The sequence below is a fragment of the Amphiura filiformis genome, chromosome 5 (assembly GCF_039555335.1).
Source record: "Amphiura filiformis chromosome 5, Afil_fr2py, whole genome shotgun sequence".
NCBI classification, from domain to species: Eukaryota; Metazoa; Echinodermata; class Ophiuroidea; order Amphilepidida; family Amphiuridae; genus Amphiura; species Amphiura filiformis.
Genome location: NC_092632.1, coordinates 40,155,985 through 40,293,982, shown reverse-complemented (window position 1 = coordinate 40,293,982; position 137,998 = coordinate 40,155,985). Strand labels below are relative to the sequence as shown.

The following is a 137,998-nucleotide window of genomic DNA, read 5'->3' as shown; positions in this document are numbered from 1 at the left end:
TACGGCATGTCTCGCCACATTTTCTTAGTATAAAAATCGGTACTAGGCCGAATGCAAAGCTATAAAGAAATGTTAAAATGACGAAGCTGACCAAAATTGCTATCTTCAGAAGATAGCAAGCAAAAAAAAAAAAAAATATTAATATTAAAAACAAAAAAACACATTGCCTAGCACGCGTTGTATAGATGATGATTCAGTACGGCGCGAAACGGCAAAACTGCATCATGAAAGGGGGCGCGCGCTCAGAGAAAAATCGGCATTAGGCCGACTGCAGAGCTATAAAGAAATGTAAAAATGACGAAGCTGACCAAAATTTAAAACGGCACTTATAAAGCAGAGATTATCATCTGCCTGTTTCTCTATTTTTACCTCTTATTTTCCCCTTTTATTTTTTTAAAAATAGCGCGGCATATAGGTCGAATGCCGATTGTTTTAATTCGGGCAGAGAAATGGTGCGCGTTTTAGGATTTTTTCGCTATATCTATTGAAGATAGCATTTAGAATCTCATCCCGATTCATTGCATCTTTTTACTCTAGAAGTAATGTTTTACATTTCTCTACATTTTTACTTCATCATGTAGCGGCGAGTTTTTTCTTTCTAATACATCAGTCCCGAACAGAAAGTCTAAAGCGATATTACAGACTCATCACTTTCCGCATATGCCTGTTTCTCTATTTTTACCTCTTCCCCCCCTTAAAAAAAAAAAATAGCGCGGCATGCATATAGGCCGAATGCCGATTTTTTTTTATTCGCGCATAGTAACCGTGCGAGTTTTAGGATTTTTTCCCCGCTATATCTACTGAAGATAGGCCTATCATTTAGAATCTCATATAGTCCCAAATTAACGCCTATAGTCCCAAACTTTCCCTAAAAATTCTAGAAAATCGGTACAATATTAACAATTTTAGTGTTGAAAATCGTGTTTTACTAGAACTTGAGAATGTGATCTCTACAAATTTGAAAAGAAAATGAGAACATTTGAGAGATATTTACGATTATGTGCGCATGAACAAACGAGGTCAGAACGGGGTTAGCAGTCGGATTTAAACACGGGAAAATGTGGCCTTTTTATATAGCACTAATTTTCTCAAAAATTAGTCGGACAAAAAACGACAACCAGAGGCATTTAAATTTGAGCTATCTGCAGTTGATAGCAAAATCACACGAATCCGACAAACACCAAAATGACATAAAACAGATAGAGAAATGTAAAAGCTTTATTTCAAAGTTTCTTTCAGCGTCATACGGTATTCGGTTCTTGAGAAATTTCAATTTAAATATTACCCATGTAAATCATTGCAGGAACTCTATAGACACCGGCACCAGAATCGAGCAAATTACGGCATGTCTCGCCATTTTCTTTTAGTATAAAAATCGGTACTAGGCCGAATGCAAAGCTATAAAGAAATGTTAAAATGACGAAGTTGACCAAAATTGCTATCTTCAGAAGATAGCAAGCAAAAAAAAATATTAATATTAAAAACAAACAAAAAAACAAACAAACATTGCCTAGCACGCGTTGTAGATGATGATTCAGTACGGCGCGAAACGGCAAAACTGCATCATGAACGGGGTCGCGCGCTCAGAGAAAAATCGGCATTAGGCCGACTGCAGAGCTATAAAGAAATGTAAAAATGACGAAGCTGACCAAAATTTAAAACGGCACTTATAAAGCAGAGATTATCATCTGCATGTTTCTCTATTTTTACCTCTTCCTCCCGGGGTTAGCAGTCGGATGTAAACACGGGAAAATGTGGCCTTTTTCATGTTTTTATATAGCACTAATTTTCTCAAAACTGTTAGTCGGACCTAAAATGTGTAGTCATTTTCAGAAATGTTATGCAGAATTTTGTTCTAGTTAAGATGATATCAAATATATATTTCAAAGTTGGACGTAACTCGACTTATGGCAGAATCGAGCAAATTACGGCATGTCTCGCCACATTTTCTTTTAGTATAAAAATCGGTACTAGGCCGAATGCAAAGCTATAAAGAAATGTTAAAATGACGAAGTTGACCAAAATTGCTATCTTCAGAAGATAGCAAGCAAAAAAAAAAAAAAAAGATTTTAATATTAAAAAAAAGAAAGAAAAAAACCAAAAAAACATTGCCTAGCACGCGTTGCACAGTGTCGACTTCCTATTCGATAAATATAAATTTAATACTCCGTTGGTGAGCGACGGGCGACTGGTATTTCACCGAACGCAAGAAAAGGAGTTCTATCTGATTGGCTAGCAATCGATCGCTTAGGTCGCTTTAATAGTAGTCAACTACAAACTCAAAACTGAGCATCGTATTCAATTCGATTGAAATCGATATTCTATTATTGCCGTAAATAAAGAGAGTGATAGTCTGTCAATAATGTACATTGTATTGCAGCTGGATTTTACATGCATTCTTTTATATCAATTTTTTCTCAAAGAGTTGAATATGATCAAAATTTTTACTCAGGATTTCAAATTTTTTACCCGCAAATTGCAGTTAAACATATCCACAGCAAAATACCGGTCCTCACTAATTAGTGTATCTAATTTCCAGTTAGTGTATTTAAGATAAAACCTGACAACAAATAAAATTTTCTTGCAATAGAAATATCATATGGGATACTGATATGGTAGGCCGCAACCGCCACAACGTGGAGCTGCTACGCGTAGCTGACTTTTTGCTCCGTGGAGCCAAATTGACCAATCATGATCATGTTAGAGTTTTTCATTACTCGGAGGTAAAACTGACTAATTAAGTACGACTTACTCATTACGTGAAGCGAATTTATTCATTAAGAATTTGCCAGACGAGCGTCACGTAGTTGCAAGATATCCTCGGTCACGAAAGTTATGATTCAAAAAGTAGTTTATGAAAAGTACGAACTGACTTATTATTAAGATGGACATGCACTCATAAGAAACTCATACAGTATTGTACATAACTATATAGCTAGGCAGAGTGGTGGTAAACTATGCACACAGTTCTGCGATCTGCAGTGTATCGCCGGGAGCTAATTTGTATAACTTGCGCGGTGTCCCTGCGGAATTCGACCTTCAGCAAACTGCAAACCAGTTCGGATTTACTTTATATACTAGTAGTAGGCCATACATACTGTAGTTACTGTCCGTTTTCCTATACACAATACTCAGTGCGCTCACCATTGACGCGTGACCTCTACAAATAGTGTATGTTAGAAGTATAGGCCATTGCCTAGTTGACGTCACTACTGTGTAAAAAATAACCGGCCAATATTTAAAGTATTCTCTGAAATTCTAGAAAATATAGTTTTGCAACATGTCCTAAATTTTTAGCTAATTTAGGTGTTTGGAAATATTGGTACTTTTGTACCAAAAAATATGAAGAAATTATTTCTAAACCGTGTTAAGTCATTAAGCTTCTCATTTTCAAGAACGCTGGTTAACAATAAGCAGACTATTGTCTCATTTCGTAAACAAAAGCCCACAGTATTGTTACCTTGCGTTCGCTTTATAATCGTTCACCCAACTGAAACTATAATACCAGCTCATTGCTCATTGCACAGGTAAAACAGACACAAGTGCAGTGTGTATTTAACCAGGGAAGATCTGATGTAACATAGTTGAGCCGTTTTCATTGAGTGTTATCTTGGTTTAATAGCTTTTAATAGGGTTTAAGTCCTTCAAAGGTCGTGGTGAGTTCTACTGTAGACATGACTGCATCATGATTATTTTTAAGTCAACAACATTCAACAATATGATCACCGTGATAGTATGAGAGTATCAGTACCGTGGGTGTCAGTGATCCTGGCCTGACACAGTAGACAAACAAACAAACAAACAAACACGCCACACACATGACACATGCATGCAAGGTAACATTGACTATACACTAATCAAACAATGGTATTGATCCTGTACAACTGGTCGTGGTTTATTTACAATCGATTCATTTAAAATCCCCATAGTAAACATTAATTTTGGCAAGAGTTTTCTCTCTGGAACGAGGATGCATCCACTGGCTCCGCGTAATGAAAAGATCTAACATGATTGGTCAATTTAGCTCCGCGAAGCGAAAAGTAAGCTACGCGTAGCAGCTCCACGTTGTGGCGGTTACGGCCAGCCATATATTGATCATGCGAAAATCGTAAAACATAGAATAGAAACAGTGTGGCAGGCGCTCAAAATCTCAAATTGTATGCTTAGCCTGAGTTGCACGGCCTATCTCGAATAAAATCACCATGCGTAGTTGTTGAAAAACGTGAGGATTCATCGTACTATCACGGCCATTTTTAACACGAAGATATAGGGATGATGACGGTGTGCGTTGTAGATGATGATTCAGTACGGCGCGAAACGGCAAAACTGCATCATGAACGGGGTCGCGCGCTCAGAGAAAAATCGGCATTAGGCCGACTGCAGAGCTATAAAGAAATGTAAAAATGACGCAGCTGACCAAAATTTAAAACGGCACTTATAAAGCAGAGATTACCATCTGCCTGTTTCTCTATTTTTACCTCTTCCTCCCCTTTTATTTTTGAATTTTTGAGAAATGGTGCGCGTTTTAGGATTTTTTCGCTATATCTATTGAAGATAGCATTTAGAATCTCATCCCGATTCATTGCATCTTTTTACTCTAGAAGTAATGTTTTACATTATTTTTTCTACATTTTTACTTCAGGATGTAGCGGCGAGTTTTTTCTTTCTAATACATCAGTCCCGAACAGAAAGTCTAAAGCGATATTACAGACTCATCACTTTCCGCATCTACCTGTTTCTCTATTTTACCTCTTCCCCCCTTTAAAAAAAAAAAAAATAGCGCGGCATGTATATAGGCCGAATGCCGATTTTTTTTATTCGCGCATAGTAACCGTACGAGTTTTAGGATTTTTTTCCGCTATATCTACTGAAGATAGGCCTATCATTTAGAATCTCATATAGTTCCAAATTAACGCCTATAGTCCCAAACTTTCCTAAAAATTCTAGAAAATCGGTACAATATTAACAATTTTAGTGTTGAAATTCGTGTTTTACTAGAACTTGTGAATGTGATCTCTACAAATTTGAAAAGAAAATGAGAACATTTGAGAGATATTTACGATTATGTGCGCATGAACAAACGAGGTCAGAACGGGGTTAGCAGTCGGATGTAAACACGGGAAAATGAGGCCTTTTTATATAGCACTAATTTTCTCAAAAATTAGTCGGACAAAAAACGACAACCAGCGGGTATTTAAATGTGAGCTATCTGCAGTTGATAGCAAAATCACACGAATCCGACAAACACCAAAATGACATAAAACAGATAGAGAAATGTAAAAGCTTTATTTCAAAGTTTATTTCAGCGTCATACGGTATTCGGTTCTTGAGATATTTCAATTTAAATATTACCCATGTAAATCAATGCAGGAGCTCTATAGACACTGGCACCAGAATCGAGCAAATTACGGCATGTCTCGCCATTTTCTTTTAGTATAAAATTCGGTACTAGGCCGAATGCAAAGCTATAAAGAAATGTTAAAATGACGAAGTTGACCAAAATTGCTATCTTCAGAAGATAGCAAGCAAAAAAAAAAATTAATGTTAAAAACAAACAAAAAAACAAACAAACATTGCCTAGCACGCGTTGTAGATGATGATTCAGTACGGCGCGAAACGGCAAAACTGCATCATGAACGGGGTCGCGCGCTCAGAGAAAAATCGGCATTAGGCCGACTGCAGAGCTATAAAGAAATGTAAAAATGACGAAGCTGACCAAAATTTAAAACGGCACTTATAAAGCAGAGATTATCATCTGCATGTTTCTCTATTTTTACCTTTTCCCCCCGGGGTTAGCAGTCGGATGTAAACACGGGAAAATGTGGCCCTTTTTCATGTTTTTATATAGCACTAATTTTCTCAAAACTGTTAGTCGGACCTAAAATGTGTAGTCATTTTCAGAAATGTTATGCAGAATTTTGTTCTAGTTAAGATGATATCAAATATATATTTCAAAGTTGGACGTAACTCGACTTATGGCCAAAACGCGACCCCTATTTAGCACGTAAAGTCTATGGAAAGCTTTTTTGTGGTATGTACCCTTTATCTCGTTCAGCAGACAAAAACGACAACCAACGGGCATTTAAATTTGAGCTATCTGCAGTTGATAGCAAAATCACACGAATCCGACAAACACCAAAATGACATAAAAAAGATAGAGAAATGTAAAAACTTTATTTCAAAGTTTGTTTCAGCGTCATACGGTATTCGGTTCTTGAGATATTTCAATTTTAATATTACCCATGTAAATCATTGCAGGAGCTCTATAGACACCGGCACCAGAATCGAGCAAATTACGGCATGTCTCGCCACATTTTCTTTTAGTATAAAAATCGGTACTAGGGCGAATGCAAAGCTATAAAGAAATGTTAAAATGACGAAGCTTGACCAAAATTGCTATCTTCAGAAGATAGCAAGCAAAAAAAAGATTTTAATATTAAAAAAAAAAAAAAAAAAAAAAAAACAAAAAAACATTGCCTAGCACGCGTTGTAGATGATGATTCAGTACGGCGCGAAACGGCAAAACTGCATCATGAACGGGGTCGCGCGCTCAGAGAAAAATCGGCATTAGGCCGACTGCAGAGCTATAAAGAAATGTAAAAATGACGCAGCTGACCAAAATTTAAAACGGCACTTATAAAGCAGAGATTACCATCTGCCTGTTTCTCTATTTTTACCTCTTCCTCCCCCTTTTATTTTTTGAATTTTTGAGAAATGGTGCGCGTTTTAGGATTTTTTCGCTATATCTATTGAAGATAGCATTTAGAATCTCATCCCGATTCATTGCATCTTTTTACTCTAGAAGTAATGTTTTACATTATTTTCTCTACATTTTTACTTCATCATGTAGCGGCGAGTTTTTTCTTTCTAATACATCAGTCCCGAACAGAAAGTCTAAAGCGATATTACAGACTCATCACTTTCCGCATCTACCTGTTTCTCTATTTTTACCTCTCCCCCCTTTTTTTTTAAATAGCGCGGCATGCATATAGGCCGAATGCCGATTTTTTTTTATTCGCGCATAGTAACCGTGCGAGTTTTAGGATTTTTTTCCGCTATATCTACTGAAGATAGGCCTATCATTTAGAATCTCATATAGTTCCAAATTAACGCCTATAGTCCCAAACTTTCCCTAAAAATTCTAGAAAATCGGTACAATATTAACAATTTTAGTGTTGAAATTCGTGTTTTACTAGAACTTGTGAATGTGATCTCTACAAATTTGAAAAGAAAATGAGAACATTTGAGAGATATTTACGATTATGTGCGCATGAACAAACGAGGTCAGAACGGGGTTAGCAGTCGGATGTAAACACGGGAAAATGTGACCTTTTTATATAGCACTAATTTTCTCAAAAATTAGTCGGACAAAAAACGACAACCAGCGGGCATTTAAATGTGAGCTATCTGCAGTTGATAGCAAATCACACGAATCCGACAAACACCAAAATGACATAAAACAGATAGAGAAATGTAAAAGCTTTATTTCAAAGTTTATTTCAGCGTCATACGGTAATCGGTTCTTGAGATATTTCAATTTAAATATTACCCATGTAAATCAATGCAGGAGCTCTATAGACACCGGCACCAGAATCGAGCAAATTACGGCAGTCGCCATTTTCTTTTAGTATAAAAATCGGTACTAGGCCGAATGCAAAGCTATAAAGAAATGTTAAAATGACGAAGCTGACCAAAATTGCTATCTTCAGAAGATAGCAAGCAAAAAAAAATTAATATTCTGGTTCTGGTTCTGGTTCTGGTTCCTTTACAGTTCAACACCCCAAGTGGGGAAAAGTGAACCGGTTGCGGTGTGTGTGCTTTTTGTTGCTTATTTACTTGAACAGTTGCTGTAGTTGAGCTTTGAATGCGATTGGGTCAGATATGGTTATTGTGTCTTCTGGTAGTGAGTTCCACTCCGTAACGGATCGTGGTATGAAGGAATATTTGTAGCAGTCCTTGGATGGTTGTGGTTGAATAAATGACTTGCTGTGTGACTTGCGAGTAAAGCGCGTTACCGGGTGCAGTAGGGTTCGAACTGGGACGGCTAGGTGACCTTCGTGTGCTTTCTGAAATAGGCTTAGACGAGATATCTTCCGTCTGGTAGCAAGTAGCGGCCAGTCCAGGTCTTGTAGCATGTCGGTGACACTGCTGCGCTTGTCATAGTTGTTTTTGACAAAGCGGGCGGCTCTGCGCTGCACAGCTTCAAGATGGTAGATTTGGTCCACGGTGTCCCGGGGGTTCTTCCTGGTTGAAGGTATACGGGGATGTGCCACGGTTTTGGGGTACCTTTTCAGCGATTTTGGTATATCGATGGGTGGGTTTTCATTGGATACCAATGCGCCCAATTGGGCGCATTTGGGCAAAAATGCCATTAAAGCGCCCAATTATGGCAAATTTGGGTGCTTTTTGGGGGCTTTTTCTTGAAAATTGGTATACTGATGGGTAGCAAAAACAGCAAAAAGTAGGTATAGAGAAAGTCAGCATCCGAAAGTCTGCGTGGCACACCCCCGTACAAAATTTTTCGAAGAACCCCCCGGGCACGGTGTAAGGGTCCCATATTGCAGCGCAGTATTCCAGCGAAGGTCTAACGAGTGATTTGTAGGCAATGTTCTTGATTTCCTCAGTACATCCCCGTAAGTTACGTTTGATAAAACCCAGCGATCTGTTAGCTTTTGCAGCTGTGCGATTGATGTGACAATTCCATTTCAAATTGCTAGCAATATCAACACCAAGGTATGTATGTGAGTTTGTTTCTTCAAGGAATGTACCGTTTAATGAGTATTTGTGTTGTTTGGGGTGTTTGGAGTTTGTGATCTTTAAAACAAAACACTTGTCAGTGTTAAACGCCATACACCATGTCTGCTCCCAGCTACAAAGTCGGTCAAGGTCACGTTGAAGTAGGTCTGCATCTGCGTCGCTGCTGACGGGTCTGTAAATTACACAGTCGTCAGCAAAAAGTCGGACGGTGGAGGTGATCTGGTCTGGTAGGTCATTGATATATAATAAAAAGAGCAACGGACCGAGCACTGTGCCCTGCGGAACGCCTGATTGGACACGTACCCAGTCCGAAGCATCACCTCCAAGAACAACCTTTTGCTTTCTATGCATCAGGAAGTTGGTAATCCATGTGTGAGTCGGTCCCTGTATACCATAATGGGCAAGTTTCAGCAAAAGCCTTTGATGTGCTACCACATCAAATGCCTTGCTGAAATCCATTATGATAGCGTCTGTCTGTCGCCCCTTGTCGAGGGATTTGGCGAAGTCATTTATGGTCAAAATCAGTTTGAGATTCGCATGATCGATTTCGGCGAAAGCCATGTTGGTGGTCATTCAATATATCATATTTGTCTAGATGGTTCATGACACTCGAATGGATGACATGTTCCATCACCTTGCAACATATAGAGGTAAGCGATACCGGCCTATAGTTGGAGGGTTTAGTGCGATCTCCTTTTTTGAAGATTGGAGTAACATTGGCACTCCTCCAATCTTCAGGCAAATTTCCTGTCTCGAGTGATTTCCTGAAGATGGTCGCCAGGGCTGGCGCAATCTCCTTTGCCCCCATCTTAAGGATACGTGCAGGCACTCCGTCAGGTCCTGTCGCTTTGTTTGGGTCAAGATCGGTCAGTAGCTTTGTGATACCATTTGTGGATATGTGTATGTCAGGCATGCATGGAAACTTTGGGCCTGGTATGTGTGGGAGATTATCAACTATTTCCTGTCGAAAGACCGACTCAAATTGTTGGTTTAGAATGTCAGCCTTTTGACATTCTCAGAGATAAGAGTACCATCACTTTTTAAAGTTGGGACACCAAAGGAGTCTCTTTTTAGACTCTTAATGAAGGAATAGAATTTCTTCATTGACTCTGAACATGTATCTCTGACATACTGACGATAGTTCCGACGCGATTGCCGGTTCAATTCTTTGCGAAGTGATCGAAAGATCTCCCAGTCATCGGTGTTATTTGAGTGTTTGGCCTTAATAAAAGCTTTTTTCTTTTTCCTGTAGATCCGTGATACATTACGATTGAACCACGGGGGGCTTTTGTGAGGAGTAACTACCTTGGTAGGGATGTTTTTATCCATGGTACCTTTGACCCTAGTGCAGAAGTCATCCCACAAATCATCCACTGTGACCATATCTGAACAGATAGAAAATACCTGACCCAGATGAAAATGCTGGCTCAAAAGCTCACCACTTTGTGGTTAAGATATTTATAAACCACAGTACTGATAAATAAAGTGCGGATGGCTGAAAAGATGGTAGATTTCAGCCGATTTTTGAGCAGCAGCTAGATGACGTGACTGCTCACCGCGAAGCACACACAAAAAACCAAACAAACAAACATTGCCTAGCACGCGTTGTAGATGATGATTCAGTACGGCGCGAAACGGCAAAACTGCATCATGAACGGGGTCGCGCGCTCAGAGAAAATTCGGCATTAGGCCGACTGCAGAGCTATAAAGAAATGTAAAAATGACGAAGCTGACCAAAATTTAAAACGGCACTTATAAAGCAGAGATTATCATCTGCATGTTTCTCTATTTTACCTCTTCCCCCGGGGGTTAGCAGTCGGATGTAAACACGGGAAAATGTGGCCCTTTTTCATGTTTTTATATAGCACTAATTTTCTCAAAACTGTTAGTCGGACCTAAAATGTGTAGTCATTTTCAGAAATGTTATGCAGAATTTTGTTCTAGTTAAGATGATATCAAATATATATTTCAAAGTTGGACGTAACTCGACTTATGGCCAAAACGCGACCCCTATTTAGCACGTAAAGTCTATGGAAAGCTTTTTTTGTGGTATGTACCCTTTATCTCGTTCAGCAGACAAAAACGACAACCAACGGGCATTTAAATTTGAGCTATCTGCAGTTGATAGCAAAATCACACGAATCCGACAAACACCAAAATGACATAAAAAAGATAGAGAAATGTAAAAACTTTATTTCAAAGTTTGTTTCAGCGTCATACGGTATTCGGTTCTTGAGATATTTCAATTTTAATATTACCCATGTAAATCATTGCAGGAGCTCTATAGACACCGGCACCAGAATCGAGCAAATTACGGCATGTCTCGCCACATTTTCTTTTAGTATAAAAATCGGTACTAGGCCGAATGCAAAGCTATAAAGAAATGTTAAAATGACGAAGCTGACCAAAATTGCTATCTTCAGAAGATAGCAAGCAAAAAAAAAAGATATTAATATTAAAAAAAAATAAAATAAAAAAAAACCCAAAAAAAACATTGCCTAGCACGCGTTGTAGATGATGATTCAGTACGGCGCGAAACGGCAAAACTGCATCATGAACGGGGTCGCGCGCTCAGAGAAAAATCGGCATTAGGCCGACTACAGAGCTATAAAGAAATGTAAAACTGACGCAGCTGACCAAAATTTAAAACGGCACTTATAAAGCAGAGATTACCATCTGCCTGTTTCTCTATTTTTACCTCTTCCTCCCCCTTTATTTTTGAATTTTTGAGAAATGGTGCGCGTTTTAGGATTTTTTCGCTATATCTATTGAAGATAGCATTTAGAATCTCATCCCGATTCATTGCATCTTTTTACTCTAGAAGTAATGTTTTACATTATTTTCTCTACATTTTACTTCATCATGTAGCAGCGAGTTTTTTCTTTCTAATACATCAGTCCCGAACAGAAAGTCTAAAGCGATATTACAGACTCATCACTTTCCGCATCTACCTGTTTCTCTATTTTTACCTCTTCCCCCCCCCCCCTTTAAAAAAATAGCGCGGCATGCATATAGGCCGAATGCCGATTTTTTTTTATTCGCGCATAGTAACCGTGCGAGTTTTAGGATTTTTCCGCTATATCTACTGAAGATAGGCCTATCATTTAGAATCTCATATAGTTCCAAATTAACGCCTATAGTCCCAAACTTTCCCTAAAAATTCTAGAAAATCGGTACAATATTAACAATTTTAGTGTTGAAATTCGTGTTTTACTAGAACTTGTGAATGTGATCTCTACAAATTTGAAAAGAAAATGAGAACATTTGAGAGATATTTACGATTATGTGCGCATGAACAAACGAGGTCAGAACGGGGTTAGCAGTCGGATGTAAACACGGGAAAATGTGACCTTTTTATATAGCACTAATTTTCTCAAAAATTAGTCGGACAAAAAACGACAACCAGCGGGCATTTAAATGTGAGCTATCTGCAGTTGATAGCAAATCACACGAATCCGACAAACACCAAAATGACATAAAACAGATAGAGAAATGTAAAAGCTTTATTTCAAAGTTTATTTCAGCGTCATACGGTAATCGGTTCTTGAGATATTTCAATTTAAATATTACCCATGTAAATCAATGCAGGAGCTCTATAGACACCGGCACCAGAATCGAGCAAATTACGGCAGTCGCCATTTTCTTTTAGTATAAAAATCGGTACTAGGCCGAATGCAAAGCTATAAAGAAATGTTAAAATGACGAAGCTGACCAAAATTGCTATCTTCAGAAGATAGCAAGCAAAAAAAAATTAATATTCTGGTTCTGGTTCTGGTTCTGGTTCCTTTACAGTTCAACACCCCAAGTGGGGAAAAGTGAACCGGTTGCGGTGTGTGTGCTTTTTGTTGCTTATTTACTTGAACAGTTGCTGTAGTTGAGCTTTGAATGCGATTGGGTCAGATATGGTTATTGTGTCTTCTGGTAGTGAGTTCCACTCCGTAACGGATCGTGGTATGAAGGAATATTTGTAGCAGTCCTTGGATGGTTGTGGTTGAATAAATGACTTGCTGTGTGACTTGCGAGTAAAGCGCGTTACCGGGTGCAGTAGGGTTCGAACTGGGACGGCTAGGTGACCTTCGTGTGCTTTCTGGAATAGGCTTAGACGAGATATCTTCCGTCTGGTAGCAAGTAGCGGCCAGTCCAGGTCTTGTAGCATGTCGGTGACACTGCTGCGCTTGTCATAGTTGTTTTTGACAAAGCGGGCGGCTCTGCGCTGCACAGCTTCAAGATGGTAGATTTGGTCCACGGTGTCCCGGGGGGGGGGGGTTCTTCCTGGTTGAAGGTATACGGGGATGTGCCACGGTTTTGGGGGTACCTTTTCAGCGATTTTGGTATATCGATGGGTGGGTTTTCATTGGATACCAATGCGCCCAATTGGGCGCATTTGGGCAAAAATGCCATTAAAGCGCCCAATTATGGCAAATTTGGGTGCTTTTTCTTGAAAATTGGTATACTGATGGGTAGCAAAAACAGCAAAAAGTAGGTATAGAGAAAGTCAGCATCCGAAAGTCTGCGTGGCACACCCCCGTACAAAATTTTTCGAAGAACCCCCCCCGGGCACGGTGTAAGGGTCCCATATTGCAGCGCAGTATTCCAGCGAAGGTCTAACGAGTGATTTGTATATAGGCAATGTTCTTGATTTCCTCAGTACATCCCCGTAAGTTACGTTTGATAAAACCCAGCGATCTGTTAGCTTTTGCAGCTGTGCGATTGATGTGACAATTCCATTTCAAATTGCTAGCAATATCAACACCAAGGTATGTATGTGAGTTTGTTTCTTCAAGGAATGTACCGTTTAATGAGTATTTGTGTTGTTTGGGGTGTTTGGAGTTTGTGATCTTTAAAACAAAACACTTGTCAGTGTTAAACGCCATACACCATGTCTGCTCCCAGCTACAAAGTCGGTCAAGGTCACGTTGAAGTAGGTCTGCATCTGCGTCGCTGCTGACGGGTCTGTAAATTACACAGTCGTCAGCAAAAAGTCGGACGGTGGAGGTGATCTGGTCTGGTAGGTCATTGATATATAATAAAAGAGCAACGGACCGAGCACTGTGCCCTGCGGAACGCCTGATTGGACACGTACCCAGTCCGAAGCATCACCTCCAAGAACAACCTTTTGCTTTCTATGCATCAGGAAGTTGGTAATCCATGTGTGAGTCGGTCCCTGTATACCATAATGGGCAAGTTTCAGCAAAAGCCTTTGATGTGCTACCACATCAAATGCCTTGCTGAAATCCATTATGATAGCGTCTGTCTGTCGCCCCTTGTCGAGGGATTTGGCGAAGTCATTTATGGTCAAAATCAGTTTGAGATTCGCATGATCGATTTCGGCGAAAGCCATGTTGGTGGTCATTCAATATATCATATTTGTCTAGATGGTTCATGACACTCGAATGGATGACATGTTCCATCACCTTGCAACATATAGAGGTAAGCGATACCGGCCTATAGTTGGAGGGTTTAGTGCGATCTCCTTTTTTGAAGATTGGAGTAACATTGGCACTCCTCCAATCTTCAGGCAAATTTCCTGTCTCGAGTGATTTCCTGAAGATGGTCGCCAGGGCTGGCGCAATCTCCTTTGCCCCCATCTTAAGGATACGTGCAGGCACTCCGTCAGGTCCTGTCGCTTTGTTTGGGTCAAGATCGGTCAGTAGCTTTGTGATACCATTTGTGGATATGTGTATGTCAGGCATGCATGGAAACTTTGGGCCTGGTATGTGTGGAGATTATCAACTATTTCCTGTCGAAAGACCGACTCAAATTGTTGGTTTAGAATGTCAGCCTTTTGACATTCTCAGAGATAAGAGTACCATCACTTTTTAAAGTTGGGACACCAAAGGGGTCTCTTTTGAGACTCTTAATGAAGGAATAGAATTTCTTCATTGACTCTGAACATGTATCTCTGACATACTGACGATAGTTCCGACGCGATTGCCGGTTCAATTCTTTGCGAAGTGATCGAAAGATCTCCCAGTCATCGGTGTTATTTGAGTGTTTGGCCTTAATAAAAGCTTTTTTCTTTTTCCTGTAGATCCGTGATACATTACGATTGAACCACGGGGGGCTTTTGTGAGGAGTAACTACCTTGGTAGGGATGTTTTTATCCATGGTACCTTTGACCCTAGTGCAGAAGTCATCCCACAAATCATCCACTGTGACCATATCTGAACAGATAGAAAATACCTGACCCAGATGAAAAATGCTGGCTCAAAAAGCTCACCACTTTGTGGTTAAGATATTTATAAACCACAGTACTGATAAATAAAGTGCGGATGGCTGAAAAGATGGTAGATTTCAGCCGATTTTTGAGCAGCAGCTAGATGACGTGACTGCTCACCGCGAAGCACACACAAAAAACCAAACAAACAAACATTGCCTAGCACGCGTTGTAGATGATGATTCAGTACGGCGCGAAACGGCAAAACTGCATCATGAACGGGGTCGCGCGCTCAGAGAAAATTCGGCATTAGGCCGACTGCAGAGCTATAAAGAAATGTAAAATGACGAAGCTGACCAAAATTTAAAACGGCACTTATAAAGCAGAGATTATCATCTGCATGTTTCTCTATTTTTACCTCTTCCCCCCGGGGTTAGCAGTCGGATGTAAACACGGGAAAATGTGGCCCTTTTTCATGTTTTTATATAGCACTAATTTTCTCAAAACTGTTAGTCGGACCTAAAATGTGTAGTCATTTTCAGAAATGTTATGCAGAATTTTGTTCTAGTTAAGATGATATCAAATATATATTTCAAAGTTGGACGTAACTCGACTTATGGCCAAAACGCGACCCCTATTTAGCACGTAAAGTCTATGGAAAGCTTTTTTGTGGTATGTACCCTTTATCTCGTTCAGCAGACAAAAACGACAACCAACGGGCATTTAAATTTGAGCTATCTGCAGTTGATAGCAAAATCACACGAATCCGACAAACACCAAAATGACATAAAAAAGATAGAGAAATGTAAAAACTTTATTTCAAAGTTTGTTTCAGCGTCATACGGTATTCGGTTCTTGAGATATTTCAATTTTAATATTACCCATGTAAATCATTGCAGGAGCTCTATAGACACCGGCACCAGAATCGAGCAAATTACGGCATGTCTCGCCACATTTTCTTTTAGTATAAAAATCGGTACTAGGGCGAATGCAAAGCTATAAAGAAATGTTAAAATGACGAAGCTGACCAAAATTGCTATCTTCAGAAGATAGCAAGCAAAAAAAAAGATATTAATATTAAAAAAATAAAATAAAAAAACCCAAAAAAACATTGCCTAGCACGCGTTGTAGATGATGATTCAGTACGGCGCGAAACGGCAAAACTGCATCATGAACGGGGTCGCGCGCTCAGAGAAAAATCGGCATTAGGCCGACTACAGAGCTATAAAGAAATGTAAAAATGACGCAGCTGACCAAAATTTAAAACGGCACTTATAAAGCAGAGATTACCATCTGCCTGTTTCTCTATTTTTACCTCTTCCTCCCCCCTTTTATTTTTGAATTTTTGAGAAATGGTGCGCGTTTTAGGATTTTTTCGCTATATCTATTGAAGATAGCATTTAGAATCTCATCCCGATTCATTGCATCTTTTTACTCTAGAAGTAATGTTTTACATTATTTTCTCTACATTTTTACTTCATCATGTAGCAGCGAGTTTTTTCTTTCTAATACATCAGTCCCGAACAGAAAGTCTAAAGCGATATTACAGACTCATCACTTTCCGCATCTACCTGTTTCTCTATTTTTACCTCTTCCCCCTTAAAAAAAAAAAGCGCGCGGCATGCATATAGGCCGAATGCCGATTTTTTTTTATTCGCGCATAGTAACCGTGCGAGTTTTAGGATTTTTCCGCTATATCTACTGAAGATAGGCCTATCATTTAGAATCTCATATAGTTCCAAATTAACGCCTATAGTCCCAAACTTTCCTAAAAATTCTAGAAAATCGGTACAATATTAACAATTTTAGTGTTGAAATTCGTGTTTTACTAGAACTTGTGAATGTGATCTCTACAAATTTGAAAAGAAAATGAGAACATTTGAGAGATATTTACGATTATGTGCGCATGAACAAACGAGGTCAGAACGGGGTTAGCAGTCGGATGTAAACACGGGAAAATGTGGCCTTTTTATATAGCACTAATTTTCTCAAAAATTAGTCGCACAAAAAACGACAACCAGCGAGCATTTAAATGTGAGCTATCTACAGTTGATAGCAAAATCACACGAATCCGACAAACACCAAAATGACATAAAACAGATAGAGAAATGTAAAAGCTTTATTTCAAAATTTATTTCAGCGTCATACGGTATTCGGTTCTTGAGATATTTCAATTTAAATATTACCCATGTAAATCAATGCAGGAGCTCTATAGACACCGGCACCAGAATCGAGCAAATTACGGCATGTCGGCCATTTTCTTTTAGTATAAAAATCGGTACTAGGCCGAATGCAAAGCTATAAAGAAATGTTAAAATGACGAAGCTGACCAAAATTGCTAACTTCAGAAGATAGCAAGCAAAAAAAAAAAAATTAATATTAAAAACAAACAAAAAAACAAACAAACATTGCCTAGCACGCGTTGTAGATGATGATTCAGTACGGCGCGAAACGGCAAAACTGCATCATGAACGGGGTCGCGCGCTCAGAGAAAAATCGGCATTAGGCCGACTGCAGAGCTATAAAGAAATGTAAAAATGACGAAGCTGACCAAAATTTAAAACGGCACTTATAAAGCAGAGATTATCATCTGCATGTTTCTCTATTTTTACCTCTTCCCCCCGGGGTTAGTAGTCGGATGTAAACACGGGAAAATGTGGCCTTTTTTCATGTTTTTATATAGCACTAATTTTCTCAAAACTGTTAGTCGGACCTAAAATGTGTAGTCATTTTCAGAAATGTTATGCAGAATTTTGTTCTAGTTAAGATGATATCAAATATATATTTCAAAGTTGGACGTAACTCGACTTATGGCCAAAACGCGACCCCTATTTAGCACGTAAAGTCTATGGAAAGCTTTTTTGTGGTATGTACCCTTTATCTCGTTCAGCAGACAAAAACGACAACCAACGGGCATTTAAATTTGAGCTATCTGTAGTTGATAGCAAAATCACACGAATCCGACAAACACCAAAATGACATAAAAAAGATAGAGAAATGTAAAAACTTTATTTCAAAGTTTGTTTCAGCGTTATACGGTATTCGGTTCTTGAGATATTTCAATTTTAATAGTAAATCATTGCAGGAGCTCTATAGACACCGGCACCAGAATCGAGCAAATTACGGCATGTCTCGCCACATTTTCTTTTAGTATAAAAATCGGTACTAGGCCGAATGCAAAGCTATAAAGAAATGTTAAAATGACGAAGCTGACCAAAATTGCTATCTTCAGAAGATAGCAAGCAAAAAAAAAAAAAAGATTTTAATATTAAAAAAAAAGAAAGAAAAAAAACCAAAAAAAACATTGCCTAGCACGCGTTGTAGATGATGATTCAGTACGGCGCGAAACGGCAAAACTGCATCATGAACGGGGTCGCGCGCTCAGAGAAAAATCGGCATTAGGCCGACTGCAGAGCTATAAAGAAATGTAAAAATGACGCAGCTGACCAAAATTTAAAACGGCACTTATAAAGCAGAGATTACCATCTGCCTGTTTCTCTATTTTTACCTCTTCCTCACCCCTTTTATTTTTGAATTTTTGAGAAATGGTGCGCGTTTTAGGATTTTTCGCTATATCTATTGAAGATAGCATTTAGAATCTCATCCCGATTCATTGCATCTTTTTACTCTAGAAGTAATGTTTTACAATATTTTCTCTACATTTTTACTTCATCATGTAGCGGCGAGTTTTTTCTTTCTAATACATCAGTCCCGAACAGAAAGTCTAAAGCGATATTACAGACTCATCACTTTCCGCATCTACCTGTTTCTCTATTTTTACCTCTCCCCCTTTTTTTTCTTTTTAAATAGCGCGGCATGCATATAGGCCGAATGCCGATTTTTTTTTTATTCGCGCATAGTAACCGTGCGAGTTTTAGGATTTTTTCCGCTATATCTACTGAAGATAGGCCTATCATTTAGAATCTCATATAGTTCCAAATTAACGCCTGTAGTCCCAAACTTTCCCTAAAAATTCTAGAAAATCGGTACAATATTAACAATTTTAGTGTTGAAATTCGTGTTTTACTAGAACTTGTGAATGTGATCTCTACAAATTTGAAAAGAAAATGAGAACATTTGAGAGATATTTACGATTATGTGCGCATGAACAAACGAGGTCAGAACGGGGTTAGCAGTCGGATGTAAACACGGGAAAATGTGGCTTTTTTATATAGCACTAATTTTCTCAAAAATTAGTCGGACAAAAAACGACAACCAGCGGGCATTTAAATGTGAGCTATCTGCAGTTGATAGCAAAATCACACGAATCCGACAAACACCAAAATGACATAAAACAGATAGAGAAATGTAAAAGCTTTATTTCAAAGTTTATTTCAGCGTCATACGGTATTCGGTTCTTGAGATATTTCAATTTAAATATTACCCATGTAAATCAATGCAGGAGCTCTATAGACACCGGCACCAGAATCGAGCAAATTACGGCATGTCGGCCATTTTCTTTTAGTATAAAAATCGGTACTAGGTCGAATGCAGAGCTATAAAGAAATGTTAAAATGACGAAGCTGACCAAAATTGCTATCTTCAGAAGATAGCAAGCAAACAAACAAACATTGCCTAGCACGCGTTGTAGATGATGATTCAGTACGGCGCGAAACGGCAAAACTGCATCATGAACGGTGTCGCGCGCTAAGAGAAAAATCGGCATTAGGCCGACTGCAGAGCTACAAAGAAATGTAAAAATGACGAAGCTGACCAAAATTTAAAACGGCACTTATAAAGCAGAGATTATCATCTGCATGTTTCTCTATTTTACCTCTTCCCCCAGGGGTTAGCAGTCGGATGTAAACACGGGAAAATGTGGCCTTTTTCATGTTTTTATATAGCACTAATTTTCTCAAAACTGTTAGTCGGACCTAAAATGTGTAGTCATTTTCAGAAATGTTATGAAGAATTTTGTTCTAGTTAAGATGATATCAAATACATATTTCAAAGTTGGACGTAACTCGACTTATGGCCAAAACGCGACCCCTATTTAGCACGTAAAGTCTATGGAAAGCTTTTTTGTGGTATGTACCCTTTATCTCGTTCAGCAGACAAAAACGACAACCAACGGGCATTTAAATTTGAGCTATCTGCAGTTGATAGCAAAATCACACGAATCCGACAAACACCAAAATGACATAAAAAGATAGAGAAATGTAAAACTTTATTTCAAAGTTTGTTTCAGCGTCATACGGTATTCGGTTCTTGCGATATTTCAATTTTAATATTACCCATGTAAATCATTGCAGGAGCTCTATCATGAGACACCGGCACCAGAATCGAGCAAATTACGGCATGTCTCGCCACATTTTCTTTTAGTATAAAAATCGGTACTAGGCCGAATGCAAAGCTATAAAGAAATGTTAAAATGACGAGGTTGACCAAAATTGCTATCTTCAGAAGATAGCAAGCAAAAAAAAAAAAGATTTTAATATTAAAAAAAAAAAAAAAAAAAAAACCCCAAAAAAAACATTGCCTAGCACGCGTTGTAGATGATGATTCAGTACGGCGCGAAACGGCAAAACTGCATCATGAACGGGGTCGCGCGCTCAGAGAAAAATCGGCATTAGGCCGACTGCAGAGCTATAAAGAAATGTAAAAATGACGCAGCTGACCAAAATTTAAAACGGCACTTATAAAGCAGAGATTACCATCTGCCTGTTTCTCTATTTTACCTCTTCCTCCCCCTTTTATTTTTGAATTTTTGAGAAATGGTGCGCGTTTTAGGATTTTTTCGCTATATCTATTGAAGATAGCATTTAGAATCTCATCCCGATTCATTGCATCTTTTTACTCTAGAAGTAATGTTTTACATTATTTTTTCTACATTTTTACTTCAGGATGTAGCGGCGAGTTTTTTCTTTCTTATACATCAGTCCCGAACAGAAAGTCTAAAGCGATATTACAGACTCATCACTTTCCGCATCTACCTGTTTCTCTATTTTTACCTCTTCCCCCCCTTTTTTTTTTAAATAGCGCGGCATGCATATAGGCCGAATGCCGATTTTTTTTTTATTCGCGCATAGTAACCGTGCGAGTTTTAGGATTTTTTCCGCTATATCTACTGAAGATAGGCCTATCATTTAGAATCTCATATAGTTCCAAATTAACGCCTATAGTCCCAAACTTTCCCTAAAAATTCTAGAAAATCGGTACAATATTAACAATTTTAGTGTTGAAATTCGTGTTTTACTAGAACTTGTGAATGTGATCTCTACAAATTTGAAAAGAAAATGAGAACATTTGAGAGATATTTACGATTATGTGCGCATGAACAAACGAGGTCAGAACGGGTTAGCAGTCGGATGTAAACACGGGAAAATGTGGCCTTTTTATATAGCACTAATTTTCTCAAAAATTAGTCGGACAAAAACGACAACCAGCGGGCATTTAAATGTGAGCTATCTGCAGTTGATAGCAAAATCACACGAATCCGACAAACACCAAAATGACATAAAACAGATAGAGAAATGTAAAAGCTTTATTTCAAAGTTTATTTCAGCGTCATACGGTATTCGGTTCTTGAGATATTTCAATTTAAATATTACCTATGTAAATCAATGCAGGAGCTCTATAGACACCGGCACCAGAATCGAGCAAATTACGGCATGTCTCGCCATTTTCTTTTAGTATAAAAATCGGTACTAGGCCGAATGCAAAGCTATAAAGAAATGTTAAAATGACGAAGCTGACCAAAATTGCTATCTTCAGAAGATAGCAAGCAAAAAAAAAAAAAAAAAATATTAAAAACAAACAAAAAACAAACAAACATTGCCTAGCACGCGTTGTAGATGATGATTCAGTACGGCGCGAAACGGCAAAACTGCATCATGAACGGGGTCGCGCGCTCAGAGAAAAATAGGCATTAGGCCGACTGCAGAGCTATAAAGAAATGTAAAAATGACGAAGCTGACCAAAATTTAAAACGGCACTTATAAAGCAGAGATTATCATCTGCATGTTTCTCTATTTTTACCTCTTCCCCCCGGGGTTAGCAATCGGATGTAAACACGGGAAAATGTGGCCTTTTTTCATGTTTTTATATAGCACTAATTTTCTCAAAACTGTTAGTCGGACCTAAAATGTGTAGTCATTTTCAGAAATGTTATGCAGAATTTTGTTCTAGTTAAGATGATATCAAATATATATTTCAAAGTTGGACGTAACTCGACTTATGGCCAAAACGCGACCCCTATTTAGCACGTAAAGTCTATGGAAAGCTTTTTTGTCGTATGTACCCTTTATCTCGTTCAGCAGACAAAAACGACAACCAACGGGCATTTAAATTTGAGCTATCTGCAGTTGATAGCAAAATCACACGAATCCGACAAACACCAAAATGACATAAAATAGATAGAGAAATGTAAAAACTTTATTTCAAAGTTTGTTTCAGCGTCATACGGTATTCGGTTCTTGAGATATTTCAATTTTAATATTACCCATGTAAATCATTGCAGGAGCTCTATACGCTGGCGAAGTTACGTAATTAATCAGATTAATTACCATAGCAATAGGTGAAAACAATTTTGAACATATCGCGCTGCACTACACGCAGATTACACTCATCACCTGTGTATGTCTGCAATCATAGATTGAATACAATACCGGTCTATTCAAAGATACTAATCTTACAGGTGCAATTGATCAGCATGATATGCTTCAATGCAGAGGTACCGCGTGAACGTATCAGTGAAGCGCGGTATATTCAAAAATTGTTTTCACCTATTGCTATGGTATTTAATCCGATTATTACGTAACTTCGCCAGCGTATAGACACCGGCACCAGAATCGAGCAAATTACGGCATGTCTCGCCACATTTTCTTTTAGTATAAAAATCGGTACTAGGCCGAATGCAAAGCTATAAAGAAATGTTAAAATGACGAAGCTGACCAAAATTGCTATCTTCAGAAGATAGCAAGCAAAAAAAAAAAAGATTTTAATATTAAAAAAAAAAAAAAAAAACCCAAAAAAACATTGCCTAGCACGCGTTGTAGATGATGATTCAGTACGGCGCGAAACGGCAAAACTGCATCATGAACGGGGTCGCGCGCTCAGAGAAAAATCGGCATTAGGCCGACTGCAGAGCTATAAAGAAATGTAAAAATGACGCAGCTGACCAAAATTTAAAACGGCACTTATAAAGCAGAGATTACCATCTGCCTGTTTCTCTATTTTTACCTCTTCCTCCCCCCTTTTATTTTTGAATTTTTGAGAAATGGTCCGCGTTTTAGGATTGTTTCGCTATATCTATTGAAGATAGCATTTAGAATCTCATCCCGATTCATTGCATCTTTTTACTCTAGAAGTAATGTTTTACATTATTTTCTCTACATTTTACTTCATCATGTAGCGGCGAGTTTTTTCTTTCTAATACATCAGTCCCGAACAGAAAGTTTAAAGCGATATTACAGACTCATCACTTTCCGCATCTGCCTGTTTCTCTATTTTTACCTCCCCCTTTAAAAACAAAAAATAGCTCGGCATGCATATAGGCCGAATGCCGATTTTTTTGTTATTCGCGCATAGTAACCGTGCGAGTTTTAGGATTTTTTTTCGCTATATCTACTGAAGATAGGCCTATCATTTAGAATCTCATATAGTCCCAAATTAACGCCTATAGTCCAAAACTTTCCCTAAAAATTCTAGAAAATCGGTACAATATTAACAATTTTCGTGTTGAAAATCGTGTTTTACTAGAACTTGTGAATGTGATCTCTACAAATTTGAAAAGAAAATGAGAACATTTGAGAGATATTTACGATTATGTGCGCATGAACAAACGAGGTCAGAACGGGGTTAGCAGTCGGATGTAAACACGGGAAAATGTGGCTTTTTATATAGCACTAATTTTCTCAAAAATTAGTCGGACAAAAAACGAGAACCAGCGGGCATTTAAAGTTGAGCTATCTGCAGTTGATATCAAAATCACACGAATCCGACAAACACCAAAATGACATAAAACAGATAGAGAAATGTAAAAGCTTTATTTCAAAGTTTGTTTGAGCGTCATACGGTATTCGGTTCTTGAGATATTTTAATATTACCCATGTAAATCAATGCAGGAGCTCTATAGACACCGGCACCAGAATCGAGCAAATTACGGCATGTCTCGCCACATTTTCTTTTAGTATAAAAATTGGTACTAGGCCGAATGCAAAGCTATAAAGAAATGTTAAAATGACGAAGCTGACCAAAATTGCTAACTTCAGAAGATAGCAAGCAAAAAAAACAAACATATTAATATTTAAAAAAACCCAAAAAAATAATGTTCAACAACAAACATTGCCTAGCACGCGTTGTAGATGATGATTCAGTACGGCGAGAAACGGCAAAACTGCATCATGAACGGGGTCGCGCGCTCAGAGAAAAATCGGCATTAGGCCGACTGCAGAGCTATAAAGAAATGTAAAAATGACGAAGCTGACCAAAATTTAAAACGGCACTTATAAAGCAGAGATTATCATCTGCCTGTTTCTCTATTTTTACCTCTTCCCCCCGGGGTTAGCAGTCGAATGTAAACACGAGAAAATGTGGCCTTTTTATATAGCACTAATTTTTTTTAAACTGAAGTTAGTCGGACCTAAAATGTGTAGTCATTTTCAGAAATGTTATGCAGAATTTTGTTCTAGTTGAGATGATATCAAATATATATTTCAAAGTTGGACGTAACTCGACTTATGGCCAAAACGCGACCCCTATTTAGCACGTAAGTCTATGGAAAGCTTTTTTGTGGTATGTACCCTTTATCTCGTTCAGCAGACAAAAACGACATCCAACGGGCATTTAAATTTGAGCTATCTGTAGTTGATAGCAAAATCACACGAATCCGACAAACACAAAAATGACATAAAACAGATAGAGAAATGTAAAAGCTTTATTTCAAAGTTTGTTTCAGCGTCATACGGTATTCGGTTCTTGAGATATTTCAATTTTAATATTACCCAATGCAGGAGCTCTATAGACACCGGCACCAGAATCGAGCAAATTACGGCATGTCTCGCCACATTTTCTTTTAGTATAAAAATCGGTACTAGGCCGAATGCTACGAAGCCCCAGAAGGGTAATAGTAAAAAAAAAATTGTGACAGTGAAAAAATATTTTTTTACCTTTTTATCATACTAAAATAAATTTTTGGTGGGCAGTCAAAAATATATTTTTACCTTTATATCATACTAAATATTGAAAATATATTTTTCGTGGTGAGTTAAAAATATTTTCTTATACCTTTTTATCATATTTAATAGTGAAAATATTTTTTGCTGCGGCAGGAAAAATATTACCTTTTTATCATACAAAACATCTCATCCCGATCTTTCTACTAGCCATGTTTTACGTTATTTTCTCTATATTTATATTTCACCACGTAGCGGTGAATTTTTTCTTTCTAGTACATCAGCCCCGATTAGAATTTTAAAGCAATATTACAGACTCATCACGTTTCGTACCTACAAGGAAAGTCTTAGGGTATATTTTGATTTTTGTCGCTATCTATACTGAAGATAGCATTATTAACATCTCATCCCTATTCATCATCTCTTTCTACTCTAAAAGCAATGTTTTACATTATTTTCTCTATATTTTTATTTCCTCGTGTAGTGGCGATTTTTTTCTTTCTAGTACATTAGCCCCGATCAGAAATTTTAAAGCGATATTACAGATTCATCACGTTTCGTACCTATACATGTTTCTCTGGTGTTTTTTTAATAGCTCGGCAGCATTAGGCCGAATTACGATTTTTTTAATGCACGCACGCGCAGAGCGAGCGCGATGTTAGGAGAGTCTTGGGGTATAATTATTTTGATTTTCGTCGCTATCTACTGAAGATAGCATTGAACATCTCATCCCGATTCATCATCTCTTTCTACTCTTGAAGCCATGTTTTACATTATTTTCTCTATACTTTTATTTCATCACGTAGCGGCGAATTTTTTCATTCTAGTAGGTAGCCCCGAATCAGACATTTCAAAGCAATATCACAGACTCATCACGTTTCGTACCTACACTGCAAATGTTCCCGAACACGTGACGCCTCTCAGACGCGTCCGAGGTGTTCATAATTGTCTCTTTAGAACACTAGTGTATTTGAAAATATGATAAGCCTTGCACATTAGTGTTCTTTTAGTATAATGTAGAACACATCGTATTGATCAGACATGTCACAAGTGTTCTGAATGATTATATTGAATACTGGTATTCAAAAATGGAACGGATGAGCAGATAGAGGCGTTGGAGAGCTGCGACGTGTCAGCGAGAAATACACGGTGCTCCTTTGGAGGAGGGATATAAGTAACAACAACAATGGCGATGAAACGTGGAAACGCTTCCGGGAAACGCTATAACAAACTGTCTATTCCAAGACAAATGGGATGATAGTGAGAGTAAATTCGAAGGATTTAGAGAAGAATGAAATTCAGGGCAACTTTGGGAGCGACTCGGAGCCCGTAGGCCTATATCTGTGGACAGCGATGAACAAGCATAGGAGAGACACAAGAGGGTGACTATGGCCGAGCGATTTTAATCGCAGGAAAATCGCATTGAAATGCGTTGCGCTGTCAGCCGGGAGATACGATCGGCGAGGGTTCGAGCCTTGGGCTTGCCTTAGGTGAAAACTCTCTGATTTCATCTCTCGGAATTCTTCGGAACACCGCCATTATCTTGTTTATACTACCATGTATTTGTTTATTGTCGAGTAATGAGATTTTGAAAATGTATAAATAAAGGTTGAACACCAGCATTCTGAAAATCAATGTTTGAACACGTGTCATGTGTTAAAAAACTGTTACATTTCTTTCATGTGTCCGAGGTGTTCATAGATAGTAATTTTGAACACCAGAGTTTAAAGGATTAGAACATGTTACACTAGTGTTCTGAGATAATAACACCTGTGTTCTCTACATTAACACTAGTGTTCTCTAAATAAGTTGAACACGTGTCATGTGTTAAAAAACTGTTACATTAATGAACGCGTTCCATGTGTTCTGGCCAATTTACAGTGTAGTACCTACATGTTTTTGCTTTTTACCCTTTTTATTAGCTAGGCAGCATTAGGCCGAATTACGTTTTTTAATGCGCGCAGAGCGAGCGAGTGCTAAGAAAGTCGTATATAGGGTATATTTTGATTTTTGTAGATACACAGTAAAAAATATTTTAAACAACTGCTTAAATTTTTTTAGCAACATAGACTGTTTACGCCGGTCAACTTCTGTTTAAAGTTTAAACAACCTTGGGTTGTTTAAACTTTAAACATCCAATTGTTTAAAATTTTAAACAATTTTAATTGCCATTTGAACTCTTTATTATTTATCTTTGTTAATTAACATATATTTTAAATGCTGATAAATCGTGGTTGGCTGCCCATGATATCTGTTAAATTCAATGTTTTATGAATATAATTCTACCACGCAGAGGGGGTCACGCAGAAGAATTTCACACCACCTGACTTAGCTAGATTTCGAAGCTCTGCTCTTCAAATTCATGTAAATTTCAAAGTTTATACACTTAATATATTTAATATGATACTAATTTTTTGTTATAACCAACTGGTACACGAAATATACTAGCTTATTGCCTATACAGAAAGGTCATTATCAGCCTTCACTCAGCAATTTGACAAGCCCGGCATATGCAACCATTCTCCGTCTGGATAACATGACCGTCGCCCTCAATACGTCTGGGCACAAATTTAAATAACAATACGCTATTTACATATCAATGCGGCCTCATGCTAATTAAAGCTGCCGAATCCAGGAATTAATATATGCCTCAATCCCAGGACATCGTGAAACGCAGAGGTGAAACGGTTCATATATTGTGTTCTGGCAAGTAAGGTGAAAATACAGCTGATAGTCTGATATAGCCATATTATAACATTTTCATACAAAATAAATTAGCATTTCTATGCCATAAAATGTTAGCTTTTACTGTCAGATATATCCCCTTTTATTTTTAAGCCAACAACTAAAGGCAATTAAATGATAAAATGAAAATGTTGAGGGCAGTTGATCGTGAAGTGATAGCTTGTGATAAACGAATTGAACTGATATAATATCAACCGAGAATTGAATATGGTATGAGGAATTTCGTTGTCATTCTCGAATAAATGTAAATTGAAAACGTAATGAGGCTATTAAGCTTCATTAAGCGTGTTTGTGCGGATCAGATTATAACTGCAATATCAATAACTGCACTTGACGCTATAAGGGACGCACCATTAGATACCAAGGGGGGGGGGGGCTGGGTAGTTTTTTGAAAAAAAAAATTTTGTCGCACCATCTGAGCAAAAAAAAACAATTTGCTCCACCTCAGACTAAAAAAAAAAAAATTTGCTCCACATTGGACCAGAAAAAAAAAGATTTGATGTCAAGGGTGAAAAAAAATTTGTCACAGTTAGTGAAGAAAAATTAACCTCATATAGCTTTTATATTGCAAAATTTTTCACGCTTCGCGCGAATTTGCTCCTTTTTTCACCAAGAATATTTATTTTAGCTCCGAACTGGTACGTATTTTGTGCGCATTTGATTGTGAAAAGTTATTAATATGTGAGCCGGATCTGTGAGTGAAAACACTTGATTCGCTCTACTTCACAGATTTTCACCAAATTCCACCCCAATGTCAAAATTATTATAGAAATCTGTGCCTGCCGGGGCCACATGACTGATTGAGAGCATAGGCGTAGATCCCGGGGGGCCAATATTTGCTAGGGGTGGTCCATACAATCATCATCAATGTTGACGCATGTATGTGGGTTTCTGACAAAATTAATTTGAAAAACCCCAATTTTTGCGCGCTTCGCGCGCATTTATTGTACATTTATACCATATTTCACCAGTTTAGCTTCAAAATGGCAAAATTTTTCGCGCCAAAAGACGTTCATTATACTATAAGAAAGTTTTTACACATAAAAATATTGATGTTTTTTGTGGCACTCGAAATTTAGGTGCTACAAAACGTAAAAATGATCAAAAATATGGACAAAATTTGACAACTCGACAAACAAATTGTTGAAAATTATAGGACTTTACGATTGCAAAAAAAAAAATTGTCTCTCCGAGGTGTTGAAAAAAAAAAAATTGCTTCATCCAGGGGCTAAAAAAAAAAATTTGCTTCACCGAGGTACTAAAAAAAAAAAATTTGTCACGACCCCAACTACCCAGCCCCCCCCTTGATATCTAATGGTGCGTCCCTAAATAAAACGGATAAGCTGGTTCACTCATAAAACACGTTCATTTATATATTTTTCAATAATTGCGTTCTTTACGGCTTTTCATCATGCTTGATTAGTCATGCGAATTGTGAAATCTCTATTCATTTGACTGCATGAGCGGCGTGCGGAGATGAGGCTTCTCATAGTTTTCAGCAATTATTTTGCCAAAAACCCTATCTCAGTCAATGTTGGGTGTATTTGTGATTATAGGCCTACTTATGTGCTGTTCAAGTCCACGATGATCAGAACCTATTCGAATGAAATCTAAAGGTAAGGTAACTTTCAGTTGGTGTATCAGTTTTGGTGTTTTAAGATTTGTTTAAAAACACGGATCATTCATTATTTCCGGGTCGAATCTCTTCAATGCAGACGGAAATTCTCCAGAGATAGATGTATTGAATAACGGGTAGTAGGCCTATATAGTACTATAGGCGGTATATTTTGGGGTTCTCGGCTGGGCGCGATTACCTGGCTGATGGTGACTGTGCGGTGACTGTATTATGTACCCACCAAGTTTCATGCCCAATTGCCCATAATGACAGTTTTTACTAATTTGACCTCAGATGACCCCAAAATGACCTTCCAAAAATTTGGCTCTAAATGTTGACTGTACCCACCAAGATTCATGGCCAACGACAGTTTTTACTAATTGGACCTCAGATGACCAGTGGGTGACCTCGGATGACCCCAAAATGACCTTCCAAAATTTTGGCTCTAAATGTTGACTGTACCTGCCAAGTTTCATGCCCATATGACAGTTTTAAGTAATTTGACCCCAGATGGCCCCTGGGAGCGGGCCCCGGGGTCAGATGACTTAACGAACATAAACCTCTTCTTGCCAGGACAGAACTTTACCCACCCACAGAGGGGAATGGGGAGATAAGCCGGGGAGATAAGTTAACCCCCAAATTTTCTGATATGGGGAGATACCCGGTACCCCCAATTTTTGAAGCTGTTTTGAAGGCCACACAATCATCCCCCAATGATGAATGTTGACATGGGTTTAGCCTACATTTGATATAAAATTGGATCGATTGAGCCCATATTTATTAGTCGAGCTATGAGTTTTAATATTTTAAAACGCATAGGCCTATAGCGAGACCAATAATTTTTGGGCGTAAAGCATCCAATTTTATCATTATTATGTGTTGGATCCAATATTTTCACACACTTGGATTCATCAAAACATAATAATGTACTATCATGGACCACTGAGTTGCAGTAACTCAAATTTCGAATTATTTGAACTGATCATGGACGTACTGTACCATTAAACCTTAATATTCTGTCACAAATAAATAGCCGAAATATAAACTCAGACCGCCGGCCACCAGACATTATATTGTAAATGCATATCGTGCTCGACGTCGATCGGTCAACTGTGTTGAAATCAACACAATTCCCCGCACAATTCTTAGATCGGTCAAATAAAAACAATAAAATAGTGTTTTTTATTAAGCCTGTGAATAAGCCATATCATGGACGTACTAAATAATCTTATTTAGGTACGTCCATGGTCAGATAAAACCACAATATGCTTGGATATACATTAAAAAACCCACCATGGTGTTAAAATTAGGCATGAAACTGTGTCTTTTACTTAGTGTAAAATATTTGATTTTTACAGACCTGAACTTCCCGTAAGAATTTTTTGGTATTAACTTTTTCGCGTTTCAAACTACATGTACTTTCGCTGAAGAAAGATTTCCCCCCAACTCCATATTGTAAGGTCCATTAGTTTTGTCAGAATATCAGTTTTGATTTTACAACTTTTCACTCGCAATTGCCAAATTCTATCTCAACTTTCTTGGTCCAACTCAGTCATAGGCGTATTATTTTGATAGCTTATTCTATCGCCAAAAGGTGCTGCATTCACCATACTTCAAGAAATTAAATGTCAAAAAGAAATCTACTCCACTGAACTCAGTACTTTTTTCCGAATAACAGCAGCAGAAATAATTTATATTTTATTGTGGTATATGCAAAATCGTCCATCCATGGATATAATTATTTTCATGCGTCGATTAAAAAAAATTGTGCAATCAAAACCGAAATTCTGACAAAACTTTAGCCCGTGTGATGTGTTATAATATAGAAAGTTGTGAAATATCTTTAGCGAATTATATTTTTGAAAGCGAAAAAGTTGACCTCCAAAAAAGCTCACGGGCGACTAAAGTTTAGGCTTGTCAAAATCAAATATCTTACGCCAGGTGACTAAATGTCACACCTAAGTTTAACACCAGGATTTAAAATAGAAAATTAGTATCAAACATGGGTTTCTTCTGATATTTACTGAAAGAATGAAAATTATTGCTTTTTATTTGGCCGAGAAAATAATTATTTTAAAGTGAAAACGCGTAGCTATCATGGCTATAGCTCGTTTCAACACCGAATTCGATCAGTGCAATGCTTAATTTAAAGGGCATATCTATTGCAAAAACAAGTTGAACTCCATGCGAAGAGAATAATTATTACATTACAAGTTGACAGTCGTTGCAATTTTGTTATTCCTATTTCTCCTGAAAAAAAGACAAATTGTGTTGGTAAAATGCTGGCTCATACGGCCTTTTTCAGCGTTCGAAGCGAAATTGGTTTCCAATGCAGCAGACTGATGACGTACATTATCTGAACCGCAGTCTCCGCAGCCAGCTTACGCGTGAGCCATTCCATGTCAACTCCAGGGATGTGCACCGCAGCACCTCTTCAATTTTTTTTCTGTGTGGTGGTAGATATTGATGAGAAAGTAAAATCCTGAAAATTTGAGCTTCATACTCCATTTCGTTTTCCCGTGGCATCAATTTGAAATTTAGGGGGTCAGCGTAAAAATGTGTCGCAACGCGAAAGACGATGTTTGGAGGTCCATAAATGTATAAAGGAACCCCAACAACTTTTTTTTGTGTAGAATTCAAATCTGGCATCAGAAAACTTGTCACTCCTTTACTTTAAAAGATATAGGGCCCTCAAAATGCAACTTCCTCCATCCAGGACCAACTTCGGGGGGTCAGAACTCCAAAAGTAAAAATAATTTTATTGTCCATTTTTTTGCCAGTCAGAGCCCTTTGGTAGGACATTACTCTTATCCCATATTGAGCATATTAGTATACTTTTAGCTGAGATATTACCCATGCAAAACTCCAATAATGTACATTTTTTGTACATTTTGACCCCCTGAAAACCAATGTCAGACATTTTGCCCCACCATCAACTTCAGGTATGTCGAAAATATGTTCCTGGACAACATTTCTGAGAGATATTGGCTTTGGGTCTCGATGACTTTGCTTTAATAATATCAGTTAGATATTCGCGCGCAAATGTCCTATATAATATAATCTATGCTTGTCTCCCTCTAAATTGTAATGCTCCCGCCGACACCGTCGATCTTATATCGAAACCAAAACTTGGCCACTTGAGTGCACATGCCTTCCTCACGGTGCGTTTGGGGGCGTCCAAATTTTGAACTGGCCCAGGGCCCCCAAAGTAAATCCGGCCCTGATAGCCTTCAAGGTCAAAGATGTTAGGAAGCTTCTCAGGAATCTGCAACCATGCTGCTAAAGCTACTGCACGTAAAGCTGGTGGTCCCGTGTATAGGAAGAGTCAAATCCTGTGCACGTTAAGTGTCAGAGCTATTCGAAAAGAGAAGGGGGACCATCCCGGTTCTGATATCTGTATAATCACCTCCTCTAGTTCCAGAGGACTTCCAGTTTAGCTCAAATGAGCTGCTATATGAAGTACTAGAAAGGAAAGGAAAGGAAAGGTACTGGTCCTGATGGAATCCCTGCAAGAGTCCTGAAGGAGTGCAGCGCAGAACTTGCAAGACCACACAGCCTGCTGTTTGGGGAGTTTTCCCAAGCCAGTGGAAGATTGCATCTGTCATCCCTATTCACAAGAGAGATTCGTACTTCGCACTGAAGGAGTGCAGCGCAGAACTTGCAAGACCGCACAGCCTGCTGTTTGGGGAGTTTTCCCAAGCCAGTGGAAGATTGCATCTGTCATCCCTATTCACAAGAGAGATTCGTACTTCGCACTGAAGGAGTGCAGCGCAGAACTTGCAAGACCGCACAGCCTGCTGTTTGGGGAGTTTTCCCAAACCAGTGGAAGATTGCATCTGTCATCCCTATTCACAAGAGAGTTTCGAACTCTACTCCATCTATGTACCGCCCCATCTCTCTGCTCTGCATCATCAGCAAGGTGGAATACAGAGGCTGTTGTACAGAACCAACTCAAGACGTACCTCCTTGGAAACCAACTGATATCAGATACACAGTTTGGATTTAGGCCACAACATACCATTCTGACCCAAGAGTGGTCCAACTCCCTGGACAGAGGTAACGAAGTGCGTCTGATAACCCTGGATATCAAAGGAGCATTTGACTGTCTGTCTTAGTCATGATAATGGCGTTTGCTCAAAACTCATGGCAAAAGGAGTATCCGGCAAGCTACTCACCTGGATTAGGAGCTACCTGACAGATCGTTCCATCAAAGTTGTCTTTATATCTGGCCAGTCATCAAATAAGTACTTCTTCCATCAGTGCATCAGTTACCCAGGGCCCACTTTTGTTCTCTGTCTTCTTTGATGACATTGGTGATGAGTGTGGAAACTAGCTCTACATCTACGCAGACGATTCCACCTTTTGTTTTGTCAGATTATATCTAGAGACAACCCTGAGGTCGTAACTGCTAGCCTGAACAGAGACCTAGAGTAAATGAGGATCTGAGCAGACAGATTGAAGGTGACCTTCGAGCCATCGAAATCAAGGCAATGCCAATATCAAGAAAGATGAATCCAACCAAGCGCTAGATCTTCTGTTTGGTACCACCAAACTGGCTGAGAATTAGGAGCTGGAGATCCTGAGAGTCACAGTCGACAGCAAGTGGACTTCTACAAAGTAGATTTTTAACGTCTCGTCCAGAGCATCCAAGCTATGTGCTCTGAGGAGAGTTGCAAATAAACTTGATGTCAGTGCTAGAGGCAGAGCAACCGTTTACAAGGCTCAAGTGCAAGTGCGCAGTGTGATGGGTACACCTCACTGTCTATTGGATGAGTGCCAGCGCCACCACTTGCCCTTCGAATAATAGGCATGAGTGAAGTGGAATCAAGTACAGAAGAGCTGAACATCACATCTCTACATCAAAGACTAGACAGACGTCAAGTGGCTGCCGCAGCAACAGACGTATACAAAACGCACACCAGCTTGTGCCCACCAGATCGGAAGGCACTGCTACCAAAACCATTTATAGTCAGAAGAGCTATCCGCTCCAGCTTGTCCATGTCTTGACATGCCACCAGTTTCTAGAATCATATACCGGCAGGACCTTCATCCACAATGCAGTTCATGTTTGGAATAACCTACCAGATGGAGTTGTCGGAGCCATATTTGACAAAGGCGCACCATCCGTCAAGAGCAGAGTGCATATAATAAGCATCTTATTTCACGTGTCTGATGCTTTACTGTACCCTTCACTATTGTTGTTCCTAAGCTGCTGTGAACCACAGATTGGCCCATGTGGTTTTCTTTTATAGTGTCTAGGTGCGTATATAAAATCTTGACCTGTATCACTCCTCATGGGCTATTGTTCACTCTAGTATTTTATTAAAAAGTAGATAAACATATGATATCTGTACTTTAATTAGTATCGGAGTTCTTATTCTTATACTTTCCTTATTGTTTTGACAATGTGGTTATTAGCCTATATAATGTAACACAGTAAGAGAAGAAAATAATACAATCTTATTTGTTTTTTCTTCTTTTTTCAAAATGAGGAAAATGACCTGAGGGTACTCAGTATAACTTACACTACGAGTAAAGCGCCGCCCAAGTCTTTTCAAAGCTCCTTTTCCGTTCCGGAGACTCCACATCAGGCACTTTTTTCGCGGAAATTTCCCATTTGAAGCCCATATGAAGTTCTCAGAGACTTCTGGCTGAAAGTTCCTCCTCCAAATTAGCTTCAAGAGCTCCAATCACTTACGTATATCTGAGTTGTTGTCGCCAAAAAAGTCCCACTTTAGTTCCGGATACGTCATTTACGCCCTTAAATTCCGGTCCGGTTCCTGCATTTATGAAATATAAGCTGCACGTCAAGGATCGTTAACCCACATTTGCACAGTATTTTTAATTGCAGGACCTGAGAGAGATGCACACCGGCCACACCAAATTGCATTCTGAATACGAGGAACGTCCTTCTGATATCAAATAATTTTTTGAAATTCACGATATAATACTAATCTTATGGTAAATTATTAAAAATTTATATTTTTGATATTTTAACCAAATTATTTGATGTCAGAAGGGCATCCCGTTTATTCAGAATGCAATTTGGTATGTCTGATGTGCTCTTAGGTCCCACAAACATACTGTGTAAAGGTGGGTGACCGAGTCCCTAATATACCAACTCAAGAATTACTTGAGTCCCCTTCCCCATCCGGAAAATGAATAAGTAATATCTGCAATGTTTTATATAATTCAAGCATTTTTGCTTGACAAACTCATTAATGAATACCCACAATTTTAGCTTTCGCTATCGGGGCTGATGGCTTGATCACAAGTGACTTGGTCCACTGTTTTTCCCACGAAACGGCTTGTGGACATTTCCCGGAAGTGATGATGTTTTTGTTTTGAGCAGTGGATCGTATACCTGATCGAGTGAGACCTTCGTCGTGGTTGATAGCTTTGGCCCCCTTTTTACGAATATGGATTGCTTCCCTAATTCTTCTGCTGGATTGTTACCCCTTCCCATCTTGAGCTGTATGGTCTGTATGTGGTCTGATTTGTGCTGTTCCGAGGTTGATTTTTTTCTGCTTGCTCTCGCAAATTTTCTTTCTACGTACCAAGTTCACGTACGAGAGCAAACAGAAAAGAATAAACCTAGGGGAGAATTTAGGGCCGGAAGCAATTTACATTCGTAAAAAGGGGGCCAAAGCAATCAACCGAGACGATGTTCTCGTTTTTCTCGATCACGTATACGATCCACTGCTCAAAACAAAAGCATCATCACTTTCGGGAAATATCAACAAGCCGTTTCGCAGGAAAAGCAGTGGACCAAGTCACTTGTGATCAAGCCATCAGCCCGGATGGTGAAAGCTAAAGTGGTCAGTACTCATTTAATGGATTTGTCAAGCAAATGTTTGAATTATTTATCTACAATCCTACAAATGCATATATTTTGTTGAACAGCTTTTCCGAAACCACTGGCTTATAATAACAGCTATATACATTAGCACGTACAGATACCATTCATTTGTTACCAGTGCAGCGGAATGGCATACAAATGAACATCGTCCTTCTTTGTGCAAATTCTATTTCACATTTTGACTCTCATGATACTTCTTTATACGAATTATCTTATTTGTGTTTACCATTAACAGACAGAAAACGGACAACAATCTGAAGCTCCTCCTACTTTGACCGAATTGGAAGCTACGCAAGGAAATGCCATCCTAAAGAGTGTTTTAGTAGTACAGTGATGCAGTATTTATCATCATCATCTTCATCATTTAAACGGCAAGTCATCAGTGTATGGTTATAATTGACTCTCTGAGCAATGACCGACCAACGTTGCCGAGTAATTAGACCATGCGCACGTGTACTAGTTTATCGCTGACTATTGTTCGACTTGGCTGATAAGGAGCAACACATTTTGATGGTTGTCTTACATTACGACTTCTGTGACATTGGATATCATGTGTAATCCTCTGGCATTACTTGATTCTGAACGCGGATGTTGGCTAAGTCATAAGACATCTATAATGTTGAAAACATCATTTGTATCATTATTATTTTTATATGTTGCTGTGAATACGGTGCAGTTACAAACCCTAGGTCCAGATGTAACTGACTCAATTCCATCCAATACAACTTCATCTGGTTCAGAAGTGCAACCTGATCCCACCTTGACATCAAGTGACAACTTATCACCGAGTCCATTGGACAATGGTGATGGCATCGGTGACGATGACACAGACAATCGGATACCATTGTACCTCAGTGCATACTTTACCTTAGGTGGCAATTGGGATGGCAGTGGTATTCTACCAGCAGTAGAAATGGCACTTGATCACATTAATGAGAACCCTGATGTCTTACAAGGATATCAACTCAAAATGATTTGGAATGACACGCGGGTAAGTACAAATTACTTGATCATCAATTCCTTAATCTATAATCTTGGAAAATGGAAAAAACTTCGTAATTCCGTGCAGTTTTTGCATGATCATGGATATAGCGCAACGTGTTTTAGGAATAAACAGGACATCTAATACAACGGTTTATCCATCCCCTCTCCAAACAATTAACGTTGGAACAATTCAGAACCTGTTGAAGCAGGAAGAGCATTTCTCAAAATTGCACGATGAGTGGCAGTTATCCGTTAAAATAAAATAAAAAAACTTTTGGATTTATGTAGCGTTGTTGACACAAAAGTGTACCAAGAATTTTCCACGATTATGTTGACATAATCATCATGATAAGATTTTGTCGATGAAACACCATTTTTGTCAAGTTGTGGTTGTTGGAAATCCAGACATTAAAAGTGTTCATAGGCGAAAAATCCAGCAAAAATAGTTCAAAATCGGAAATCCTCAATTTTGAAAGCTTTTTTGGTAAATTCCGTGATTTTTTAGTAATTTTTAAATTGCATTTCCAAGCTTTTCGCAGTAACATTACACTGGAATTCCAGTCATTTTCAGAAAGCAAACTTGAAAATCCAGACTTAATTTTTATTGAAATGTTACTTCTTATAGGGGTGTGCAAATATTTTCTGGAATACTCCAATGGGTCTCATTTTCGGCCTTCTGGTGTAAGGATGACCTTTTTGGTGGAAAATTGATAGATAGGTCATTCTTTTTTCAAATTGTTTGAAATATTGACACAGTATCGTGAGCCTTGAGCCAAAATTTTCCAAAACATTGCTCACCAATATTGGGTTAACATTGCTCACCAATATTGGGTTAACATTGCTCACCAATATTGGGTTAACATTGCTCACCAATATTGGGTTAACATTGCTCATCAATATTGGGTTAACATTGCTCACCAATATTGGGTTAACATTGCTCACCAATATTGGGTTAACATTGCTCACCAATATTGGGTTAACATTGCTCACCAATATTGGGTTAATTGCTCACCAATATTGGGTTAACATTGCTCACCAATATTGGGTTAACATTGCTCACCAATATTGGGTTAACATTGCTCACCAATATTGGGTTAACATTGCTCACCAATATTGGGTTAACATTGCTCACCAATATTGGGTTAACATTGCTCACCAATATTGGGTTAACATTGCTCACCAATATTGGGTTAACATTGCTCACCAATATTGGGTTAACATTGCTCACCAATATTGGGTTAACATTGCTCACCAATATTGGGTTAACATTGCTCACCAATATTGGGTTAACATTGCTCACCAATATTGGGTTAACATTGCTCACCAATATTGGGTTAACATTGCTCACCAATATTGGGTTAACATTGCTCACCAATATTGGGTTAACATTGCTCACCAATATTGGGTTAACATTGCTCACCAATATTGGGTTAACATTGCTCACCAATATTGGGTTAACATTGCTCACCAATATTGGGTTAACATTGCTCACCAATATTGGGTTAACATTGCTCACCAATATTGGGTTAACATTGCTCACCAATATTGGGTTAACATTGCTCACCAATATTGGGTTTTGTTAAACTTTCGCCGATTGTAATAAATACAGACTGAATAACTACTTCGTTAACATTGCTCACCAATATTGGGTTAACATTGCTCACCAATATTGGGTTAACATTGCTCACCAATATTGGGTTAACATTGCTCACCAATATTGGGTTAACATTGCTCACCAATATTGGGTTAACATTGCTCACCAATATTGGGTTAACATTGCTCACCAATATTGGGTTAACATTGCTCACCAATATTGGGTTAACATTGCTCACCAATATTGGGTTAACATTGCTCACCAATATTGGGTTAACATTGCTCACCAATATTGGGTTAACATTGCTCACCAATATTGGGTTAACATTGCTCACCAATATTGGGTTTTGTTAAACTTTCGCCGATTGTAATAAATACAGACTGAATAACTACTTCGCAATTAAAAATTAATGTAGATTTAGTGGAACGTAAATTCTAGGAATTTATAGCAGTAATAATGATGTATTCGCTCATTATTTTTGACACGTCATTTTGTCAATTATTTTTGCAAAAAACAAAAGATAAAATAAAAAATTATGACAAAGTACAAAACTGATGGAATAGGTACAACGAAAAGCAAATGTCTGTGGATGTTGCACCCCCTTTGCAAATAAGTTACACAATTACAACAAAAAGGGTGCGAAACCGAGACGAAAACTGCAACTATAAATTTGTAATGCATATGAATAAATGAGCAAATATGAAATTGTACAATAATCATGATATAACCAAGTTAGTTCAAATTCACGTACGCATAAGAACAATGGTGAACAAATTTAAAATGATAAGTAAAGTGAAGACAATCAAAAGAAAAGAATAACCATGAGGATATACAAAATCCCGGTACAAAATACGATTATTAACAATGTCATTTTAAATTCATGCTGGGCGTGTGAAGTAATAGATAATAATGTAATTACAAAGTACATGAATAATGAAAGGCCAATTCGAACAATTAAATGAAAAAGATTGCTTTCTGTTCCTCCAATGATTATCGAGCCCAAGTACCTAAAACCTCGAAAGAATGATAATTCTGGGATTATTGTATAATTGTGTATGTTAAAAGCGTAGCAAATAGAGACAAGATTCTTAAAAAATAATAATAATAATTCAAGCAATAATGGTACGTACGTACAATAAATTTGCGATATTTATCAAATCAATAAAGTGGCGTTTTGATCGTTATTTAATAATTTGTAAAAATTTGTCTCAAAATGTCATTTTAGAAATATATTAAATTTATCATTTCAACTCCAATGTGTCTGTAATAAGTTCTAAATTATGTTTCGCGCAATTACTTCAATTTCCTGACGGTGTTGTGAAATAATTGAGCCACATTTCAGCTTGTAGACAGAATTTCGGTATATAATGTATCTTGTATGATATAACGATTGAGCGCGAGTTTCATGATCGAGACGTTGTGGGCTCGAGCCCACCACGGCCAGTGTGATGCGTCCTTGTGCAAGACGGCTTTTAAGGAATTAAAATTCCTAATTGCTTCACTCCACCCAGGTGTAAAATGGGGAGCTGCTGGGTGTATTGATATCATCAATGGCAAGCATCACAAAGATAAAGATGATATTAATACATTGGGGTACGGTAATCACAATCTAATTAAAAGTAGGCTGGAGGTACCTGCGCATCAGTTGCGGACTTGGTGAAAGCGGAAATGATTCTGACCAGGGGAAGTAAACTTCCCTATTCTGACATGTCCTAATGGTACCGGAATACCGGGACGGAATAATTGGTGAAGTGTGCTTAATTAAATCACTGACATTTAATTTGATTTTATACCCAAGCTAATGTAAACATCGCCATTTTGTAATCATTTATTTAGGTTTACCCTGTCCTGTTCATTCATTTTAATTTCATATAATTTCGTTTTATTTTATTTGATATTTACACGTCAAAATCATAAAAATACATAGAAAGTACACATAAAAATAACTTAGGGATGAAATCAAAACTCGACCGGCGGTTGACCACCGGTTCCGTCCGGTTACCGCCGGTCGAGTTTTGATTTCGTCCCTTATTAATACAAAACTGTAACCAAGGATTGCCCACAAGGTTGTTCAAAGACTTCCTTAATTGGGTCCTTAAAATAAAAAATGGAAAATAAAAATGGAACGTAATAAATATTAGCCTATTAGGGGACAAAAGAAACTTGTTCTACGGACGGACAGACCTTTCAAGTAGAGTCGGTCGGCAACTCTTTTTTTCCCCCCTTTTTTTTAGTTTGCAAAGTGACCCCAAAATCAGCAAAACCTGTAAAATTTGGGAAAATCTGGGTCGGTCGGGTCCGTAGAACACTTTTTATACCTCATATATAGATTCCTGTCATCTGATTGGTTGAAAGTGCAGTCATTGAATTAACTATGCCCTCAAAATGAACTATGGACCGGTCATGGAAATGAACCATGGACCGGTCACGTGCTTCCCGATCAAACTGCGCGATCGCAACATCCACGTATCCATTCGGTATATAAAACAAATATTGACTGCTTTATATTCGGGACATGGTTAATATTATACGCTGGCGAAGTTACGTAATTAATCGGATTAATTACCATAGCAATAGGTGAAAACAATTTTGAACATATCGCGCTGGCCTATAAGCAGGTTACACTCATCACCTGTGTCGGTCTGCAATCATAGATTGAATACAATACTGGTCTTTTCAAAGATACTAATCTTACAGGTGCAAGTGATCAACATGATATGGTTCAATGCATCGGTACCGCGTGAACGTATCAGTGCAGCGCGGTATATTCAAAAATTGTTTTCACCTATTGCTATGGTAGCTAATCCGATTATTACGTAACTTCGCCAGCGTATAGGCCCGCGGTGATCTCAAAACCATGCTATGACCCTCGGCTGCGCCTCGGATCATAGCATGGTTTTGAAATCACCGCGGGCCTATAATCTTAACCATGCTCCTCATAGCAGTCAATATTTGCATAATATTGTCTTTTTTCGTTGCCTTATACTGCCATAAAAAGTATGGAAGGTTTTCTTCACAGGTCTTGTCACAATCCTTTCTTCCTTCATGTTCTTGCTTATACCCAGTCAATCTGCCAATCAAAATTGAACTTGCACTTGCTACATCGGTAGGCCTTAGGGAGGGATCACTATGTACACCAGGGGTGGGCGGAGCAGTGTCGGGGGGGGGCGAACGCTTTATTGACTTGAGGGGGGCATGAAATTTGAACATTAATATGGGAGAGAGGGGGCATGAAATTCTATACAAGGAATTGAGGATTCCGGGGGAATTTGGCCTTCGATATGACGGGGTGATGCGAAATTTGTGTGCGAATATAATATGAAAATCCTCTGCCGCCGGACCGCGGTAAATAGTGATCCCTGCCTTTATATTCAGATAAGATTTATACAACAAAAACCTGAACTTTTGTTTACACAAATAAGCAAGGGTATAATAGCTATACTATAATATTAGGTAGGGATGAATAATATGATTTATTGAGCATTAAGGGCTGGGGTATGAGCGTTTGGACATTATGTTTTGCGAATTGCATCCTGTCCTTCTGATATCAAATAGTTTAGATTTTTTTAAATTCGCGATATAATACACATTTTATGGCAAATGATTAAAAATTGCTATTTTTTTTATATTTAACTGTCCTCGAAGTAAACTTTATAAATCTAATTATATGTACTTTTAAAGTGTATGTAGCTGGGATGAAAAGCCGATGAGCAATTGAAAATTTTGACCTTTTTCCCCCAAACACCCCAAAAAATTAGGTCTAGGTTTTGGGGAAAAAATCTATATCTTCAATATGAAAGTAATTATATATGACCGTCCACCATAAACTAGCTACTACCGTAAAGTCGGCCAGGTCATTTTTTGTTTTATTTCGTGTTTAGAAAATATATATCATAAGCTTTAAAATGGTAGATATAATTTGACTTCAAACGATATTCAGAAGCGGGGTTATGGTTTGTTGAACTTTGCTCCTTCAATAAAATTGTAGGTCTGCCTAATTTCGGTTCTACATGTATCTCTTTTTTCAAATTACTGGTAATAAATATTAAACAGTAATAATTGGCGGTCATTTTAAATTATCCCCAAGTCAACGAGGTTCAGGAATGTCCTCTCATTTTTAATTGTTGGTTATATACATACCTAGACAAAATACAATGCTTTGTAACCCACCAAAGCAAACAAAACTAGAGCTATTTAACAATTCTATAGACATAGGTAGAAGCTTATTATCCTCTTCAACAATAGGATTATTGATTGGTTTAAAAGGTGTTTGACTGGCACTAGCAAAATGAGATACATGTAGCACCAACTTGAGATACCTATGAATTTTGAAATGTAACTCATAATACAATTTGCCGACTTTACGGCTGGTTTGTGGTGGACGGTCACATTATAGCATAGACTATAATATGATACCTACTAATTCTCACACATACCTATAATAGCCTATCCATCGTACATGTTCATAGAATACCAATTTATTGACATAATAAGTGGCGAGTTTAATCGTGTATTATGAAAAACACCAGGACCGTTAACATGTTTGACCTCGTATGTTTTTCGCTAATATGCATACGATTTTCAATTAGATGACACGCGTATCATTTTTTTATTACCGGTAATATTAAAGTAACCATACTCTCTCAATGCGAACTATTAATTTTTCGGACTAGAATCCCTACTCGTTTATTTTTGGTCCTGATAACTAATCGTTTTGATTTGAATTGAATCATGTCAATTGATCCATGAAGCATCATGATTTGTCTGATCAGGGAAGTGGTCTGATATTGGGTCACTTATACAGGAGTAGCTGACAGGTAATCTGTGTCTGTGCAAAATATTTAGGCCCATGTTGAACGTAAAAGACAGTGACCGCGAAAGATGGTGACCGCGAAAGATGGGTGATTGCTAGTCATGATGAACTATCGAGGTCTTAACCCTTGTATGTATAGTCTTAGAATTGGTAATTTTTGTCAAATTCATTAGCGAATTGCACCAGAATGACAATTTTATATGGTATATCAAATGCACGGCACAATGGATAAAATAATATTGCAGTAGTCTGGGCTATACGTGATTGTGATGTAAAAGATTTTTTGTATTAGGCGCGTGAAAGTCGATTCCGAGTTTATCGTCCCCCGCCCGCGTCACTTTTTGGACACCAAAAACACCCGCGTCAAATTGTCAAAAATGCCAAAATAATTCATTATTTTCAAAGTATCAGTGTTTTCACCAGTTTTAGCAATTGGAAACATATATTTTTGTTTGTAAAACATATAAATTTATAACTTGGAACCAAAACCAGGCTCTTTCTAACTTTTCTAGTCCCTACCCATATAAAAACATGTTTATTAATAACATGTATGAGTGTGGCTTTAAATCAACACGCACTTTAGGTCAATAATGAAATCTGATGAAATAATGAAAAATGAAAAATGAAAAAGTCACCTCACCAACCTGGGAAAAAAAAGGGACGATAAACTCGGAATTGACTTTCATGGGCCTTAAAATGAGCTGCTTTCGATTTTGACTATAGATACCTGTTTACTGCTCCAATTGCCACGCACTCTTGACTTTTAGCGTCGATATTTAGTAAAAAAGTTACTGGTTCGAATCTATCTTGGTGCTCATGATTTTGTTTTCACAACTTTAATGTGCCCTGGCCATTTACCTAGGATTTGTGAGAATTTTATTGTTATTTTGAATAAAAGTGTCCATAATAGATGACGTATAGTCAAATACAAATAGATTAATTCATTTATGAATATGCATTTTGAGAGTGTAATAACCACAGTATAAACATATTAAAACAAACAAACCCACACAAATCACATTTTAAGCGAATCGTAGACCCTCCCTCGGGTCCGTGGAGAACGACTGGTAATGTAGATTACATAGCATTAAAAATGGACTTTCGCGTTCACTTATAATACGAGTATATTTCTATATTGCTGCATGGTTGACTGTGGTGGGTGTAATTAGTGGCGTCGATTTGTGGATGAAGAGGAATGGGTTTTTGGCATTGAAGAAAATAAGGGGGGAGTTGGCATTTTTTTTTCATAGGGCATTACGTAATTATTTATTGTTACATTATCCAGAGATGGAACCGAACCGAGACTGGGGGCCAGTCTAAGCGAATCGGAGAAGAGGCTTTTCACTTAAGGCTTATTCAAATAGCCGCTCCATTATTTGCATTGTATATTTTGAAAAATCGTATTGTTGTTTGCCTTTATAGGATTTTTATTAAGTTTTGACAAGTCGAGCAGTAATAATACACATAGCTTTCATTATGGACCACAATGGCCTCAATCCCAATAGCATAGTTCAATATCCTCAATTAAACAATCTTAGAGCAAAATTTGACCTCAAGTTGCGGAGTATGAGTTTTTGTCCCCAAATTTTCAAAGGTCATTCAATGAATGTACAATTAATGTATTGGGTTAAAGAACTATGCCCTGATAGTTGAGCATTCCCCGGATCCTATAGTGTTTATGACTATACATGCGCTCTTTCAATTACAGAAAAAAAATAGACATGTATTTTTTACCTTCATTAGTTTAAAATAATGTGGACCGGGGTAGTGTTTTTATCAAACAATATTAACAGTATATGATTTAATATATAGCTGTGGCTATTTCATTGTATACCAATAAAATCACATTTTGAAAGGCACGCCGGAAATGACCACGGATAATATGTGAAGTTTGGAATGGGTTTCATTTTGGTACACAAATGACAAATAGATGTTAAAATAGAATTGGATTTGCCCTCGCTTGTCCTTATAGGATTTTTATTACGTGTTGAACACTTCCAGCAATAATAACACACATTGTAGCTTTATGACCATACATGCGCTCTTTCAAATACAGAAAAAATAGACATGTATGTTTAACCTTCATTACAAGAAATAATGTGTACCGTCGATAGCATTTTTGTCCAACAATATTAACAGTATGATTATATAGCACTGGATAACCTTTATTGAATATCAATAACCACATTTTGAAAGAAGCACAGGATATTGGAATGTGGTTTCATTTTGGTACACATATATTAAAATTAATCGGATTTTTTTTGAAAATTCCAATGACGGAATTTTCTAAACTATACATTGTTTCACCTGAATTTTATCTCAAATTTAATCGTCATAGAAGTCTTTACACTATATACTAAATGTATTCCTATCTTTAGAATTTAGAATAATATACCCGCACATTTATGCTATATTGCGTGATTCACCCGATAACGGAAAGAGCACATTGCTATCAACAATGATCAACATTTACAAGCACATTATACAAACATACCCCACACGTACGTAGGGCCTACCCCTATCTCCCTCTCTCATCCCCATCTCCCATCTCTCTACCCCTCTCCATTCTCTCTCCCTCCCCTCCCTCTCTCCGCCCTCTCCTCCCTCTCCCCCCTCCCTCCTTATCTTTGTCAATTTTTAATAATTTTAACATAAAATGTGCATTATATTGCAAATTTCAAAAAATCTAAATTATTTGATACCAGAAGGACATTTCTCGTATTCGGAATGCAATTTGGTGTGTCTGCTTTGCTCTCAGGTCCCACAAAATTTACTGTGCAATGGTGGGTGACCGAGCCCTTAATGTTTTATTTGCAAAAATGTATACTGTGATGGATCAGGTAATGGAAAAAGCACATTGTTAGCAAAATTATGCATTAGCAAATAATAAGCAGATGCAGAGCACGGGCAGAGCACCAGAGATGCTTTTAGCACGGCTGTTGTTGTCCTATATTCTTAGAAAATATCAAGGGTTCTACATACTGGAGAGCTCAAGAGAAAACGTTAACAAAATCCCATCCTGGTTCGTTCTAGCCTCTCTACCACAACCATTTTTGGTTCTTCTTAGAACGCTTTGAGGTTCCACATGCAGGACAACTCTACGTAGGGATGGGGTATGAACGTTTGGACAGTATTTATTGTGGGACATTAGAGCACATCAGACATATCGAATTGCATTCTGAATACGAAGAATGTCCTTCTGATATCAAATAATTTTAATTTTGTGAAATTCGCAATGTAATACACATTTTATGGCAAATGATTAAAAATTGATATTTTTAACAGTACTCTTCTGATGATTTATACTTAAAGTGTATGTAGGTGGGATGAAAAGCCGACGATCAAGTGAAAATTTTGACCTTTTGTATTGAAGATATGGATTTTTTCCCCAAAACACCAGAAAAAATTAGGTCTTTTCGGGAAAAAAATCCATATCTTCAATATGAAAGGTCAAAATTTTCAATTGATCGTCGGCTTTTCCTCCCAGCTACATACACTTTAAGAATATATCATTAGATTTATAAAATTTACTTCGTGGACTGTTATATATCAAAAATGTGAAAAATATCAAATTTTAATAATTTGTCATAAAATTTGTATTATATCGTGAATTTCCAAAAATGAAATTTATTTGATATCAGAAAGACATTCTTCGTATTCAGAATGCAATGTCTGATGTGCTCTCATGTCCCACAAAAAATACTGTCGAAACGCTCAAAACGCTCATTCCAGATCCCTTAAGGTTACACTAAGAAACGTATAAGAAACGTATAAATGACGTATAAAGTTGTTATCTAAAACAGAGTTTTCTCAGTAACCAGATATCGCAGCGAGTGAAATGTTGGTGCATTGGATGGAGCTTAACATTTTCTTTGTGTGTTTATACAAATTTTTAGAACAAATTTGAAAATCATTCGTTTAAGGTTGGTCTGAACCCTGGAATTATGGAAACTTTCGGGCCTCATAACTTCTAAATTGTTGGTCTAAAGTATATAAAAGTATACATATTTAGAATGGCAAAGACTTGATAAGTTCATCTGTGAGGTCAAATTTGGGCCAAAATGCCATTTTGGCCCAAAATCTAAAAATAAAACGTTTTTGGCCCACTTCTTTTCGTGCATCACAACAAAAAAATTCTTGGGCCAAAATATTTTTTTAATTAATTTTTAAAAACTAGATCAAATTATCTAGGACCCGTTTTTTTATTGAAAAAAATGAAAATTTATAAAATACCATAGAAAAATGGCAGAAACCGGCTTCCCCACACCCCGGCAGCCCCTATCATGGTTGCCCCCTCCCTCCCTATCCCTGCAACATATGACTCACGTGCCACGGTTTCATAGGTTAGTGGTCATTTTGCATGTAGATTGATACACCAAGTACGCTTGAGTTCATTTTTTTCTGCATGGCTGTTTCTATTATTAACTTACGCCCCTCTGGAATCAAGCCTTGAAAATCCATTGTATTTAACCTTAAGGTGTACTGTGAATTTTCTTCCTATGTCTACCATTGTATTTAACCTTAAGGTGTACTGTGAATTTTCTTCCTATGTCTACCATATCATGATATGGAAAGGTTCACTGTAAAAAAATACAGTAAAAGTGTGTGCAGCCAATCTGCCAACAAAACCCTGTAAAATTTACAGTATCCTGTAAAAATGAACACACTCAAAATGCTGTAAACATGGCGAGTTATTTTAGAGCTTGAGAATGTGTTTAGGATAAAAAATGCTGACTGACTTCAAAAGTCCACCCTTCCCATATAACAGTTTTTTTACATCGCCTAACTGTAAAATTTACAGTTTCCTGTCAAGAAAATACAGTTGAAACCTGTAAAATTCATCTTTTTTACAGGATACTGTAAATTTTACAGGTTTTGGTTGGCAGATTGGCTGCACACACTTTTACTGTAAAATTTAGTCACGTGATATTTAGTACTTAATCGTATAAGTGACTATTCTTACAGTGTAGTGATGATATTGATATTGCTTAAACGTTGAATTATAACTCCAATTTTAATTTCAGCTTTGATAGGCCTAGATAATTTAAACTAAAAAATACAGTATTTGCCTGTTTTTATCAATTACAGCCAAATACTGTAAATAATTAGCCTTTTTTACAGTATTTTACTGTAAATTTCACTGTTATTTTTTACAGTGTTCCTATACAAAAACGATTCTCTTACAAACCATCTACGCACAGTTTCTCCCACTACACAGTTGAGTGCATAGTATCGTAAGAGCTGTGGAGCTTCTAGCTAGATAATGGGCCTCTGTGATTGGTTTTTGTCAAAATCTCAAGTGTTCCCTTCATCCAATCAGAATTCTTTTTATATCAAACGAAAGCTAACGCTTTCCCCTAAAAACACCTTTCGTCATTAGGTCAACAGATAACACAATTTAATCTTATAGCAAGTCGAATGTGGTAAATCTGTTGAAAATTACCTATCCAAACACATTTTTTGACCGAAATATAGGTTTTAAAAGTCAAAACCCTCAAGTGTTCCTTGCAATATTTTTCAAATTTTATGTCATTAAATGAAAAAGCACACTTATATTATCCATATACTAGCGTCATTAGAATGAGCAATGGCCAATTCTCTTTAAATTGCAAATCTTGTGCAAAAAGTTACTATTTTCGCCTGTTTTGTCATACGGTATAATTGCAAATTCAATGAACTATGACTTTGCTAAAGAGCGCTTACAAATTGATATGGATATTCATTTTCAGCAAACAAAACAACAAAACAAAACAACAACAACAACAACAACAACAAAACAAAACATAAAAAACACACACCAAAAAACATTTTGAATTAGGCTAGCTGTATCAAATTTGAGGACAGAATTTTGTTAAAACATAGCGTAGCCTTAAGAACAGGAAATTTTAACTTTGATGTGAAGAACAAGCTTGTGAGAATTTGACATGCAACAATCAATGTATTGACGCAATAGTGTAATCTTTCAAAGCAATATAACCTAGAAATCGGTGAAAAAGTCAAGAGTTCCCCTTCGATTTGACCACTCAAAAATTAAGGAAATCGTTATTCCTTATTTGTTAATCATCTCCAGGCATCACATTGGAAGATTAGTTTTTGACCAATGAGAAATTATTGTCTGCATATCAGGAACGACTGTAAAGTACGTAGCCTACTTGATGGCACTGTGACGCAGCGGTAAAGAATGCGGCTCATAAATCGCGAGGGTATTTCGAGCCATGGGTTCGAATCTCAGCAGCACCACTCGTGTTATACAGTTGGGCAAGGCGCTTATCCTCATTTGGGTCACTCTACCCAGGTGTGATGAGGAGCTGTTAGGGGATAATTATACAATCTAAGTACTGAGGGAAATTATTCTAATTTATCTCAGTGCAGCGACAGCGAAATAAATTGTCATTTGTGTTGGTACCTGACCAAGAGAAGTACAGATTAAATCAAAAACATTTTCCCTGGCCAGGGCTTTATACCATGATTATATACAGGCTGTCCCAAAAAGAAACGGCACATGACAGCCACACAAGACATCGCATATATGGTCAGAATAATATTGCAGATTAATATTCAATTTTTATAATCAACTGTGTATAAAACAAGATGTGAAGTTATTATATGGATCATGTCAACCATGCAGGTCCGGTAAAACGTAATGATATGGAGCCTTTCAAACGAATTATTTTGGAATAACCAGTATGTGGAGAGTCTTAAGCTAATGATATGAAAGATAAAGTAAATGGAACATATCAAAAGATAACTATTTACAGTGAAGCTATATATGTGTGGTTCAGCCAGACATTTTATATGTATGCCTGTATAGATTCCTCTCAGTTTTTTTTTGTGTGTTAACAGTGTGATGCTGGGCTTGGTACCCGGATGCTGTTTGACCAACTATACACGAAACCTCAGAAAATCATGATTCTTGGACCAGCTTGTTCAACCGCTGCTCAATCTGTTGCAGAGACGGCTTATCATTGGAATCTTGTCACCGTAAGTTTTTGTTTGTTTGTTTGTTTGTTTGTTTGATGGTTATACAGGCTGCATCAAAATGATTGGTACCCACCAGTCCCTAGAGACTATTTAAGTTCCATTTGTATTATTAACGTTATTAAGAGTTCTAAAATGGTAATTTTGGTTATATCAAGAGGATCAAATATTACATTTCGAAGATGCTGATGAGGCCTGTCAATCAATATCAAAACTGTAGGTATCAAACATTTTGATACAGACCGTTTCGCGTATACAGGGTGTTTTTGTCCGCACAGACTCTGAAGCCATTTTGACTACAACTCGATTCCAGTACTCTGCATATTCTAAGTAGCCTATTGAACTCTAACGTGATTGTCTTATGATATAATGCAATTATAATGGTCTTTGAATTACCTAAATAGCAACAGAAGTAACAAGCAGGTTCCAGGTTGGAACACGTAGGCCTATATCAAGTAAACTCATAATCATGGCTAACATTTCGAAACGATTTGAGTATTGTGAAAATGTTACCCCTAATAGATTGCTATAATAAAACGCAAAAAAAGTCCTCTTTACAAACACTCTTGAAGAGCAGAAAAGGCCAATAATCGTAAAAGATTTGATTCAAGCATCAATTAGAAACACATTGGCACTTAAAAGCTTTTAAATAAGAAAAAAGTAATGATGACACAATATCGATTGTTTTTTTCTTGAAAAATATACTGATTTTAAAAGGGCAATCTATATTTTTTACGTCATGTCAAATACGACACGTTCAAGTTAAGATGGTTAGGTTATTCTTTAGTTTGAAACCCACTTGACTGTCTCCAAGGTCATTCAAGCCTTCTCACTTTGGTAGATGGGCTTATGTTGCAAAACCTTTTTGCGTCCTTGTCCCCGGCCCTGTTACACAGTATCCCAGTATTGTTTTTTTCAAGTTGTGGATTACGAGGTGTGGTTTTTTATCACAACACATTCAAATGTCATTTTGTCAGTGTACGCTCATATGGAGTTATGTGTGGCCTAACAGATGAGCATGTTTAGCTATTGTTTTGACTCTAATTCATCTTCATAGGGCCAAAAAACTTTTTCCGCGACCGACCCAAAAACACACAGATCGCCTTTTATCTTTTTCTTTTGACTTTTTTTCACACTCTTGTATGTCACTACCGCCTTACAATCGACCTAAAATGCAATCAAGGATCGACCTACTGACCATCCAACATTTTTTGTCCAAGGGCAAACAAACCATGTTTTATTGGCCTTATCTCAACCTTAATAATTAAAACTAGTTTACTCGTTTTGTTGGTTTTCATTTTCCATCATGAAGAAAATAAATTGAACCCTTCAAATAGAATTGCCTGAACAATTTACAATTTTCTTTTTATATGAACATTACCATGATTACTTTTTGACCGCATCACAATAATAGTGATAAACATGAAAACATAATGACAATATTACTTTCTACGAAACGCAAACAAGGTTTTATGATAATTGATTGATAAAATTTGAAAGTGCAAAATAATTCAGCATCCATTGAAAGGCAGTTATTATTTAACCATGCCCATAATGGCTTATGAACAATTGCTGAGAGAATATTTATAGAAAATGAAGTGTAAATGTAATCTTCGCGAATAGCGAAAATAAAATAAACTGTTCTACACTGCAAAAACCAGTGTGATGTTATTAGCATTTTTCTAAACAATTTTCTAAACACATTCATGCCGTTACTCTGTAAACGTGTTTCAATACTAAACATGTTCTGGGTATTAATGGATATAATATTTAACCATTGAATAAGCCAAATCGGCATTTGCAATGCATTGTGTGACAGTTTTTGCAGTTTTGGGACACTTTGCCCTCTGACCAATCGGGAAAATATTTTTGTGTGCGTACAAAATATTATTCAAAATGTTTTACTAATAAAAAATTGTTTAAAAGTATGATTATTTCATAAATTAATTATTTAAAATATTATTAATGATAACATTATTACAATAATAAATGAAGGAATGATAATTACGGCAATTTCCCCGATTTGTCAGAGGTCAAAGTGTCCCAAAACTGCTCTAAAAACCAGAAGTTACAATGCCGATTGGGCTTATATTGATGTCTACTAGGAATTTGATACTAATGTTTAGCTTCTAAACATGTTTACAGAGTGAAGGCAAGGATGTGTTGTTCAATGGCTAAACACAGTTTTTGGAGTGTATTTTTATCAGACAGTCCGTTATTACTTAAATTTAGGTCAATTGAACTGAATACCTGTCAATTTTTCATCAATATTTGCGTAATACTGAAATAGGTTACATCATGGAGGTAACTTACATAGTCCAGCGGCAAGGTGTGTGGTTTTCAAATGCTGTACAGATTTTTTGATTAAGGCTTTTGAACCAAATTAGTTTTTATACCCTTCAATATAACCCGACATTGAACCAAAAACAGACAATGCAATTCGATATGTCTGATGTGCTCTCATGTCCCACAAAAATACTGTTCAAACGCTCATACCAGAGCCCTTAACGCGATTTGAAACAATAATTAAATCTGCCAAATACTGCCCAGCTAGCTCAGAACAATTTTTACAAGGTCACTCATTAAAATTCGCCATGACTCAAATGTACAACATTTGATTTTGTACACAAGTAAACTTGAATAAACTTTACTTTGCACACAAAGTGCATCAACATCACAATTAATGTTTAATTGTCTCTAATTATTGATATTGGCTCATTAGTTTTTTCAATTATAATAATTGTAGTTGTAAACATGCATGAAGTTTATTTTGGACATTATAGAGTTCACTTTACTGATTACTTTTGTCCATGCTGTTAAGGTTATATAATGGATTTTTCAAGGCTCGATTCCAGAGGGGCGTAAGTTAATAATAGAAACAGCCATGCAGAAAAAAAATGAACTCAAGTGTACTTTGTGTATCAATCTACATGCACATGACCACGAACCTATAAAACCGTGGCACGTGAGTCATCCTATGTTGCAGGGATATGGAGGGGGCAACCATGATAGGGGCTGCCGGGGTGGGGGCAGCCGGTTTTCTGCAATTTTCATATGGTATTTTATAAATTTTCAATTTTTTAAATATTATCCTTAGATGATATCTGTCGTGAAATAAATCAATGCCGCTATAGGATATAATAGGCCTAGTATAGTAGGCCTACCCTGATTATGCAATATATACAACAATAACTACAACAACAATAACAAAACCAAAATATCTAATTTGTACAAAAAATATTCATAGGCTTATATAGGCCGCGCCTATTTAGATTAGTAGGCATATTCCTGAATTATACAATAATTTTTTTTTTTAAACCCGGCAAAAACAATCAATAACTGCAGTCAGAAAGAAAGAAACGAACAAGAAAGAAGACAGAAAAAGAGAAAAAAATAACACAGGGACTCGAACCCGTACTAGTTGACCAGCTCAAAACTATTACATAGACGAGAAGAGTATAAGTCAAGCGCGCTAACCGATTGAGCTACGGAGGGAGCTTACGAAAACTGATGGTCTCAAACTGACTATGATGTTCAATAGTGCATACAGGGTGTTATGATAAACAAGCGCATCGATGACGAAAAAACTCTTTTTTTGCAAAAGTAGCTTCAATTTTGAATGAAAATCAAATGGTAGAGTAATCGACAGACCTTTGAGAAATAATGTTGGTAGTTGGATGTCAAAATTAACATTCCACAATCAAGATATCGATAATGTAACAAAACAGTTTTTTCTCAATCAAGATTCTCGAAAATGTTCCCCAAAAGCGGGCTTTTAAAATTTAATCGGTACTGTATTTGGTTCTGCCCCATGGCAACATTATTTCTTTGATCGATTTGTAGTACAATACAAAAAAGAAGAAAACAATCACTCGGCGTGGTTTTATACGGGGCGCACATTTGAAAAAAAACGTCATGGAACGCGTTTTTGATCTTGTGAACATGGTGCGTAAAAAGGCTTTAAACGTAGTAAAGGATTTTCAAATTTATTCTAAAAATTTGTATAAACACACAAAGAAAATGTTAAGCTACATCCAATGCACCAACATTTCACTCGCTGCGTTATCTGATTACTGAGAAAACTCTGTTAGAGAACAACTTTATACGTCTTTTATACGTTTTTTATACGTTTCTTTGTGTAACCTTAAGGTTGGTCTGAACCCTGGAATTATGGAAACTTTCGGGCCTCATAACTTCTAAATTGTTGGTCTAAAGTATATAAAAGTAGAATGGCAAAGATTTGATAAGATCATCTGTGAGGTCAAATTTGGGCCAAAATGCCATTTTTGGCCCCAAATCCCAAAAATAACGGTTTTTGGCCCACTTCTTTTTCGTGCATCGTAACAAAAATATTCTTGGGCCAAATTGTTTTAAAAATTAATTTTTAAAAACTAGATAAAAATATCTAGGACCTGTTTTTTCATTTTTTTGAATTTCGACCAACTTAGAGAAATTTGCACCAAAAATGATCAAAAAATGCTGATTTTTCAAAACCCGATTTTGGCCCAAATTTCAAATATTTTTGGTGAAATTGGTCAAAATTCAAAAAAATTTTCTAAGATGCAACCATCCATGTCTCCACTGCATAAATTTCACATCAATTAACATAGGCGGTGAAAGCTGTAAAAAAATTTTCACGCGCTACGTCGTCCTCATCAGACCAGAATAAAATATGCTCTTTCCTCCCTTAAATTTGATGCTTCCACCGCCGCTGTTAATTAACAAGAGCGGTTATTGCACTTTCGCAAATCGGTGGACCGAGCTAAGTTTTCTGTGCTGAAATAAATAATAATTTTCAGTGCAGTAGTTGTAGTCCTTGCCCCTATAATATACATATCTTACTTGTCACCAATGCGCTATAATTTTGAGAAAAATGCAAAAATAGGCACAAAATTGGCCAGGGGTGTAGTACCACCTTAATCGGTAGCTTTTCGCGTAATTACATAGCTTAAAGGGCTGGGGTATGAACGTTTGGACAATATTTTTGTTTGACATGAGAGCACATTATATAAAGGTAAATTGTGCAATTTAGTTATATTTTGGTCCAAAACATGGTGTTTTTCGGGCTACAAAGGAATAGAACATGCATTTGGCAATTGTGGGGACCCCCAAAATTTGGGGCCCTAGGCCCGGGCCCCATCTGGCCCAACGGCAAATCCGGCCCTGCTTAAAAGTTATAGTTTGAAAAACGTAAAATGGCAACATAATCAAACCTTGTAATGTTATATTTTATTTTCTCAGATGTCTTACTCAGCCGCGTCTTCAGCTTTATCTGATCGTGAAAAGTACCCCTATTTCTACCGTACCTACATGCCTGATGCAGCAGTCAATCCTGCCAGAGTACGACTCATGAAAGACTTCAACTGGAATCGTGTAGCTACTATACATTACAACCACGAGCTTTTTTCGCTGGTATGTAAATTTTAAATCATATTATGGGATGGATTAGGCTGTTTTTGTATCACGACGATAAAACCACGATATTTACAACTATGCCAGAGTCGCCAGAAAAACGTCAAATTTAAAATTAGTGGTTATAAACGTAGAATAGATAATAATAATAATAATAATAATAATAATAATAATAATAATAATAATAATAATAATAATAATAATAATAAATCCACGTTTTACCAGTTCAATATAATCTAAAACATTAAGGTGCTAAATTTTGTGACTAGTTTTGCATTTTTCTCAAAAAATAACTACACACTGGTAACAAAAGTTATTTAGGCCTATATTATAAGGGCAAAGAATCCAATTACTTCACTGAAATTTTAGTGATTCAAGACAAGTGGTTCATTATGTTAAGAATTTGGTACATTCTAGCGGTACCTCTTTTCTTATCATAAATAACGTACCGCTTGTCTTGAGTCACTGAAATTCCAGTGTAGTATTCCTTGCCCCTATAATAATTTTGTTACCAGTGTGTTATTATTTTTTGAGAAAAATGCAAAAATAGTCACACATTTATCAAGGGGTGTACTACAACCTTAAGTTAGAACAATCTAGTAAAACAAAACCGGGCTGAGCTGGGTCTCGAACCTCCGGCGTGACAAGTACAGCGCGTCTACTTTTGAGCTACATGATATGATTGCAAAACCGTAAAACTAATAATTGAATTCATGGTCTGGTTGAACTATTACGTTTGAATGGGTGTGCTGCTGACACGTGCCAACGTCGAATTACACAAGAAAATTCTGTTTATGCAAATTTCAACGCGGAATACAACCATTCAGGTCCAAATATAGGCCTGACACACAATGGTGCGCTTCAGCATTTTTGATTAAATTGAAAGGTTCTTAATGATCTCGAATCATAATACAGGGTGTCCATGAAAGAATCGCCGGAAATTTAATTGTTTGGGTATTTTAACGCCACAACTAAACATAACTAAATAACTGGCGTGGTTGAGGAAAAAATCAGCTATCATATACTTTTTGAATTTTGACAATTTACCACACCGTTCCTGAAATATAAGAATTTTACGAAACTCCCTCATTTTCAAACCGTTTCACGGATTCAAATATCAATCGATGATCTGTATTCGGAGTGCTAATAATCACTGCGCATCATCAGCGAATTAGGCGTTTGATATTTGATTGTAAATTGATAGATATTTGACTCTGTGGAACGGATTGGAAATGAGGTAGTTTCGTAAACTACTTTTACTTCAAAAACGGAGCGGTCAATTGTCAAAATTCAACAAGTGTGTGATAGCTGATATATTCCTCAACCACATCGGTTATTTAGTTACGTTTGGTTTATGGCTTAAAATAGGAAATTGCAGAATTCATTCTGCAACCATTTTTACATCCGAGATCATAAGTTCAAAATTGTTTGATCAAATGACCTTTTTTTTTTTTTTTTTAGATAAAAGATGTGTAGCTTTCAGTTATGTTGTAATTTTTTGTCTTGATAAAAGGCGATCGATGACCTACTTACATTACTCAATGAAGCCAATATTACAATCATCACATCAGAGAGCTTCGCTGCAAGTCCTAAAAATCAGATTGCAAATATAAAGGTAAGGGGTGCGTATGTGCCTATTACAAATGCGTTAATACAACTGCTGTTTTTATTATTTTGTTTTTAAGGTCAATAGGCGTTTGTTTTAAATAAAACCATGTGATTTGTGCTTGATAATTATTTTTCTAAAATATAAGGCATAATGTTATGATTGCCGGAGACTTCCTTTAAAATGATCAAGTGAATAATACTGGTAGCATATTATATACTTAATATTTTAATGTAGGAAACATTTTGGTACTTTGCTTTCTTCCCCCTTTCATTATGACACTGCACTTTCTTTCCCCCTTTAAGTCTGCATATATTGTTTGCTGTTTTGAAAATAGAAAATTGAACTTTCTTTCAGGCCCAGGATGCAAAGATCATCGTAGCTAATATGTATGAAAACCAGGCTCGAAGAGTGTTCTGTGAGGTAAGAGTATATTTACTTATTCAATAGTTCGTCATTGACATAGCATATTCTTGATCATTGCAATTATTTGAATTTTTAAGGCCACAAAATAATGGGGCAATGGGGGTTGCTAAGTTAAATCCAAAAACTCTAGATATTTTGGCTAGTTTAATACAGTTTTCAAGGTCATATCACTTAGTTTGGTGTCAGGAAAAGGCTACTGTGAAGTTTCAAGGTCATTTCAGTTGGATCAAAGAAGTACTCAAATCCTATCACTGCCATATCCATGATATAGCAATGTATAGTATGTAGTATATTGGTTCAAGCTGTGCCAGTATAAACTTTCCTTGACAGTTATTTGAAAATGGCTTTATTGTTGAAGATATGAAATTTTATATTTAAATATCAGCTATTCTTTGTCACTAAGATCTAAATCATGATGAAAAATCTTTTAAAATATGAATTTTTCCTGAAAAACTGCAATGACACGTGAGCAGAAAGAAATCTTGAAGGTGGACAATTGTCTACCTTTGGGCGGACAATTGTCTTCCCAAAGCACGTCATGGGGAAAAACTTGTAAACCCCAGCACGTCATGGAGGAATTTTGTAAATGATGATTCTTAAAGATTTTATTTAATAGCGTTTTAGATTTGATCAAATACCACCAGAGCAATTAATTAGTTATCTTAATGACTTGACCTTGAAATTTTTAACCGACTTTCCCGTGTTGTTATCGAATTCCTCCATGACGTTCTGGAAAAGATAATTGTTGAAACCAAACTAACTGACACTAATTGGGCTATTCCATTTAAAATTCACGCTACCCCTGTGGTAGATTGAGCTAAAATCTTCCACAGAGGGAGTATAGGTTTTGAATAGAATAGACAATTGGGTAACATGCATTTGAAATTACTCATTCCAGTTGTGGAAAATATAGGTAAAACCATAATACAGGGGATTATAGGTTTCAAAATGATCAACTCTGACAAATTATGTTTGGAAAAACATACTCCCCTGTGGAAGATATTTCCAAAATCTTCCACAGGGGAGTATGGATTTCAAATGGAATAACCCAATGTTGACTGGCCTGACCTTAAACATGTGGAACTGACACTCACAATCGTATACATAATGCACTATATGAAATATAGGTACTTAGTTGTTATTATATAGGTCAACAAAAAAACAAACAAATACAAGAAATTTAAAGTAGAAAGATAACAATGATTGTGAAGGTCATAATTGTAGTGGGCTCTTGCCACGCACGTCTTCAGTGAAAAAATAAATATAAATTATCAGGTTTCGATAAACATTCAATCAATATTGGAATATTACAATTAAGTAGGCCTACCCATATTAGCAATACAAGGTGTCAGTTACCAACGCCAGGTGTAAAGGTAGTTATATACTGCGCCAATAAAGTATCCTTACACTTGGAAAAATAATCACAATTTCAAAACTGAACGATATTGGGGTTAATTTGTTTTTTTAATAGATGCACTACCTAATCCTGCACATTATGACACCACATTGAATCCAATGTGACCTCAAGAAGTAAAGTTACAAGCAATTGAATAGACGAAGGTCCCGTTTTAAAAGTGACAAACTGGCCTATACAAGGCGCAAAAAGATTCCAACAAGCGAAACAAAGAGACAACACAGTTTCTTCAACGAAGCGTTATTTAAAGCAGTTTTTATTTCAGTTTTTGCTTCTCTGTACTTTTCATAACTTTCATTTTATTTGTCAGTTCTTTTGTTTCAGTTTTCTTTTGTTCCTTTTGTTTTAAATTAAAGCCAAACGCATAAATTAGCCATTCACGACTCTCAAACCAGATGTCTAGTATGTGGAGTTTTGAATAGGCCAGTTTGTCACTTTTAAAACTGGACCTTCGTCTAATCAAATGCTTGTAACTTTGCTTCTTGAAGTCACATTGGATTCAACGTGGTGTCATAATGTGCAGGATTAGATAGTGCATCTATTAAAATACAAATTTACCCCAATATTGTTCAGTTTTGAAATTGTGATAATTTTTCCGAGTGTAAGGATACTTTATTGGCGCAGTACCGTATATTAAGTCAATCAGTAGTAGTAGTGTCATTGACAGAATGGTCAGTGACCATTTTTACTCATCTTTATTAAAATTGAGTTGTTTTCCTATAGCTTTCCTCTGTGTTTCCATCCATATAATTATGCACTCTCTTTCGCTGATCCTAAGCAGAGCTAAACTGTATAACAAAAATCAGAGCTCTGAACCAAAATGATCCAATTTGTAAGACGAAATAAAAAAAAAAAGTCTTTCAAATTCAAATACCGGGCCTGGTATCTATATTTTTATTTATTTATTTTTTAAATTTATTTATTAATTTCTTTTTAATATAAACCTGGAATCTGACCTCCAAAATTGAGATCAATTAGTCGTCATGGTATATCTCAAAATTATTCTTGTGCCTATTGAAGAGGAAAAATTGTTTGTTGACCATAAATTAAGAATTAATTAGCTCTATATATATATAATTAAATGCATTATTTATCTTTGTTGGCTTTGAAATAGAGCCTATATATATATCATTAAATGCATTATTTATCTTTGTTGGCTTTGAAATAGAGAGTCGGTACGTGTCGGTGCATGGTCGGTGTAAACCTAATCAACAACCGTTTGTTTAAGATTGTTAGTGTACCTGTCATTTTTTCAAAGATTCGCGGGGGATGTATATTAAAATCTATATTGGTTTCCCCATGTTTGTAAGATTTTTCAATAGGCCTATGTCAGTAGTGTTGATTTGATGAGTAAATGCTTCCGGACTTATGTATATGTGGCAAGAGTAATGTACTCTTGAAATAGATGTTCAAGGACATAGTTTCAAAGTAAGACATGTTCTTGAAAACGTGGAAGACCGTATCATGTTTGAACAATAAGATAATTTTTTAAACTGCAGTTAAACTTGGCAACGTCGTCTTTAATAATAACACGATTTTATTACAATTATAGACAGTATTAAAAATGATCTGTACAATGTTCAAAGACGCAGTTCGTTATAAGTATTGTATTGTGTATAGTATGGTACCAAATTATATCTTTCAAATAAAGACACAGCCATTAAAGGAGGAAGGTACGATTTTGTTACATGCTATATTCGATTTTGTTTAATGCCTGTGACTACATGGGTCCTTGCCTTTTTAATTCCAGTATTACAATTTATACCTTTTGATATGAGATATGTGATTTTGAAAGGCCCATATACTATCCAACTTTAAGACACATTCTGGCTAATTACAAAATAAATATAAACAATCTTTCAGTTCTTATATTTTAAGACAATAAGAAAATGTGGGCTTTCCTCTGACACCAAAACTTCCATTTTAAAGTAAAAAAAGTAGGGATGAGGTGATTGGTAACTTAGTAAATGGTAACGTTCTCTTCTTTAAATACAAAATTTCCTTTAAAAAGTACTTTCTCTGTTTTGACCAGGCATACAAACAGGGACTGACGGGTGATGACTACGTATGGTTGCTTATTGGTTGGTATGCACATGAATGGTGGGCTGCAGATGATGACTATATCGACTGTACGGTCGAGGAAATGACCGAAGCAGTCCTGTCTTCGATGTACATCTCAACAGAGCCACTGCAACTTAGTACCAAAACAGAGCCAATCGTATCGGGAATAGTAAGTGAAGTTCTCTATCACCGATCCATAACCCAAATCCTAAAAATGAATCATGCCCCTACATGTAACCTATACAGTGGCGTAGTTATTAGTTATGGGTGGTGGCACCCGGGCCAAAGATACAAGCGTGCATAATGCCCCCTCCCCATTCTTGAAACAATTGCCCCCAAATTTGCACAAATATCGATGATTAATTTTGGTTATAATGAAGTTGAATTTGATGATGAAGCAGCTACCTACTGCTGATAGTATAGTGTTAATGAAGTAGCTATCTACTGCTGATAGCAGTGTTAATGAAGTAGCCATCTACTGATGATAGTAGTGTTAATGAAGTAGCTATCTAATGCTGGTAGTAGTGTTGACGAAGTAGCTATCTACTGCTGATAGTAGTGTTGATGAAGTAGCTATCTAATGCTGATAGTAGTGTTGATGAACTAGCTATCTATAATGCTGATAGAAGTGTTGATGAAGTAGCTATCTACTGCTGATAGTAGTGTTGATGAAGTAGCTATCTACTGCTGATAGTAGTGTTGATGAAGTAGCTATCTAATGCTGATAGTAGTGTTGATGAAGTAGCTATCTACTGCTGATAGTAGTGTTGATGAAATAGCTATCTAATGCTGATAGCAGTGTTGATGAAGTAGATATCTACTGCTGATATACATTATGCCCCTCCCATCCTTGAAACAATTGCCCGAAAATTTGCACAAATATCCCTGATTAATTTTGGTTATAATAAAGTTGAATTTGATGACGAAGGAGCCACCTAACTGCAGAGAGTAGTGTTAATGAAGTAGCTATCTACTGCTGATAGTAGTGTTGATGAAGTACGGTAGCTACCTACTGCTGATAGTAGTGTTAATGAAGTAGCTATCTATTATTGATAGCAGTGTTGATGAAGTAGATATCTACTGATGATATACATTATGCCCCCCCCCCCATCCTTGAAACAATTGCCCGAAAATTTGCACAAATATCCCTGATTAATTTTGGTTATAATAAAGTTGAATTTGATGACGAAGAAGCTACCTAACTGCAGAGAGTAGTGTTAATGAAGTAGCTATCTACTGCTGATAATAGTGTTGATGAAGTATATAGATTATAGATACAGCTAGCTCTAAAACCTTTTCTTCATTGTGTGAAACAGAACATTTTGAAAAATCAAAAACATATCCAAGAAGCTATCAAACTTTAAGAGTTGGGCTCCACTAACTACTTTTATATTTCATATTCATTAGCAGTAGATAGTTACTTCATAAACACTACTATCAGCAGTAGATAGCTTATAACATAGTTATTCCTTTGTAATTATCAAATTAATAGTTTAATAGTTTGAACCTTAAACTTCAGTTTCAAATGAAATATGACCACTGAGAGATATCAGTGGAGGAGTATCGACTCTGTTATTAGTAACATATTCTTCAAACACGTTTTTCTTGGAAACGCATTTATTTTGTCCATCACGTACGCCACTATAATAATGTTGCCACCGATGAATAGATTCTTGTCAAAATTACTCAACTTATCAAATTTGATTGGGATAAATGATCTGAGGGGTAGCGTATAACAGAATCTTGTCAAAATGATATGGATAATCTGGTCAAATATTGATCTAGAGATCTGGTCAATATAAAAGGTTCTTATACTTGCTAAAATAATCCTGAAACTACCCATTTGATTAGGATTATCAGGGTCAAAGTGATAATAAACCAAATCACAAAAGTGAATAGTACGAAATTAGTGTGTGCAAAATGTTCAAATTAAACCATAACACGTTACTGATCATTCATGACATCGATGTAATGATTTTTTTAAAAGAACTTACTAAACATTATACCGCGTAACAGTGAGGCCGGGAGGAAACAAAAAAAAACCCACACGCGATCAAGTGACAGGAAAAAAAGACATCAGGAACACGTTTTTCTCATTAGTAACCCCTTGTAATGTAATTAGTTTATTATTTTTTGCCAGTAATTAGTAAGAAGCCATAAATGGCGCGGACATATCTTTGTTACGATTTCAAGTAATTGATCATTTATATAAGTCATCACGTATGTGGTGATTATTAAAAACAACTGTGATTGTACTTTGTGGAAATATCTAATTATTGTAGTCAGGAGGATTAGAAAAGTCCGAACACTCTTAAACACTGAACAAGAAGGATTCTTGCAAGTTCCGATTTAACTTTTTAAATAAAAAGATTAAAGGTTCTTTTTATGTTCTGATCACTATTTAAACAATAATTTTAAATAAAAAAGAGTTCCTGTAAGTTAACATAACATATAGGGTCCACAACTTATAAGTTCTCCCTAATACTTTTTAAAATAAGTCGAAAAATATTTTTTTATTCGAATTCGATGCCACTAGTCGATAGAGCACCCCTTTTCTATTTGGCACTACACGTATCGTAAAGTCACTTTGTAAAAGACACCTAACAATGCACTTTAAACCCGTTTTCATAATAATTATAGACACCGCAAGAGTACGTGAGATTATTAGAGGATCGAATGACATGGCCAGAAAATCAGCAATATACATGGAACGGTCTGAACCCCTTTGGCTACGACGCTGCCTGGGCCATAGCTTTGATGTTAAATAAAAGTATCGAAATACTGGACGATATGGTATTTTCTGATAGCAAGACAAGACGTCTGGAAGATTTCACCTACGATGATGAAGAGATGGCTGCATTGTTTTTTGAACTATTGAAGGAAACTGATTTCATCGGAACAACTGTGAGTATTAAATTTCTGTAATTAATTTGATTTAGAGAATTAAGGTAGGGCCTATTGTTTTTAGCCGCTGCCGTGCGTCTATTGGCTCATATAACACGCCTGACATCATTACCGTATATTACGTAAACGAGGCGAAAACAATAATACCTTTAATCTCATTCTTAAACACTTCAAATAAAATAAAAATATTAATCATAAGTATACCAAATTTATTTATTTTAAATCATTTTACAAGGAATTACCTATGGCTTAGAATCGACCAGTCCCGTGATAGCTATGCGTCTCCGATTGGTTTTCATTTTATACATAATATTGAAATATTATTGGAACCAATGAAGAAATTATCTAGATATTGTGGTAATATCAGCCCTATTTGCTGGTAATAGTTTAGCAAAAATCTTATGTCAGTTAAGATCACATTTGATATTTTAAACTAAATTCTCATTTCAAGACAAACATAAATTAAAAACATGTAATGTATATGCGAATGATTTATGGAATATTAGAAAGCATCATTCGGCACTTTCATTTTATATAATGTCTGCACAAAAAGTAACTCAGCTGTTATAAATGCGCCTATAGATTCAGAACTAATAATTGTTTTCACAATATTTCAACATAGCGAGAAGGATGATTTATTTACACGCATTTTGATACCCCATTCGTCAAATGTCGTTCAATATTAACGACACAGTACGGTAGTGCTTTTACAGAAAAAACACCCGAATTTAAAAGTTGCAGTTCACAGCGATCAAATGGTTATAATGCCAGCACTGTAAACACGTAAAGCCCGCCATTATCTTCGCACTTACAAATAACTGCAACTTTTAAATTCGGGGTATTTTTCTTTCAAAACACTGCTGTATTGTCAATATTGATATAATATTGGATGGCTGAGCATGATACCATAACATATCGGATGAGTCATAAAAATATCGGACGAGCCAACGGCGAGTTCGATATTTGTATGACGAATGACCATTTGTATGACCATTTGTTATGGTATCATGCGAAATAAGCCATCCAATATTATCATTATTAGGTGTTCTATAAACTCCTAATAACCCTGAAAACATAATAATGACCAAAATTGGACAAATGGGGTATAAAAATGCGCGTAAATAACGTATCCTTCTTTTTATGTTAAAATATTGTGAAAATAATTATTAGTTCTGAATCTATAGGCGTATTTATAACAGCTGAGTTACTTTTTGTGCAGACATTAGATGCAGTCGACCAGGAATTATACGTTAATTTATTTGATTACTTCATTCAGTCGTTTATTATCACTAAATCCATTAATCATTCATGTCATTACATCGAATGACTGATAGATCCACTGAATGACTTGTTAATTCCAGCTTAAAGCACATCATAATACACGGTAAAGTGTTTAGGTTTTTGTAAAAAAAATATTTTACTCAATATTGAGTAAAAAGGTCACAGCTCAACAGTTGAGTAATTTTCAACATTGAGCTCATAACATTTTTTACTCATTTGTTGAGTTCTGACCTATATGAGCTCAATGTTGAGTAATTTTTTACTCAACTGTTGAGCTGTGACCTTTGAGTAAAATATTTTTACAGTGCACATTGACGCATTTATTGAAGCAGAAAATATTTAGTATCCACATTTCTGTGAAAACAAATGACATTTTTTAAAACCTTTATTCCTACTTATTACAAATCCAAAATACTCGTAAAACCCAACACCGTCATTCTCTTTTGAAATAAACACACTTTGATATGTACCCGTACCCCTCAGCACACCGACGTTATAAAACACTAGCAATTATGTGAAAACTTTTCTAAGCACCATGTGTAAGTTGTCAACACCATTCGTGTTTAAAGATAAACCACAGTGTTTAGCAATTACACAGAACAGTGTTTAAGAAAACACAGTGCACAGTGTAATGTTTAAGCAAACGTTCACGTTGTATGCTTTGATGTGTTTAAAAGTTTAAAATGGGAAGTTCACTTATTTGAAAAGGAATTAACGAGTTTGGATTTTATTTTGGGTTTTTTTAATATGGTGGGACAAATATCTAGAGAATGTCAATATCAAAAAATATGTCTCAAAAATATAAATATTTACTAATTTTTTTAAAATAAACATCAATGTGTTTAAAAAGTGAAACCTTTATTTACAGTGTTCTCACTTCCGGTACTTTCAATTGTACTTACACTTTGCAACAAATATAGTGTGTATCTAATCATGCTAATGTCTCATTCATATAGAGCCATTATTTTAATACTTAGAATGCCTAGTTCAATTTTTTCATCAATAATTTATGCGAGAACATTACATGGCCATATGAGTGGAGCTAACGGACTGTAGCGTCTATTCATGTACAGTATAATTGTGTCCGATTAGAGCGCTGACATGTTGGAAAATGTTGCTAATCAAAATTGTACAACCTGCTTTCAGTTTCCGAATATGGGCAGTGAACTTCTATTACTATTCGGGAATTGTCAGTCACTAAAAATCACGCAAAGTCACGCGTCCATTATCAGCTCTTAATAGGCGGGAAATGTTAGGCTTTTACCACTACGCCGAAAAGTAGACCTACGTTAAGAGTGCTATCATTTAGTTGACCTGTCTGGCCTATATGTTGTGTGTTAAAGAAAGTAGGCAAAGGACAGGAATTCAATTAATAATTTGTGATGATTCTGTCACAAGACAATTCTCAAAATAAAATATTTTGATATTAATCCGCGATGTTATAAGGCCCGCCGATTACGAGCTGATCAAAGTATAAGTGGTATATCAAGTATATGACCTGATTTGACATAGGTCACTCCTTCCCGGCTTAGGTGCTATTTTGTTTCCTGCCTGGTTATATTCCCGTGTACTAATACGTAGGTATTAAACCATATTTATGAACATTATTCAGAAATTAACATAACTCACCAAACCGAAAACAGAAATTGTCCGACGTTCAACTTTTCAGTGAGCAACAAAAGACTAGACATGATGCAGTCATGTCTACAGTAGAATTCACCTCGACCTTTGCAGGACTTAAACCCCATTAAAAGCTATTAAACCAAGATAACACTCATTGAAAACAGCTCAACTGATTAAATCATATCTTCTCTGGTTAAATACACACAACATGTTTCTGCTTTACACGTACAATGGAGCAATGAGCTGGGATTATATTTTCAGTTGGGTGAACGATTATAAAGCGAGCGCTAGAGAACAATTCTGTGTGGTCTTTGTTTACGAAATGAGAAAATACGTGCTTATTGTTATCCAGCGTTCTTGAAAATGAGAAGCATGGTGGTTTGCAGACTTAACACGGTTTGGAAATAATTTCTTCATATTTTTTGGTGTTATCTGTCGTTTACATATCCTTCCTAAAACACCAAAGTACGCATATTTCCAAACATCTAAATTAGCTAAAAATTTAGGACATGTTACAAAACTATATTTTCTAGAATTTTAGAAGAGTACTTTTAATATTGGCCGGTTATTTTTCACACAGCGACGTTAACTAGGCAATGTAATATTACCTATAACATACACTAAAACACCAAAGTACGCATATTTCCAAACATCTAAATTAGCTAAAAATTTAGGACATGTTACAAAACTATATTTTCTAGAACTTTAGAAGAGTACTTTTAATATTGGCCGGTTATTTTTCACACAGCGACGTTAACTAGGCAAATCCCCATACTTTTAACCTAGGCTATTTAGCTCTATTTGTAGAGGTCACGCGTCAATGGTAAGAGCACTGTGTATTGTGTATAGGAAAACGGACAGTAACTGCAGTATGAATAAAAAGATTGTTCACACGTACATTGCTAACACTTCAAAATAACAATGAGATCCGAAACCGAAAACTGAAACAGGAACCGAAGCTGAAAAGATAAAACGACCCTAAGCATCAGGTCGAGTAAAATGACTGAATCTTATGAAGACCACAGCACCATAACGCCAGGGTATTTATATGCATGATGATGAATTTCAAATCTGTTACATAGGCCTATGTCATGTGGACCCATATTCCCTCAGCTCCGTAAATGTGGAACACGATCGGAGACTAGACATCCGACAAGTGTTCAAAGCACGGAAGAACTCAACAAAATATTAGTAAAACTAATGTAATACGTAAACATGGCAGTACGCATTAGTGCTGTTTGCTAGAAGCACAATTATCAACAGAATGACAAAATGTATAATATTTGAAAAAAATAATCAATTTATCTTCAAAATTGACCTTGATAAAACTAATATTTTATTATTTAAAAAAAAATATAATCGGAAAATGGTTTGATTGAAAATGGGTCAATCTTCTATCATGTGCCATTGTACTTTCCTATAGCACGTTATATCTAAATACGTCCTCTCTGCGTCTATTCTGCCTTCCTGAGTACATGGAGTACGTGACTACATGCATGTCTGAGAGTACACAGCAGCCACCTTAACCCTAACAAACCTGAGTACTACAAAATACTACAAACAACTTTACGGCGCATTACTGGGTCCCCGCAGCACCAAACTGGTGTTGTGACTGCCCAATTGGGCCGCTTAAAATTCGATGTTAGATTCTTTTGTGAAACTGTCATCATTCGGGTGATAGATCGCAGTTTAAAATACCCCCTCCAAGCCCGCATCATTTCATGAAATTTATGGGTCAAGCGAAGTTACCCATTCAGATAACTCCATTTGTAATGCACACTCCCTGTGTGGAAGATTAAGGTGATATCTTCCATAGTGAGCATGGAATAACCTATTTCATGGTAATGAATATGTGAAGAGAGCACTTATCAGACTGGCAACCTTTTTCTTTCCTGAAGTTACTGCCGTTGGCGGCGCTAGAAGCTGGTCGAAAATTGTCGGTATATTTGTTTTCATTCACATATAATTGCTTTTAATTGATGATATTGTATTTTTCTAATTTGTAACAGGGACCGGTAAGCTTTCGAGATGGAGACAGGGTCGGAGTGACACAAGTTGAACAATTACAAGGTATTTGATAAATTGATGTAATAAACATGATAAACATGATAAACGAAAACACTTATTGGGCATTCATGTTTTTATAGTTCTAATTGTAGACGATTAAATATTATTCATCTCCTATATATAAGGGATGAAATCCAAACTTAACCGGCGGTTGACCGCCGGTTCAGCCCGGTTCCGTCCGGTTTCCATTTTTTAGAACAATAAAAACCGGACGGAAGCGACGGTCAACCGCTGGTCGTGTTTTATTATAATCACTAATACCCTTCTTATACAACTTTTTAGTTGGCAATCCGAAATAGAATTTGCTGAATCGATATAAACACTTTCGTTTCGCTCGTATGGAGACTATAACCCATTGCAGATGCATGCTTTATCTATGGTGCATTTGGCATCGGGCAAATGAGCTATGATAGTGCTACGTCATTTGGAGGATATTTCAAATCCTTGAACAGGACAATCTGTCCGATTTGGAACATAAAATCATATACGATTACACCGTGAATTTACAAGAATATAATGACAGCAACTTTGATATTGTTTATGCCACAGCTGGGTGTGATGAAGATTGGCATTTTTATCAAGGTCACTGTTATCGATTCGTCCAAGATAGACTACCTATGACACAGGCGGAACAAGGTTGCCAGAATTTGAGTGCTCATTTAGCAACTATTTCTAATCAAGAAGAACAAGCCTTCGTGTATGGATTGTGGTCGAATTTGACCATTCCTGAGCGTCCTTTTAAATGGTAAGCATAATTATTGACGTTTGGGAGCTTAATATTGAAGGCCTGGGTCACATGTTACTCTCAAATTGAGGTTAGTATAAGTATGGTGACAATGATTTTTTCCAAGTGAAAATCAAGATAGTCATGGTGGTGAAATGGAGTCCTTTCATGCAGAGCAAACCCAATAACCAACCATTCAAACGATAGGACACTTACATTTATATTAAAGTAGACATTAGCACAGATAACAATTAGTGAGCGAAATTAACTCAAGATCAATCAAACCTAACGCTGAAAATTGTGTCTGCTACAATGTCATGTTCTGAAAAACTAGAAACAAGTCGTGAGTGTTTAGTTGGTCGCCTGAAGAGACTATTTAACGCGCTCATGTCAATTTTAAACATGTCCTCTAAATTTCAAGTTATGTGTACTTATTACTAAAGACAAATTTATTGATCAAACAATCATGCTGCTCAGTCATTGGGCTATTCCAGTGGAAATCATATCCATACACCCCTGTGGAAGGCATGACCTTAATCTTTCACATAGGAGTGTGAATTTCAATTTTCAAATGGTTTTACCTGAATGGATGCTAGTTTACCTGTAACCTTATACAGCCTGTCTCAAAAAATATTGTGCAAGTAAAAAGCGCCCTCTGTGGCAATTAGAAAATACCCTTGTGACATAATGCTTATATCGACGTCAAGGGCATAGACTAAGCTCTTAAATGCCGTTTAGTCTGTTCAATTTGCTTGTTTTAATCTCGAGATATGCTTACTTAACAACGAAAGGGTAAAATCACAATTGTGCCACTTTTACTAGGGAAGAGGGCTGTACATGTAAATCAATGATAGCATCAAGTTTATCTGGAGTTCCTTCGTGAAATCAAAAGAATGCATCAATTACACAACAATACAAAATTGTTTTATCATGATAAAGGTATAATGATTCTCTTTTTCCTCTTACGACAAATTAAACGATAAATAAATATTTCACATTCTGCTGTAAAATTAAATACATGTGCATGTCAATTATTTTACCATGGTAAATACTGTTCTTTTTGCCATTCAAGACATGTTAAAAGACAAACAAATATTACACACTTATGTGTTAATGAACTTTGACAAGTTCATGAAATTTGACAAATTAATGAAATTAGACAAAATAATGCACGCGCGTTGAGGTGTTGATGCGTCAAATGCACGAGCCCCGAAGGAGGAGTGCATTAGACGCATCAATATCAGCTATCATTGATTTACATGTACAGCCCTATTCCCTAGTAAAAGTGGCACAATTGTGATTTTACCCTTTCGTTCATAACTAAACATATCTCGAGACTAAAAAGAGCAAATTGAACAGAACAAACGGTATTTGAGAGCTAAGACTGTGCCCTTGACGATGATGTAAGCATCATGTCACAACGGCATTTTCTAATCGCCAAAGAGGGCGCTTTTCACTTGCACAATTTTTTTTGAGACAGGCTGTATAACGGAGCTAATCCTTGCTACGAAGCTATTATCCTTGATTGATGTAACCTTTACTTGGTAATCTACATGTATGATGTACTCACCATTTCGAAAGGACTCATTCAAATATCTGGCAAGACAACTTAATATTGCTTTGTTTTTTCCTAAACAAAAATACTATTATTGTTGACAATAACAATTGTTTTTATTAATTGTTAAAAGGCTGATTGGTTTGAGATTTGATCCTTCAACACGTAATTACACTTGGGTTCTGCCAGTTCATACATATTCTTACGTAACGTGGAAGCCAGATGGCAGTGACCTCCCCATAATAGATCGAGCAGGGGACTGTGTTTATGTTGACTATACACAGGGATCTGCAAAATGGATGGCCGGACAGTGCACCGAGCAGATGCCTTATATTTGCCGAAAAAGTGGAGGTTAGTCACGTAGTTCTTGGGCCACGGAGCTAAAAATGGGAGTTAACTACCAAAGAAGGGTACAAATTCAACCGATGCTTTTTGAAAAGCTACACAGCTATAGTAGCTTAGTCTCAGAATGCAGTCGTTTTTGACAACTGGTGAAAACCCTTTATTGTCGATTGCCGCACACATTTATGGATAACAACACACGGAATTTTCCCAACTAAATGACTTTTATCTTGGCTCATAACTGATGAGGTATCAGATAACTTGACATAGATAATTTAAATCACTGTTTATTTTTCGGTGTATTTTATGAATAATTATTATGCTTATCAAAACAATAATAGGCCTAGTTTGTGTTTTTTATATATAAAATGTTGTTTTATCCATTTTTATGGCATGCAATAGGAAAACATTATTCGTATAAACCTCAGAAGAAAATAGTAAAGGTTTTTCTTATTAGGGTTTATCTAAATTATCTATATTAAATATATTGCCATTCGCATCAAAGGTGGAATAGGATCTAAGCTTTAAACTGCTTCAATGAATCCCATTTATGCTAAAATAGTTGTTCCTAACAGACAGTGTAAACAGTAAACCCTCTCAAAAACGTATTGTCCCACCATTTAATCTGTCAAATGTCAATAAGTCATCCCATGGAAGAAAGAGATATCTCTTTCTTGGTCATGCCTATATAGCTTCCTATTCTGATTGGCTTAAAATACAAAGTTAAATGGCAGTAACCTAGAAATACACATTGCGTCTACATACATTAATACTGCATTAACACATGAAAACATGCGTAAATGGAGGCAATATTGACTAAGGTAAAGTTGACGGATTTCGCATCTCCATTTTTTGCCTCGGAAGAGCTGGTAGCGTATAGGTCTTTTCCCTTACTGGTTGCAGATCTAGCCGAATACATGTGGCATGTAAACTCCTGCAGAACATTGAACATATCTTCAATAGAGATAAAAAGTCAAGGTCAAGAAACAAAAATGAGAAAAAGAAGATTATTATATATTTAAACCAGATATAATTCAATCGTAAGCGAATAATAAAATAATGACAATCTTGTACAATATTGGTGCTAAAGGAGAATGAACAAAGAAAACAAAGGTTAGACGAATGAAAGGAAAATAGGACAGGTAAATGTAATAATGATATTAACAGTAAATAGATGAATAAAATTAAATGAAATAAAGGAATAGAATGAAGATGAACATGAAAACAACAAAGAAAGAGAAAGGTTCATTAGAGAATGAATTTGGAGAAAACCTGATAATTACAAACACTCGCTGAGCAGCAAGACTTTCCCTCTAAGCTTTTAATCCGATAAGCTGATTATCTATTTGTTTTCATGAATTGGAATACATTCTTTGATGTATTACTGAGTTCAATCATCTGAAATTACTGGAGCGTGAGCCACCCAGGCTGGTGGCTCAGCATAGTATTTTATTAACAGAAGGTATTCTCCAAATTCATTTTCTAATGTGAAAGAATGAAAGGGAAATACTGCAAGTAATAATAATAATAAGATTTTGATAACGAAAAAAAATGGATATGAATTAATATAATGCAATTTATTGAATCGACTCGATGAAAACTAGAACTCCAATTATACCGAAGTTAGCCAAGCGGAAAACTGAAAGCGAGGCCAAAGATGTAAATTGCATACTCCCAATTATGCAAACTTAATTTGCCAAGTTACTATAATATCTAGCCGAGACCTGGTACATATGTAGTACAAATCTAATAAAGTACATTATGTTTAGCATTTTGCTAGTTTTAATTAACGAAAAGGACTATGCAAATGTTCAGGTTACGCTGGAATGAGGCATCGGTACCTATTGGGGGCACCGATAGCACAAAAGGACCAATTTAGACTTTGTGCCTAATGCCTCAAACAATGAACAGAATAATATTTGCATCTATTATAGACAAAGCAAATCTATACTTCATCCCATTTGTAGGTCACTTAATTCTTCATTTGTTCTCTTCTCTTCTTTCTTCAATGGATTGTTTTCTTATTATATTTGTTTTATTCACATTTCTTCAGGATTACATGAAAATATCGGTTATTTAAAAAAAAGATATTTATCTATAACTATGCCTTTTAAATTGTTGTGTAGTTTAATCACTTCAGGATTACATGCAAATATCAGTTATTTAAAAAATTTTTTATTTATCTATAACTATGCCTTTAAATTTTTGTGTAGTTTAATCACTAATTATATGTAAATTACCCTTTTTTATGGGCAAAGGGTTTTGTCCAATCCTTGTTTAAAAAGTGTTACCACAAATACCATCATGATATTGTGTATTGACTTTTCGTGGTTCTTTCTCCGCAGACTTTTCAGAGCATCGAATTGCATTATACACCACACAAGGCGATGTCTTAGACTGGGAAAGAAACATCATATGGAGGGGTATGTTATTTAAGTATGTGGACACTCTGTATAATTATACTCGGCATTACCAGGCAATCCACAATGTAATTTACCAATAAACCAGCATGTTTCTACTGATGCGTACTATAAAATAAGGGTTGCGGTTTGTACTGGAGCAACAGGTCTAGCAAATATAAGCGGAATTTACCCAACATGTCCAAGATCAATGAAAGATCCATAAACTGATTTTATGGTCACTATTGGATATATTAATGTACCTGAAATGAAGGGAACATCCAGCAACCAATATTTAATATCAGTTGTCAAACCGCAAGAGTTGTCAAACCGCAAGATCTGCCTCATGATCACTCCAACCCGATCTGTTACCTAGCGCGTTATCCGGTATACTCCAAAATAAACCACATCACCCCAGTAGAAACGCGTATAATAGAAGCATATATGGACCCAGACGGTGTAAATGGATGGAGGTGGGGTGCGCGTGGGGAGTAAATAATTGTGAGAAAATACTACCTACTTATGGCATTATCAGCATTTGTAAAACGTTTTTATCGTATTGTGCAATAATTCACATATTGTAAGGTGTTTTTGTTAAATTTCATGCAATCGCAGGTGGAAAGGTTCCTTTAGATCATACTCCTAAGGTCATCATCACTACCATTCGAGTTCACCAAGGCATCGGCCTTCATCTATACCTAGCTATGTGCATATTGGCTGGGATCGGAATTGTTATGGCTCTCTTCTTTCTGGGATTCAACATTAAATACAGAAATCAAAGGTAAATGATAAACTCGAATTAAAAATGACTATGGTTATATAAATCTGTACAAAATGGATAAGAGTCGCTACAGACTTTTTAGTGGATGTAGAATATTCGATGTAACATGTCTTAGTAATCTATTCCCCGTCATTTCCCAGTAATGTTTAAGTTCTAACGAATGTTTTACGTAAAATCGATAATATATTTCCACCAGACATTCTACATAACATATTGTCGATTTTATGTCATCAAACATTCGTTAAAAATATTGCTGTAACTGGATTAAATCACGAAGACGAAGACAGTTACATTGAATGATCTACGATGTCGAATACCTGGAGTCTGTAGCAACCCTAATGGAGTACGGTTAGACGACACAAACAATATTGCTTTAATCATGTTAATTGCAGCTAAATATTTTAAAACGTGTTGGAATTCTCATCAAACAAAGTATTGTTATGCTTGGAGTTCACCAGTAATTGTCCAGTACTCAGCATCACGCAGCACCAATAAAAGAACAAAAACTGTTAATCAACACTAGCGTATTTCAGACAACGTACGTCAATTGTTACTTAACTGCTCAATTTTGTGTCCCACATCCAAGATATTTTTTGCATGGCTTGTGCTTTAGATTACTAAATCTAAACTAGCCTCATTCCGCTTTTAATATGTTTAAGGGTAGGCATAATTTTATGGGTTTTTTTTGTAATTTAATAACCTGTTTTAGTAGCTTTCAATGTATTGTTCATTTTATGAATTTGAAAAAACACCCCAGTTCTTTTAAAATTTGTGAACAGATTATAAATATATGTTATCTCCGCACCATCTTTCCACTAAGAACCCCTCCGACAGGTGCATGATCTGCATTAAAACAGCAATAACAGATAAACAAACACAGGGGCGTAACCCCCGGGGTTTCTCGCTGGTTGTAGGTATACGGGGACGTGCCACGGTTTTTGGGTACCTTTTCAGCGATTTTGGTATCATCAATGGGTGGGATTTCAGTGGAGACCAATGCGCCCAATTGGGTGCATTTTGGCAAAAGTGCCCTTAAAAGCGTCAAATTTTGGGTGCTTTTTGTTGAAAATTTGTATACTGATGGGTAGCAGAGCTCTGGATGGGTAGCAAAAACAGTAAAAAGTATATAGAGAAAGTCAGCATCCAAAAATCTGCGTGGTACATCCCCGTACAAAATTTTCGAAGAACCCCTCCACCCGGACGTAACTAGGAGGGTTGGCAGAGGAGTAGACTTCCCCAATAGTAAAATATTCTCGGTGAAATCGGACCGAATGCTAAATCGACCTTTTCTGGATGCAGTTCTCTTCTTAACATGTCAAACCAGGACAGATTTAACCTTAACCGGGTTGATCAGGCTGGTATATACCGGACAACATGGGCTCTTCTATTGATCCTGAGAAAAGGTGGGCTAGTGTAGAATATGGCATGACAACCAATAGTGTAGTATTCATTCCATATTAATCTGTTGTTTGTGAAGGTTTGTGAAGATGTCTAGTCCCTATCTCAACAATCTGATCATCTTAGGAAGTATCTGCGTGTATCTTGGTGTACTTGTCGGTGGTGTCGATGGAAACTTAGTATCTGTGGAGGAGCATGCTATTGCCTGCCAGGTAGGTAGATAGAGAGTTCATATTCATAATACTACTATTGACTCATTTAAAGACAAGTTTTCAAACAGGTTAAGTAACAAACACAAAAAACAAGTATTAATAAACAGTTGGCATAGTTCATTTAGCATGCGACTCGACAAAAGGCATTAATATGCAAAACAGGTATCAGCCTAATGATGGCACACAAGACACAACATGTCTCCGCCTGTTATTGACCACAGGACTGAAAACACAGGGAAACCACTTACTAGTATTACGCCAATGAAAATTTTGTAGCAATTTTGAAGTATGCGCAATCAAAACCCGAATATTGGAACGTAACCTTTCTTTTCTTCTTTCCAGATTCGCGCTTGGGTGTTCTCTGTTGGATTTGTTCTTGCCTTTGGTTCAATGTTCAGTAAAACCTGGCGGGTACACCGTGTCGCTGCCTTCAAGACACCTAAAAGACGGGTAGGGTAGTTTCAGAGTGTCAGACGAAAGTTTATTTTTAGAAACAGAAAGTAAGGTGTACAACGCCAAATAAATGTTACGTGAATTACAACCCACCAAATGTAAGCAAATAACTAAACTTTCTGCATCACAAGTCTAAGAAAATTGGATTTCAGTTTCCCGATTGGCAAAATAAACCAAGGATGAGATAACCTTTCATTATATTTATTATTCAATGTTAGATGAAATCCATATGACACCAGTCAAAATTATTGTTTTTATAATTATTGTTTTATATTGTAAAGTAGTTCGACAGTCGACAACATGTGAGTTTGTAAAACACCTGTACCTCTGAGAGCTTTTCCAAGAGAATCACGACTAATTTATATGGCTACAAAACTACAAAATATACAAATATATACTGCCATGAGAGGTTCTGGTTAAAACTATGGGCCCGAGTTGAGATCAATAGTATTAATTGATCTCAACGAGGGACCATAGTTTTAACCAGAACTTCGAATAAAGGCAGTATATATTTGTTTTATATACTTCATTAATATGTTCTTTGTTCATTGATTGGTTAAAAGAAAATTATTTGACGTTTTGACTCTCCAGCTTTTATCCTGAGTGAACAGCACGACCAATTTAAGGCCAACCTATATTTTGCCCTTCAAAAAATCGGCTAACCAATTACAGCAGCGCGAAACCACGCAGTTTCGCGTGCGTGAACTGTTCTGTCGAATCGAATGTGCGCACGCGGAAGGCATGGTCAAAAGTACTATTTATGGCTTGGAGGTACTATTTACGGCTCATCCGGGACATTGAAAATACTATTTACGGCTTAGAGGTACTATTTACGGATAGGAGTACTGATGGTAGAACTATTTTTGGTCATGTGATCCACTTTTAACCAATCAATTAACAAGAATATATTAATGAAGTATATAATAGGAGATTAAATTTAATTGTCAATCAAACTATTTGTTTATTGCAATGACGTAAGTAATGACGGCTATAGTTAAACAACACATGGATAGAGGAATAGAAAACCAAGACGCAATATTTCTATATTAAGCGATTATGGTAATGATTGAATAATTCTGATTCATATATTGCAGATTATCACTGACAATCAGCTGTTTGTGATGGTGTTCGTTTTCTTTCTCATCGATATTTGTATTCTGACGGTGTGGCAGATAATAGATCCACTGTTTGTCAACATTAAGGATTTATATGAACGGGTACGTATTAAATTGGAATCATAAAACTAATCAACTGGACTCAAAAGGTCCTAGACCTGTGACCTTGAGTCAAACTTCTTAGGAATGTTCTTGATAACAGAATTGTAGGTCCCCGCCACCCAGATCATCAGACGGCCTGAAGATGCACCTAGGATGAGGTGCAATACCGTCACCTCTCAAAATAAAAATGAGTCCAGTTGGTAAGTTTTATGATTCCAATATTATGACAACCTTCACAAATGTATGAAAGGTAAGAAGGGTCGAGGTTACAAAGACAACGAAGAGTAAACACGCTGGAAGAAAAGAGAATGGAAAAAGATGAAAAGTAAAAAAAAAAAACCCAACCATACTGTAGAAGAATATACCAAAACACTGTCCAATAAGATCTTTTTAAATGGAGATGCACTGACTCGACAACGACTCAACATTAATGTTGTAATTTTCTTTTAAAGGATGATCCTGATGTACCAAATCAACGCATCGTTCCCTACATTGAGCAATGCACCAGTCATGATCTCATATTCTGGCTTGTGCCTCTCTATAGCTACAAAGGTCTACTTCTTCTCTTCGGCACATTCCTGGCTTGGGAGACAAGAAAGGTACATTATAAACATCTTTTTTGCTATCTTTGTTTGCAACGTTCATGTTTAGTAAAGTCGAGTAGAGTTGCAAAGGATTTGGTCAAGTTCACACGTGCATATAGAGTGTTACAAAATGTTGCCTTCATACACAACTTATTTTATGTATATTATACCTGCATTGGACGTCATCTGGTCGATTACCCGTGACGATGGTTAACAGCTTGAAATGGCCTTGAAGATGAGCTTTCCAGCATGTTTATGCAGTGGCGTCTGCAGATTTTCAAAAGCAGGGCTCTCAACTACCCTGACTGTTCACGTTTTCGGTCGATTCTCTCACCGTAATAAGTAAATCCCGACTTTTCAGCAATAGTGGGGGCGGGGGAGGGGCATCCCACCCTTTGCGCACGCCACCGCGGTTCTGTAGGCGTTGAAGTCTGAGTATTTCGATGTAATACCATACTGCTGTGAGTTGGCATTATTAAGCCTAGATGTTATAATGGCTAGGACTGCATATTGACAGGCAGATTGGTCCAGAAATATTAGGCTACGCGATAAGATGCGATAAGATAAGTTTTGTCAAACACCACACAAGGTTCTTTATGGTTGGTAGAAGATGTGAGTGGGACAATAGTGTCAAATCCAATGTAAATGTTCAACCTCATATCGTTCAAATCATGGGCTTGATATGATGAAGAACTCAGTTTTTTTGTTTCATTTAACTGAAGTATGTTGTGGTCCATCCAAAGTTTGATGCACAGCGCATTGTCCAGTTCAGATTTATTAAGTGGACTGGAAGAGATATTGACTTAAAACATAAAATACAAAACATTTGTACAGGGATGTGCCACGCAGACTTTGGGAAGCTGACTTTCTCTATACCTACCTTTTGCTGTTTTTGCAACCCATCATACCAATTTTTCACAAAAAGCACCCAAACTTGCCCAAATTGGGTCCTTTTCACTGAAAACCTGCCCACCGCTAAACCAAAATAGCTGAAAGATACCCCCAAACCGTGACACATACCCGTACACACCCCACCATGGAGAACTCTTCCTGGGTCCTGGAGGTTCATTATACTAACCTATGCATATGATATATTAAACATCTCTTATTTTATGTCATGTCATTTAAAGGTACAAATTCCTGCCCTCAACGACAGCAAGCTTATAGGTATCTGCGTGTACAATGTCATCGTGCTTTGTATTGTGGGTGTTTCAGTGAGTTTTTTGATCAGCAATAATACCTCAGCACTGTTCATATTCACATCAAGTATTGTCATCTTTTGTACCACGCTCACTCTTATTGTTGTCTTCGTTCCAAAGGTAAGATTAAGCAAAGATGTTGTTGTTCAGTTAAATTTCCATATGCTGCACTTTAAGCGATTACTGGCTCATGAATGGATGCAGGTCATAACACCCGGGGATAACACATACCCCTTGTAGTCTTGCTAATCTTTGGACCTGCCTCAGTGCTCTGTTTATCCACAAACCTAAAGGCAATCATGTTCATTTTTATCCGTGAGTCGATAGAATTTCAGCATATGTTATGAATACCATTGGTGTTAAGGGACATCCTTTATGTACGCCCTCTCAAATCATGTTGGATTATAATCGCTGTCCTTTCCATCCACTATAATAAACCACTACTTCAAACACTCATACACTAGAATCCACAACATGTTGGTCTATCAGGGCGCAGTTCTTTAACCCCAATACATGTGTACATTCATTGAATGACCTTTGAAAATTTGGATACAAAAACTCATACTCAGGTTAAAGTTTGCACTATCAGTGTTTAATTGAGGTTATTGAACTATGCCATTGGGATGAGGCCACATTGTGGTCCATAGTGATAAATGTGCCTATTTCACTACTTCATTTGTAGGTCATATCAGTGCATAAGTACCCAGATGGTGAACCTGTCAGTGCAGTGGGAAACCGAACAAACACATTTAGCAGTCGGGATGGCAACACGAGTAACCTCCTTGAAGAAAACAAACAACTACATTCCAGAATTCAGGTGGTAAGTTGTTGCTAAACCCTACAATTCTGCTTCTAATACGTACGAAAAATGTTTGATGATGGGTAGTTGGCATCTAGGCAGTTGATCTTGAAATCGCCTCACTGATGAGTAAAAAAAGTCTTTCTCCCATCTAAATCTCTATAAAGGAATACATTAAAATTATTTGGTTCTGCAAGTTAAAAAGTGGTTCAAATTTGTGTTTTTAAAATGTCACTTACGATATCATTTCAGCTCACTTGTACTGTTGGTGCTCTCCGGTAATAGTCCGACTTACCATACTTCGGCCTTGTTGCACGAACACATACAACTGCTCAATCTAGCCTTTACCATGTTTACAATCACCACATTCGCCGCCCTTTCTATCCCAGCTCTTTGTGAATCTACAAACACTTTACTTTCGGCTTTCCCATTTAATCTTTATTACAATTGCGTTGTTTTCTACATCATTACAGTTGGAGAAAGATTTGGAGAGTTGCCACAGTAATGGATCCTCAAATTCCAACATTCCTGTAAAGGCCGTGGCTGGATGTGGTCTTTGGGTTGGGTCAACAGTCTGCAGCGCCAGCTGCTGTACATCAGTACCGTCCGAACCAGCAGATCGTTACACAGTTGAAGCGAACAATGAAGACAAAGGCAAAGTTAACCATGCCGTAGATGTGGAAATCACGTAGAAAACAATAACTCGTAGCCTCAGTGGCAGTTGAGATTAGGTGGAGAATTTAATCTGTTGGGTTTTTTGAGAGTTGAATTGTTGAGAATAGCATTAATATCTTTTGATCTTTATATCTTGTTATCTCTTTTCCTTCCATATAGGCAAGAATGCTTTTGTTTGAGAGTGTCTTCGCACGGAGCGTTGAAACAAACAAACAAACAAACAATTACAGATCCATGCCGAGTATAAATGATAGTATGTCATTAATTTATGTCAGGATAGTAGTACAGGTGCATTGGAAGATATTACCTAATATGGCATTGTTTTTTTATTTCTACCCACCGTGTATGCAATTCTCATGGATCAGTTAATTGAAGGTTATTGACTAGATGTGATTTTGTTGCAGTTCAAAGGACAATCTTGTTGCCCCTAAAATCAACACACGTGATGTATTTGTTCATCTGTACTTCGATTTGGAGCAACACGACACAATTATCATAAAAACATCAAAAGTAATTTTGGAATCTATTTACAAGTTGTGTTTGTAAATTAAAAAAAAAACACAAACAAAAAAAACTTGCATTCAAAATTAATTAAAATATAACACTGTATAATGAGTCTCTATTAAGATAATATACGTTATACGTTTATAATATGTTTATTTTCGCATACCTGTTAAACAAAGATGCATGAATTAACATGGAATTAAGAAAATTATTGAGTTATCTTCAAACCCCTTTGCGTCGGCCTTGCGTGGCGCCATCATGCAGCAGAGCCTGTCCAGACGTTGCATCCATCCTTTCTGTTTGGTGGCAGTTTTGTTTTAAAATTTATACACATAAGGAGAGCTAAATTGATGTTTACCTAGGGCGATAGTGATTAAAATTGTAAATAAATTCCGATCTCAATTTGTAACATCATTCAAGCGGTAAAATTAATATTCCCATTAAGGTGGTACTACACCCCCTGATAATTTTTTTGACAAATTTTGATAATAATTCTAGCGTTACCTCTTTTCTTATCATAAATAACGTACCGCTTGTCTTGAGGCACTGAAATTCCAGTGTAGTAACTGGATTCCTTGCCCCTATAATATGTGACGTGTCATGTCAAAAGGAGACACTTTTGGGCAGGTTATGAATTTTGAGGTTTTTACATATCTTAAATATAGTGATATTTTGCTCCACAACGCCGTTTTCCCAAATGAATTTGGACATTCCTAAGCAAAGATATTGAGTTCGGAAGTTATGCTATTATAAAATTGAAAATTGAGATATCGGCCTTTAAAAAGATTAGTTACAAAGTTGAGAGTAGGGATTAACTTGAAAATGTCTCAAAAATACAAGATGCCAGTTACATTCCGGTCTGAAACTATCAGACAATATTTTTAACATTAATAACATCACAAATTAGCAACAAACCCAAATTGTGAAAAAATCACCCACCAGCAGATTTTTGGCTATTTCTCCATTTACGATCCTGCCCAAAAGTGTCTCCTTTTGACATGACACGTCACATATACATAACTTTTGTTACCAGCACATGTGTTATTATTTTTTGAGAAAAATGCAAAAATAGTCACAAATTTATCAAGGGGTGTAGTACCACCTTAAAGTCTCCCCAAAATCATCTTCTCATGATTGGTCCCTTATGAAGTGAATTGTACGCAAATGTCAAAAGAATTTGTACATAATGTAAATGGATTTATAAGTATATCACCTGGAAAGAGTCATATTTTTGCACCACTGATTATTGTTATGCCATTGTGCGATAAGCTTTTGTATAAAATGTATAATTGTGTTGGCAAAATGTTGATATGGACATAATGTATTTTGCAATATTATTAAAATAAGGTTGTGATACAAAGTGTAGTTTTGTTTTATTTACTCGTCACGTAAAATATATGACCATTAATATTAGATCCCTGTGCTATAACTGTAAATTGTACTATTTTAGTGCATTCACATTAAAGCCATATTATCAGGCGGCATAGGACACGCAACACGGACGTACGAGGCTGGCGAAGATACAGGGCTGACAGCCCCATTCACAATACACGGTTAGCGATTATAAATGGACAATTAACATACTTGCAGTGGGGTACTTTGCAGAACCCCAACGGTTTTAGAGTAAGATAATTTTGCTTTGACACCACATAACAAATTTAGAATTGTTTGTGAAGATTTCATGATTATGTGTTAATCCAATGGCGACGTCAAAAATAGCGATATCGCATCCACCATCATCTGATATTATAACATTTGCTGAGGAGAACGCCCTCAAAAAAATTTTAAATTCAGGTTTTTACACGATTGTAATGTACTTTAGTAAACAAAGATTCTCTGCAAAAATCAAGACTTGAATCAGCGTTTTATTATTACGATTGAAATATTAGTCGAACGTGTATGCGATGTCAACACACCCCTACGTACACGGCGTGCGGGACACACACACACACGCCAGAGGGTCGTACCATATTACAACCGCCGGCGCGGCGTGACATGCATTGGCGCTAGTTGTAAATTCCGATTTTCTTTGCTTTACCTCACTTGTTCGGCTCAAAATTAAAAGGGACATATCTGACAGTAAATGCTAACATTTTATTGAAAATTAATACTGATCTATTTTTAAAGAAATGCTATAATATGGCTTTAAAGGTCGGTCACCCACCTTTGCACAGTATTTTTGTGGGCAAATTGCATTCTGAATACGAGGAATGCCCTTCTGATATCAATAGACTTTTTGAAATTCGCGATATAATGACAATTTGATGGGAAATCATTAAAATTTGATAATATATTTTTGGTATTTAACAGTTTTAAAAATTGAGGTCTTTTGGGGATAAATGAATAGCCTCAATACGAAAGGTCAAAATCTTCATATGATGGACGACTTTTCATCCTAGCCACATACACAACTGTACACTTTAAGTACGTGTCAGTAGATCGTTCAAGTTTACTTTGAAGACTGTTAAATGTCAAAAATATAATTTTTTAATAATTTGCCATAAGATTTGTATTATATCGCGAATTTCAAAAAATCAAAAACTATTTGATATTAGAAGGACATTCCACGTATTCAGAACGCAATTTGGTGTGTCTGATGTGCTCTCAGGTCCCTCAAAAATACTGTGCAAACGTTGTTATCCGAGCCCTTAAACACACAATGACATGTTCCTGTATTACGCGGGGTTATACGGCCCATACACGATTAATTTGATTGAGCAATGATCATAGACCCCGCATACAATAGTGGATACAAAATCTACAATTCTGCACTGTACATACGAACATAATAGTGATTTTATTGTCCAACCAGGGGCGTAGCCAGCTTTCTTGGTCGGGGGGGGGCAAATAAAATTTCAGGGGCACAGACGAAAAAAAATTGCAGTTGCATCATACGATACATAGAGACTGTATGTCTTCGAGCTTTTCGAAAAGGGCTTATTGGGTTGATGTGCGCGGGCAGCGGGAAAAAAATGGTATTTTACACTATTTTCGCCCATTATCAGACTGAAAAGGGCTTTTTTACAATGTGCGCGCGTAGCGCGGAAAAGTTTTGTATTTTACACTATTTTGGCCCTGAATTTTGCTAGAAAAGGGGCTCCTTGCCCTTTTCTTTTCCTTTCCCCTCCTGATTTTCTCTTTCATTTTTTGTCACAGGGGCACTTTTTCTTCCAGTTTTTGACAGGGGGGCACTCTGCCCCAGTTGCCCCACCGCTGGCTACGCTACTGTGTCCAACCGTCAATAAAATCAAACTATATTGATTCAATAATATTGAAGAGAAATATTATTTTGTATCCAGTCTTGCGTCTAGGGTCCACAATATTGATCAAATTGATCGTATATGGGCCGCATATAGAATATAGACTGCGTATTTTGGTCTCTCCCCAGCAAACGCTGGGGGCGCATTGTATTGTGAATACCGAGATTTGTTTTAAAGAAGAAGAGCCAACGGTTAACATGTCAAAATGTCACAAAACTTACATCCTTTATGGAAAGTACCAAAATTAACCAAATGGAGGGACTTCGTCATGCGAACTTGGAAATTCATTATTTTGGCAAAATCATGCAAAAGCATTCGTATTTTGTATTTCTACTGACAATCAATTTCTGCCGACAACCAGTTTCTGCCGTGCCACTCCCCGGTTAATGTGACTACTTTTCAGATTCTTGGTCCGTCCGTGGGTGAATTCGTTTGGTCACTATACTGTGATTGTTGAAGTGATCAACTTTGAACTCAGTACCTAAATAATTCACCTTTTCGGGAAATCCCATAAGCCTTTGCGAGTACACCTGAGAATTCGTCATTTGACGTTACGCCGACTTACAATGCGCAGTAACGATGTTCGATAAACGATGTGCGAATCGGCGCAGATCGGCGTGTCGTCAAATGACGAGGTCTCAGGTGTACTCGGAAAGGCTTATGAGATTTACCGAAAAGGTGAATTGTCATTTTTAAGTCTTCATCATACAGTGTCATCGCCCCGATATTTTCATGGCAGAAATCGCCATGGTAGGTTGAATCCACAGCCACGCATGGCCATTTTGTTCCGACCTGTTTAATAGATTTGAGACGCATAATGGGCCGAGGGACATCCGACTAAGGCTATTGACTATTAGCCTGGTGACTTTTTTGACTATATGAAAAATAATTTGATTAATTAATAGTTATTTTTATAATTCAATTCGGCATTTCTCTATCACTGAGACACAGCATTAAACTAGTGACAGTACCTACTTTTGCATTTACTGTTTCACAAAAATAAAACAAACCTATCAATGCTATGCCGATCTAAACATTATAAAGTCTCAGTTATTCGCAGTAGTATTAGGACGTCAAAATCGATCGTTGCCAGGTCAACTGTTTCACGATATCTGTGTTCGGAACCACAATCAGAATGATCACAGCACTAAGTCAATGGGTAGCTAACAGGTGTGCAAACCAAGCGCAACTAAGATGTGACGCATTCACTACGACAGCGAATTAATCATGTCTTTTAAGGGACCGGGAATGAGCGTTTCGACAGTATTTTTTGTTCGACATGAGAGCACATCAGACATATCGAATTGCATTCTGAATATGTCTTTCTGATATCAAATAATGTTCATTTTATGAAATTCACGATATAATACAAATTTTATGACAAATTATTAAAATTTGATATTTTTCACATTTTTGATATAGAACAGTCCTCGAAGTAAATTTTATAAATCTAATGATAATATTCTTAAAGTGTATGTAGCTGGGAGCAAAAGCCGACGATCAATTGAAAATTTTGACCTTTTATATTGAAGATATGGATTTTTTCCCCAAAAGACCTATTTTTTTGGGTGTTTTGGGAAAAAAATCCATATCGTCAATACGAAAGGTCAAAATTTTCAATTGGTCGTCGGCTTTTCATCCCACCTACATACACTTTAAGTATAAATCATCAGATTTATAAAGTTTACTTCGAGTACTATTAAATATCAAAATATCAATTTTTAATCATTTGCCATAAAATGTGTATTACATTGCGAATTTCAAAAAATCAAAATTATTTGATATCAGAAGGACATTCTTCGTATTCAGAATGCAATTCGATATGTCTGATGTGCTCTAATGTCCCACAATAAATATTGTCCAAACGTTCATACCCCATCCCTTAAAGACATGCTCAATGATCAAAATCATTTACACGCCCAAATGCATGTCTACCGAATGATGTCAATTAACAAGAAAAGAGATGCATCGTGAATTGAATGCCCTATCAGGAATATGTGCTCTATGGTCGTATTCCGCTTTATTATAATTATCACGCTTCAGTGGGACCAACCTGAATCGTACAGATCAGAGCCACCGCTGAGTCTAGAAACTTACGACCAATTCCATCACGTTATTAGAACAGCATGGACGTGGTAAAGCAATACTCTACATACAAACTAGTTTTTATACTCTGTTTCTTAGAATTGTGTGGTGGTTCTAGTGAAGTCCATAATAACACATCTTTGAATGTAACCAGTGAAAGTACATATTTCACATATTCAACAGTGAAATCTACTCTACACGATGAAGCTGTCTCAACAACTAGTGGAATCACAAGTCAACCGACGAGTAGCAACAGCAATGATGGTGATAAGATTCCACTGTATCTTGGAGCATATTTTCCTTTCGGAGGAGGATGGGACGGAAGTGGAATTATCCCAGCTGTTGAGATGGCACTCGATCACATTAATGCTCGTGAGGATATCTTAAAGGATTACGAACTTCACATGATTTACAATGATACACAGGTAGGTACTTTCAAATATTTTTGTCCATAAGTCATTCATTTTCAAATTGGTTATCGTAACCTTTAACATTAACCATAATCATTATCCGCGGTCATTATCATATTGCCTGACATAGGCGTAGATCCTGGGGATGGGGGGAGGGGGATAAATCCCCCAATATTTTGCCAGAGGGATGGTCCATACAATCATCCCCAATGTTGACGGTTGTATGTGGGTTTATGACCAAATTTACCTCATATGGCCATTTTAGCCGCAAAGTGCAAAATGTTGGGCGCTTCGCGCGAATTTATTTCACTTTTGCATCATTTTTCATCAATTTAGCTTCAATATGGCCAAACGAACCATTAATTTATTCTGTCGCCAAAAGGTGCTTGATTCACTATACTTCAAGAATTTTTTTCCAACCTCACCCACTCCCCCCATGTCAAAAAGAAATCTTAATCTACGCCAACTGTTGCCTCACCTTATTCGAGAACTCTAGCTTCGAATTTGCACACGATAGTTACGCATTCGATATGTGAAGCTATCGGTGAGCAAATTCTTGGCTAGACTTCTCGAGCAAGCCTCACCACACCAACATAAGGTAATGTCAGGTCGATTTTTTTTAACATGGTAAAAAACGTTCCGATTTATGTTAGAAAAGTTTTAGGGTTAGGGGGAAATTTAGAACACGGATCAATTAATATTTTGTTCTGGGACTGATTATTCGGACTAGGGGAAATTTTGAACTTTTTAATGTTGTCATCATAGTCGGTATAATTATCTTATTTCCGTTTTATAATACGTCTATTATCTTTATTGAACCATAATATTGATAATTTAATGTGTAAAGCAGCGGATGTGACTAAATATCTTTTCATACAATTAGATGTCCATTTAGGTTGACGTCAGGTTTATGGCGAGTAAGAGGAGCATGACCTAGCAGTTTTTGTATTCAAATCAGTGGCGTAGATTTCCTTTTGACATGCATGGGGTAGGCGGGAGGGGGAATTCTAAAAGATAGCCGGGGATTCTGGAAGTATAGTGAATACCATTTGGCGACAGAATATGTTTATGGTAAAAATGTTGCCATATTGAACCAAAACTGGTTAATATGGTGCAAAAGTGGAATAAATTAGCGAAAAATGGGCACTTATTTGGCTAAAATGGCCAAATATGAGGTTAACTAGGTCAGAAACCAACATACATGGAGGGGAGGGTGATTGTATGGATCATCCCCCATCAAAACATTGGGAGTATTTATCCTTATATATCATTGGTCTTAACTTAAGAACCACAATAGTACAGGGTGCTATTGGGTGATTTTTGAGTCATTAGTAGAACCAATGTTTTTGGCATCCTTACACCTCAAAGGAATGAACTAAAATTGGTTCCATTTTTTTCTATGCCCCCTATACTTTCCTCGAGGGTCGAAGGTCACAATGGGGCCAAAAGGTAATATATGTTATATCATGCTGTAATATTCCTTGACACTACATCCTTACTTATGGATCCTGTCGAGTATCGTCGTAGAAGTAGAAGTAGAAGTATATCTCAAATTATTCCTCTCATTGCTGGGAATAAAAAAAGGCAATTGTCATATTGCACTAGGGTGCTTAGTTAAGGAGTTAATAGACTAAATAAGGTCAATGTCGAATATCTCATGCACAGAAGCCAATTTTGTTTTCAAAATGCACCGATTCAATTGAAATTTCTCTTAAATTATTCCTCTCAGCAAACCAAATAGGAAAATAATAATTATTTGAGAAATGTATAACCTCAGAATTGTATGAATGTCAAATGTACATATTTCTATTGGACATTGGCTGCATGAACTCTGAGGGGGGACACAATACAAAAATGCAGCTTAATTGAGAATTAAGTATATGTTTGTGAAACTAAGCACCGTAAGAAAAAATGTGACAATTTTGATTTTTTCATTCCGTGTGATAAGAGGTACAATTTGAGATACATTACAACACAATGGGACCTTCAACCCCTCGTGGGAATCACAGGGGGTATAGAAAAAATGGAACCAATCAAATTTTTATCATTTCAGGTTTAAGGATGCAAAAAAACATTGGCTCCGCTTGTGTAGGAATATAAAATCCCAAACCTATAGCGCCCTGTACTACAAGACCTATGCTATTATTATTTATGAATGGCCAAGTGGTACAAAAACGTGTAAGACAAACGTGTAAGGTTACACGTGTAAGATTGCATCTTACACATGTAAGGTTACATCTTATACGCGTAAGATTGCATCTTACACGTGTAAGAATGAAGTGGGATTCTTATTGTTGACGAATTACAGAGTAAGAAATCACAAACAACCAATCATCTTACGCGTAGCAAACTTACAGACCAATAATATGTAAAGACGTTTTTAGATTTGTAACACCCACGACTTCTCGTACGTGTAAGATTTTGAATTTAGTGATGGACGATGCGCGATATTATTCGCGGCGTACCGAGGATAAGTGGAGTTCGTCACCAACATCGTAAACAAGCCATTTTATGAGTGCTACAATGTGCTGTATTCGCCACTTGCACGGTTCCGCCATTATGCACTATGTGCGGGGAGAGCCTCGAACTGGCAGCATACATGAATGGGAATTGAACCAGTCATAACATTCTGTGTAAGGTTACGTAATTCTTCCTTTCATGGATGCTGCCAGTTCGAGGCTCTCCCCGCATATAGTGCATAATGGCGGAACCGTGCAAGTGGCGAATTGTATGCCGAAACTCTGTCAGGAATTGTTCCGATTGTTGGACCGTCATGGTCACAGCCCGATTGATCTGATTTTCTGGTTACTTTTTCTCAGTTATCTGGAGTCAACTTGTACTCAATATCAATTAATTTAAAGAGGTGAAAGTAAACAATTATCACGTTTGCAAAATCTACCGTGGTACATATCGATATTGAGGTTCAAGGAGATTATTCGATGCTCGTCGTATGTACTAGTCAAATTAGAATACCGTTCATCCCTAATAGGCAATTCTTACACGTGTAAGAAATGCTATGGCGAGATTTCATTGGTCGAAGATGAATACGCGTAAGATGATTGGTTGTTTTGGGGTTTAATTATGGGTTCTTTATATATGATTCGTCAATTTAAGAAACCCGCTAGATTCTAAGACGTATAAGATGCGATCTTACACGTATAAGATGAAATCTTACACGCGTAAGATGCATTCTTACACGTGTAAGGTTACACGTATAATCTTACACATTTTTTGGTCCACTTGGCCATTCATAATTATTAGTTTTTTTGACTCATTTCCAAAAGATCAATACAATAATGTAGAGAAGTACACTGTAATTTTTACTTTAATGGCTATAGCTGGAAAAATAATGGCAATCCTGTCATCCCATTCGCCTTAACGGGTTTGCCATATATGATACTCGAACTTCCAATATGAAGTACGTGCTATAATGTAAACTACAGTTGATGGCGGATGCAAAAGATGTAAAAAACTGCAAAACACACGTACACATGACAAACCAGCTATCAACTAAACTGATATAAAGGGCGTTGGCTTTTATTAAAGTGGTTAGTTGTAGTGCAAATGAGACATTTTTCGCTCCATAGCTTTTACACTGAGATTCGAAGGCTTGCTTTTTGTTATTTCCCTATTTCACGTGCTCAAGACATTTCTTTGCAGATGAATGAGCACAGTCTTCCGCACAGTGGCGTAACTAGGGGTGGGGGGGCAACATGCCCAGGCGCCAACCTTAGGGGCGCCAAATTGACCAATTTAGCATCGATTATGCGCCCCTCCAAGCGATGAAAGTAAAGAATTTTTTTGGGGGGGATTATGTATACTTAGCTCTGGGCGCCACAACCCCTAGCTACGTCAAATGTATTAGATAAAGTGTTCAAAACAGACCATTACCAGATCGGGGTCTCAACGCAGCATTGAGCTAGTCCTCCATTCGTTGCACGTCCTCACTATGGGAATTTCCGGCCTCAGCCCTGCCGGGCTTGCGGTCTTGATGTTTTTAAGCCCTGTCGGGCTGGAGTCCATTATCAACAAAAAATATCAAGGCCGCAAGCCCAGCAGGGCTGAGGCCGGAAAGTCCCATAGTGAGGACTTGCAACTATGGAGTTCAATATATAATGGCCCCGCAAATCAAGAAAGCAAGGCGTAACCTTAAGTTATCTATTTTTAAAAAAATACGTAATTAGTTAACCTTACATGTTTTTATATTCTATGGTCGTATCAAATATAGCTTCAATACGTATTATACATGGCATAAACGACAGATGGCGCCATCACTGCACTAACATGATTGATATGATCATTTTAAGACCAGTTGTACAGCCTGTCTCAAAAAAATTGTCCCAGTGAAAAACTCCCTCTCTGGCAATTAGAAGATACTGTTGTGACATAATGCTTACATCAACGTCATGGGCGTAGTCTGAGCTCTCAAATGCATTTGGTCTATTCAATTTGCTTGATTCAATCTCGAGATATGCTTACTTAACAACGAAAGGGTAAAATCACAATTGTGCCACTATAGACAAGCAAACAAAATTGAAACAATTAGTAAGTGAACGAAATCTTCAGCAAAACAAGAAAGACTGACATAAATTCCACTTCTCTGGTCTCCAAAGTTTTATCGTGTGAATCAAATTGCAAACAACAACCAATATTCTAAAATCTCAAACAATGTCAATATCGACCCATTTTGCATCATTAATTTGCCAATAGTTGTTTCATTTACTTCGATGGGTTTATTTTTAACTACTTATGTAGACTTTAATTACTATCACGCAGCACAACTTCTTATATCGAGATGATGCATCAAATTTAGCCAAATAGAAAACAGGTTTGCCAACATGTTCCTGATCTCAAATTATAAATTGGGATCTTTTTTCAAATTATCTCGGACAATGTTCACCTCTCATTTTTGTGCTCTCTTTTAGATCCGAATTGATTTCGCATTTGCTATTAAACCTAAAGAAATAGTGCCTGCTTTAGGACATAAATAAATATGTGACCATCCACCACATCCACCATCATTTTAAAGCTAATTTCAAGCAGAATATTTTGGTTGAATATCTCAAAAATGATGATTGGCGACTTCAGTGCTCAGTTGTGCTGGATGGTCACATATGCTCAAAATATGGTCTGAGCGCTTTGTATAATTTAATTTCATCTGCTTTTGTCGACCCATTTTCATCTAAAAATAACTTAATTTGGTTATAACGGACAAATGGAGACGCAGATTTCTTTCTTATCGAGGTTTTTCTTAGTTAAATTAAAAAAATTCACCCACCACTAATTGTAACATAATCCATTTCACATGCGTCCATCTCCCAAAAGCTCAAAAGTGTCTTTCCCTAAGACCCAACAAGTTGGCCCTGCCGAACCAATAGCCTTGCGATTATAAGTCGAACGCTCTAACCGTTAGACAACCCTGCTCCCTATAGACGAATCCAACGAGCCAAGTGATGGTCAGAAATCAGTCGGCCATTACTGGGCTCCGTCTGCACCAAACTAGTGTTGTTACTGCCCAATTGGGTGGATTAAATCCGCTTAAAAATCGATGTTAAATTGTATTGTGTTGGTAAATTTTCATCATTCTTTTGTCTACGTGTAACACGGGTGATGGAATGCAGTTTAATATCCCCGCATCATTTCACATTTTAGGTGGGATAGAGCTAAGGGGGACCCAGCTATGGCTGCCATTGAGGTGTAGGAATGCGTGAAATTGGATTCGTCTATATCAGTAGATGATAGGTTATCCGATTAGCTATTTTAGCATAAGGATTGTTGCAATAACCAGCTTTATCAAACAACAAACAACGACAACAACAAAATATCTCTTTTTCTTGTACTTTTGTTTACAGTGTCAAGCAGGCCTTGCTACCCGTGTCTTTTTCGATCAATTATTTAAGGAACCAACAAAAATCATGCTGTTTGGAGGTGGCTGTTCTACTGCTACACAGGCTATAGCTGCAACCTCCTATCATTGGAATCTGGTCACGGTAGGAACATTTCCTTTGTTTTTGTTTGCCTTTCGTCTGTTGCTCGTTTTGGCCTTTGGGCGTTTATTTACAAAGTGATCAAGTTCTAATATCAAAAGTTCAAATATATACTAATCCGACGAGCCAAGTGACCGTTAAAATTCATTCCGCCATTACTGCATTACTGGGGGTCATCCGCACCAAACTGGTGTTGTAACTGCCCATTTGGGTGGAAATGCATTGCTTCAAAATCAATCTTATATTGTATTAAACTGTAAACTTTCAGCATCCTTTTATCACACGGGTGATGGAACACAGTTTAAAATTGCCACAAAGCCGGCATTTTACATTGTAGGTGGGATGGCCCACTGCCATTGAGGTGTAGGAATGCGTGGAATCGGATTTGTATATTACTATAGTTACGACAAAAGAGAAAAACGGGCTATTCCATTTAAAATCCATACTACCATTGTGGACGATTTTGGAAATATCTACCACAGGGGGAGTATGACTTTCAAATGGAATCAACACATTAGCAGCTCCATTTGAAATTTATTCTCACTCAGGGGAAGATTCAGCTTGAATCTTTCTCAGATAGTGTATTGAATTCAAATAGAGCTGCCTAATGTGCTCATTACATTTGAAATTCATACTCCCCCTGTGGAAGATATTTCCAAAATCTTCCACAGGGGTAGATTTTAAATGGAATAGCCCAATGTATGTATCAAATTCACAGCAAAGTAAAACTCTACTTACATTTCAAAAACCGTGTTTAATGTCCGTGGATATTACATCTTATTGATCGATGTAAGCTGTAAGCTTTCATACATGAATGCAATAACATATCATATACGAATAACATGAAATGTCTGAAGGTTTTATTCTTGTTACTATTTACAAACCATTGCGTGTTGACCCAGTTCCATTTGAAATGACATAATTTATTGACATCCATGCCAACTTAAGCACTTTCACAGTAATCAATAGCTATAGGCTAAGAATTTCTCGTCGTTCTCACCATAGTATGTTGGTTTCTTGATTTAAAAAAATCTATTGGTTATAATACTATGCCTTATTAGTGAAAAGGGATATCAAGCAAAACCAAGTCCATAAAAGGCAACTATCAATCAAATTCTGAATTTCACATAATGTTCAGTTTTTCACAATTCAGTCTAGAGGAGTGCTAAAAAAGAAACATGAATATTGCATAACATATAATAGGACCTGCCTGCGTTATTAGGGCTGCACTGCGTTAATCTCATAATCTCCCGGCTGTATTCGCTGTAGAAGTGACGTAATAATCGGATTAACTACCATAGCAATAGATGAATACAATTGGACTATATCGCCCTGCACTACAACGTTCACGCGGTACCTATTCATTGAACAATATCATGCTGATCACTCGCACCTGTAAGATTAGTATCTTTGAAAAGAGCGGTATTGAGTGCAACCTGCTTGTATCCCATACACGCGCCATATCCGTCATTGTGGGAGAAAACTTTTGCTGGTTTGTTTAATTTAGTTTAGTTTAAATGGACAGGTCAATATTCTAAAGCTTTATCAAAATCAAAGAGGAGAACTAATTGTAGTTATTTATGTGGATCCAAATTAGTTTTCCGTTTTATTTAAATTTTGGAAATGTCACTTATTTTGCTCAAAATATATGGGAAACAAAGTATTAACATCTGCCGGACCACGCCACCGTGGGCTGCTAATTTTATTGAATTGCTGTGACGCAATTTTGATCTCAGTGGCAGCGAAATAGCTTTTTGAAGCGTATTGTTATCTTTCTAGTGAGAAAACAGAAATGACCGATATGTGCTTCATTGTGTTGCATTCTTCTTCCAGATGTCTTATGCAGCTTCTTCACCAGCTTTGTCCAACAGAAATTCTTACCCGTACTTCTATCGAGTAGTTATGCCTGACACTGGATTTAATCCAGCTCGTATTGAACTCATGAAATTGTTTGGATGGACAAGAGTCGCCACTCTTCATCAAAATCATGAAATTTTCTCATTAGTAAGTCTTGTTAAGGGGGTACTACACCCCTGTGGTAAATTTGTGACTATTTTTGCATTTTTTCTCAAAAAATAATAACACACTGGTAACAAAATTATGTATATTATTGGGGCAAGGAATCCAATTACTATACTGAAATTTCAGTGACCCATGACAAGCGGTTCAGTATATATGATTGGAAATGAGGTACAATCTAGCGGTACCTCTTTTCTTATCATAAATACCGAACCGGTGAATTTGTAGATGTTATAACATCATACTCTTTATACCCTAGTATAACTAAACCGACTCGGATAACTAGAAAATCAGCAACTCTTATTGATAACTTTTTTACTAACAATTATGCAAATCAAACATCTGGCATTATTCTTACTGATATAAGTGACCATCTTCCTATATTTGTGTCTACAAACCTAAGTGTTTATGGTAAAGATACCAATGATGTTGTCATAGAAATTAGGGATATGAGTGTTCAAAACATTGATACACTTAAAGATAACCTTCGCAAGGTTGACTGGGCCAATGTGTGTGAAAATCATGATACTAATGTATCATACAACAAGTTTATTGATAAATTTAAAGAGGTATTTGATGAATGTATTCCTAAAAAGGTAGTAAAGAAATCTCGTACTAAAAATAGGATGCCTAGGGCACCTTGGATAGCCTATTCTCTGCTGAAATGTATTCGTAGAAAGAACAAGATGTTCAAAAAACAAATCCAAAAACCTACTGATGCAAATGTACATAGATATAAGATGTATCGTAATAGGTTAAACTCCTTATTAAGGAGGGCAAAACAAAATTATTTCAGTTCCCAACTGAACAAAGAAAGGTTTAATATGCGAAATACATGGAAAATTTTGAATTCGGTGCTCAGATGTCCGAAAAAGACATTTTGTCAGAAGTTTGTATTTATAGACCAGTATCTGTGTTACCTTGTTTCTCCAAAATTCTTGAAAGAATTGTTCATGAAAGATGTAGTAACTTTTTAAATGCCAAAGAATTACTGTACAATAGACAATACGGGTTCCGTCATAAACATTCTACGTATATGGCTGTTTTAGACTTTATTAAAGATACAAATAAGGCTATTGATGAAAATATGTGTACTGCAAGTATCTTCATGGACCTTTCAAAGGCCTTCGATACTATTGATCATGACATTTTATTACAAAAGTTGTACTATTATGGCTTTCGTGGTGTATCATATGACTGGTTCGAAAACTATTTGTCAAATCGTAAACAATATGTATCCTTTAATTCTGTAAATTCATCTCATACCAGTGTTAAATGTGGGTGCCACAGGGTTCCATCCTGGGGCCACTACTATTTATTGTATATATGAATGACATCAGTGAAACATCGAAACTTCTATCTTTCATATTATTTGCAGATGATACAACTGTTTTTCTTTCTGATAACAATATTCAGAGGCTTTGTGATAATTTAAATAAAGAGTTGAAGGAAATTGTTAACTGGTTTAAGTGTAACAAGTTATCCTTAAATGCCAGTAAAACAAATCTTATGTTTATTGGAACACCTCATCAAACAAAAAATATAACTGAAGTTCACAATGTATTTCTCGATGGATGCAAACTTTTACGTGTGTATGATGTCAAATTTCTGGGAATTACACTTGATGAAAACCTTACTTGGAGATCACACATTAACAACATTTGTAAGACTTGTTCTAGGAATATTGGCGTCTTAAACAAAGTAAAGCTATTTTTACCTAAACCAAGCCTGTATCAGTTGTATTGTACACTAATCTTACCATATTTAACTTACGGTATAGTGTTGTGGGGTTCTGCTAATAACTATAATTTAAACAGAATTGTGAAGCTCCAAAAAAGAGCAGTTAGAATTATCACAAATAGTTCGTATCTTTGCCACACCAAACCACTGTTCGAAAAGTACAATTTACTTAATATATGTCAATTATTTAATAAAGAACTGGGTATTTTTATTTACAAATATCATATGAGTTTATTACCAAGATCATTTGACAATTTGTTCATAAACATGAAGTCTATTCACAATTATAATACCAGAAAGAAAGAGAATTATCGTACTGATATCCATAAAATGACTGATGTTCTAACACTTGGTCCTAGGTTATGGAATAGTTTGCCAAGTAAAATTAAAGAAGCTAAACGGGTAAATGAATTCAAAAATAGCATTATAAGGTATTTAAAATCTAACTAATACCTCTCATAATCTCATAATATCTTGTTTTTGCCGACTCTGTATACAATTCACCATAATGTATTATCACACAAACATTGCTAAATTATTAGTTGCTTTAATTTGTATTTTTTATAACTTAAGATGGGTTCTTTGTATGTTTTTGTGTATAATTAATGTTTTGATTATTTAATATAAAATTATAATTATATGTTATAAGGTGGTACATCGTTTTCAGGCCTCTTGGCCTTGTGATGTACCTGCCTTCATCAATACTTGTTACTGTGCAATAATTTAATTTACCTCTGTTGTTACATTGTATGCTTTATGAGATTGATGAAAAAAAAAATGATTGATTGATTGATTGAACCGTTTGTCATGTGTCACTGAAATTCCAGCGTAGTAATTGGATTCCTTGCCCCTATAATATACGTAACTTTTGTTACCACTGTAGTATTAGTTTTTGAGAAAAATGCAAAAATAGACAAAAAATTATCAAGGGTGTAGTACTTTTAGAAGGATACTACACCCCGTTAATAGTGTGCCTATTTTTGCATTTTTCTCAAAAATATAGCGCATTGGTGACAAGTAAGATATGTATATTATAGGGGCAAGGACTACAACTACTGCAGTGGAAATTTTATTTCAGCACAGACAACAGTTGTGGAGTAACATTCAAAAATGAAGGAAAACCAATATTTGATCAATAAATCAATAACTACTTACCTTGAGTTGCTGAATTTTCAGTGCAGTAGTTGTAGTCCTTGCCCCTATATTATACATATCTTACTTGTCACCAATGCGCTATACTTTTTGGAGAAAAATGCAAAAATAGGCACAAAATTTGGCAGGGGTGTAGTACCCCCCCCTTAACAGTGTTGTTAATGTGTCGGCGGTGTGTCGATAACACTAAAATTTGTTAATAATTACTTGAATTTTGTGTCAAATTTCTTACATCTAACAATTAAATACCCATTTTATAGATTAAATTCGATGTTTCTGTTATGTCCACTTCATTAAACGCGTTACTGAAAGTTTCATTTAATATAAAATCAAATAAAAACAATTAATTTAACCAAATCCGTCACTCAAGGATGTCAATTACGCAAAAGCTAACACATTTGCTCCAATTATAAATGGGTTTGAGATTTTTAGCTATTAACTTGTCACTTAACAATCAATATTTTAATTGTTTTTTTTTTCAGGCAATCGATAACCTACTGACCTTGTTAAAAGATGCAAATATTACTCTCATTACTTCGGAAAGTTTTGTTGATGACCCAACCAATCAAGTCGAAAATATCAAGGTATTTCACTTATACTTATCACGATCACGGTGACTGCAGACGACACGTTACATTTTAATGATTATTATTTCTACTTTTATTAAAATATTATTTTAAAAACACTGGAAATAAAGTGCACAAAAACTGAGTAAGTATTCGTTATTCATCTGCTGCATGGAAGTCATTTTTTTAAATCTTCTAACGAATGTGTACGTGTGTTGACGAAAAAAGTATTCGCCATCCAATTTTCGACGTAATACTAACGCCACCAATTAAAGAGATTGCGATTTCCAAACGTACGTATCGAACGTACGTGGAATCTATTCAAAACCACTCTTCTGTGACGGGATTTTGAATAGTACGTTCGATGCTACGTTTGGAAATCGCAATCTCTCTAATATTCAATGTCGAATACTTTTGTTCGTCAATAAAATTTCCGTTAAAATGACTTGAACGAATATATGTTGGGTATAAAGTATAAATCGGCTTTAATTCCCTAACGTATCCGGTTGATATCAACTTTTGATTTAATTATTGTGCCATAGATCCAAGACGCAAAGATCATCGTGGTGAACATGTATGAAAATATGGGAAGGAAAGTTTTCTGCGAGGTTGGTAATGTACATATTATTAATAATTCAAGTGCTAAGCAATAATCGTCTTTGAGAATGATGGAGAATTTAAAACAAAAACCTGACAATTGCTGAACTGGCGAGGTGCGCCGCGCCAAGTGATGGAATTGGAAATGAACAACAGTTTGAGGTGCCTTAGTGGTGACATGTTGATATAAACACTCAAAAGTGTTGGATTTTGTATTTCTCGTTTAATTTTATTATCTTGTACATCATATTCATGTCAATTATTTTTAAATGTGCATGGTTGACCCATAATATGTAAGGCATAGCGTCTTATTTGGTTCTATAGCGCTATCGGTAACCCGATGGCTCCTTCTGTCGCACCATAAACATTTGTAATGTGCTTTCGTTCTTTATTTAAATGAAAATTTATAATATAGGTTTTCCTGGCCAATTTCGCAACTTGTGCGTTCGATTTAATAAAAGTGTCATTCGTTTTCGCGCAAGATTGAATGATTGTAACGAATCCCGATTTCTTTTTCGCATTATGAGCAATCGATTTCATTTTCGTTCAATCAAATTAATGTATGATCAGAACAATTCATTATTGTGAATTCAATTTCGTTCTCGAATGTTTCAATTTCACCATTAGACGTCTAATTTAAAGGAATTTAAATCAATTTCGCAAAAGATGCACGGGGGACTGCGAAACGTTGTTAATCCTATTTTCAATTTCATGCATTGACAATCTAATTAGCGAAAAGGAATTCAATTTGAAACTATGCGGATTTTCCAGTATACTGACATAGGCCTATAGGCCCTACGTCTACGTTGCAGCAGAAAAAAAGTGAGTAGCCCTATGTAACACAGAATAAACACATGTTTTAATGGGTAATGCTTGTAATGAGAAGTATACTTTAGGTACAGTGTTCATTAAAGCACATTAATGCTTGCAAATACGAATACGAATGTAACATGTTAATATATATTGTTTTTAACACACGAACACATTAAAATATGTTTAAAACGTCGCTTAATACGTTCGGGTGTTAGCAATATTAACACTTTAACATGTCAGTTAATCCATTGGCGTAGCGTCAGAGCCGGGGCACGGGGGTGGGGGAACGTGCCCCCAAGCGATCTGAAATTTTTAAAAATCACACAGGAAAATGGCCGAAAAACGGCTTGTGCCCCCCAATCAGACCCGGTGCCCTTCAATCATGGTCGGTGCCCCCCCCCCCCCCAATAAAAATTAATAAAATGTTATACTATAGGCCTATATATAGTTCCGATTTTCACACAATGAAATGGACACGATTGGGATCTAATTAAACAGGTTGTGATGCGAAGGATATGTTTATAAGTCGACTGCAAAATACGCTTATTTAATTTCTAGATGTTGTTTTGACTGTGTTCATTCAGTTTTTATTCTTATACGATAGATAAAAGGTTATATTATACAATTAAAAATACGAAGATTTAAAAAAGATCTATCGTAAGAAAAAGTAGCATTAACTTAAAGGAAAAGTTTCATTATATTTTTATAATTTATATGATTAACTAGACTGAGCTTGATTGAACTATGGGACATACATCACTTTATGGTTTCTGAACTAAACCCTGGAAAATGCTTTTAAATATTATAATTAGTTATAATTCATTTTCTGTTTTACTAGGCCTATGCATACGGTAATTTTAAACATTACTTTAAAATATGTTTCCCTTCACATTTAAGGTGGTACGAAAGGCAAAATCAAGTTGCTCTGATTGAGATTAAAATAGACTTGTTGCAGAGAGATATGCAAAATAATCTTAATTCAAAATTTGAGCCAAATCGGACAAACTGTTTTTGAGATATTGCTGTTGAAAGATTCTTTGTATTCTATTGTTTTTGCCAATATATTGATGAAGTTAATGAGGAAAATTGGCAAAATGTGCTCATTAATATTAATTTTTGCCAATATTTTCCCAATATTTTATGAATAAACCTTCATACTACTTTTACCTTTAAGGATTTTGACCTGAAACTTTGCCAATGTGTCTCTATGACCTAAACCTTTAACATGTGATTTTCCCGCCCATCTAATTTACATATTTGCATAATTAATTAGCTTTAAGTATAATGCTAATTAATTATGCAAATTAGATGGGCGGGAAAAATCACATGTTAATGTTTTAGGCCATAGAAACACATTGGCAAAGTTTCATGTCAAAATCATATAAAATAAAAGTAGTATGAAGGTTTATTCATAAGATATTGGTATAATATTGGCAAACATGAATATTCATGAGCACATTATGCCAATTTTCCTCATTAACTTCATCAATATATTGGCAAAAACAATAGAATACAAAGAAACTAAAAACATGTATATCTTGACAACCGTATGTCCGATTTCCTTCAAACAAAAACTATTTTGCTCAGTGTATTTAGCTTAACTTATTCAATCTATTCAAATGGTTCTAAATTCAGTTTCTGTTTTCCAGAAACATCGTTTCGAACCCCCTTAATATAGCAACGTGCTTGTTTGAACAATGTTGACGATACATGTATCTAATGTTCAATATAAACACGATAAATAGCATTTTTATATTTGAACCATTGTAAAATATTTAAGAACTTCTGGATTTGATTTTGCACTTTGCGAATTCGATTGAACATTTTTGGGTGGGTGCGGCGTGCCGCACCCACCCTGTATTCTCTGACTATTGACCTACTTTTTCACATGCCGCAGTGTTGAGAAAATATTCGTGCCGGTTATATCCAAAACACCCACAGAGGTGATAGTTTACGGCGAGTTTTGTAAATATTACTTGATTTTGATATGTAAGTAATACGATAAAGTCGTCATAGGCAGTAATGTGTTTGTATTAAAAGAAATAACAAAAATAATTATTTAAGTAATAGAAATACTATTTGGAAATTGCAGCAAGATTTGCAGATGTTTTTATTTGAACAGTACCAGTTCACCAGTTTTGCTAGTTTTCCTAATCTTTGGGCTAAATTAATAGCATCGTGAAAACCAAACAGTCAATTAATTTATGTCAACATTTCCTTGTTTGACATCGCATGCAAACATTATCTTATTTACATAATGGTTTTGACCTCGAGTCATAAGTGGTGATTCATTGTTTAGGCCAAGTAAAATAAATAACGTGTATATCGTCCCCGCCCTCTCCGATTTTTGGAGATTTTCAAATATTTTAGTTATTTTTCCTATTTGCTTCCTTACTTTGTTTATAAAATTGTTGTGATGAAATGACATGTTTAGAAGTTCTTGGTTATCATTTATAAACACATTGCAAACACTTTCTTCAAGCTAGGGTAGGGCTTTGGGGAAATAACAAAAATATTAGGGGCCTCCCCGATTTTATGATGTGTTGACAAACATTTGCCATTGCAATTTTACACAGAAATGAATGGTAAAACAATAACACGATAACAAATAATAAGGACCTCCCTCACCAATTTTTGAAAAAGTCCGGACATATACATTTTTTTTACTTGGCCTTAATTGGCATACTCCTCTAAATATTTTACCGCAAAGTCCTATGGTGGAGGGCTATTTTGTTGTGTAGTCCTACAAAGGTGGGTGACTAAAAAGTAGCCTGTTGGTACATGTTTTACCGTACAGTCCTATGGTGTGGGTTTTTTTTTTTATTTTGTTGTCCTAATTCGATTGCTCTTAGTTCGTTATTTATATAACTTCAAGCACAAACCTTCTTAGGGATGCACCATTAGATTCTCAGGGTGGGGTAGGAAGTTTTCAAAAAAAAAAAAAACTTCACCCACTTCATGAGCAAAAAAAACTTTCCCCACCAACTATAAAAATAAAAAACTTTCCCCGACCCCAACTTCCTACCCCCTCTCAGTATCAAATGGTGCGTCCCTTAGTTTAATTCTTTCAATCAAAATTTCACTCCTCTGCTAATGATGACAAGTGATAATCGAAGTAATACTGCATTAGGCCAAATACAAAAATAAACATGTTTCACGTCCCCTCCCTCCTTTGGAGGTTTCTTCAATTATATTTTTATATTTTGCTATTCAGTTATAACTTTTTAAAAATTATGTCTAGGGAGTTGAGATGCTTTCTATAGCCTTCTCAATATACAAGAAACAATTTGGAAGGTTTCGAGATCATTAGAGGGGCCTACCCCTCAGAACAACAAATAAAAAGAGGATGCCTTTTTGCAGGCTTTATTGTGCACGCTAAAATAGCTCTAAATATGGGTATTTACATCGATTCTGCAATACAAAATAAAAAGGCCCCTCCTACTCCTTTTTTTCAAAAACCTGGACGTGAAACATGTTTCTTATTTTACTTGGACTTATCAATATGGAACTACACCTTTATCTTGACAATTAATTTGCTCGCCCTATTCCTTTTAAAGGAATTTTTATTTATTGTGAACTTGACTTACTCATTCTTTCATTTCTCTTGACAATTTTTCATTTGCCCACCCTATTCCTTTTAAAGGAATTTTTATTCCATTTTGTTTCCGCATATATGAATTTGTATTTCCAAATAGGCTCTGAATTCAAGGCCACGTGAATTTGGCTGCACAATTTGCGAAATTTGCTGCACAATGTGCGAAATTGGGTGCACTATTTAGAATTTTGAATGCGTATTAAATGAAATAGATTGCACATTTGCTAAATTGAAATCGAGAATGTAAGGGTTCATTCAATTTCGCGCGAAAAGGAATGACACTTACAACTGAACGACCAAAGTTTGAAATTGGACGGGAAAACCTATATTATACAAATGTTAATTATTATACTCGATACAATGTATTACATCAACAGAGTATGATAAAAAAGAGTCATCGGTACCTAACCGGGCACCATTAGCGCTATAGTACCAACTTTGATATGGTTCCTAACAGTTTCAGCGAGAATGTGTTTCTCTGTGCTTGCATTCTTGCTTTTCAGGCATACAAACAAGGTATGATTGGCGAAGGCTACGCCTGGTTAATAGTAGGGTGGTATTCAGTAGATTGGTATCTCCAAGAAGATAATACCATTGACTGCAGTGTAGAAGAAATGAAGAGCGCTGTAGAAAGTGCCTTATATATTGGTGTTGAAAGTCAACATATTGGAACCAGTGAAACGCCAACTATTTCAGGTCTGGTAAGTCAAGGTCTAGTGGTATTTTTCAAACTATTTACTTTATTTTGATATATCCTGTATTGTAACCGATGAAACGCTAACTACCTCAGGTATGATTAGTTAAAATGCGTCTTTTTTAGTTGAAATTAAACATATTGGAACCAGTGAAACGCCAATTATCTCAGGTCTTATAAATTAAGCCTCTTTAATTGCCTCTCCTTGGTGGTCAGATTTATTGACACATTATTTTGCCATTGTTTTACCTCTTTCATCCAACACATTTGACACCTGGAAGAATATTTCATGCTCTCCTAACATATGCCCTCCCAGATTATGCTCAGACCCGTGAAGGTGACGTTTACCACGAGTATTCTATCACAAATCTTTATTTTATTCTATATTGTATTTCCCTCGAGGGTCAACAAAGTGCAGCGTTTCTTTAAACATAAAAGTAGAGCACTTCATGTTATTTGAGAAACTATTTGGTTGCCTTTAACATGAGATCGCCTTATTTGTACAAGAACAAGTGTTTACTTGTTCCAATTCCAGCAAATAGCAATAAAATCTTGTTACTTTCGTTTCTAACTCTCCTCATACACTTAACGTCAAGGAGATTTTGTATGTCCAATAAACAGCTATAAACGATTCATCAAAACTGATTCTTTATTCGTTATCCTTGTTTATACATTTTGTTTGCAGACAGTTCCAGAATTCGAAAGAGAGCTAAGTGCCAGATTAGAGCTTCCTGCAAACCGGCGGTTCAAATGGCATAACCGCAACCCTTACGGTTATGATGCTATGTGGGCAGTGGCCCTCATGCTGAACCAAAGCATAGAGGTCATGAACACGAAGACGTTCTCGGATAATAGGACGAGGCGTCTGGAAGACTTCACTTACGACGATAGGGAAATGGCACTGATGTTTTTGGATTTGCTTCAATACATTCGATTTGATGGTATTTCGGTAAGTCACAATCTCGGGCCACCACGTGTTTCTGATCGGTGATCGGTGTGACACACCAGGCAGTGGCGTAGGGTGGATCATCATATTGGAGGGGGGAGGGGCACCGACCATGATTGTGTTGTGTTGCATACCATCACACACGAGACTTTAAAGTTCTATTGGACGACAGGACATCAGTTCCCCGTTTTATCCCCACAGAGCTTCATATGAATTTTATGCATTTTGATCTACTGGATCTAGTACCGGTACAGAATAACGGATAAATCGTGAATATATGTGATGCGATCAAGCAAAATCAGTCGGAACTCGGACATACAGATTTTGAGATATAGCCAAACAAAGGAAATATTTCCTTTTGTTTCCTATTGTTTTGGAAACTCTTTGATTGCTCATATCTTTGGGACTGGTTGTTCAATTTCAATGGGGTTTTCTGCAAAATTCAGATTTGTAAATGCTTTTTACTATCCTATAAGAAACTGAAAATTTAATATTTCCGAGTTCCGACTGATTTTGCTTGATCGCATCACATATCATGAATTAATTATTTATTGTTTTGATGAGAATAACAACATTCATATTGAGTTTTAGCTTCTATTTTTACAAAATACGCAAGTACTTAAATTTTGATCAAGGTTCTTCATTTTAAGCCTATAATGTTTTAGAATAAATAATCAAGAATATATAAATTGTTTTATCTGATAGTATTATGGAGAATAGATGAGATAATTTTTCTCTGTTGACACGGCATTTTAAGAGCATGTTTATGTTCACTTTCATTCATTTAATCACTCAATATATTGAGCAAAATAATTATAGTAGTCTATTACTTTACAATTGTACTTTCATCACTTTCATGATTCAAAATATAGGTTTTGCTGTTTGAGTAACGGTCAACAGCGGAGGGGCAGGCTCTATAAAAAAAACGTGAACATTTGTTGCACGCTTTTGACTCCCATATTCGCAACATTTTCTGAATCTGAGGAGGTATTAAACCACCCCTCGGGCTCCCCCCACAATGGTTAATACAGTCGTATTTATTGTAAAATGTGGGCGAGTGAAGCGAGTCGGAAAATATTTTCAAGAGTGGCTCACCTGCATCCACCCCTGTTTACAGAAATAGGCCGACTCACTTAGAATTTAACGTTTCTCTTCTCTTTTGCCCCATTCTTATCTTTTCTTTTCTCTCCTTTCCCATATCTTTATCTTTGTCCTCCTTTTCTTTCCCATTTTCTTGGGGGGGGGGGGGCAGCCCGTATGCCCGTGCCTGCTCTAAGGTAGCGGTTTCCAAACTATTTATGCTTCGGTCCCAATTAAATGAAGTTTTCAAGAATAGGGATGCTGAAGTGCCGAAAAATTTGGCAACTTACATACATGAAAGTAGGGAAAATAAAGGCTCTACAAGCATCTCGACTACACATTCTAAGCACGGATTTTTAATTGTCACTGCACGGATTTTTAATTGACACTGCACGGATTTTTAATCTCACTGCGCGATCGTCGTGCCAGGAGGCACGTTAAAATAGCCCCTCGATGCCACTCACTAGAGTACCGAAAACACAACTCTAGAGAAAGATTAAATCTTACTCAACAACATTTGCAAATTTGTATACCTAAAACGGAGACGGTCTAAATTTTTTGGCACATGTTATCGCTATTTTTATCAAGACAAAATAGGATACTAGAAATGAGACATTATGTTTTTGCACATTTACCCAGGACATTTCCCCGCGTTGCTTCAAATGATGAATATGTATGTTTTTTGTATTATGTATTTGTTTTATAGTAGTATGCATAGTATATACATGCCATAACCAGAATGGTTATCGCTATCTTTAACAAGATGGTTATCGCTATTTTTAAGAAGACAAAATAGGATACTACAACAACAACAACAACAACAACAACAACAAAACTGCATTTATATAGCGCCTTACGAAACACCTCAAGGCGCTTCACGGAGAATATTCTAAAATGCTTAACTTACAACTTAATACAACTTCAATTACAACTATATTACAAGACGTGATTATAATACTAGTTAAAAGACCAAATCGTCCAAATGTATACGTACAGAAATTAGTTTACTCTTAAAAGAGATGAATATATACGTTGATCATATCTTCCCACCGTGTCTCCAAGGTGACCATTTAATTTGGAGAAGAATTTCATCAAATCTGAATCCATTAATACGAATTGTCTGAACAAATTTACTTGATTGCAGAGAGTCATGCAATATATCAAATATAATCAGCGATCACTTAAGTGGATTGAAATTGTGTGGATGACCTCTAGACAGTAAACAGAAAACGTTAAAACATAAAAATATCATACAATGATACATAATTTGATATAATCTTCATTTGATAAATTCATTTGAATGCGTTATCATTTCATATATGTATTTTGATTAAAATACTTTCAAAGGAAACCTTTTGAATTATATGATAGTCATTCATCAGCAACGCATTAAGCAAATTAGTTTGATTTGAAAAAACGTAGACAAACCTTGTCAAGGTTAAATCATATGGGCGAACCATTCAGCTAGTTAAAGTTTACAAACTTTTTTAAATATATTTTTACTTAAACTGTTCTTTTGTACACTTAGTCAGTCTCTCAGTCAGTCTTAATTTGAATTAAGATAGCAAAATAATTGCATTTTTATAACAATAATGATAATAATAATGCTGATGATAATAATAATAAAAACGTATACGGCGCCAGTGTCAATCAAGAACGATGCTCATGGTGCAGCTAACACAACAATGCAAGTATAGAATAAAAATTCCTTTAAAAAAGGAATGGGGCGCCCAATGTGAGCTTAGACGTGATATGGTGAATTCCATGACATGGTGTTTAGATTTGATATTATAATGATCTACTCAGGGAAGAGTAGAAGATGATCAAATGCAAATGTGTTTGATTGGGGAAGGCGTATCACAGGACCGTTTTGGATGATATAAATTGAATTGGAATGAAGCTGTCGTGTCAATTTGCGATTATGTGGGGTGAGGGAGTTCTGTTTTTGGGGCATATTGTAGTGATGATATTGCTTCTACTTACTAATACACTGAACATCTAATAGAGATGAAGGATTACAGAACATTCATTCTTCATAAAAGTAGCTATGGGTATACAATGTTTACAAGATAAGAACGTTAATGTTTTGTACATGAACGTAACGTCTTTGATACATAGTTGTTAACACACTGAAAATCTGACTAGAGATTTACAATTTGATGATATCCAAAAGAATACTTAGCATTGAAGAATTTAAAAAGATTACAGAACTTTCATTTGTTAACATACACGTAGCAATGATTAACAATGTTGAAAATACAAACGTAACGTTTTGTTCATAAACGTAACATCATCGACACATCTAGGATCCGCATAATTTGTTGATTAATGCCATAAACAGTCACAAAAGATTTATGGTCTGATCATTTTATCATTTTAAAGGGGACCCGATATTGCATTTGGAAGAACCAGGCTTTTCAATAACTATCAAAACTGCTGGGTACCAAACTTTTTGATACAGCTTGTATAGTAATTTGTTCTAATTTACATGCAAAAGAACTTGGCCAGTTGTTTCATCCTTAAAACAATAATACACCATAATTTTCAATTGCACCATGCAGATAGATAAGACCTTGGTAAGATAAGCATGTTAATTGTTATGTCACTATCACTATCTTGATCTTGATAAGATGCCTATTCAGATCTCACACCACCAAATCAGAGTCCCATAGAGATATGTGCTAAATTTGCCTTAAGAAAACGTCATTTTTTCTTCACAGGAGCGACTCAGTTTTAAGCGACAGCTATGATGGTTGAAATCAGCCCTTGCCTGATCCCTCTGGCTGGGAAAAAATATAGGTTGACCGTCATTATTTTTTACGACTGGCCCTCAAAGTCTACGATGTCTGGGAATTTCCTATTTTTCAGGCAAAACCATGCCGGTGTTTCTGTAAAGAAAAGGCTGCTTAAAATCATTAAAAGTTATTCGATCTCTCCCATCTGTGGTACACTTGCAGGAATTAATATTACTAATCATGACCAATCCAAATTTGGCTAAAATTATGCAAATTTCTGCTCATTTTAATGCTTAAATTCAGAATCAATGGGTTTTTCTGAGAAGTGAAATTCAAGGGCGCACAACCATATATACTATTTGGTGGTGTGAAATCTGAATGATGCAACATGTTTCTGATTATCCTTAATTTCAGACTATTTTAATCTAATTAACTTATTTTTAGCATAATTTGAGCAAGAAGCTGGTTAAAATTTTTTTTTCAAGCAGAATCATTGTGTCTGTGACATTTGCTATCTACTGAAGATAGCATTGTGATTACCATGTTAAAAATTCACCAAGACTTAGGCTTTCAGCAATTTACAGTCAAGAGGGACAAGTGACCAGGCAGACACACAAAAACAAAGAAGAACATGACCACAATGTCTGAATTATAAGTGTTCAATTATATGGCCTATTAGTGAAATCTTAAGTCTACCCCCCCATAAGCTTACCTGATCCATGGACACATTTTATGAGCTCCAACCAGTGCCCTAGCCCACGTGCCACCATATACTGATGTCTTCTACATCTGGCACTGAGTCATTGCATACCACCATGATTGTAAACATTACCTGGGTTACCAGTAGTGGAATCATGAGCTTAGCCTACCCTCCCACCACCAACACACAAACCGTAAGCTTACCTGATCCAGGCGCCTATTTCATGAGTTCCGACCAGTACCCTAGCACCATACTGCAATGTCTTCTCTATCTGGCACTGAGTCATTGCATGCCATTGATGATGTAAGCTTACAAAACATTATGGTTACATTGCATGGGCCTAAGTCACTCTACGAAATGGAATCTTTCACTCAAACACACATTTTGGGTCATAAACTCACCTTAGCACTGGTATATTAGTAGCAAATGTTGCAGTTCTCTTCAATTTTAGCTTTTAATTACATAAATTCAGTCAATGCACTTCTTCGGTGAATCCAAACACGAATTAGGCACAGGGCTAACTTGCTCAATCAAAAGTTGAGACTCACACACACAGCTCCATTATGATGCAACATGTTTCTGATTATCCTTAATTTCAGACTATTTTAATCTAATTAACTTATTTTTAGCATAATTTGAGCAAGAAGCTGGTTAAATTTTTTTTTTTTTAAGCAGAATCATTGTGTCTGTGACATTTGCTATCTACTGAAGATAGCATTGTGATTACCATGTTAAAAATTCACCAAGACTTAGGCTTTCAGCAATTTACAGTCAAGAGGGACAAGTGACCAGGCAGACACACAAAAACAAAGAAGAACATGACCACAATGTCTGAATTATAAGTGTTCAATTATATGGCCTATTAGTGAAATCTTAAGTCTACCCCCCCATAAGCTTACCTGATCCATGGACACATGTTATGAGCTCCAACCAGTGCCCTAGCGCACGTGCCACCATATACTGATGTCTTCTACATCTGGCACTGAGTCATTGCATACCACCATGATTGTAAACATTACCTGGGTTACCAGTAGTGGAATCATAAGCTTAGCCTACCCCCCCCCCCCACCACCAACACACAAACCGTAAGCTTACCTGATCCAGGCGCCTATTTCATGAGTTCCGACCAGTACCCTAGCACCATACTGCAATGTCTTCTCTATCTGGCACCGAGTCATTGCATGCCATTGATGATGTAAGCTTACAAAACATTATGGTTACATTGCATGGGCCTAAGTCACTCTACGAAATGGAATCTTTCACTCAAACACACATTTTGGGTCATAAACTCACCTTAGCACTGGTATATTAGTAGCAAATGTTGCAGTTCTCTTCAATTTTAGCTTTTAATTACATAAATTCAGTCAATGCACTTCTTCGGTGAATCCAAACACGAATTAGGCACAGGGCTAACTTGCTCAATCAAAAGTTGAGACTCACACACACAGCTCCATTCAGATCTCACACCACCAAATCAGAGTCCCATAGAGATATGTGCTAAATTTGCCTTAAGAAAACGTCATTTTTTCTTCACAGGAGCGACTCAGTTTTAAGCGACAGCTATGATGGTTGAAATCAGCCCTTGCCTGATCCCTCTGGCTGGGAAAAAATATAGGTTGACCGTCATTATTTTTTACGACTGGCCCTCAAAGTCTACGATGTCTGGGAATTTCCTATTTTTCAGGCAAAACCATGCCGGTGTTTCTGTAAAGAAAAGGCTGCTTAAAATCATTAAAAGTTATTCGATCTCTCCCATCTGTGGTACACTTGCAGGAATTAATATTACTAATCATGACCAATCCAAATTTGGCTAAAATTATGCAAATTTCTTCTCATTTTAATGCTTAAATTCAGAATCAATGGGTTTTTCTGAGAAGTGAAATTCAAGGGCGCACAACCATATATACTATTTGGTGGTGTGAAATCTTCATACACTGTACCATGCTGCAGCGTATTAAACAAGGACAACTATACAACATACATTTGTACATTCATTGAATGACTTTGAAACTTTGGGTACAAAAACTCATACTCTGCAACACTATGATTGTTTATTTGAGGTTATTGGACTATGCCATTGAGATTAGGCTATAATTGGTAAGATAAGCATGTTAATTAATGTTAAAATCCAAGCAAATTGTGGTTTTATTTCTAAGCTGGGCATAATTTTAGCAAAACAATTGCGAAGTAAATCTAGCAAGAGTGAAATTAGAAGCTTTTCACAAAGTCATGCCAATAAGGTGCGCCCGCTTAAGGCGGGCGCCCCAAAAAGACCCGTCGGAAATTAAAGCGCAACTAAAAGGAATGATGAATCCAAACTGACAGATTGAAATGACCTTAAATCGCTTAATTTTTTTATCGGTTATTCTTGTGAATTATGGACAAAAGATGTACAACTTCATTTATACTTGTTTTTCCATCGATTTCAACAGTATTTATTTTCATCAGCCTCGACAAAAGTGGAATGATTAATTCTGCAACAAATAGTATACATTACGTAAAGCATGGATTCATTTGGGAAATCAACAAAATGAATATTTTTGTTTACAGGGCTCAGTCAGTTTTGTGGGCGGTGATCGCATAGACAGTGTACGAATAGAACAACTGCGTGGTGAGTCTCCCAAAGGATTTTCTTATTTTAATGAGTTTGCTAATTTTGGGCGATACACAAAAAATAATGTTACAATAAATATCATAAGTAAATACATTTAGATGTAATTTAACAAAAGGTTAGCGTTTTACTAATCTGATGTAACACAACATAGAGAACACGGACTTTGTGGCTCGATAGCAGCAGTCGATAAAAACAGCCAAATTCTACAAATTTATTACCAAAATATTTATCTATTTCATCATAGTTTGCTTATTCCCGTCGAAAAAAGCCACCGTTTTTCATGGTATCAAAATATCATTATTGTGTTAAAAATGTTTATAATCTTAAGCCGAAAATATTTGTCAAACACATATTATGCCCTATGCGATTATGTTATTTAAAAAACACATGTGTTATAATTATATATTCTTTTTACTGTACTTGAATGTAGCCCGTTTTTACAGTTTTGAGGTCAATGTCTTTATATATATTATGACAACTACAGTCCGCATCGATATAAAAACTAATATGACAATATTTCATTTCTGACCTAAAACCAAGCATAATTATTTTTTCATTTATCCATGTCAGACACAATTTTAATGATTTTAAGCAAAATTACATTACAGCATCCTGTAACGATGGTTGGTATCATTTTCATGGAGGACACAGCTGCTTTTCATTTCATACTGATCCTTTACCATACCAGCTCGCCATAGACCAATGTCAACAAAATGGAGGCTATTTAGCTTCCATTACTTCAGAAGAAGAGTACCAGTTTATTATTGACACATGGAACGAATTTGAAATGGAAGAAATACTTCTTTGGTAAGTTGCTACTTCCAATGCTCCTTCTTGGTGGCTACTATATATTTTGGGTGGTGTGGATAGAGTAGTGCCACTAAGTTTGCGGGGTCAAATTTCAAAGTTGGTCAAGTCTTGTTTAGCCATTTTAGTATGTCGTTCTCGGGACCTCATAGAAATGCTTTGTGGTGAAATTTTTTGTGATAATTACTTTGAAGTTAAGAGAAAGAATAGTCATTACCGTCGATTTGGTTGAAACAGGAGTTGAGACAAGATCAAATCTCTCCAGGTATAACAAAACGCAATGTGGGTGGTGAGGGAAAGCGTGTGGTGGGGTAGTGGTGGGAGGGGTAGGAGAGTAAGGTATTAGGATGTGGTAGGGGTAGTGGGGTGTGGTAGGTTGGTGGGGTGCTAGGAAACTGGAGTAGGATGGTAGGGGTAGTGGGGTAAAGGTATGGTAGGGTAGGATGGTGGGTAGGATAATTGGGTGAGGTAATGCACTGGGGTGGTAGGATGGTAAGGGTATGGTAGGGGCAGCTAGGTGGGGTAGATTGATAGGGATGGAATGAAACTGTGGTAGGATGATGGGGCAGTAGGGTCATGGTGTGGTGGGATAGTGTGGTGGGGTAGTGCGCTGGGGTGGTAGGGTAGTAAAGTAGAGTGGGAGTAGTGGGCCAGGTTAGTGGATAGGGTGTTGGTGGTAATGGGGTCGGGTGTAAATGTTCTTTAAAACGGTCAATTAGGACGTTAAGCTTAACTTTCCATTTTTGGATTTATACAGCGCCTTTTTCCAGATCTTTGAGGATTCAAAGCGCTGTAATTTCGTTACCATGTCGAATTATCACAATCAGATCGCATCAACTAGGGCGGTTGACGCCGAACCCGGCGCAAACATAATATCCGCACTTAGATTGTAACATCCACCAATTATTTGTGCAGCTCCACAAATTTCATTGGGTGAAGGAAGTTTTTTGATAAAGAACTAATCACCGATTTTCGAAAGCACGAGGAAACCAAAGATCCCGCAGAAAACATGCGAGAGCGAGCATGGATCGGGATAAACCAAGTGCACATACCATCCTTGGGCACAGCCGGGACTTGAACCCGAGACCTCATTGGTGCAAGGCGTGGGAACAACCGCTGCACTATCTTCCATTAAAAAGCACTTTGGTTTATCCATATAGGTACATTGGTTTGATGTGGGATGGTGAGAGGTTTACGTGGGTCGATCACAAAGTAGGACACGCCTCATCATGGTTTCCTACGCACCAAGAAACGAATTCAATGATTTCGAATCGCCAATTTTGCGTAGCTGTAGATTTTGCTAATAATGCAAAATCGTGGATGGCTATCAATTGTACTACCGGCGTTCTGCCTTATATATGCAAGAAACCTGAAGGTAAGCATATGGTTACGGGTGAAAATAATGTTATTATTGAAAACATAATTTGTCTTGCTCTAAAAGCACCATATTGTTTGTGCTAGTCACCAATTAAAAAATACAAAACGATAAAGAAAAGTTGAACTATGATGGCGCTATTTATCTTTAATCTTGTTTGCTTCTTTACAAGGGGTAGACAATTGTATAATGGTATTAATACAGAAAAAAATGGAATACAATGGAATTTTCAAAAACTTTTTATCATGAAATGTAAGGAATCTCATTTTAATTGACTACTTTAAATTTAAACATTATGCGAATAGTGCTCTCAATTTGAACACAAATATGCATGTTTATAAAATAAAAATTACCACAAAAAAGCAGCAAACAGATGAATAATTTGATATAGAAACGAAAAGCTGTTTTAAATAGCTAAAGAATTTATGCTGTTGGTATTGTCCAAGTCTTTAATTGAACATTACATAATGTTTTGTTAGAATTGAACATTATATGTTTTGTTAGAAAACTTAATATAAAATGTTCACTTCAAACAACCGTTTCCAAAAGTAATAACACATGTGTTTTCATTGCTGTAAAGCATAATCAATTTAATTTTATACCAGATGTTATGAAAATATACTTTTATCACACAAAAAATATAGTACTCACTCCGTTAAACGTTTTTTTTTCACGTTTTGTGCTGCAATTCTTTATTTCAATACATTACGACAAATGATTACATATTGAATGCCAATGTATCTATACTGTATCTGCGGAAATAAAAAATCAAACTGTTCCATGTTTCCTAATTTACTAGTGCTTATTAAAGGTCCGTGACCCGATCGACAGCATCATCCCCACCCTATTTTTCTCATTGTTGATGAGTCTTTGGTATCATATAATTGATCATATTTTTCTCATTACCATACTAAAATTTGACGATCCAAATCGATGTATAAAAAGAACGGGCGTATAGTGGTTACCACTTTCGACATTCCCGGAAAGAAGGAATGAATCGGTGAATTCAAGTTGTTTTTACTCCGATACTAATTCGCCTGAAGAAATAGATCCAAAATTTTATAAAAGACTCTGTAATGATATACAAAAATAAAGAAATACATAAGGGGCGAAATAAATAAAAAGGTAAACCTAAATTTTTCAAGTATGATACGAGAAACATGAAAAAAAATATAAGAGAGCATGGCCTCCACTACAGAATTAATTAATTTATTAATTACAAAATAAAATAAAGAAAATCATTTTTCTTTCACTAAAAAAAAATATCATTAAAAAAAGAAAAATGTGTGGTGTACATGATGATATACACAAAATTAAAAGGAAATATTTCAAGGTCAAATTAAAATAAAAAGAATGGCCTTTTCTTTAAATATATTTTTCTATATTTGAATACAATAAATGATTTTGTGTTATATCTGGCATTCGAAAATACACGTATTTTATACCAGTCTGATCTTCATGACGCAGTAAAAACTCAGAGGTCATACAATGTATGCTCCTGAAAAGAGAGACTATGATTTGCACCCATGACTGCTATTTGACTGTCGATGGCTAGATAATAATGTTTAAATTGACCTCGTAATTTCCCACTAAACATCGATTTCTTAAAAACCTCCGACCACTATCGTTGTCTCACTCACGTCTCAATTTCGATTACCCAATCGAATTTCCGCACACCACTTAATCAGGGCCATTAAGGTTGGTCTGAACCCTGGAATTATGGAAACTTTCTGGCCTCATAACTGCTAAATTGTTGGTCTAAAGTATATAAAAGTATACATATTTAGAATGGCAAAGATTTGATAAGTTCATCTTTGAGGTCATATTTGGGCCAAAATTCTCATTTTTGGCCCAAAAATCCCCCAAAACGGTGTTTTGGCCCACCAACTTCGAGAAATTTGCACCAAAATGGTCAAAAAATGCGGAATTTTCAAAAAAATCATAAAAAAGCCAGATTTTCGCCCAAATTTCAAATATGTTTGGTGAAGTTGGAAAAAATTCAAAAAAAAAATAAAATAACGGCTCCTAGATATTTTTATCTAGTTTTTAAAAATTTATTTAAAAAAATTTGGCCCAAGAATGTTTTTTGGTAGGATGTACGAAAAAGAAGTACGCCAAAAAACATTTTTTTGGGATTTTGGGCCATAAATGAGCATTTTGGACCAAATTTGACATCACAGATGAACTTATCAAATCTTTGCCATTCTAAATATGTATACTTTTATATACATTACACCAACAATTTAGCAGTTATGAGGCCCGAAAGTTTCCATAATTCCAGGGTTCAGACCAACCTTAAGTCAAATTAAATTCGGCCCAATGCAGATGCTGTCGAATAGTAAAAGTGTTTTCAGAAATTTGTCAAAAACATTTTGTCTAACTGCACTATCCATTAAATGATCTTCACTATTGTTGATTTGATCAAAATGGTATAAGAAAGGTTGTTTTCAAATACACTAAGCCAAAACAGAAACTTTTCACAAGGTCATATCTTAAAATCCTGTGCATCAAAAGGAACCAAAATTACACACAGGAGTACTTCAATATTCTACTCTAAACACGTGTCAGTAACCAAGCAGTTGTCCAACTGAAAAATGCACTGACATGGAACAGGTTCTTGGACCACACTCACACCCCAATAAATGGCATCCAGCACAAGAAATCTATGAGTAAGTGGAATAGTGTAGAACAAGACCTGTTTCTTGAAGAAAGAGCGTGAAAAGCATTCGCACAGATTTCCTGTGCTGGGTGCTAATTATTGGGCTGTGAATGTTGTCCAGGAAGCTGTTCATTATCAATGTATTTTGCTGTTGTGTCAGTTGCACAACTGCTTGGTTACTGACGTGTGTTTAGAGTAGAGTATTGAAGTAATCCTCTGTAATTTTGGTTTAATTTGATGCACAGGATTTTAAGATATGACCTTGTGAAAAATTATAAGTTTCTATTTTGAATTAGTGTATATTTTCGCAGTAAACACAAATCGTTTCACAGAAACGTTTAATTGTCGGGTTGGTAAACTGTTCATTCTTTCTCATTTTGAATAAACCAAAACGTGTTTATAACACGTTTATGACGATGATTTACTGCGTTGTTGGTTCATTGCAGTGTTTCTTGAGCAACAAATCGGATTGTTCACGCCTAATGGAAATAGCGGGGTAATAGAGTGGTTTGAGAATGTAACATGGCCGGGTAAGTTATATCTGCGTAATGTTATCATTGTGAATTCATACGAGTAGAGAAATAATGGGTTAATACCAAATTTGAATATTTAGAATCTTAAACTTTGACCCTGGAATTATCGAATTGGCTAAGAATGACAACTTTGCTGATACCCGAATCTCATTTTGTACCACCTAACATGCATTCATAACCTCATTAATAACCGCGATGCATGCGATCCAATCATATCATTTGTGAACACGCGAACGCAAATCGAGGTCATTAATATCTCACAATTGACCGCAAAATGCGTAATTGTTCTAATGTCGCACACAATTGACCTCCGCGTGCGCCGTATTGTGCGTCCAACAAACTGCGCGAGCGCTGGCTGCCTTATATGGATTGCGCGCTACCATATTTGCACAGATTCAGATACGCACTTTTGTTATTGTTCGTCTTGTTTTAGCCTGATCGATTTTGGGAAAGTGAAGATGTAAAAATTGTTTATTTTTACAAACGTTTGAGCAAAATTTTGTGTTATTTTGGTAAGTTAAGAGATCAAAGTGACAGTTATGAATGAGGTTAATAACTTTGCATCGATAATATGTCGGGCATTGTGAAAAATCTAAAGCAAAATGTTTAGATTTTTTAACAATGCCTCCAAATAACCGATGCGCAGTTATTAACCTCTAAATAATCATGCAGCAAAGGAAAAACTAATTTACGAGGAAAAACAAAAATCTGCTCGTCAACCAAAATGGTATTCTGTCGGTCCGTGCCACGTCACTTCCGGTTGATGATGCGACTCACGGTCGAGTGAAAACAAGTCGATTTTTGTTGATGATTTCTGTCATTGGTGTTATGTAAATTTCGATCACAAATAGTCAGTGGAATCAAACAACCGTTTCTAAGTCTTCAGAGTGGAAGAAACTTACTTGATTTACCGTTTATACACTGACAAACTTAAAATTAAATTCCATGGTCGAGTGTCGTTTTTTCCGAAATTGAATGTCACTCCAACAACATCGCTATGTAGCCTCCTTCACAGACGGTTTCTGTTGTTCATAACAAACCGTGAGCCACATGCAGTTTGTGCCCGAGACTAGAGATAGCCCGGATGTTGGACCGACAGAATATATTCATAAGGTGTTGTGACCGATACTTTTAAGACGTCACCTAATTCGTTGAAACATTTTTCACCGTTTTTGATTCCGGTTGTAAGTTTTTAAGCCCATGTTCACATGTGAACTATAACATTCTCTTTACAGGAGGAAAAGTTCCACTAGATCATACTCCAGTCACAGTTATCACTGTGGTGAGGATTCATGAGGGGATTGAGTGGTATATATATACAGCCATGTGCTTCTTAGCTGGCATTGGTATACTATTGGCGCTATTCTTTCTCTTATTTAACTTATATTATCGTAATCAAAAGTAAGTTACGTGTTTCATATTTGCCTTTATAGCGCTATGCTTATAGTTACAAAATCAACAAATGTCCATTAAGGGATCGGATATCAACGTTTGCACAGTATTTTTTGTGGGACACGAGTGCATGCACATCAGACATATCGAATTGCATTCTGAATACGAGGAATGTCCTTCTGATACCAAGTAATTTTATTTTTTTTTAAAATTAAATTGGCGATATAAAACACATTTTATGGCAAATTATTCAAAATTGATATTTTTTTAGATTTTTCTTATTTAACAGTCCTGGGAGGAAAAGCCGACGATCATTTTAAAATTTTGACCTTTCGTATTGAAGATACATTTTCCCCAAATACGAAAAATACGAAAAGTCACAATTTTCAAATGATCGTTGGCCTTTCCTTTCAGCTACATACACTTTAAGTAAATATCATTAGATTTATACATTTTACTTCGAGGACGGTTAAATATCAATAATATCAATTTATAACAATTTGCCATAAAATGTGTATTATATCGCGAATTTAAAAAAAATTCAAAATTATTTGATTTTAGAAGGACATTCTTCTTATTCGGAATGCAATTCAATATGTCTGATGTGCTCTCAGGCCCCACAAAAATACTGCAAAGGTGGGTGACCGACCCCTTAGATATCTTAAAAGATCTATAATGACAATTATTTTGCTCTATATTTAAAATCATTCTGTTCTTCAAATCACATTTATATTATCGTAATCAAAAACAAGTAACGATCAGTTCATTTGGTTTTTTCCCCGATTATTTAAGGACGCTGTAACCCACCTTTGCACCGTATTTTTTGTTGGATTTGACAGCACATCAGGCACACCAAATTGCATTCTGAATACGAGGAATGTCCTGATTATATCATATATTTTTGATTTTTTTTTTGTAATTTGCGATATAATACAAATTTTAACAGAAAATAGCTCTTAAGGGTGGTCTTAACCCTGGAATTATTGAAATTTTTGGGCTAAACTGTTGTTGAATATAAAAGTATACATATTGAGAATGGCAAAGACTTGATGAATTCATCTGTGAGGTCAAATTTGGGCCAAAATGCTCATGATTATAGAGGCACATAGAGAAGACCAACAAAGAACATTGCGTTTACTTATTGTTGTAAGTAGTGACGATCGTGTTGTTGTATCTTATTAGGGCTGTTATTAGTTTTGGTGCTCGTGGGGATACTGTAGTTTGTTAATATGGATTAGATCGCATAAGTACACTAAGTCAAAAAAAGAAACTTAAAATCCTGTCCATCAAAATTAACCAAAATTACACACAGGATTGCCTCAATACTCTACTCTACACACATGTCAGTAACCAGGCAGTTGTCCAACTGACACAACAGCAAAATGCACTGACATGGACCACATTCACAGACCAATAATTGGCACCCAGCACTGACAATGGTAGAGTTTTGAAGTAATCCTCTGTGAAATATTGGTTAATGTTGATGGACAGGATTTTAAGATATGACCTTGTGAAAAATTATAAGTTTCTTTTTTGGCTTAGTGTATAATGAACGCTTGTGATGGCCTGCTAGTGTTGCATATTCTTTTGTCTTCAGATTTGTAAGGATGTCAAGTCCGTATCTCAACAACCTCATTCTTCTGGGTGGTATTTTGGTATATTCGAGTGTGTTCTTCGCCGGATTGGACACCACTTTGGTGTCAAAAACATTGAAAGAATTGCCTGTCAGGTATTAAACTTTCAAATTATCTAAGAAATTTACAAAATGATTGATTTTGAAGTCGCCAAAACCTTTGAAGCAGAAAATAATTATCAACATTTTAAAATTTAAATCAACGTATTGTCAGGTCAAAATTTTTACCGACAAAGGGTTTATATTTGACAATGTTCTAATGGTCCTAGCAGCGCATTGTTTATTAATACCAGGGGTTAGTAAAAAAACAAGACAAGTAGAAGACTAGCATAGTGTTGGCCGGTCCAGAATCGGTAGATCGGGGATCGGCCGATCTAGGACTGAATCGTCCGTGTCTGGCTGAGTGTGTTTATTGAGGAGGGAGATTAAGAGATGAATTCGTCCTTTTGGCTATGTGATTAAGAGATGAATGTGTCTGTGAAGCTGGTAAACTGGGGATGGACTAGTGCTGATTTGAAAATATTATAATTATATCTGAATCGGGATTGGAGCGGACCGATCTTTGAATTTTGAAATCGGAGATCGGCACTGCCGATCTTGGCCTGAATCGGCCAACACTAGGGAGCACAAACAACAATTTCCTATCATTTTTAGGTACGTGTTTGGATTTTCTCCGTTGGGTTTGTCATCGCATTTGGTGCTATGTTCAGCAAAACTTGGAAGTACATAGAGTTGCAGCCTTTAAAACTCCGAAACGTAGGGTAAGTACAAGTCTTTTTTTGTTTTTTTGAATCGTAAATCTGCTAAGTAGGCTACCCAGCGAACACATAACGTCCGATAACGTTGGCACTACGTAAAGACGTTGTGACAACGTTATATGACTTTGTCACAACGTTGACACTACGTAAAGACGTTGTGACAACGTTATATGACTTTGTCTCAACGTTGACACTACATAAAGACGTGACAACGTTGTGACAACGTTATATGACTACGTTGTGACAACGTTATATGACGTTGTGTGGATTGATGATGAGTGCCAACCATAAGATTTCTCAAGGCATATAAACAATATGAACGACAAATGTTAGTAACTCTGTTGATAGAGTCTTTTCATATTCTGGCTTACTCTCTTCCACGAAAGGGAAACTGGTCAAACGTGCCTGCACCTGCGCACCTCGCACTCATCCAGAAACTCACCAAACCATCCACTCCTCTCACTCGCCCCACCCACCTACACATTCACCCCTCCCACAGACAAACCCCCGGCACACACCAGGACGTCCACATACGTTGCAACTATTATACCATTATACTCATGCCTCACAGTGAACATTCGAATTGATTTATGATATGAAACTGTTGTATTTATTAATGTAGATTATTACAGACGCCCAGCTCTTCCTCATGGTCTTAATCCTGTTCGTGGTGGATGTATTTATTCTCACAGTATGGCAAATTGTTGATCCTTTAAAAGTTAGCATCAGGGAATTACTAGAAAGGGTAAGTGAGACGCTATCCTTTGAAAGTTAATGTCAGGAAATTACTATAAAGGGTAGGCGAGAAGGAATAGAGAGGGAGCATGCAAGCGATTGGGTGGGATTGTGTATTGGGTGTGTATGGGGAGGGGTGTGTATTGAGTGCTCGTAGGGTGTGTGGGGGTATGTCCGGGGTGTGTTTATATGACCACTCTTAACCGTTCTGTTATTAGTGTGAGGGTGGGTGGATGAGGGGGTGATAGTGTGGCGCTTAGAAGAGTTCGGCTGACTGTTCTTTCGGTAATGGGAAATATTGCTGGTGTGCGGGGTGTGTTTGCGAGAAAGTACACAATTGTGTATATATGAGAGTGAAAATAGGGGTAATACCTTTAACGCAAACTATCGGAGAGTCTTTGATATTTATTTTGGCAGGATGATCCCGTCATACGAAACCAGAGATTAATACCATATATCGAATTATGCACATGTGATCTATTAGTGTATTGGTTGGTACCGCTTTACGCTTACAAAGGGCTGATGTTAGTCTTCGGAGCATTCCTTGCGTGGGAAACAAGACAGGTGAGTGTGCTTGTTTCATTCAAAGTCCGTGTTCGTGTCCGTGGTAGTCCACATGGTTGTTTGATGTAATGTAAAACTCCTTTTAATTAAAGTTGAATAATGCTGGCGCTATTTATATTAAATCTTGTTTACAAGGGGTAGACACTTAGAACATCAGAAAAGATTTATTAGACCATCAGAAACAATACCAACAAATGGTAAGATAATTCTCATAAAAACATTTTATCATGAAATGTAAGGAATAAGTCATATTATTTTATTTAAATTTAAATTTAAAATATATGTAAATAGCGCCCTCAATTTACACACAAATGTACATACAGTTTATAGAATAAAAGTTACCACAAAAAAGCAGCCAAAATTAATATTTTGATATAGAAACGAAAATCTATCTTAAAAATAGCTTTAAAATGTAATGTGTATTAGTCATGTTAGTATGATAGCTGTTGGTATTGTATAGGTCTAGAATTAAACATTATAATATGTTAGAAAAATTAATAAATTATCAAATCAAACAACCGTGTCCGAAGGACTAACGAGGAAGGAGTATGTTTACCGTATCTTCATAGCCGGAAGATCACTCACAATGAATATTTTACAAGGAGAAACCAGTAGCACCTACGCCTCACTAAAATAGTTTCCCATTTACTGAATATGTTGCTCTCTATGAACCATTGTGTTATAAATTAATAAAGGGACAACAATTTATATAAACGTTAATTAGCGATTAAAATCGAGTTTTCTCTTTTAATGTTAGGTTACCATTCCTGCCCTCAACGACAGTAAATTAATCGGTGTCAGTGTCTACAACGTCATCATTTTATGTGTCGTTGGAGTGTTTGTAAGCTTCATTATTAGTGACAACCCATCCGCCCTCTATATCTTCACCAGCTGCATTATTATCTTTTGTACTTCGCTGACTCTATTGATAGTGTTCGTCCCGAAGGTAAGGCGCTATTCTGCACAGAAAAAAACTTTGCAATTTTTATGACTAAATCGGTATTTTAACAGTTGTGCAAAAACAAAGAATAAAGATATATTAGCCATGCTGAAATGGTAAATATTGACCTTGATGGACAATGACTGGTTACAAAACGTAATGTTTCATATGTAATGATATGGGCTCGATTTATACCGGTATGAACAGCTTGGTTCCAAACCACAAACACATGTTTCTGATTTTCCTGTGCGATATTGCAATGGTTGTGATGCTATAGGTATAGTAATTTCAGTTGAATGCACCATTACAAAGCAAGTAGTGGATGGATGGATGCACAGTAACGATACTGTGTGAGGCCCAAATGAGAACATAGTCTGCATGTTGTTAAGCAGCATTGTTGTGGTAAATAATGGCTTGTTGATGGTACAACACATTGATGTTAATGTCATACTTGTCAAGTAATTGTGATTGTATCACACAAGTAAATGTGAAACATGTGGTTGTGGACTTAACACAGTTCGGAAACAAGCTCTTCATTTATTAGTATCAGGTGCACCTGCACACTTATATGAAAGGGAAATCAAGTCGTACGCATTTAGTACATTAGCAGTTTTAAAATTGCATCCCCGGTCAGTTTGCTTTGTACCGTCAATTATATAATTTTCGCCTGGAAGTATGGAATATTATATCTCATGGCTTTTATTTGTGAAAGTGGAATTTGATGCAATTTATCCTTTTGTTGTCAATTTTCGTGGTTTACAGATAATATCAGTTGTTAAGTATCCTGAAGGTGAACCAATTTCGACACTTAAAGGCCCGTCAAGTACTATAAATAACACGGAGATAACAAATAAAACTATCACTACACTTATTGAAGAAAATAGACAACTCAAGGAAAGACTTCGTTTGGTAAGTATCATTTCAACATGTTTAATGAGAAGCTACAATTACATTACATTACATTACATTACATTACATTACATTACATTACATTACATTACAATAGATAAGCTCTTTTTCTTTCCAGTTGTTCATATTCACGGTATCCTCTTGTATCATTTTTGATCCTTGATGTGTTTTGTGTCCTCGTCCGTTGGAATCACCACACAGTTTTTTATTACATTATACATTACTCCCACTTGGTCCAATCCCATTTGGTCCAATCCCACTTAGTCCAATCCCATTTGGTCCATTCCCACTTGGTCCATTCCCACTTGGTCCATTCCCACTTGGTCCAGTTCCCACTTGGTCCAATCCCATTTGGTCCAATCCCACTAGGGCCATGTCCCACTAGGGCCATGTCCCACTTGGTCCATGTCCCACTAGGGCCATGTCCCACTAGGGCCATGTTCCACTAAGGCCATATCCCACTAGGGCCATGTCCCACTAGGTGCATGTCCCACTAGGGCCATGTCCCACTAGGCCCATGTCCCACTAGGCCCATGTCCCACTAGGGCCATGTCCCACTAGGTCCATGTCCCACTAGGGCCATGTCCCACTAGGTCCATGTCCCACTAGGTCCATGTCCCACTAGGTCCATGTCCCACTAGGGCCATGTCCCACTTAGGCCATGTCCCATTCGGACCAATACATAGGCCTACGTGTACATGAAAAGAAGAACAGAAAGGAAAAAGGAGATAAGGAAGAAAGAAGAGGAGGAATAATGCTGATAAAGTGGGGAAAGAATAGACAGAGGAAGGAAAAGAGAAAGAAGCAGTAGGACAAAGTAAGGAGATATAGAGATTGAAGAAGGCCGGTACTGTTTGCCAACATAATGATGGAGAATGGAAATGATCCATAAATGATGATCTTGTCCATAATTATGTATGTGTATATGCATGTGAAAAAGAATGCATGAACGTAAATAAATATTATCTAGACCACTTAACAGGTTGTTTAAGGTTTGGTTTACAAATTGTGTTGGCAGAAATTTGTGCAAGAGGGGGCCCCCTTCCCCCCACATATATATTTTGCTTATGTTATCATCCAAATGTTTGTATGTTTCTTTCTTTCTTTGTGTGTTGCAGGGTTCGGTTTTTGCCGGCTAAAACATGTTTTGCCGGTAAAGTGGCAAAAAACCCGTTTTTGCCCAGTTTAAACCGGCAAAACTGGCAAAAACTCACTATAGTCACTCAAATATGAAAACGTAACATAGAAAGCTCATAAACAGTATACACAAAACTTTTAATGAATCATTCAACATTATTTTTGTCTTATCAAGTCCTAGGTTTTGAATTTGATAAATGCCACATTTCGGTTAAATGCACCTGAGCAATGTAAACGCATGCCTAAATTTCTTAGGGACATTCAACTTTAGAAGTGACGGGTATGTGCCTCGGCAAAATTGGGAAATTTTCTATCTGATGATGTGACAATATATTTTTTTTAAATTGTGTACCCAATGACCCATTTTTCAAAATGTTGTACCAAATGACCACCTTTAGATTTTTTTTATAACAATCCCATTTTTTAAAAACAACATTAGGCCCCTACTCCCTGACTCCGGTAGGCGCATACCTGCAGTCACTTTTAAGATACCCCCCCCCCCCAAGAATAATTACAAAGAGACCACTTTTTCATGTTAAACTGTTCAAAATAACCCACAAAAGCATATTCTTAGAGAGGTGAAGTAAACATGGCCTAAGTGGGACATGGTCCTAGTGGGACATGGCCTAAGTGGGACATGGCCTAAGTGGGACATGGCCCTAGTGGGACATGGCCCTAGTGGGAAATGACCTAAGTGGGACATGAACTAAGTGGGACATGGCCTAACTGGGACTGGACCAAGTGGGATTTGGACCAAATGGGATTGGCCTAAGTGGGATTGGACCAAATGGGATTGGACCAAGTGGGAATTGCCCTTTTGAACTGGTGACAATTTCGCATCATATCCTGGTTGTTTCTCCAGGTCGTCTGATTCTTGGCGGCGATTTGTTATTGACCCGTGACGTGGTCAAGGAATCGTGTTGACGAGGGAATCGGAGGGATCCTCTTAATAGCAGAACTGACTCAGTTCCTTGACCCCGTCATGGGTCAATAACAAATCGCCGCCAAACAAATCAGACGACCTGAGGAAACATCCAGGGTAGGATGTAAAACTGTCGCCATTTCAAAATAGTAAGTCCTGTTGAATAGATTATGATTTTCAATTTGATATTTTGCATACCTGGATTACTGAAAATATACGTAAATTATATATCACATTATATTATATATACCGTAAACCTCGTCTATAAGCATATAGAGTGCCTTTGATGAAAACTAACTTAATCCGGGCGCCATCCTTCGAAAAAATTATAACATTATGTAGTATGAGCAAATAAATTACAGCTAAAGGCATTTACAAACAAGTACTATTGTAAAACCAATCTATTGTATTGGATATTTACGGCTGACTCGTATTAATTTAGCTTTCATCAAAACACTCTATGCTTGTAGACAAGGTTTTACGGTATTATACTATATGTATTATATTATATTATATTGTATTGTATATACTTTAAAGGGACAGGTTCTAAGTTTCCCAAAAGAATGTTTAGACTAAATCGAAAAATATTTTAAAATATAAAAAAATTATTAAGTTACTGGTAGAAGAATTTGTTTGATACGACTGGTTCAGTCTACAATGTCAAAATTTCATTGCGTACCGTCATAATGACTCATTAAAGTAAATATGCATGCCATAAAACTTCACAAAATTTTCAACTTTCATGCAAGTATGAAATATATTCGTTCAATATCTCTTTAAAAAAGTATTGACCATATCAAATTATCATTTAACTCTACAGGTCGAGTCGAGCAAACCGAAAGAAAATATATATGAAGATATTATGCCTAATCCATGTGAGCAATGTGACTGTAGAAATAGCAACCAAAACATTACATCAGAAAAAACAAAGTCTGATGTGAACGTTGAAGATGTTGAACTCCAATGCACCGGATCAAGTCACTAATGATATAATATTAATTTTAGTGTATACGTATTATTTAATAATCTTTGGGTATTAAAATGAACTGGCTTTGAAATAATTTATTTGTGAAATTTCCTTGATATTTAGCCAAATATCGAGCTAAAATCGGATGTTTCTACGAATATTTATAGCCAGAAATCAATTTGGACTATATTTTGCACATAGCTAAAGAGATTTGTTTGGGCGCATAAAAAATTATATAAGCGACATTGCGCGGGAAATATTGGTACTTATTTTGGTATCATTGGATCGAGGGGACACATAGCTATTGCATTGGTATCACATATGACGGATGAAACGTAAAATAATTCAGAGGAGGGTTGCAACCAACCCATTTGGTAGTCGTGTTACAACAAATGCCATCGGTAGAACTTCGACGAGGGTGCATTATTTATCAATAACCTTTTATTTGTGGTGTGATTAAGCAACATCAGTCTGAATTCGGACATATTCAATTTTCAGTTTCTTATAGGATTGTCAACAGCAGTTGCAAGTTTGAATTTGGAAAACCAGTTCAAAATGTATAAGTAGTTATTTCCAAAACAATAGGAAACAAAGGCATATATCTCAAAATCAATATTTCCGACTTCCGATTGTTTTGCTTGATCACATTACATTTATATTATTACACGACAAAAAAGCGTGATTTAAAAATAAAACATTTTGCCCTGTAGTAGCTTGTACATTTACAACAAGGTAGAATTTGAACCACGGTTGTTTGATGTGATTCCCTCAAAACGTTACATAATTTTCAATTCTGGACCTTTACCAACAGATATCACACTAACATACACAAATATTTTTGTAGCTATTTTGAACGTAGATGTGCTTTTCTTGATCAAATTTTTCATCTTTTTGTGGTAATTTTTATTCTATAAACTGTATTTTTGGCTGCAAATTAAGGGCACTATTTACAAATTACATGTATTTTAAATTTAATTCAGCCCAATAATATGAGTTATTCCTTTATTTTTATGATAAAAAGTAGTTTGAAAATGTCCTTGCTATATAATACTCATTTTATGATGTTTTAACACCTTTATACAAGTGTCTACTCCTTGTAAAGATGCAAACAAGATTTGAGATAAATAGTGCCATCAGCGTTCAACTTTGCTTAAAAATGAATATGGTTCTACATGCCATCAAACACCGTGGAACACACACATGTATCAACACAGCATATTTAACGCTAATGCCCTCAAAAACCCGATCCTGACTCCACATGGCAGCGCGATGCGATGCTATAAAAACTGTAATCTGAGCCAGGTTTTTACGAGCTCAGCGGTGAAAATTCTCATCGCGCGGTGGAAATTTTGGTCCGCGAAAAAGTTGAACAATGTTCAACTTTTTCGCATCGCGCTGTGATATCGCAGCCGTGCACGCTTCTGATTGGCTGCTGGAAAATCAAGGTCGGTAGAATGACCTTAAAAGGAGATGCAGACCCCACATGCTTTTTAAAACATCGCAACATAGCTCAACATCGTGCGATGAAATTAAAATGTACATTCTAATTTCATCGCGCGATGCTGCGATGTTTGAAAAGCATAGCAGCATCGCATCGCGCTGCGAAGTGGAGTCAGGATCGGGCTTAAGCATGCTAAAGAATAGTTGAACTATTACGAGAAGGATGCACCTTTTGGTCAAGCGTTTGACTTGTGTATAATACTATAGGTACAAAAGGCAAACCTTAGTTAACACATAATTCGAGTCAGCTAAATTGGCCCAAACTTGGCCCGAACACAATACATATCGGTTAAAAGTAAAGATAGGTCAAGGAATTCTACATAAATATGATGTCTATACTTCCCTTGACCCAAATATATAATTTATTTTTGTGATGAGAGAATCGCACATAGAATTTTAGAGGAATTTCGACAGCAGTTCCATATAGAAAAGCTGTTCTATCATGCGACTATGCTGTTTTGTTTTGCAACTGATGCATCAAATGTTGGCTGAACTTTTTTGACAAAATTCAAGCTTTGACAAGATGTAATTTTTTTACGGAAATTGCTATGACAAAACGATTTTCAATTTTGGCTTACTTTACTCTTGGGCTTTAATTTGATATATAAAACGGTTGTTAAATTCAAAAAAATCAAATCAATTTTCATTTTCTAGATTAGAGATTAAAGAAAAGTTAGACTTTAAAAATTTGAATGGGTACGGAATGCAAAACATGCACTTTTAACAATTGCTTACATTGTATTGTGGTTCGTGAGATATGTGTCGTTTTATGAATGTGTTTCATTTCAACACTCTTTACGTCATAACTAAAGAACTACAAGATCTACAAAAGCGTCAATTCGTCAAGCTCGCTTCAAAATAACCGCAACAATTTTCAACAGAGGTTACCGCGATCCGACTAATTCACATCAGGTAACTGCTGTGACTGCTCTTAAAGCTGTAATGAACGAACTTTTAATATGAGTTTGGTAAATAACTTTTGTGAAAAAATTATGTAAAACCTTAATTTGCTTGGGCAACATTCCAATCCTTTCAAATTCATAAATAAATATCCGAAGTTGAAACAACAAATCGAGGACTTAAAGCAAAAATTGAAATTACATGTTACTCATTTCGGCAACAAATGGATGGTTAATTCTGCCCTCCATAATAAATGTAAGTGACTTTGGGATATATGCATGGTCACTTACGTCCAGCTAACTGTTTAATTTTGGAAATGGATGGTTCTGGGTTCAAGCCCTCGAAATGGGTAATCGATATTAGTGTTATAGTTAATCAAAAGGTTCTTATTTCTGATCCAATAAATTGCACTTACTGTGTACGTTTCGATAACCACTCTGTTATCTTTATCAACACTGAATGAAGACTGCTACTGTGAACTGGTCATCCAATCACCTATTGATTTCTTGGTGATTGACTTGGTGTTGCCAGTTGATTTTTTCCTGTTGGATGTTTTGAGGGATTTTTCACAGGATGTAGCAGTTCATCAAAAATGTGAGAAAGTTGATATTGACCTTCATCTCTGTTCATGGTGGCGCCCCTTCTCTTCCTGATCTCTATAGCCTCCTTGATCTCTATAGTCTCCCCAACCGATGACATGGTTCCTCTCTGCGACATGATCTGTGATGGCCGATTTATGGATCGTTGTAAGCGATTATTTCCTGCTTGCTCTGGTGACTGTTTTTCTAAGGAAGGACATTTGGCACTCGACTGCGCGGAAGCAGAAAAGAACTTAGAAAAACAGTCACCAGAGCAAGCAGGAAAGAATCGCTTACAACGATCCATAAATCGGCCATCACAGATCATGTCACAGAGAGGAACCATGTCATCGGTTGGGGGAGGCAGAGGTCATAGGCACGGAGCAAGACAGATATAAACGTTGGGTCAAGGAGGCTATAGAGATAAGGAAGAGAAGGGCGCCACCATGAACAATGAAGGTCAATATCAACTTTCGCACATTTTTGATGAACTGCTACATCCTGTGAAAAATCCCTCAAAACATCCAACAGGAAAAAAATCAACTGGCAACACCAAGTCAATCACCAAGAAATCAATAGGTGACCAGTTCACAGTAGCAGTCTTCATTCAGCGTTGATAAAGATAACAGAGTGGTTATCGAAACGTACACAGTAAGTGCAATTTATTGGATCAGAAATAAGAACCTTTTGATTGACTTTATTCTACCGATCCTGATGAATTTGTTCAACCAACAGTGCTATAGTTATTTTCAACTATAATAGTTATTTTCAATTTCCATTGTTATATAGTTATTTCAATAACACATGATATATGATTGACAGCACGGTTACCATGGTCACGGTGACAAGAGATGATAAGGCTGTGCTGTTGTCTTTGAAGCCAATTCCTATGAAAATAATAGGAACAAAAATAGCCATTAAACGTTCCACTACGAATGTTGTCACTTCAAGGAATATATCGCAGATTACTTTGCGTGTACATGTATGCCCTGCTTATCATATATAGCATGCCGATTCTCTAAGTTTTATGTTGCTTTAGACATGTAGATGTCGTGCATATTGACTTATAAATGTCGTACACATTTACCACTTGAGGTTTGCTGAACTGACTTTATATACCACTTTAGAAATAGTCAGAAATAGTAGAAAACCCGAGGGATGTAGGCTGTACTGTAAGAAGTATTCAGCAATTTGACGTGTAGATGTCATAAACATTGAAATGTCATTAGCACCTTTATGGCTTCATTCGCTCGAGGTTGTTGAATTGACGCTACATACCACCTTAGGTGATGTATATAGCCAAACATCATTAAAGTGGTATTTAAAGTTAGTTCAGCTACCTCAAGTGGTAACTATGTACGAAGTTTATACGTTAATATGCACGACATCTACTGTAACAGGTAAGATCACCTGTAGACTACCCCGTAGTCCACTTGCCCATTCTGCATATACTCTGGATATTGTATTTAAGCTTAAAACTCTGATTTAATTAATGTGTGCACAATTGATAGATTTTCACATCTGATCTTTTCAGTCACCCTACACCCTCTGTTTGTTAGCTCCCCAAGTGGACTACTGACATTGGATTGCGGTCAGAGATGCTTAACACGGCTGTCTATGAGCTTCTATGGATGAGATTGTCGGAAATCTGGCCTACTAAAATTGGCCATGATGTAATGCATCTTTAAATGGATCTGGCTTGTGATTGGTCGCCCAGATCTCGTTATGGTTTAAATCCTCCGGGTACCTTTCATTACCATTAATAACTACATGGTACACAAGTATGCCGCCATTGTGTTGTGTAATTGCATGAACGCGTCAATAAGTGCATGAGCGCGTATTGTATTTGCTTGCGGTTAAATTTGATTGATAAACAAGAATGATTGACAGTGTGAATGTTAGGGACTTTGCCCGCTCAAAATCCAGTTTAAAATTGAAAGTCCATAGTCTATTCGCCACTTGCACGGTTCCGCCATTATGCACTATATGCGGGAGAGCCTCGAACTGGCAGCATACATGAAAGGAAGAATTACGTAACCTTACACAGAATGTTATATGACTGGTTCAATTCCCATTCATGTATGCTGCCAGTTCGAGGCTCTCCCCGCACATAGTGCATAATGGCGGAACCGTGCAAGTGGCGAATTTTAACCTGGAATTTCGCGATTAATAAACTGGCAGATTTTAAAATCAGAATTGTTCAGTGAAGTGCCAATACAATCATGACAATTTTATCATGTTTATACTAGTATATATTTTGATGTAATAAATATCAGTATAATTTCGAGTTCAACTGAATGCTTTCATCATGATTAACATTAATAACATGCTTTTATTTATCAAAAATAGACTATGGCATAGTCTAGATCACCTGCAGAAACAAGGCTTACTCCCGAATGCACTTTCATTATGATAAACCAATTACTAGTATATGCGCCATAAACATCACTTTAAATTTGATGATAAGAATAAGTCGATGGAACATAACCAACCATATCCCTTCCCGAGACCAATATCGAATGGTGCAGCTTTTTTGAACTATTATTGTTAGGGGTCTTTAACAATAATCGCATACAAAACAACGCAGGAAAATGAAGGATGAACATCTGATGAATAGGTAACCAGCATCTCTAATATCATCCTATCTAAGGGAACTAACACCCAAAAGACAAACAGTGCTTTGGGAGAAAAGGAGGAAAGTGGGTAAAAGGAAAATGACTACACTACAAGAATAAACACTCATCTAATTATATGCATGTAGCATGCTGGGTACATTTTGAATTAAAGCTATACGATTTTAACAATTCATTTTCATTTAACATTAAATTTATTTATTTAAAGAAAGCCGAAAGTGAGTGAAAGGGTTTGGTGTGTGCGTGTGTGTGTGTGTGGGGGGGGGTGTATGTGATGTTGAGGGGGTCGAGAGGTCGGGCGAGAGGTAGAGTGAGAGAGAGAACGGTGGAGGGGGAAGTTGGAGGGGGGAAAGAGCCCGGAGAGAGAGGAAGAGAGAGACAGAGAGTGTGGGATGGGACAGACTTGACAGGGAGGTAGATATTCGGGGATAGTGATGAATGCGAGGGATTGGAAGAAGGAAGATGCAGGAGAAGCAGATTTTCAGGGGGCATGGCACAACATGTCATACTTTTTGGTATAAATTAGGGTGACATGAAACATGTGAAAGTAAGCCACCAACGACAGACTTATCAGATTTGATAGACAGCATCAACTACCGCCCGCGGTCATAGATATCCGATAATAATTATGCTTAGCACAACAGGATGTTATATACTTTTGGATGGTAATTTGCTCTATTGTGTCCTCCCAGCACAAAAGTGTTCTGCTCCACTTTTTAATCCCCTAATTTTGAGTTTCTGAACAATTCACCGGCGAAGTGACGTAATCGGATTAACTACCATATCAATAGGTGAAAATTATTTTTGATTATACCGCGCTGCACTGGTACCTCTGCATTGAACCATATCATGCTGATCACCCACATCTGTAAGATTAGTATCTTTGAAGAGAGGGGTATTGTATTTAATACTACGATTGCAGTTGAGTGCAACCTGCTTGTAGTGCCGCGCGATATTGTTATCATCTATAGCTATGGTAGTTCATCCGATTTATTACGTCACTTCGCCGGCGAATAGAGAAACTAAAACTCGGAACATGAGTGTTTCAGGGGTATTGAATCCTAATTAAGGTATTAAGGTATAAAGCAGCAATGCAGACAGGCCAGGCAGGTAGGAAAGTAGGCAGTTAGAAGCTGTGCAATAATTATGATCCCTGAGGATGATACAATTGGGGGAGAGAGGGGCGCATTTTTTGGCAGGCAAATGGCACACATTAACGGGGCACCTTTTAAAAACACGCTCTAAAAAGGCTCAGAAATGTTCAAATATGCAAATATTTTGTCCTCTGCTCTTATCATATGTCTAGACCATTTAAAATTTGCAAATTGGGAAGCCCAAAAGATGGCATGTGCAAGCGGGGGGGTGGGGGGCAAATACTTTTGACAGGCCGAGAAGGTGGCATGGGAAAGCATTTTTTGGCAAGCCATTTAAAAATCCCCCGGGGAGGGGGGGGGCTGATAATTATTGCATAGCCCCTTTTTAGATGGGGTAGGTATTAGGTGTAGGTGGGTATACTATTAGGAACTAGATAGCAGGCAGGCAGGTAGGTATGAGGATTAGATTGATGGATGCAGACTGGAGAGATTATAATTATGGCAGGGTAGTAGGTATGGAAGTGCTTTGCAAAAGTGAAGTCATTCTTTACCATGGTTTGCTTCTGATGAATTAGTGGCAGCTGATGGGGTCGGTGTTGATGTCATGGATGTTGTGGCAGCTGATGAGGCTGGTGTTGATGTCATGGATGTTGTGGCAGCTGATGAGGCTGGTGTTATTCTTTCTGTAATGTTTGTCGATGACGTTTCTGGAATCATTGACAACAGTATAAAAAGGAAATTAAACATGTAACATAAAAAAGAATACAAAGAAATGTTTCAAGTCAAATTATGAAATAACCGATGACAATACATTGCACCAGATTCCATTTCACCTGCATCCATCTCCAAAAAGCTCACACAAAAACACTGAAGTATGGAAAATCCGGGTTTATTTGTAATGCGATCAAGCAAAATCGGTAGGAACTCGGAAATATTAAATTTTCAATTTCTTATAGAAAAGCATTTACAAAGCTGCATTTTGCAGAAAATCCCATTGAAAATGAACAACCAGTTCCAAAGATATGCGCATTTCCAAAACAACAGGAAACAATATGAAATTTCCTTTGTTTGGCTATTATCTCGAAATCAATATTTCCGAGTTCCGACTGATTTTGCTTAATCGCATCACATTTATGTAGGGGTGATATTTCAAAGTTGGTTATACCCCAGTAAATTAGAGCAAAAGGTCACATAGAAATCACATAGAAAAAAAACGACTTTGCTGACATTATGCTACACACCACTCACGAAAAATATCCCGTTTTGTCTAGTTAAAAAGTTGTTTTAAAATTGTAACATTCGTTGAGACACACCCGGTACTTAACAACTGCTTAATACTTTTCCAGAAAATAGACGCAGATCCCTGTAGAGGTGTTCAAATTTCCGGACTTTCGTTCAGTTATGATTGTTGGAAATCTAGAATTTTAAAGTGTTCAAAGATGTAAAAATCCAACAGATAAATAGTTCAAGGTCAAAAATACTCAATTTTAGAGGCTCATTTCGATAATTCCGTGATTTTCATTCATTTAATTGTATTTCCAAGCTTTTCCCAGTAACCATGGTAACATTTTTAGCAACTGGAATTCCAGTCGGGTTTCAGAAAGCAAAATTTTAGGCTTAAACAGTTAAAAGTGATATCATGCTGATGTATACACATTCTCAATTTTCATTTTCACTCTTAAAATTATTCAGTTTTATAGCATTTTTTAAAGCTTTTTCGCTAGAGTTTTCAAATATCACGCGAGACGAACGATATAAAATGTATTATTAATGACAAAATTGGTGGCGCTAATTAGTAACTGGAAATTACTCTTTTAAGCTTTTAATACAAATAATTCCTTTCATTGTTTGATAAAATATGCTTAATAAAATTTCCTTGTTGCTTGTTTCACCTATTCCAGCTGTTTTAATGGCAGTATTAATCACCTACCCCTTGCAAATAAAGAAATATGATTTAGGATAAATAACGCCATCTATAGTTTGCATTTAGTAATGAAGCCAATTCTATATACCTCAAACAACAGTGATCCAGACATTCCTTTTATTCAAAAGTTACTCCTTTATAGGAATTGTGTACGTATTTTCGGGAACAGCCCATTGTTTTATTGAATCAGCACACATTTGTTGATACAATGGAGATAAATTGCAGAAAGTATCAAACCCGAGGATGTATTAAAGTGAGATTAACACATTGTAACATGTTTAATGTATTATTTAATTAGGGATGAAATCAAAACTTGACCGGCGGTCGACCGCCATATCGACAAAAAATGTCGCGTTCCCCCCTCGCGTCCGCTCAAAATTTTCGCGTTCCCCCTTGTTTTCCCAATTGTTTCCTCAACTAAATATTTCAGGTTCCCCCTAAAGACCCCAAAAAAAATTCGTGTTCCCCCCTAAATTTTCCCATTCCCCCCTCTGTCATAAATAACGATCGCTCCCTAATAAATTCTCAGAACACAAATACGAGTCTCGTTGCCTCGTAGTATACATTTACTTGGGTATATTCTGACAAAACGTTTTGATACTAACTTGCTTCTTACAATTCCACTCAAAACTCTTTTTCTTAATATTAATAAAAAATAATTTATTTTTAGCTAATAATAGCTCTACCAAATTTGGTATTGAGCACTGTACATCTGTATCTGATAAATCTACTTCTTAATATATCGAGGGTCAAGAACCGGAAAGCCTCAACCTGCTCCCACAAAATGAGCAT

General features: G+C 36.5%; 2 protein-coding genes across 2 annotated transcripts; both read left to right on the top strand.

Moving 5' to 3' along the window:
* The first annotated feature begins 29,229 nt into the window (after positions 1-29,229).
* LOC140153115 (gamma-aminobutyric acid type B receptor subunit 2-like) lies at positions 29,230-82,278 on the top strand. The gene is made up of 20 exons (XM_072175751.1): positions 29,230-29,390; positions 36,484-37,239; positions 50,483-50,620; positions 55,859-56,029; positions 57,543-57,644; positions 57,993-58,058; positions 61,508-61,705; positions 64,177-64,440; positions 69,354-69,414; positions 69,961-70,156; positions 71,824-72,041; positions 74,378-74,455; positions 75,047-75,212; positions 76,690-76,822; positions 77,165-77,272; positions 78,370-78,492; positions 78,945-79,091; positions 80,207-80,395; positions 80,958-81,095; positions 81,548-82,278. Exons 2-20 carry the CDS (start codon positions 36,799-36,801, stop codon positions 81,764-81,766), a joined length of 3,156 nt encoding a protein of 1,051 aa, XP_072031852.1. The 5' UTR covers positions 29,230-29,390; positions 36,484-36,798; the 3' UTR covers positions 81,767-82,278.
* A 5,337-nt stretch (positions 82,279-87,615) lies between these two features.
* Positions 87,616-128,646, top strand: LOC140152190 (gamma-aminobutyric acid type B receptor subunit 2-like). The gene is given in 20 exon segments (XM_072174490.1): positions 87,616-88,023; positions 93,861-93,998; positions 95,829-95,999; positions 99,389-99,490; positions 100,015-100,080; positions 104,981-105,178; positions 105,857-106,120; positions 113,183-113,243; positions 113,855-114,053; positions 115,214-115,428; positions 118,534-118,617; positions 119,856-120,021; positions 121,610-121,736; positions 122,300-122,363; positions 122,366-122,406; positions 123,026-123,148; positions 123,556-123,702; positions 124,460-124,648; positions 125,405-125,551; positions 128,431-128,646. Coding segments are annotated over 20 exon segments (3,051 nt in total). The 5' UTR covers positions 87,616-87,639; the 3' UTR covers positions 128,596-128,646.
* The last annotated feature ends 9,352 nt before the right edge of the window (positions 128,647-137,998 follow it).

Coding starts and splice junctions, on each gene's coding strand:
- LOC140153115 (XM_072175751.1), top strand. CDS start 36,799: ATGTGTAATCCTCTGGCATTACTTGATTCTGAACGCGGATGTTGGCTA. Junction 56,030..57,542: donor ACCACGAGCTTTTTTCGCTG/GTATGTAAATTT, acceptor TCTTGATAAAAG/GCGATCGATGACCTACTTAC. Junction 76,823..77,164: donor AGCATGCTATTGCCTGCCAG/GTAGGTAGATAG, acceptor TCTTCTTTCCAG/ATTCGCGCTTGGGTGTTCTC.